General features: G+C 47.8%; 1 protein-coding gene across 4 annotated transcripts; it reads right to left on the bottom strand.

Annotated features, from left to right (window-relative positions):
* Positions 1 to 26,525: 26,525 nt before the first annotated feature.
* Positions 26,526 to 90,495, bottom strand: STUM (stum, mechanosensory transduction mediator homolog). 4 transcript variants are annotated; one of them, XM_082428123.1, is made up of 4 exons: positions 79,337 to 89,007; positions 78,075 to 78,157; positions 35,167 to 35,346; positions 26,526 to 30,647 (listed from the first exon to the last, which is right to left on the bottom strand). In XM_082428123.1, the coding sequence occupies exons 1-4, from the start codon at positions 79,405 to 79,407 to the stop codon at positions 30,613 to 30,615; spliced, it is 369 nt and encodes a 122-aa protein (XP_082284249.1). In that variant the 5' UTR covers positions 79,408 to 89,007; the 3' UTR covers positions 26,526 to 30,612. The 4 variants fall into 4 exon arrangements, 2 of the variants coding, with proteins under 2 accessions (XP_082284249.1, XP_082284248.1); XR_014254408.1 differs by lacking the exon at positions 35,167 to 35,346 and having other exon boundaries at positions 78,071 to 78,149; XM_082428122.1 differs by lacking the exons at positions 78,075 to 78,157; positions 79,337 to 89,007 and adding an exon at positions 90,079 to 90,495.
* Between the last annotated feature and the right edge of the window lie 44,793 nt (positions 90,496 to 135,288).

Raw genomic sequence — 135,288 nt, 5'->3', positions numbered from 1 at the left:
AACAACCAATGGGTCACTGAAGAAATCAAAGAGGAAATCAAAAAATATTTGGAGAGAAATGAAAATAGAAACAAAATGATCCAAAATCCGTGGGATACAGGAAAAGCAGACTTAAGAGGGAATTTTGTAGCAATACAAGCCTAACCTAGGAAACAAGACAAATCTCAAATAAATAATCTATCCTTATCCTTATACCTAAAGAAACTAGAAAAAGTTTGAGAATATAACCCAAATAGTGGAAGGAAAGAAAAAATAAAGATCAGAGCATAGGGCTTCCCTGGTGGCACAGTGGTTAAGAATCTGCCTGCCAATGCAGGGGACATGGGTTTGAGCCCTGGTCGGGAAATATCCGACATGCTGTAGAGCAACTAAGCTTGCATGCCACAACTACTGAGCCTGCATGCCACAACTACTGGAGCCTGCATGCCTAGAACCCATGCTCCACAATAAGAGAAACCACTGCAATGAGAAGCCCATGCACTGCAACGAAGAGTAGCCCCCGCTCGCTGCAACTAGAGAAAGCCTGTGCATGGCAGTGAAGACCCAACACAGCCAAAAATAAATAAATAAAATAAATAAATTTATTTTAAAAAACGATCAGAGCATAAATAAATAAAATGGAGACTGAAAAAACAATAGAAAACATCAATGAGGCTAAGATCTGGTTCTTTGAAAAGATAAACAAAATTGATAAATCTTTAACCAGATGCCTCAAAAAAAATAAAATAAAATAAATAGAGGGCCCAAATAAATACAATCAGAAAGGAAAATAGAGAAGTTGCAACCAGCATCACAGACATACAAAGGATCATAAAAAGACTACTGTGAACAATTATATGCCAATACAATGGACAACCTAGAAGAAATGGATAAATTCCTAGAATCTTACAATCTCCAAGACTGAATCAGGAAGAAATAGAAAATATGAATAGACTGACTACCAGTAATTAATTTGAATCAATAATAATAATAATATTTTTAAAACTCCTAACAAATAAAAGTCCAGGACCAGATAGCTTCACAGGTGAATTCTACCAAACATTTAAAGAAGAGTTAACACCTATCCTTCTCAAACTATTTAAAAAAATTGAAGAAGGAATGCTTCCAAACTCATTGTACAGGCCAGCATCAACTTGATATGGAAACCAGACAAAGATATCACAAAAAAATAAAATTACAAGCCAATATCAATGATGAATATAGATGAAAAAAATCCTCAACAAATATTAGCAAACCAATTCAATCATACATTAAAGATATACACCTTGATCAAGTGGGATTTATCCCAGGGATGCAAGGATGGTTTGATATCTGGAAGTCAGTCAATGCAATACTACACCTTAACAAACTGAAGAATAAAAATCATGTGATTATCTAAATAAATGCCGAGAAAGCTTTTGACAAAATCCAACATCCATTTATGATAAAAACACTCAACAAAGTGGGTAGGGAATATACCTCCACATAGTAAAGGCCATACAAGACAAACCCACAGCCAACATCATACTCTGCAATGAAAACATTTCCACAAAGATCAGGAACCAGGCAAGGATGCCCACCCTCACCACTTTTATTCAGCATATTATTGGAAGGCCTATCCACAGCAATCAGACAAGAAAAAGATATAAAAAGAATCTAAATTGAAAAGGAAGAAATAAAACTGTCACTGTTTTCAGATGACAAGATACTATATATAGAAAATCCTAAGGACACCACCAAAAAATATTACAACTAAGAAATGAATTCTGTAATGTAACAGGATACAAAATTAACATATGGAAATCTGCTGTATTTCTATACACTAAAAATGAACTATAAGAAGAGAGATTAAGAAAATAATTCTATTTATAATGACATCAAAAAGAATAAAATACCTAGGAATAAATCTAACCAAGGAGGTAATAGACCTGTACTCAAAAAACTATAAGACACTGATGAAAAAAATTGAAGATGACAAAAACAAATGAAAAGATACCGTCCTCATGGATTGGAAATATTAATATTGTTAAACTGACCATACTCTCCAAGGCATTGTACAGATTTAATGCAATCCCTATCAAAATACTAAAGGCATTTTTCACAAGACTGGGACAAATAATTCTAAAATCTGTATGGAAACACAAAATACCCCCAAATAGCCAAAACAATTTTGAGAAAGAAGAACAAAGTTGGAGGTTTCGCACATCCTGATTTCAAACAACACTACAAAGCTACAGTAATCATAACAGTAGGTATAGACACATAGATCAATGGAACAGAATAGAAAGCCCGGAAATAAACCCACACTTATAGGTCAATTAATCTATGACAAGGGAGTCAAGAATATATAAAGGGTAATATACAGACTCTTCAATAAATGGTGTTGGGAAAACTGGACAGATACTTGCAAAATAATCAAACTGAACTACTCTCTCACACCATACAAAAAAATAAATAGTTGGTGGGAATGAAAAATGGGCACTTTGAAAAACATTCTCACAGTTCCTCAACAGGGTAAATATGGAATTACCATATGATCTAGAAATTCCACTATAGGTTTATACCCAAGAGAAATAAAAACATATGTCCACACAAAAACTTGTACACAAATGTTCACAACACCATTATTTATAATTGTCATAAGTGGAAACAATACAAATGTCCATCAACTAGTGAATGGATAAATAAAATTGGTATATCCATACAATAGAATATTATTTGAAAATAAAAATGAATGAAGTACTGATACATGCTACAACATGGACAAACCCTGAACACATTATGCTAAGTGAAAGAAGCCAGACAACATATCAAATGGTTCCATTTGTATAAGACATCCAGAATAGGCAAATTTGTAGAGACAGGAAGTAAATAAGTGGTTGTCTAGAGCTAGGGGGATTGGGATGAAAGGGAGAGTGACTGCTAACTGTTATTGAGTTTCCTTTTGGAGTGATGAATATGTTCTAAAATTGATGATGGTAACTATCCTTATAAGGGATAATAGTGCATCATTTAAAAGGATAAGAAATAAATATTATAAATAACTTTTTTTAAAATAAATAACTTTAAATTAACAACTCAGATAGAATGGACAAGCTACCAATGCTCACTCAAGAAGAAATAAATAAATTGAATAGTCCTATATCTCTTAAAGAAAATTAATTTGTAGTTAAAAATCTTTCCACATCAATTGGTTCAAGATGGCAGAGTAGAAGGACGTGCACTCACTCCCTCTTGTGAGAGCACCAGAATCACAACTAACTGCTGAACAATCATCAACAGGAAGACACTGGAACTCACCAAAAAGATACCCCACATCCAAGGACAAAGGAAAAGCTGCAGTGAGACAGTAGGAGGGGCGCAATCACAATAAAATCAAATCCCATAACTGCTGGGTGGGTGACTCACAAACTGGAGAACAATTATACCACAGAAGTCCACCCAGTGGAGTGAAGGTTCTGAGCCACATGTCAGGCTTCTGAACCTGGGGGTCCAGCAACGGGAGGAGGAATTCTCAGAGAATCAGACTTTGAAGACTAGCGGGATTTGATTGCAGGACTTCGACAGGACTGGGGGAAGCAGAAACTCCACTCTGGGGGGAAACACACAAAGTAGTGTGCACATCAGGACCCAGGGGAAGGAGCAGTGACCCCATAGGAGACTGAACCAGATCTACCTGCTAGTGTTGGAGGGTCTCCTGCAGAGGCGGCAGCTGTGGCTCACTGCGGGGACAAGGACACTGGCAGCAGAAGTTCTGGGAAGTACTCCTTGGCGTAAGCCCTCCTGGAGTCTGCCATTAGCCCCACCAAAGAGCCTGTAGGCTCCAGTGCTGGATCACCTCAGGCCAAACAACCAACAGGGAGGGAACTCAGCCCCACCCATCAGCAGACAAGTGGACTAAAGTTTTACTGAGCTCTACCCATCAGAGCAACACGCAGCTCTACCCACCTCCAGTCCCTCTCATCAGGAAGCTTGCACAAGCCTCTTAGATAGCCTCAACCACCAGAGGGCCAATAGCAGAAGCAAGAAAACTACAATCCTGCAGCCTGTGGAACGAAAACCACATTCACAGAAAGATAGACAAAATGAAAAGGTAGAGGACTATGTACCAGGTGAAGGAACAAGATAAAACCCCAGAAAAACAACTAAATGAAGTGGAGATAGGCAACCTTCCAGAAAAAGAATTCAGAATAATGATAGTGAAGATGATCCAGGACCTCGGAAAAAGAATGGAGGCAAAGAATGAGAAGATGCAAGAAATGTTTAACAAAGACCTAGAAGAATTAAAGAACAAACACCTAGAAGAATTAAGGAACAAACAGAGATGAACAATACAATAACTGAAATGAAAAATACACTAGGAGGAATCAATAACAGAATAACTGAGGCAGAAGAACAGATAAGTGACCTGGAAAACAGAATGGTGGAATTTACTGCCACGGAACAGAATAAAGAAAAAAGAATGAAAAGAAATGAAGACAGCATAAGAGACCTCTGGGACAACATTAAACGCAACAACATATAGGGGTCTCAGAAGGAGAAGAGAGAGAGAAAGGACCCGAGAAAACATTTGAAGAGATTATCGTTGAAAACTTCCCTAACATGGGAAAGGAAATAGCCACCCAAGTCCAGGAAGCACAGAGAGTCCCAGGCAGGATAAGCCCAAGGAGAAACACACCAAGATGCATAGTAATCAAAGTGACAAAAATTAAAGACAAAGAAATATGATTAAAAGCAACAAGGGTAAAATGACAAATGACATACAAGGGAACTCCCATAAGGTTAACAGCTGATTTCTCAGCAGAAACTCTATAAGCCAGAAGGGAGTGGTACGATATATTTAAAGTGATGAAAGGGAAGAACCTACAACCAAGATTACTCTACCCAGCAAGGATCTCATTCAGATTTGATGGAGAAATCAAAAGCTTTACAGACAAGCAAAAGTTAACAGAATTCAGCACCACCAAACCAGCTCTACAACAAATGCTAAAGGAACTTCTCTAAGTGGGAAACACAAGAGAAGAAAAGGACCTACAAAAACAAACCCCAAACAATGAAGAAAATGGTAACAGGAACATACATATCGATAATTACCTTAAATGCGAATGGATTAAATGCTCCAAACAAAAGACACAGGCTCACTGAATGGATATAAAAACAAGACCCATGGAGAGACCTTCAAGATGGCAGAAGAGTAAGACGTAGAGATCACCCTCCTCCCCACAAATACATCAGAAATACATCTACATGTGGAACAACTCCTACAGAACACCTACTGAACGCTGATAGAAGACATCAGACTTCCCAGAAGGCAAAAAACTCCCCACGTGCCCGGGTAGGGCAAAAGAAAAAAGAAAAACACAGAGACAAAAGAAAAGGGATGGGACCTGCACCACTGGGAGGGAGCTGTGAATGAGGAAAAGTCTCCACACACTAGGAAGCTCCTTTGCTGGTGGAGAAGGGGAGTGGGGGGTGGGGGGGAGGCTTCAGAGTGACAGAGGAGAGAGCTGCAACAGGGGTGCAGAGGGCAAAGCGGAGAGATTCCCGCACAGAGGATCGGTGCCGACCAGCACTCACCAGCCTGAGAGACTTCTCTGCTCACCCGCCGGGGTGGGCGGGGGCTGGGAGCTGAGGCTCGGGCTTCGGAGGTCAGAACCCAGGGAGAGGACTGGGGTTGGCTACGTGAACACAGCCTGAAGGGGGCTAGTGCACCACAGCTAGCAGGGAGGGACTCCGGGGAAAAGTCTGGACCTGCCTAAGAGGCAAGAGACCATTGTTTTGGGGTGCGCAAGGAGAGGGGATTCAGACCACTACCTAAACAAGCTCCAGAGATGGATGCGAGCCATGGCTACCAGTGCAGACACCAGAGACGGGCATGGGACGCTACGGCTGCTGCTGCCACCACCAAGAAGCCTGTGTGCGAGCACAGGTCACTATCCACAGCACCCCTCCTGGGAGCCTGTGCAGCCCGCCACTGCCAGGGTCCCGTGATCCAGGGACAACTTCCCCGGGAGAACACACGGTGCGCCTCAGGCTGTTGCAACGTCATGCTGGCCTCTGCTGCCGCAGGCTCGCCCCGCATTCCATACCCCTCCCTCCCCCCGGCCTGAGTGAGCCAGAGCCCCCTAATCAGCTGCTACTTTAACCCCGTCCTGTCTGGGTGGGGAACAGATGCGCTCAGGTGACCTACACACAGAGGTGGGTCCAAATCCAAAGCTGAACCCCAGGAGCTGTGCAAACAATAGAAAGGGAAATCTCTCCCAGCAGTGTCAGGAGAAGTGGATTAAATCTCCAAAATCACCTTGATGTACCCTGCATCTGTGGAAGACCTGAATAGACAATGAATCATCCCAAATTGAGGTGGTGGACTTTGGGAGCAACGATATATATATATATATATATATATATATATATATATATATATATATATTTCCTTTTTCTCTTTTTGTGAGTGTGTATGTGTATGCTCCTGTGTGTGATTTTGTCTGTATAGCTTTGCTTTTACCATTAGTCCTAGGGTTCTGTCTGTCCGTTTTTTTTTTAGTATAGTTTTTAGTGCTTGTTATCATTGGTGGATTTGTTTTTTGGCTTGGTTGCTCTCTTCTTTCTTTTATTACTTTTTTTTTATTTTTAATAATTATTTTTTATTTTAATAACTTTTCTTTCTTTCTTTCTTTCTTTCCTTCTTTCTTTCTCTGTTTTCTTCTGAGCCATGTGGCTGACAAGGTCTTGGTGCTCTGCCCAGCTGTCAGGCCTGTGCCTCTGAGGTGGGAGAGCCAAGTTCAGGACAATGGTCCACCAGAGACCTCCCAGATCCATATAATATCAAATGGCGAAAGCTCTCCCAGAGATCTGCATCTCAACACTAAGACCCAGCTCCACTCAACGACCAGCAAGCTACAGTGCTGGACACCCTATGCCAAACAACTAGCAAGATAGGGACACAACCCCACCAATTAGCAGAGAGGCTGCCTAAAATCATAATAAGGTCACAGACACTCGAAAACACACCACCGGACACAGTACTGCCCACCAGAAAGACAAGATCCAGCCTCATCCACCAGAACACAGGCACTAGTCCCCTCCACCAGGAAGTCTACACAACCCACTGAACCAACCTTAGCCACTGGGGGCAGACACCAAAAAAACGGGAACTACGAACCTGCAGCTTGCAAAAAGGAGACCCCAAACACAATAAGTTAAGCGAAATGAGAAGACAGAGAAACACACAGCAGATGAAGGAGCAAGGTAAAAACCCACCAGACCAAACAAATGAAGAGGCAATAAGCAATCTACCTGAAAAAGAATTCAGAGTAATGACAGTAAAGATGATCCAAAATCTTGGAAGTCAAATGGAGAAAATACAAGAAACGTTTAACAAGGACCTAGAAGAACTAAAGAGCAAACAAACTGATGAACAACACAATAAATGAAATAAAAAATTATCTAGAAGGAATCAATAGCAGAAACTGAGACAAAAGAACGGATAAGTGAGCTGGAAGATAAAATGGTAGAAATAACTGCCAGTGAGCAGAATAAAGAAAAAGAATGAAAAGAATTGAGGACAGTCTCAGAGACCTCTGGGACAACATTAAATGCACCAACATTCGAATTATAGGGGTCACAGAAGAAGAAGAGAAAAAGAAAGGGACTGAGAAAATATTTGAAGAGATTATAGTTGAAAACTTCCTTAATATGGGAAAGGAAATAGTTAATCAAGTCCAGGAAGCACAGAGAGTCCCATACAGGATAAATCCAAGGAGAAACACGCCAAGAAACATATTAATCAAACTATCAAAAATTAAATATAAAGAAAAAATATTAAAAGCAGCAAGGGAAAAACAACAAATAACATACAAGTGAATCCCCATAAGGTTAACAGCTGATCTTTCAGCAGAAACTCTGTAAGCCAGAAGGGAGTGGCAGGACATCTTTAAAGTGATGAAAGGGAAAAACCTACAAGCAAGATTAATCTACCCAGCAAGGATCTCATTCAGATTTGATGGAGAAATTAAAACCTTTACAGAGAAGCAAAAGCTAAGAGAATTCAGCACCACCAAACCAGCTATACAACAAATGCTAAAGGAACTTCTCTACTCAGGAAACACAAGAGAAGGAGAAGATTTACAATAACAAACCCAAAACAATTAAGAAAATGGTAATAGGAATATACATATTGATAATTACCTTAAATGTAAATGGATTAATGCTCCAACCAAAAGACATAGACTGGCTGAATGGATACAGAAACAAGACCCGTATAAATGCTGACTACAAGAGATCCACTTCAGACCTGGGGACACATACAGTCTGAAAGTGAGGGAATGGAAAAAGATATTCCATGCAAATGGAAATCAGAAGAAAGCTGGAGTAGCAATTCTCATATCAGAAAAAATAGACTTTAAAATAAAGACTATTACAAGAGACAAAGAAGGACACTACACAATGATCAAGGGATCAATCCAAGAAGAAGATATAACAATTGTAAATATTTATGCACCCAACACAGGAGCACTTCAATACATAAGGCAAATGCCAACAGCCATAAGAGGGGAAATCAACAGTAACACAATAATACTAGGGGACTTTAGCACCTCACTTTCACCAATGGACAGATCATCCAAAATGAAAATAAATAAGGAAACACAAGCTTTAAATGATACATTAAACAAGATGGACTTAATTGATATTTATAGGACATTCCATCCAAAAACAACAGAATACACTTTCTTCTCAAGTGCTCATAGAACATTCTCCAGGATAGACCATATCTTGGGTAACAAATCAAGACTTGAGAAATTTAAGAAAATTGAAATCGTATCAAGTATCTTTTCCAACCACAACGCTATGAGACTAGATATCAATTACATGAAAAAAATCTGTAAAAATACAAACACATGAAAGCTAAATAATACACTACTTAATAACCAAGAGATCACTGAAGAAATCAAAGAGGAAATTAAAAAATTCCTAGAAACAAATGACAATGAAAACACGACGACACAAAACCTATGGGATGCAGCAAAAGCAGTTCTAAGAGGGAAGTTTATAGCAATACAAGCCTACCTCAAGAAACAAGAAACATCTCAAATAAACAACCTAATCTTACACCTAAAGCAATTAGAGAAAGAAGAAAAAAATAGCCCCCCAAAGTTAGCAGAAGGAAAGAAATCATAAAGATCAGATCAGAAATAAATGAAAAAGAAATGAAGGGAACAATAGCAAAGATCAATAAAACTAAAAGCTGGTTCTTGGAGAAAATAAACAAAATTGAAAAACCATTAGCCAGATTCATCAAGAAAAAAGGGAGAAGACTCAACTGAATAGAATTAGAAATGAAAAAGGAGAAGTAACAACTGACACTGCAGAAATACAAAGGATCATGGGAGATTATTAGAAGAAACTATATGCCAATAAAATGGACAAACTGGATGATATGGACACAGTCTTAGGAAAGCACAACCTTCCGAGACTGAACCAGGAAGAAATAGAAAATATAAACAGACCAATCACAAGCACTGAAATTGAAACTGTGATTAAAAATCTTCCAACAAACAAAAGCCCAGGACCAGATGGCTTCACAAGCAAATTCTATCAAACATTTAGAGAAGATCTAACACTTATCCTTCTCAAACTCTTCCAAAATATACAGAAGGAGGAACACTTCCAAACTCATTCTACGAGGCCACTATCACCCTGATACCAAAACCAGACAAAGATGTCACAAAGAAAGAAAACTACAGGCCAATATCACTGATGAACATAGTTGCAAAAATCCTCAACAAAATGCTAGCAAACAGAATCCAGCAGCACATTAAAAGGATCATACACCATGATCAAGTGGGGTTTATCCCAGGAATGCAAGGATTCTTCAATATATGCAAATCAATCAATGTGATACACTATATTAACAAATTGAAGGAGAAAAACCATATGATCATCTCAATAGATGCAGAAAAAGCTTTTGAAAAAATTCAACACCCATTTATGATAAAAACTCTCCAGAAAATGGGCATAGAGGGAACTTACCTCAACATAATAAAGCCCATATATGACAAAGCCAGAGCCAACATCGTTCTCAATGGTGAAAAACTGAAAGCATTTCCTCTAAGATCAGGAACAAGACAAGGATGTCCACTCTCACCACTATTATTCAACATAGTTTTGGAAGTCCTAGTCATGGCAGTCAGTGAAGAAAAAGATATATAAGGAATACACCTTGAAAAAGAAGAAGTAAAACTGTCACTGTTTTACAGTGACATGATACTATACATAGAGAATCCTAAGGACGCTACCAGAAAACTACTAGAACTAATCAATGAATTTGGTAAAGTAGCAGGATACAAAATTAATGCACAGAAATCTCTTGCATTCTTATACACTAATGATGAAAAATCTGAAAGAGATATTAAGGAAACACTCCCATTTACAACTGCAACAGAAAGAATAAAATACCTAGGAATAAACCTACCTAAGGAGAAAAAAGACCTGTATACAGAAAACTATAAGACACTGATGAAAGAAATTAAAGATGATACAAACAGATGGAGAGATATACTATGTTCTTGGACTGGAAGAATCAACATTGTGAAAATGACTATACTACCCAAAGCAATCTACAGATTGAATGCAATTCCTATCAAACTACCAATGGCATTTTCCACAAAACTAGAACAAAAAATTTCACAATTTGTATGGAAACACAAAAGACCCCGAATAGCCAAAGCAATCTTGAGAAAGAAAAATGGAGCTGGAGGAATTAGCTGCCCTGATTTCAGACTATACTACAAAGCTACAGTAATCAGGACAGTATGGTACTGGCACAAAAACAGAAATATAGATCAATGGAACAGGATAGAAAGCCCAGAGATGAACCCACGTACATATGGTCACCTTATTTTTGATAAAGGAGGCAAGAATATACAATGGAGAAAAGACAACCTCTTCAATAAGTGGTGCTGGGAAAAATGGACAGCTACATGTAAAAGAATGAAATTAGAACACTCCCTAACACCATACACAAAAATAAACTCAAAATGGATTAGAGACCTAAATGTAAGGCCACACACTATCAAACTCTTAGAGGAAAATATAGGCAGAACACTCTATGACATAAATCACAGCAAGATCCTTTTTGACCCACCTCCTAGAGAAATGGAAATAAAAACAAAAATAAACAAGTGGGACCTAATGAAACTTAAAAGCTTTTGCACAGCAAAGGTAACCATAAACATGATGAAAAGAGAGCCCTCAGAATGGGAGGAAATATTTGCAAATGAAACAGCTGACAAAGGATTAATCTCGAAAATTTACAAGCAGCTCATGCAGCTCAACACCAAAAAAATAAACAACCCAATCCAAAAATGGGCAGAAGACCTAAATAGACATTTCTCCAAAGAAGATATACAGATTGCCAACAAACACATGAGAGAACGCTCAACATCACTAATCATTAGAGAAATGCAAATCAAAAGTAAAATGAGGTATCACCACACACCAGTCAGAATGGGCATCATCAGAAAATCTACAAGCAACAAATGCTGGAGAGGGTGTGGAGAAAAGGGAACCCTCTTGCACTTTTGGTGGGAATGTAAATTGATATAGCTACTATGGAGAACAGTATGGACATTCCTTAAAAAACTAAAAATAGAATTACCTTATGACCCAGCAATCCCACTACTGGGCGTATACCCAGAGAAAACCATAATTCAAAAAGACACATGCACCCCAATGTTCATTGCAGCACTATTTACAATAGCCAGGTCATGGAAACAACCTAAATGCCCATTGACAGACGAATGGATAAAGAAGATGTGGTACATATATACAATGGAATATTACTCAGCCATAAAAAGGGACAAAATTGGGTCATTTGTAGAGACGTGGATAGACCTAGAGACTGTCATACAGAGTGAAGTAAGTCAGAAAGAGAAAAACAAATACCGTATATTAACGCATATATGTGGAACCTAGAAAAATGGTACAGGTGGACTGGTTTGCAAGGCAGAAATAGAGACACAGATGTAGAAAACAAACATATGGACACCAAGGGGGGAGAGGAGGGTGGTTTGGGCATGAATTGGGAGATTGACATATATACACTAATATGTATAAAATAGACAACTAATAAGAACTTGCTGTATAAATAAATAAATAAATAAAATATGTATATGCAAAAAAAGAAAAAATCTTTCCACAGAGAATAATTCAGGCCATGATGGCTTCATTAGCAAAATCTACTAATTGTTGAAAGAAACAAAAATACAAATTCTATACTAACTTTTCCAGAATGTAGAAGAGAAGGGAACACTTTCCAACTCATTTTGTGAGGTCAGCACTACCCTATTATCAAAACCAGACAAGCCATTACAAGAAAATGACAGATCAATTACTTTCAGGAACATAGACACAAATATTTTCAACGAAGTGTTAGCAAATCATGTCCAGCAATATGCAAAAAGAATAATACATCATGACCATATGGGGATTATCCTTGGGATGTGAGACTAGCTCAGATTTGAAAGTTAATCAATGCAATTCATCATATCAATAGACTAAATAAGAAAAGATATATGATCATATTAATAGATGCCAAGAAATTATTTAACAAAATTCATCATCCATTCAACATTCAATTCCAGGTAAATAGGAATCAAAAAAACTCCTTAACATAATAAAGGCTTCTACAAAAAAACTGCAACTAGCATCATACTTAATGGTGAAAGACTAAGTGTTTTTCTCGTAAGAATGGGAACAAGGCAAGGATATGTTCTCTCACCACTCCTATTCAACATTGTACTGAAGGTCGTATCCACTGAAATAAGGCCAGAAAAAGAAATTAAAAACATGCAGATTGCAAAGGAAAAAAATAAAATGTTCTCTATTTGCAGATGACATTTTTGTCTACTCAGAAAATCCAAAAGAACCTTACAAAAAAACAACTAAAACTAACAGGTGAGTTTAGCAATGTCTCAGGATACAAGGTAAATACACAAAAATCAATTATTTTTTCTATATACTAGTGATGAACAAACAGATATTGATCTTTTAAGAACAGTACCAGGCTTCCCTGGTGGCACAGTGGTTGAGAATCTGCCTGCCAATGCAGGGGACACAGGTTTGAGCCCTGGTCTGGGAAGATCCCACATGCCGTGGAGCAACTGGGCCCGTGAGCCACAGTTACTGAGCCTGCGTGTCTGGAGCCTGTGCTCCATGGCGGGAGAGGCTGCGATAGTAAGAGGCCCGCGCACCGCAATGAAGAGTGGCCCCCACTTGCCACAGCTAGAGAAAGCCCTCACATAGAAATGAAGACCCAACACAGCCATAAATAAATAAATAAATAAAAACATCTGATTGTCTTAAAAAAAAAAAAGTACCATTTACCATAAATCATTCCAAAAATGATGAAATACTTAGGTATAAATCTAACAAAATATGTGCAGGATCTATATGCTGAAAACTGTAAAGTGCTGATGAAAGAAATCAAAGAAGCACTAAATACATGGATTGATACAACATATTCATGAATGGGAAGACTCAATCTTGTTAAGACGTCAAGTCTCAAAATTCATGTAATCAAAATCCTAGAAGGATTTTTTTGGGGTAAAAACTGATAAGTTTATCCTAAAATATACATGGTAAGACAAAGTAATTAGAATAGCCAAAACAATTTTGAAAAAGAACAAAGTTGGAGGACTCACTACCTGATTTCATTACTTACTATAAAGCTAGAGTAATTGAGACAATGTGGCACCAATGCAAGAATAGATACATAAGTACATATATATAGTGGAATACTACTCAGCCATAAAAAAGAACGAAGTGATACCATTTTCAGTAACATGGATGCAACTAGAGATTATCATACTAAGTGAAGTAAGTCAGAAAAAGAAAGACAAATACCATATGATATCACTTATATATGGAATCTAAAATATGACACAAATGAACCTATCTGCGAAACAGAAACAGACTCACAGTCATAGAGAACAGACTTGTGGTTGCCAAGGGGGAGGGGAGGTGGGGGAGGGATAGATCTGGAGTTTGGGATTAGCAGATGCAAACCATTATAGATAGAATGGATAAACAGCAAGGCCCTACTGTATAGCACAGGGAACTATATTCAATATCCTGAGATAAACCATAATGGAAAAGCATTTTTAAAAGAATGTACATATATGTATAACTGAATCACTTTGCTGTACAGCAGAAATTAACACAACATTGTAAATCAACTATACTTCAATTTTAAAAAATAAATTAAAAAGAATAACACATAAATCAGTGGGACATGAGAGAGAGTTCAGAAAGAGATCTATACACAGATTATGAATTCATTTTCAACAAAAATGCAAAAGTAACTCAAAGAAGAAGGGATAGTTCTTTCAACAAATAGTGCTGGAACAATTGGACATCCATACACAAAATAAACAACCTTGACTCAAACTTTGCATCACATACAAAAGTGAACTCATGCAAACTGAACTCATGTAAACTCATGTAAAACCTAAAACTATAAAACTTCCAGAAGAAAATATGGGATAGCATCTTTGTGATTTGGAGTTAGGCAGAGAAACTTCTGTTCTTTTTTTAATTAATTAACTAATTAATTAATTAACTTATTTTTGGCTGCGTTGGGTCTTTGTTGCTGCGCACAGGCTTTGTCTAGTTGCAGCGAGCAGGGGCTACTCTTCGTTGCGTTGCATGGGCTTCTCATTGTGGTGGCTTCTCATTGTGGTGGCTTCTCTTGTTGTGGAGCACAGGCTCTAGGCACGCAGGCTTCAGTAGCTGTGGCACACGGACTCAGTAGTTGTGGCGCACTGGCTTAGCTGCTCTGGGGCATGTGGGATCTTCCCGGACCAGGGCTCGAACCTACGTCCCCTGCATTGGCAGGCAGATTCTTAACCACTGCGCCACCAGGGAAGTCCCCAAAACTTCTGTTCTTTTAACAATATTATTAAGAAAATGAAAAGACAAGCCACAGGCTGAGAAAAAAATATTTGCAAAACACGTATCTGACAAAGGATGCAACCATTGTATCCAGAATATATTTTAAAAAAATTTTGTGTGGTAAAAAACACATAACATGAAATCTACCTTCTTAACAAAGTTTTAAATGTACATTACACTACTGTTAACTCTATGCACATTGTTGTACAATAAATCTCTAGAATTTTTTCATTTTGCCTGACTGAAGCTCTGTACTCACTAAACAGCAATTCTCCGTTTCCTTCTCCATCCAGCCCCTGACAACCACCATTGTACTCTCTGCTTCTGTGAGTTCAACTACTTTAAATACCTTGTGTAAGTGGAATCATACAGTATTTGTCATTCCGTGACTGGCTTATTTTACTTAGCAGAATGTACTCAAGTTTCATCCATGTTATAGCACATGACAGGACTTCCTTCTTTTTAAAGCTAAATACTATTCCATTGTATGTCTATTCTATGTTTTCTTTGTCTATTCATCCATTGATAGGCATCAGAAACTCATCAATATGAAAACGAATAACCTTCCGCCAAATGGGCAAAACATCTGAACAGACATCTCACCAAATAAGATAGGAAATAAGCACATAAAAAGATACTCAACATCTTTAGTCATACGGAAAATGCAAATTAAAACCATAATGAGCTGCTACTACTTACCTATTAGAATGGCTTGAAAAAACAAACTGTGATTGCAAGTGCTGGTGAGGATACAGAGCAAGTGGGACCCTGACTCACTGCTGAAGGGGATGCTGAAGGTAAAAGAAACATACGCTTGTCATACAATCCAACAATCCCACAATCTCTTGTAGTTACCCAAAAGAAATGAATGTTTTATGTTCGCACAAGAACATTCCCAAATGTGTGTAACAGCTTTATTCACGATCATGAAAAACTGAAAACTCTGCTTATCTCCGTCAACTTGTGAATACATAAAAACTGTGGTTATCCTTACAGTGAAATACTACTCAGCAATGAACAGGAACAAACTACTGGTACAGGCAACGACATGGGTGAATCAGAAATGCATTATGCTAAGTGAAAGAAACAATTATTCTAGTTATAATTATATATGATTCTCATGATATGACATCCTGGGAATGTAAATGCTACAGTGACAGAAAACAGCAGTGGTTGCCAAAAGCTGAGGTTCGGGTCAGGGCTTGAACACAGGAAACTCTTTGGTGTGAAGGAACTCTTCTATATCTTCATGGTGGTCATGGTTATACAGCTGTATGTGTTTGACAAATTGTACATAGGACTGTATATAGAACTATTCCCTATAAAGGGTGAATTATGTAAATTATTTCTCAAAAAACCTGACTGAAAAATTAATTGATCACTGTTACGAATAAAAAAGCCTGGAACATAAAGAAAATAAATCACCCAGCATCACTGTTAGTGTCTTGGACTAATTCCTTCTACATTTCTTTTTTATGCATCACCACCCTTTACCCTTTGCCTGCTCTATATCAGCTCTGTTCTAGGCATTGTGCACGTGTTATTTCATTTATCCTTAAACATGGTTATTATTTACAGAAACCAAGTGTGATGGTCAGTTCTGTGTGTCAACCTCATGTTGCTGTGAAGGTATTTTATAGATATGTTTTAAGTCCATAATCAGTTGACTTTCAGTAAGGAAGATTATCCTAGATAACCTGGAGGGCTGGATTCAATCAGTTGAAAGACTATAGGAGCAGAACTGAGACTTCCCAGGAGAAGCAACTTCACCTGTGCGTGGTAGCTTCTGCTCACGCCCAAGCATTCCAGCATGCCCTTCCTGGTGGCCTGCCCTGCAGGTTTTGGATTTGCCACAATTGCCTAAACCGTTTCCTTGCTATCTATGTCTCCTACTGGTTCTGCTTCTCTGGCTGATATGCCTGAAAGATACACCAAAACTCAGGGAAGTCACGGATAGGTATCAGCTTACTCAGCTAGTTAGTAGCTCGGTGGGTCCTGTTCTTTCCCACTGTGTTACCCGACTCAGAGGCAAGACCCTCAGGGACAGAAGAAAGAAACATTTTGACTTGCCTCTCAGTTTAAAAAGAAAGGAATGGCATCCGGACCTTTCCCTCCCTCCCTCCCTCCTCCCCTATTTCTTCTGCAAAATCCCAGTCAGTGAATTCTCTCTCTGGGGCCCCTTCTTTATTTTAAGCTTCTCCCTTCCTCTCCCCTTCCTCCCTACTCAGTTTCCGGCTTCCCCTGCACTAGGTTGACAAGAGCTCCTTCCCTGGTGAAAGAGCCGCAGGCTTTCCTGCAGCAGAGCCTTCCAGAGAGGAGCTGGAGTCCTCCCAGCCAGCATCCACCTGCCTCTGGCAGGCGACAGTGGCTATGGAAGAGGCTCCTTCCCTTGGCCCGTTCGTTCGGGAGAGAACAGAGTGCATGCGCCAGCAGTGGCAGGGCTGAAAGTTCTAGCATCTGCACGGAAGGGTGAGAGTTGGCTCAGGCTCTCTCAGGGCTCGGGGTGTTGGGAGTGTGGGGAGTCTTGAGCCTGGGGTTGCAATCACTCAGGAAGGGAGGCCGAGGTGGTTGGCGAGGATTCATTTATTTCATGGCTGCGTCTAAACCTGTGCTGGGCAGTGAGGTGACCATTGCAAGGACAGAGCTGTGGTGACCCCAGCTCTTTTCTAATCTCAAGGCACTGGAGTGTGGGGCACTGAGACTTGAGATCTAGTTGGTGAGACACCCACACACACATACACTTATCAGCAGTCAAAACACTTGGACTAGGATTCCTTGTTCAAAACATGGGCATGTCTGGAATCCAGGTCACATGGGTGACGGTTAAAAGGACCAAAGGTATTTACCTTGCAGAAGAGAAGGGGAGATGGAGAAAAGAGAGACACCTTCAGATGATCGAGGGGCTAGCTATCTAGTAGAAGAGGGAGAGGACCTCCTGTACTCCCATCTTATCCTCATTCTTTAACTCTGGAAAGAACCACTGGGACTGATGGGGAGAAGTTACAGGAAAGTAGGTTATGACTCAACCAACAGTCTCTCACAATTCTCTTTCCATCCCACAGAGGAATAAGGTAGCGAGTCCCTGGTCATTGGAGGAATCTACACAGAAGCTTCATGACCACTCATCTGGCAGACGGTAGGGGGCATTCACAGAAAAGGTAGGGGTTGGGGCACCGTGACCTCCAAGCTCCCTCCCAACTCTGAGATTTTATGAAGAGCCACTTGACATGCAGAAAAGTAATTTTCAACCAACAAATAACCTTTTATTTTAACTGCCTTTTTACATTTTCCAAAATGTTTTCATGAACATGTATTGCTATTATAGTGAAAAACATACATTTAAAGGCTCAATTTTTTTGCATCAAATCCTGCAAAAGCAGATGGTCTGCCTGTGTCCTGAGGAGGATGTAATAATGGCATGATTGACAGGAAATGAGTGTGGAAAGCAATCTGGGGAGGTGAGTTTTGAACGGGATGGTCTTGACCTTCACCACTCAAACCAAACTACTGTCAGTAGAGAATTTGATCTCTCCAACTGGGCACTCAGGGCAGGCCACCTCCACGGGGACCAATTCCCAGGCTGGGACCTCGAGGCCAAGGCAGCAGTTGAGGCCAGTGACCCGCAGTGACTTCTTTCCTTACACCGTGGTCCTTGGCACACGCAGTGTTCCTCACCTCTGCAAAGTATGGCTCCCACAGATGTTTCCAGACATGCTCCCAAATGACCTGGGGCCTCAGGACTCTGGGCTGCCATACGGCCACAGCAAACAGTGCCTCTTGGGTCTCACAGCAAAGAGAGAACAGAGTCTGAAGGTTAATGCTTTCGCTGAAATTGAGAGACATTTTGGAAATCTTTGTCAGTCCACCCAAGTGTCAGCATCGCTTCGAGAGGCTTGGCTGTTCGTCTTCTTCCATATGTTTGTTCTCTTTCTGTCTAGCTTCTTTCTGGTCCAGATGAAATTCTTTGACTTGTGCTTATTTTCATGACTAGTAACCAGCCTTTCAGACAGGCAGGAAGCCAACGGACACAAACTTTGCTTCTATCCTAGGTTCCGAGATGGTCCTTTGCACAGAATATTTCCCATTTTAGGTAGAAGGTGGGAGGTGGAAGAGGGGGCCAATATGCAGGTGTGCTTCATGTCCATTAGCAGCTTGCTGCTTCTAACTCTTCCTTCCCTGTGCGATGAAATTTCCCAGGAACAGGGCCAGAGATGGCACGAGGGAAATAAAAATATTATCGGAGCTGGTGCTATTTGGGGGAGAGTTTCATGTCTGAGAAGCCTAGTTCCCTCTGTGAAGGGACTTGGGCCACTGGCCTTGCTTTGTGGAGAATTTAGTGGGGCTGGACGGCAGGACACTGACTGAGGGTCCAGAATCACAGAGAATTCCCAGGGACTTTGGGACACTAACCTCTGGGTGCAGTTCTCACAACGGCTAAAAAGGAGAAACTTAGACGTAAGTCCTGAGCCTTCAGCCTTAGTTTCTCATTCTCTAACTGGCTCCTCATGAACCAGCTAGCAACTCCCAGCATGCTTTTGGTGCCCTGCCACATGCTCGAAGGCCCTGCACCCACCTGGAGGGTCCATACTTACAATCTTTTATTGGTGGGAAAAGAAAGGGGTTTTGTATGTATGTTAACCTTTTCTGGAACTTCTTATTTATTTATTTATTTATTTGGCCATGCTGTGAGGCTCGTGGGATCTTAGTTCCCCAATCAGGGATCGATCCCAGGCAGTGAAAGCGCGGAGCCCTAACCACTGGACCACCAGGGGATTCCCTTGAACTTTTTAATGTAAAAAAAAGTTTTCATTGAAATCACTGTGCATATATACACCTACATTTTTTCTTCTAAATAGTGTTCTCCACTACCGTCAGGTGAGACAGGAGGGGTCGGGTGGAGTGGGAAGCTGGGAGGACGGGGCTGGAAGAGATGAAATCCTGAGACACGTAGGAGGCAGATCCATCACTTGTCACAGGTGGAAAACAATCACTCGTGTGCCCAGGCCTGGCGCATGCACACGTGTGTGTGAGTGTGTGTATATATGTATGTGTATGTGTACATGCAATGTACGTAAGGATCTAGTCTGTGTCTGACGCGTTGTAGAAGCTCAGTAGATGGCGGATATTGTTCATAGGTGGGAAGAACAGTGAAGATAGGATGACTCAGAGGAGGCTTTGGGAGCAAATATTTACTTAGGATTTTTTCTTATTAGTGAGAGAATCTCAACTTGAACAAGTTTATGAAAAGGAAGAAAGAAAAAAAGGCAGGGAGAGGGGGAGGGAGAGAGGGGAGAGGAGCATAGATGGCTCATGCATTTAAACTGTGGGATGGGCAGGGGTGGTACTGCCTTGGGGGTGACGGGTGACATCCTCCCTCCCTCTCTCACCTCTACTCTTCCCCGTGTGCTGATGTCTTGCTCCATCCTCGTGTCTCCATGAGTGGGGGGACCTTGGCCATTGGCAGATCTGGGCTGACAAACCACCGCCTCAGGACCAAGGAGGGAAAATAGCTTTCCCGTACTCCTGTTAGAAAGATCTCAGGAAAGAGCCGGATCTTTGCAGGTTAGCCCAGCAAAAGCGACAGGCTATGGGCCTGTCTGGGATGGGGAGGGGTCTGTGAGTGGCTTCCTCCCCCAGAATCCCATGCGCTGAGTAGGGGAGAAGCTGGCCCCTGGGAAAGGCAGGTGGAGAGCAGAGCAAAGAAGATTGCAGTCTTGTCTCGCCCTGGTGGATGCGGTTCCTGAGCTGGGCCTGGGAGCCAGCGAGGATCTGCGTGGCGAGGGGAGGAGAGCTGCCTCCGCTCAGGGAGAGGGAGCAGGCGGCAGAATCTGGGGACACCCCCATGCTGCGGGGACAGGATGCTCAAAGCCACAGCTCTGACCTCTTTGTAATAAAAATCTACACATCACCACCTCAGCTTTTTCAGAAGATTCTGGATGTGTTTCAAGTTTCCCCAGAAACTCAAAAGCAACAGCGGAGGCGAATCCTCTGTCCCCTGACTGCTGGGTTCCCCTGCTGGCCCGGAACCTCAGGAGATGGGGACAGCTTCTAAGGGTTTGGAAAGTGCTTATTTCCTTCACTGAAGACATTCCTAGTTTTAAAAGTTTCTTTGCTTTCTAGAGCCTTTTTTTTTTTTTTAAACATAGCTATTTTTGACAAAAATATAAATATCCACCGCCCTGACTGGAGAGACAGCTGCAGGCTCCTGCTCTGAGCACCTTCGCCTCTGATTACCCTCCACGGAGCCAGAGCCCGTCGGGGCACCTGGACTCAGCATCGTGGGCGGAGGGGGCACTAAGCCAGGGGCCATTCAGGTCTCCAGGTTTTCCACAAGGACACTCAGGGCCACAGGCCACACGAGTGGCTGCACAGCTGCGCCCCACAGACGCTGGGAAGTGGGTGGGCACCGGAAGTACCCGAGGCACCCTGGGCCCAGGACGTGGGGCTGCCCCGGAGCCATGAAAGTGTACCCCACTCACGTGGCCAGACACTGCTCTGTCTCCTCTTTTTTTGCAGGGGGTCCCCTTTCGCCCCCTGCTACCAGCCAAGTGACCATCTCAGTAATTCCTAGTTTATGTCGCTGTGTGAGAAGGTCTCAGTGACCTAGCTGGCGGCCATCCTCCAGGACTTTGGGCCACTGGCCAGCTGGGGGCTGAGGACAGGTCACGGGGCTGGGGGAGAGGAGCCATGCGTTCAGGACGCAACTTCCTGCTCAGGGAGCTGCCCGGGCCCGCTGCTTCCTCAGCACCTCTGCCCTCCCTCCCCCCCTCCATTCTTCCTTCCCATAAACGGATTCAAGTCGAGTCCCTCTAACTAGTGACAACAAATCCTAGGAAGTCCTTGCTCCCAGGACGCTCTCTGGCCCAGCTGGGTGCTCTCTTCCTGCTCCGAAGGCCATGCATCTTCAGGATAGATCCTCGGCCCCGTCCACAAGCCCTACCACGGCCCACCCGCCTCCTGTCCCCCGTGAATCCTGCCGCATCCCCTCCTGTGACTGACTACAGGCGACCACAGATCTCCCCCAGAGCCTGGGCTCTGGGAGTGCAGGGACCTCTGGACAGCAGATGGCTCTGTGCTTTTCACAGCCCCTTCCCTCTGGGTCTGAGGAGAACTCTCTGTCTCTTTGGGGGACACTATTCCTCACCCTCCAGGAGAAGAGTACTAGAAGGTTCAGCCATGTCACCTTCCTCAGGATGAGCGGTGGCGGCGGGGAGCGGAGAGGAGATGTCGGTTCCCCCCAGGGTTCTTTTCTGTCACGTAGCAGGGCTGGAGGGTGCTGCTAACTTCATCTCCCACTGTGCCATCCCACCAGCCCCTCTGAAGCCGGAACCCTCTGCAGGAAGAATTCTCTAGCCAAAAGCATTCCTGGAATAATCTGAGCACAGTAAGTACTTGGAAGACGCACACGGTCAAGAAATGCTCCCTGGGGTGTCTGGGCGACCGTGATGTGCCTTCGGTCATTATGCTGCCTCGAGCTTTGCGTCCTGGTTTTAGCAGCGACTAAAGTCAACCCTTAGGCACAGATGGCATTTCTGGGGCCTCGAAGCAGTCCCTGAGGTTGAGCCTGAAGTCTCCCTGGAAGGTGTACCTTGCAGCAGATTCACTCTTTGGGGCCACAGCAACATCAAGGCCCCGAGATGGCAGCATCTCTCAGTAGACACACCAAAACGCCCCCCCGGCAAGTGGACGAGGATGGCGGCCACCAGGGGTCCCAGGCTGACATGAGGAAACAGTGAGCAGCAAGGCCTTCCCCTTGGGGTGTGAGTATTGGGGTGACACGTGGGGATTCACCTCCCACAGCCCCCAGTGCTGAATGCAGCACTGCAGATGTGGCCTCGTTCTGGACCCCAGCTTGCTGCTCCTAAGGCATCGGAAATCAGACGGTCTGTTCTGTCACCTACACCGCAGTGCTGCTGAGTGCAAGCTGCCTGTCAGATGCTTCCCTGGCACGAGGGAGAGCCTGGAGCCTTCTTAATTCCAAGCACGACTTGTTCATTTCACGCTATTAGATTTCATCTTGTTAGATGGCCGCTGCCTCTCAAGAGCTTTTTGAATTCTGATTGGTCTAATATATTTAGTTCCCTTCATCAACACATTCGATAAGCTCTCTAGGTCTTCACTCAGTTATTAAAGAGAACACCGACTGGGCCACGGGCCATGCCCTGAAATTCCCTCCAAGGTAACATCAGCTCAACCAGTCCCTTGTTACAACTGAACCGCTAGTTATAAGTCCTCCTAACCACACTTACCCAGCTTCTCATTTACACAGGAGACTTGCACAAATAAGTACGCTATACACACGTCCCTCATCAACCCGTCTGGCAATCAAGAGAAGGAAATGAGTTTCATCTGTACACTTATTTTTGGAAAACCCAGTCTGGGCCCAACACTCGATTTAGCGTGCAAACTCCAGGTTGAGAAGGGATCAGATTACCAAACATGTGGGCCTTTGAGGAGTAACTTGTACAAGCCTCCCAGGAGAAGAGGGATGCGAGGAAGAAGTCTGAAGGAAGGCAAGGCCCGCCTTGGAGAAGGGCAACCTTCGTAACAGGAAGGACACCAACAGCAAATGCTGCTGAGGCAGAAGGAGGGAGGCATCGAGGACCAGTCAGAGATCTGCCCAATTCTGAAAATGAGAGGACACAGGGATTTGAGAAGCCACCAGAAAGGTCACATGGGTGTTTATTACATAGAAAAGAGGGAAAGGAAGAAAAGGTTTCCAAAGCCATAGTTCTGGGATTTTAAAAAACACAAACTTGGAATGTCAGAGAGATGCCATGCTTTCTATATTTATAATAGGAATATATAAATATGTACATGGAGTTATGTACACAAGTTTTTATTGTCATACATGGTATTTTTCATTACATGTACAGTAAAGGTGCTTGAATTACGCATCTGAAAGCTGGCAGAAGGCTGGAGAAAAACGGAACCCTGCTCAGTGCCTAGAGGGCGCTGTAGATACCCAGCAGCAGTGGGCAGGTCCGCCAGGGCTGGGGATGGGGGCTGGGTTTTGAGGGTCTGTGGGAGCTAAGCTGCAGGCAGGCCTGGGCCCCAGGCTGCAAGGTTTGGGCCAGGGCAAGTCTGGAAGCTTCCCTAGTCTGTGACATTAGAAATTTCTTCCTCTCTTGGAACCGAGGAAGGCTCCAGTCATTGCCATGGGCTGGAAAAGCCCCTTGGCTGGATTGGATCCCAGGGGAAGCTTGTGGAGGTAGGGTGGGCTCCCAATGGTCAGGGTAGAAGTGAGACAAGAAAGCCCTGGAGATCAGGGAGTAGCTCTTGCCAGAGAACAATAGAACTGTACGGCGATTAATTTAACATAAAGAAGAGCGACCCAAACAAAGCCAATCACGGAATCAAAAACTGTAAATCACAACACTCCTCCATATATAAATTCAGCTGATACACACAGAACCAGTCTTGTTTCTATGTACGTTGTTTTTTTAAAAAATGGCACCATGTACAACAGCATGGAGCTTAGCCTGTGAAGGGGGCCGGCCAAGGGCTCGCTCAGGGCGCCCAGGCCATCTATAGCCACCATCACCCTCTCCCTGCTTGGAACACGGGCCAAGCGCTAACCCAGAAAGTGGGGTGGACGTGACCTCTGTCCCCCTTCTCTCCTCACTGGGTCCTATACCGGGGCCGGTGGGAGGGCGGTAGGAACAGATAAGGACCTCAGAGGACAGGGTTGTCTGCAGTCCTGCAGGAGCCCGGAAAGAGACCACTGTCCCCTCTTCTCTGGGAAGACTCCTCTCGCCCCTCCCACAGAAGGCCAAGCAGGGGCGTGGGGCTGAGCACAGCCAGGTTTGCTGGGGTGCGGGTGCTAAGCCCGTGGACCCTGGGAGGAAGAGGTCCAAGACCAGGGGCCCCGGAGGGAGAGGAAACAGTGTGGGCATCTGGGCCTGGGATGGGGGTGATGACGGCAAAAGTGCCACCAGCCAGAGGCCCTGCCGAAGGGAGATGGCTCCTGCATGGGGCACGGGGCTCCTTTGGAAACTTTAAGTCCCAATCCTGAGTCTCCAGACAGACCCTGGCCTGACTTCTCCCGGCATCAAAGGGGCTGTGAATGTGCACATGCACGCCGTGTGTGGGTGTGAGCATGTGCACAGGCGGGGGTGTGCATGTGTCTGTGCTTCTGCTCACTCCAGGGTGAAAGTGCGGGGTCGGGGATGACTGTGGAGTCCGGACCAGCCCGGGTGGTTGGCATTTTGGCAAATCCAGACGGGGAGGAAGAGGGGTTAGGAACAGAGATTCCACAGCTAAATCAAAAGCGAGAGACAACTTGTACCAGAAATTAGGACACACAAGTGGGACCCTGTGGTCAACCTCCCCTCTCTGGAGCAGGATCAGGAAGGGAGAGCGGAACTGGGGGGGCCAGTGTTTCTGTTTTACTAGGAAGAGTCCCGGCCTCTAAGTCCGTGGGGCCGGCTACTCCCTGTCCGTCCCTCGCCTGACAAGGCTCATCCTCCAAGCCCTGTGCTCTGAGAGAAGTGGGAAGAAGGACGGTTACCCAAGCCCCTCCTTGTACCCAAGCTATAGATTTTAAACTGAGGCACAAGACACTGGGAGAGACGAATAGCGCTGAGGCTGGAACTCACCCCCCAGGCTTGGGGGACATTCGGGGTCACTCTGGTTGGAGTTTCCCCCATCCGTCACCAGAGTGGCTCATCCTGTCTCCACGTGGGATCTGGGGTGGATCTATGAGAATCTGAGCAACACCTCTGTTGAGCCCAAGAACGTTCTGAAGTTCTGAGAATCCAACGGGAAGAAAAGTGATGAAAAATACAGGACCCCGGGCATCGCCACTTGCTCAGGCTGACCTCAGCCTCCCTTCCCCTGACAGCCTGGACTCCTGTCTCCTCCAATACACACAGAGCTCTCTGGGGGGGAGAGGCTCCAGCCCCAGGCCTTGGAGAGCATCTCCCCTCTTGGACCTCCACTCACCTTGCTATTCCACCTGTGGAGGTGGGGATGCTAGAGACGCTGCTCACCAGGGAAGTGGTATCTTTGAGCTGCTTCTCCGAAGCCACGCCCAGGACCTGCTTGGCCCACTCAGTGCCCACGGAGCGCTTGCTGAATGCATAAAAGCAAAACAGGGAGCCTCCACTGGTAGGCCGGCTAGAGGCCAGCACAGGGAGCCCATAGAGACAAAGGCCAGGTTCCATGGGGGAGTGTGTGTGAGCCGAGGGTCAGCAACTGCTTCAAACTGCTCGTCCCACAGACAAGGTCATGGTCTCTGGGGAGGGTCTGTGTGGCTGAGGTGGCGGTGGGTGCTTTAAAAGTGCTCATCCACCTCCCATGCCCCTGTTGAAAGCCCTCTAAGCAAGCCGGCAGAGGGAGTAGCAATAGCAGTGAACAGCCCCTGCAGCCAACAACTGGAGGACTTACATCTCAATTACACATCCCCAGGCCGTTTACACAACTGAGGAGGCTTTCTCTGTCAACATCACTAACAGGATTAAAACAGTGTCATTAAATCCTGTCATTAAATCCCCATGGCCCAGCGCTTCTCCCAGGGTGGGACCGGCCCTGGCTGGGGCCCAACGGCCAGAGGAGCTGGATTCAGGCAGAACGGAAGTGACCCTCACAAACTCACCTGTCTGGGCAGGGATGGGGGCTCACTAAAGAAAACATGTCAGGTCTTTGTTTTTTTGTTTTTTTTAATTTTAAAGAGCCAAGATGGCCCAGAAAGACCACTGTCAGCCAGTGCCTTGCTTTCCTCCTCAGGAGCCCCAGGCCTTTGGGAGCCATCCTCCCGGTCCTGTGGATTCGGTGTCTCCTTTCGCTGGCCTCAGGGCTTGGTGTTTGAGTTTTCTTTCTGAGATCTGGGTCCCGTTCCTCCAGGGGGAAACGTTGCCGTGTGGCTTTCTTTCTGTACTCCCTGTTTGCCAGCTCCCTACAGCCCCTCAGCCCTGGTGGCGCCCAGATGAGGCTGAAGTCACTGCCGTGCCTCTGAGACGCGGTGGGTCAGGGACCGGAGCCCCTGGGCAGGGTCCTGCGTGTTGGGACCAGGCAGGTTTGCCTGCCTTCATCGAGGGAGCGCAGGTTTGAGGGCCGCCCAGGATGGTGGCAGCAGGGTGGCACCCTATTACTTCTGGGTGGGCCGGGCACTGACCCCCGAGCGGACCCTCTCTTGGCGCCTCAGTTCTGACATCTGAAAACCACCCCACCCCCTCCCATCCCCGCACACTGATATTTCCCCGCCTCCAATTCCCCGGCAGGCTATCGGTAAGGGTCACAGGAGATGAAATGCACGCCACAGTGCCTGGCAAGGGCCCAGCATCTAGAGGCTGCCCTTGTCATTGGGGCTGACACGTGAGTCCGAGGCAGCAGAGAGAGGGCCTCGTGTCCCTTCCTTACCTTCCCTCAAGCGCAGCCAGAGGCTGGCTCCAAGGCCAGGCCTGCTGCTCGTCAGGCAGGGGCTGCGGGAGGGCTCCTGCTTGCAGCCCCAGCACCACGGCAGGCAGGAGGGGTGCCGGACCGGAGCCGGGAGCCATCCACCCCTGTTGCTCCCCACGGGGACCCCGGCCTTCCCGGCCCGAAGTCTTGGCTTGGGCTCCGATCTTAAGGTCCAGGTCAGCTGTCTCCACTGTCCACAAGACACTCCCAGGCGGCCAGGTGGCTCATTCTTGCTCCAGGATCCTGCTCTGGCCCAAGGGAATTGCCACTGTTTTCCAAGTGTCATAATTAGGTTCTGGGAGTATCTCATTCACTGTGAAGTTCTCTGTGTGCCTGTGATCCCTGCCCCAAACACCCTAGGGGCCTAGGAATGTCCTACGGAATTCTGACTGACAAATGGCTGGACCTGAAATGCACCCTGGGGTTTCTGGACCATCACCCTTGTGCTGCACCACTGAGGTAAGCCCAGATCTGTCACCAAAGGGCTGTGTGTCAACCAAGCTCTCGCTGGCCAGAGAACTATGCTTTTCAGCTGGCTGGTGTTTCATAAATTACCTTTGGCCATCTAAAAGCCTGAGCGGCCAGCTCAGAGGACTAGCGGTACACCAGCCGCTGTTCCTTATCTAATGATGACGATGATGCTGAGACCATGGTCTCACTCAGAGAGAAGCTATTTTGAGCTGATCCACCCGCCTGGCAATCCTCATAGACTCATTGTTCAGAAGACGGGCTGGGGTCCTCTTGGTTTCTTCTGCACGTCAGTTACCTGGAAAGGGGCTGCCTCTTGAGGCTGGTGTCTTCTCAAGCTTGGAGAAGCAGCCGCAGGTGAGGGGAGGATCTGGGGAACTGGGGGGTAGGAGGGGAGATGTCCTTCCAAGCACACAGACCCTGGCATGAAGCCATCCCACACTGGGACACATAGTGACACTTGTCACTCAGGAAAACTCCACCTGTGTCTGAATGTGTCACTAAACACGAGACATAAATTCCTCTGTCTTCTCTACCTCCTCGGCAGCCACCCCCGGCCATGCCAGGAAAATAAGATCCACCCTCTCCCTGTGGGGGCAGTCCCCTCCTGACACCTGCTATCTCTCCGGGGTGTCAGGCAAACTCGGGGGAGCTGTTTGGGGTGACGGGCCGTGGGCTGGAGTTACTTCCCTCAGCTGGAGCTGTTTTGATCTGATTCTAGGGGAGGCTCTGGGCTCTGACGCCGCTTCCTCGAGAGCAGCCAGCCGCCAGCCTGCCCTCCTCTTGGCCTGGAGGCTGCTGTCTTCACACAGCAGAAGGTTCTGACTTTCTGCATAAAACCAGATTGAGCCCACACCTTGAAAACACAGAGGCTTCCACACGTGAAAGAAGCAGCAAAGGCCCAGGTTGGGGCCGGGGAGAAAGGAGGGGGAAGACATAGACACTGCCAGGTGTCCAGAAAGTGCAACCCGGCCCCAGGCAGCTCATCAGAACTAAGGGGTGGACAGCGGGGTAGGATCAGGCCAAGGAGGAGAGAACCCACCCCTGAGTCAGGGCCAGGGTGGGCTGGGGGAGCAAGTGGCTGGTAGGAATTCTGTCTCTCCCAGGATGCCGGTTTGCTCTCCAGGCCACAGGGACCCTGAGGTCCACTTCCCAGCAGGACTGTAATTAGAAAGCCCAGTGGATGGGGTGGGTGGGCCACTGCCCCAGGTGGAGGGTTGTAGGAACAGAGACTATGCAAGCAGCGGCTCGCAAAGGGGCTCACGGTGGAGCGAGGGACCTGTCCTGCAGCCGGCTCCCCAAGCCTTCCCATCTAGCATGGGGAAAAAGGCCAGACAGGCCACTCCTCCAGCCCTGGCCAAATTCTGACTGAGCCCCTGATGGATAGGAAATGCCCCTTGGAGAGAAACACACCCAATGGCACAAAGTCCAGTAAGGCCAAAAACTCGGCTTTGGGCCAGTCCCACATTTTAGCGATTCCTACATTAGAATGAAAATGAAAAGAAAACAGACATGTAAATGTCCACCTTGTCACTGTCATTTAGATCTCCGTTCTCTTAATTTCTGATTGATCTTGAATCAGACAGCTTCTGTTGACTCCGGCTCTGTAACAATCACTTACAGAGGTGTCTTAAAGGGCCTGACTGTCCCTTTGCAACAGGAGAAATCCCTGTGTAACACCAACAGTACCACCTGAATGCATCTGTTTGCAAGAAGGATTTTCAGAGAGAGGGCCAGCACCCCATACAGTTTTTTTTTCTTTTTCTTTTTTCACAATTCTAAAACCGCCAAAGCTCTCAAATGGTGAGTTTTCTCCCATAGCTTATTTAGTGGCAAAATCTGACCTGTACTGTGGTAAGGCTATTTACAGTTTTATTGATCCTAATTAGTCTGACTAGTCACATGTTTCTCTGCAGAAATGGTCACGCGTTTGTTGGTGGTGTGCTGTCCAGACTCTGCCGGGCTGTAAGGAAATGTACGGCAAATATCTCTTATTCTCCTCCTCAGATGCAAAATTTGTCACGTCAGAGACCCATTCGGCCCCAAGGATTTCAGAAAAGGGAGTGTGGACCCCAAATGGTGTTAAGTTTAACGGGAAAGGCTGCCCATGCAAGCCTGGGTTGGTAAATTTGTGAATGAACATCCGGCAATTCCAGCAGTTTTGCCCCGGGAATAGAGCCACTGCCCTCCTTCCCAGGGAAACAAAGGTCAAACACACCCAGGCCTGGAGATTTCAGGGACGAGGAGGTGAGGGCTGCGATTAGGGTCAGCAGACACCTGCGGGGATCCGTCCCCCTGACAGCTGAGGGCACAGCAGGCCTTTCCACACTGGGCTGGAGTCTGTCCATCCTCACTCCCGCTGCCCCCAGGAGACCAATCTGGCAGGGGCTGGGCACCCGGAGGAGGTGTCCGCTGCAGTCCTGCCCCTTGACGAGCCCTGCTCGTCAGGACGGGGCCACTGCTGCCTGGACTGGCGGCCCCTCGCGCCCTCGCTGTGGGCAGCGGGTGACGCGAAGCGGGCCGAGCCGGGGCGCTCCTGCCTCTCTCTAGGCATTCCCATCTCCATCCCACTCCCCACCCAACCCAGATGCCCTGTGTGTCTGCACTACAGGGCTGTCTGGAGCAGCGGGAGGAGCTGGTAGCCCTTAGAGCCTGCTGAGAAAAGCAGATGCGTTTTCAAAATAAATAATATTTTTAAGTCCCCTCTTTCCACTCCAAACCCGGGAAGCGGCAGAAGAGAACATGTGAAGACCCCGTGCCCGCCTCTGCCTGACGTGGCCCTCCTGGACACCGGGCTTCTCAGTGGCTCGCCCGGGCTCACAGCTGCTGTGGGATGCCCTGCTCCTTGTAGCCTGTAAGGAAGAAGCAGAGGAGAGATGGTCAGACACCCACATCCCTCAGCACTTCTCCAGGCGGTGCCCCCAGACAAGAATATGCTAGAACTTATTCACACAGAGGTGTAAATGACTGCCAAGGTCATTGGCTTTTAATGGGAAACAAAGGGATGAATGGAGAACAGTGGATCTTTGCGTTTAGTGGGGGATATATGAGAGGAGGGTGTCTGCTGCAGATCTGGTGGGGCTTGGAAGGTTATCACTGTGCTCCTGAATCCACACCCCTGAAGCTACCGCACAAAAGTGGCCCCAGCAGACTGGCCTGCTGTGATTTCCCAATGCGGAGCCTTGGGAGAAGGTACCAGTCAGGCTTCCCCAAGTGATGGGCATCTGGTACATGTGGACCGAGAGGAGGAAAGAATTAAAAAGGAAGACAGCGTACAGAAGGCGGGAGCCAAGCGTGCGTGCTCCATCACCTGGACGTCTCTGGCACAGGCCAAGGCGACTGATGGCTTCGAGCCTTTAAAGCCTTGGTGATGATTACGAGGACATGGGAAAAAATTGACCGTTGTTGATATCAAGGAACTGATGCTAGTTTATTCGAGCATGAAAGGGTATTGTGGTTTTTGTTTTTTTTTTAAAAAAAAAAGACATCTACTGAAATATTTAAGGGTGAAATTATAAGTCTGGAATTTGCTGAGCGGTTACCCCTGTTAGCTGGTAACTCAGCCCACAGAGGGGCATCAGGGGACTTACATGTAGTTTTTCTCTTTATTTACCAGATATTCATCAAATTTAGGTGCTCGGGGTAGAGGAAGATGTAGGGAGTAACAGATGAAACCAGAGTGGCCATGAGTGGATAATGGTTAAAGCCAACATGCGCACTTAGGATCTCATTGTACTAGGCCTTCTACTTGTGTCTATGTTTAAACATTTTTCAAAAAAAAAAAAAAGAAGCTTCTGAAAATAGAAGCTTGTTGACCAACTGGGAGCGGGGGTGTTTGTGTGCATTGGGGGTGCGGGGCAGGGCAGTGAAGGGGAGGCCCCAGGCAGCCCAGGCATGAGGCCTGTCATCCCCCAACAGACTCACCTTGGGAAACTTTGGAGCAACACAGGGGTATGAGGCAGCATGAGGAGGAGGAGAAAAAGAGAAAGAGAAAACAGTCTGAAAACAGAGGCCAGAGGGACTGCCTGAAATATAAAAAGAGGGAGAATGCACAGTGGGGCCCAGGAGATGGAAGCGGGCTGTGGCCAGTATTTACGGTGACCAGCCACTGCGGCCAGCGGCCAGCCCCAGCAGGCGTGTGGACTTGACTGCAGGAGCGCACAGAGAGCGTGCTCCCCTCCCTGGGGGTCACACTCGGTGAGACACTGCCAAGAAGCTCTCTCCCTTTCCCTCTGTATCTCAGCCAAGGCCACTCTTCTGCTCACCTCCTGTCCCTCACTCTTCTTCCACCTCCAACCCATGTTTGTCTTGAGATGAATTCTGGATGGACCCCAAGAGGGACGGGTACAGGACAGGTTTAACTGTGACAGCCTAAAGATGTTGAAGTGACCCATCCTGGCCCCAGCCCAGCTCTGTCTGAGCCACGGGGTTCGCCTTGTATGTGGACAGGAGCCACATATATAAAACCTATTGCTTTGGGAAAGACCCAGGTGGGGGATGGCAAACAGACTTTATCTTGCAGACATCTTGGATCCATTGATAGTGACTGCCTGAAGCCCTGTGTTAAGAACATGTAAGACTATTCAGCAGGAAGTGTTATGATTGATTAGCAATGTCTGTCATGGGTATGGCAGTAGAAAGAGGCTCTCGTACAACTACCAAATATTTATTGACCCACAACCAATACAGGCTGTTGTTGACTGTTATTTGTTATTATTAACATAAACAGAGCAGCGGCCTTATAAGTTCCTGATTTTAACTTTTACTTTGATCTATATCTCTCTGATTCCCCTCTTAGGAGGTTTTTCTTGATGGTACATTTCTTGATGACACCCCAGGCAATGCCAGGTAAAAAAAATCACCCTGTATTGTTATAATTGAAAAGTTCCCTTCATTTTCACAGGATGGGGCTGGAGTGACACCGGAAAGAACAGCCCCTTATCCAACTATCTACCAGGACAAATAAGTCAATTGTGGCTATTCTCGTCTACGTAGTCATCCTGGGATACACACACTCCATTGTTGCTCGGGGCAGTTCCAGCCCACAGCACCATCTCAACAGTGGCAATTACTCATCCTTTGAGGGTGGGCTTACTTTTTGGAGAAAGGGCAAAGGCACCCCTTGCTGAGATGGGTGAGCAAGTCTGGTGGCCAGGTGGGGTAAGTGGGTAGCGGTGAGGTGTGTTGGGTTTTCTGGTGCAGCCCTCAAGTGCATCCCCCAAACAGTGTTCTAAAAAGTCTGACACAAAGACAGCATGCCTGGAACCAAGGAGGTGACCTACAGTGAAAGCTTGGATTGGGGGGGTAGAGGGTAGGAAGGGTGGGGAGGTGGGTTCCAGCACTTGATTAGCCTGCAGCCCAAATACGGCCCCGACACCAGCCACAGAAGAGGGATTTCTACTGAGTCAACAGCTAGGGTGATGGAAGGTGAGGAAGTGACAGGTCCCCATCTGCCCTTCTCGGGTCTCTGTTTTCTCCTCTAGGAGGTGATAAGGGGAGTTCTTGAAGCTATCTCTAAGATCCAGACCCTGTGGGTCCTGGTATCAAGCATGACCAAAAAAAAGAATACCAGAAAGCTCTAGGGATCAGATTAGGCATCAACACATTTATTGAGACCCACCCTGTGACACAGGCTTGTGCTGCTCTAACAGGAAATTTCCTTACTGACATGCCCCAGTGCCTGGCCAGACAGTTGTGTGATGAGGAGATGATGCAGTAAGAGGGGTCAGGGTTCATATTGGGTGGAGATGGGGCAGCCGTCACAGGCTTTCCATCTGCCGCTGAGGAAACCTCTGAGAGCAGAGGCCCCTTCCAGTTTCCAACTGGGACCAGGGTCCGGAGCTTACACAGGCCTCTCGGGAAGCACCCAACTCCCCTGGGAAATTGTCAGACTTGGCTTCTCAGGACTCACGGGATGACAGGCAGCACTTCTGTCCAATTAGCGATGCTCTGCACCCCTCCCCACAAATTCAAGTGGTCCGTGGACAGACCCATGGGGCGAGGCTCCCATGAGGGGCCTGCCTTGGTCTCTGCCTGCTCTGCCCACTCCCCGACGTCCTCCCTGACAGCAGCCCCTGCCCTGAGAGCTGCTCTCCCCAGCAAGGAAGGACTGTCTTCTGACTGCTCCTCAGTTTCTCCCTGCCCAGTGTCCCCCTCCCTCTTCTCTGGCGCCCCTGTCTCCCAGCTCTAACTTTGGGATGCCCTGGCAGTCCAGCATCGCAGGCAGGGGGGGAGCTGCTTCCAAGCAGCCTGTCTGACCAATCTACGGGCTCTGCCAAACTCGCTCAGGCTCAGGGACCTGCATTTTCTCTGGCCTGGTGGCTTAATTGGTCACTGACCTGAGCCTTGCTGGGCCCTGGCATCTGTGTGTGCCCTGAATCTGGGATCCTCACAGGATCCTGAACTCAGACTGGGTCAACTAGGAATCATTCTAGATCATTCTAGAGCCCCCGACCCCTGGGCTTCCCCTCCTGCTTCTGCTGTCCTTACCTGGCACAGCTCACCTCTGGCACTGACATTCCACCTGCCAATGGTTTTGTCAGGTGTAGGACACAGTAGGAGCGCGGGGTGTGGGGAGAAGGGCAAAGGGCCTGAGGAGACGTGGTCCTTGTTAGTGAGGAACTGAGGCCTAATGAGGTAGACAGAACGTGTGACAATACAGGGACATGCACAGGGGCACAGGGTGACGAGCGCGGCTGCTTAAAATAGGTGTCTGTTTTAAGATCTCACTAGGTTATTTTTAAAATGTTAATCAAGTCTTCTCTGGTAGTTTTGTGTCGGGTTCAAGTTTGTGTTAAGTGACTGGTGAAGGTCCACTGCAGACAAATTAGGAAGAGCAAGGCTTTAGCATCAAGTAACAAAGAGCTTAGTTTAAAAGAAGTTGAAATGATGCTGTTCTAGTTGTAAAAAAACAGTTACAGTGTTTCCTGCGGGCAAACATACCCAGTGGCCTTTTCCTTCTTTCTGGAAATGGCATGATGGAGGCACAGGGGATCTGAGCTCACGCGGGCCACACCCCTGCTACCATGGTTGTCATCTGGGCTGTTTCTGAGCTGAATGGGGGCTCCCTCCCTCCCTGATTCACACCCTTCCCCTCCGGCTCAGGTCTTTCAGATTCCCTGCAGGCCTCGGTGCTGGCCGTGCGGGGAGGGTCCCGGAGCCAGGCGACCACGGGCACTAGTGAGCAGGACACAGGTGAGCCCTGGGAGGAGAAGCGGGCCCAGGTGTGCAGATCGCCCTGCGCAGCCCCCATGCCCCGAAGGATCGCAAACGCCCAGACCACCCTGGGCCCTGCCCCTCCTCCAGCCCTGCTCCCCACCTGCCGGCCCCACTCCAGCGCCTCCGGGAGGGGTGGCGCCAGCGGCTACTCACTGGCGAGGATGACCATGTCCATGCCCCAGAAGATGCTCATGATCCAGCCCACCATGACGATGGCCGTGAGCATCTGGATGAGGGCCGCAGCGATGTTCAGCCAGAAGACGCAGCACACGTGCCTGTCCGGGAGGTCAGTGCGGGCACCACACAGCACGGTGAAGGCCGAGACGAACGTCCCTGTGAGAGGCCGGAGGGGACAGCCTTCTGAGGGCGCTGGGAGACACAGCGGCACGTGTGCTCATCACTAGCCTGGGGCCCAGCGGTTCGCCCTCCGGCAGCTCCGAGAGAGCGGCCTGTGTGGCACCTTCCCGCTCAGACCACCTCTGCTGCCCGTACTGGAGATGCCAATGTACCAGCCTGGAGGAGGCATGGCCTGGGGATGCCAAGGACCCAGCACAGTCCTGGGGCCTCTGGGGGAACACAGATGTCACATGACAATCGGGCCCTGCCATTAAGGAGCAACGGTGCAGCCACTTGCAAGGACAACAGACAGCGGGTGGAAAGGGCACCAACCTCGTGTGGCAAAGATCCTTAGGGCCTAAGAGTTCAGAGGTAGGAGCTGCTGCCACTGAGGTGACACGGAAGCCACCCACAGGGTAAATTCAGGAAATGACCCCCAGCACACACGCTGATTGCGGGTGCCAGCAGAGGGGAGAGAGGCCAGGGCATATCTCCCGGAACCCTTCCCTGAGGGGACGCCCCCAAGCACCGCAGACCTGAAAGGGGAAGCACAGAGAGCCCGAGGTTTACTGAGCAGCCACAAGGCACAGAGCAACGTGGCGGGTGTGTCCACGGTCTTTGCCTCGTCCCAAACGTCCCAGAGCCCTGCGGGTAATATTGCCACATTTACTGACATTCCTCTCCAGCCAGGCTTTTTTCTACACAGGCTCTGAGCCCCTCAGTGACCCTGCAAGGCAGCTGGCCTTCCTTCTATTTGTATGAGTTTCCTATGGCTGTTGTAACAAGTTACCGCAAACTTAGTGGCTTAAAACAACACAATTCTGGAGATACGCAGTCTGCAGTGGGTCCTCAGGGCTGGGTCCTTTCTGGAGGCTCTGGGGGACAGTTGGTTTCCTGGCCTTTTCCCGCTTCTTGAGGCTGCCTGCATTCCTTGGCTCGTGGCTGTGTCATCACAGCCAGGAGCTGCACATCTCTCCTCTCTGACCTCAGCTTCCATCCTTACATCTTCTCTCTCTGACTCTGATCCTTCTGTCTCCCTCTTATAAGGACCCCTGTGATTACATTGGGCCCACCGGATAATCCAGGGTAATTCCCACATTTTAAGATCCTTAACTTAGTCACATCTGCAAAGTCCTTTTTACCATGTAAGGTACCATATTTGCAGGTTCTGGGGACCAGGGTGTGGACATCTTTGGGGGGGGCATCCTTCTGCCCTCCACACTATCTTACATATTGTATTAAGCAGGTGTTTCTGATGCTTTGATATCTGGGGCCTTGCTGACCCTGGAGAGACCCCCTCCCAGAGCTAGCCAAGTCCTAGAGATACTGAATGACTTTCTTACGCAAGCCAACCGATCCAAAGCCCACACCCAAACTCCTCCTTTATGGACTCTCACTCTGGGTCACTCCCCCCTACCCTAATCACCCAGAACCAGGTACCAGACCACTAGGGCAGCCCCTACACCCCAGAGACCACTGAAATGATTCAAACTAGCCAATCCTAAACCTGCTTACCCTGTCTTGCCGTTCCTTCCCATGGATACCACAGTAAAGGCTCCTCCCCACGTTTTCCCCTCACTCCCTCTGCCTCCTAACTGTGCCTTCCTCATTCGCCACCCCCAAAGTGCAGTGTGCCCCCTCCTCTTAGGAACTGTGAGTAACAAACTATCTTTCCTGCAAACTATTATATATAGAATGGATAAACCACAAGGTCCTACTGTAGAGCACAGAAAACTGTATTCAGTATCCTGTGATAAACTATAATGGAAAAGACTATGAAAAAGAACGTATATATGTATAACTGAATCACTTTGCTGTACACCAGAAATTAATACAACATTTGTAAATCAACTATACTTCAATAAAAGAGGAATGTTAAAGAGAAAAGAACTATCTTTTCAGTGGCCATAGTTTCCTGATCTGCTGGCCTCACCATACCTAACTAATAATAAAACCTACATTTTAAAGCACGCACACACACAGAATCAAGAATTGAGTATCTTGTCCAAGGTCACGCTCACAGGTTGGCATTGACCCCACCGCTGTCTGATGCTGATGGCCATGCTCTGTCATCCTGACCTCACAGGTGGAGTGACCTGGGAAAGCAGGTCCAGACGAGAATGCAAGCCACTTGGGAAATCAGCCCGTGATTCTCATGTTCCTACTTCTCATACTTCCTGCTCCTTGAGGAAACTGCTCGGCAGGCAGGGGTCGGGGTGGACGGAGTTGGGGGAGCTTTGATTTCCCTCCCTCTCTGCACCCTGGTTTCTGGCCCTTCTTTGCCCAAACTTGGTGGCTTCTACTGGCTTCCTAATGTGGCCTTTCCCTCAGCCCACACACTTGTGCCTCAGATCCAAGGCCGTCCCCTGAGTCCACCAGGCTGATTTCTGATCCCAACCCTGCCCCGTCCTCCTCCTCATCCGAACAACTGCCACTGCTTGTGAGTGTTTCTGCCTCCTGAGTTACTGAGAACTCCTCTGAGGTCCCAGGTGGCATCCCATCCACCTCTGCCCCCAGCCCAGCACAGTGCCTGGTGAACAGCAGGTGGGATACAGGGACCCAAAGAAATGCAACCAGTGTGAAGTTTATCCTCAGACCACCTGCATCATCACCTGCAGTATTTGTTTAAAATGCAGATGCCTGGGTGTCCATCTGAGAGCTGGATGTCTAAGGTGTGGCCCAGGAATCTGCATTTCTAAGCAAGTTTCTCCTTCCACTCAAATAAAGATAATGCTCACTAAAGTGTAATTACCAAGGGTTCAAGATCAACCAAACAGATTCAAGATCAAGATTCAAGTCTAAACAGCCCCTCTGTGTTCCTGACACAGCACCGGGGGTGGCCCTCTGGGAGATTTGGGGAGGCAAATGCTGTTCTCCCACTCTCACCAAATGGACAGTCTGGTTTTTTTTGGTTTTTTAAAACTTATTTATTTATTTATTTTTGGCTGTGTTGGGTCTTCGTTGCTGCGCACGGGCTTTCTCTAGTTGCAGTGAGTGGGGGTTACTCTTCGTTGCGGTGTGCAGGCTTCTCATTGGGTGGCTTCTCTTGTTGCAGAGCACGGGGTCTAGGCGCACGGGCTTCAGTAATTGTGGCACACGGGCTTAGTTGCTCCACGGCATGTGGCATCTTCCCAGATCAGGGATCAAACCCCTGTCCCCTGCGTCGGCAGGCAGACTCCCAACCACTACGCCACCAGGGAAGACGGACAGTCCGTTTTGTCAGCAAGGTGTTGAGTAGACTGAAAGTGTCTGAGATGATTAAGATAAACGAAGAAAGCAGAGCTGAAAAATGATGGGGACACAAATTCAGGGCTTGGTAGTGGACACAGGAGGAAACAGGACATAGGGACCATTAGAAAGTGTGTGCCACCATTCTTCGCCTCTGCTCATGTATCATGCTGTGGGATATGAGATGAACACAAGCTGACACCATTAAAAAAGAGAACACCACTGAAGTAGAAAGATGGTAGAAGGTGAATGCAAGCATGCGGGGGAAATATTAAGTAAAATTAACACAGATATCATCTACTGCACACCTACAGTGTGCTGCAGCATGCTACCCTCTCCTAACCACACTGCCTCTAATCCTTACGACAGTTGGATAGTGGTTGCCACTTTATAGAAGGGGAAACCAAAGCTCAGAAAGGCTAAGTGACTTGCCCACATAGCAGAGTGCAGATTTAAACCCAGATCTGTCTAGTGTGGAAGCATGAGCTCTTTTCATTCCAGGAGGTTGCATCCTTACATTAAAAATTAAGGAAAATTATGGAAAACAGTATGGCCCTTCCTCAAAAAATTAAAAATAGAGTTACCATATAACCCAGCAATTCCACTTCTGGGTATATACCCAAAAGAACTGAAAGCAGAGTCTCAAAGAGATATTTGTACACCCATGTTCAATGCAGCATTATTCACAATAGCTGAAATGTGGAGGCAACCCAAGTATCTACAGATGGATGAACAGACAAGCAAAATGTGATATATACATACACTGGAATATTATTCATCTTTAAAAAGGAAGGAAGTTCTGACACAGGCTACAACATGGATGAACTTTGAAGATATTATGCTAAGTGAAATAAGCCAGTCACAAAAAGACAAATGTTGTCTGATATCACGTGTATGAGGAACCTAGAGTAGTCAGATCATAGGAAGAGAAAATAGAATGGTGGTTGCCAGGCGCTGGGGGAGGAAGAGATGAGGAGTTATTATTTAATGGGCACAGAGTTTCAGTTTTGCAAGATGAAAGAGTTCTGGAGATGGATGGTAGAGATGGTTGCACAACAATGTGAATGTGCTTAATGCCACTGAACTGTACAATTTTTTTGTTTTTTTAAATTTATGTATTTTATTTATTTATTTTTGGCTGTGTTGGGTCTTTGTTGCTGCGCACAGGCTTTCTCTAGTTGCGGAGAGCGGGGGCTACTCTTTGTTGCGGTGCGGGGGCTTCTCTTGTTGCAGAGCTCGGGCTCTAGGCGTGCGGGCTCAGTAGTTGTGGCACACGGGCTTAGTTGCTCTGCGGCATGTGGGATCTTCCCGGACCAGGGCTCGAACCCGTGTCCCCTGCATTGGCGGGCGGATTCTTAACCACTGCGCCACCAGGGAAGTCCCGTGAATGGATTTATAACATAAAAACATCGTTTTAACCTATTCAACCGGAAATTTAAAAAATGATTTTAGCACCCTTTCATATGAAGAGGTGTTAATTACTATAAATGAGTCTTACCCGCTAAAGAACGAACCCTCTCCAGCAGCGACGGGTTAGTTCTAACTTATTGCATGAGCACCAACCATGAGCCCGTGCTGGGCCCTGGGAATACAGAGTGCAGCAGGAGGTGGGGCTCGGCCGGGTCCCACGCCGGGAGCTCACATTCTGGTGGGGACACTGGGTCGCAAAAGGAACAGTGACGAATCTTGTTTGGTTTATCAGGAAAGGCTTCACAGAAGAGAACATGAAGTGGGGAGAGGTCTGGAAAGCTGACGGGAAACAATCAAGGGGAGGAGGAGGGGAAGAGCATCCCAGAGATGACGCAGTGTGTCCGTCCGGAAGCTCAGAGGGTGGCAGGGGACTTTGAGGGCACAGGGAGCTGAGCATACGGTGTGGCGTTCAGGGCAGGGATGAAAAACGGGGCTGGAGGCGGGCAGGGGTCAGACTGCAGAGGGCCCCGAGGGACTTGCTGTGGGGCCTGGCTTCCTCTTCTAGGCAACACGTGGCCCCGGGAAGGGTTTCAATGGGGAGTCACAGACCAGGGTTTTGACTCCCAAGGGGAGGACGGGGCAGAAGGGGTGAGGCAGAGGCTAGGAGATGAGGTGAGGTGGGCAGGGAGGCATGGCAGCGGGGAGGGGAGAGGGAGAAGGACCCCCAGGAGGGGAGGGGGTCCCAGGGATTGGGAGACCTGCTGCATGTCGGGGAAGGGAGAAGGGGGCACACGTGTGTCTGGGTGTCTGGTTTCCCACACTGTGTGATGAGGGTGGAGCCACGATCTAGGTGTGGAGCCCAGAGAGGGTTGTGCCCATGGGCTGCTGAGCAGAGCCGAGCTGGAGACAGGGGCTGCGGGTAGCGCAAGTCACCAAAGCGAATGAGGTCACCCGGGAGGGCATGGAATTCAAGGAAAGATCACTGAAAGACCCAGGGGGATATTAAGACCACAAAGGGGACAGAGCGGGGCCGATCCGAGAGGTGAGGGACAGTGTCCCAGAAACAGAGGAGTCTCAGGGAAGAGAAACTGGTGGACAGGGTCACTTACCACAGAGATGGAGAAGGGACAGGTGGGTCCCGGGTCTGATTAGGTCACGAGCAGCCTCAGAGGGGGGCTGAGAGGATGATGAGGAGGGATCAGGATGTCAGAGGTTTGAGGGGAGAATGAAGTGAGGATTTCAGAACACAGGCGAGGACCATTCTCTCAAAAGTACTTGGGAGAAACTTCAGCTTGTCTGTCTGCTGAGGAGAAGCCGCCAGAGAGGGGAGAAGGTGAGGACATGACCAGATAGAGGGTAAGTGGGTGGCAAGGTTCTCGACAAGGTGAGAAGGTGAGGGGTGAGGGGGGGTCTACAGCAGATTTCCCAAAGCGGTTTGCGCATTAGAATTCTCCAACTGAGGTTCATGCAAATGCAGGTTGCAGAGCTGCACCCCCAGACCACCAAAGGCACAGTGACGCATCCAGGGATGGGTCCAGGGATTGCTTGTTTGAAAGGATGAAAGAAACAGTCCCCCAGCTGATTCTAACTCACAGTCAGGTTTGAGAATCCTTCTCCGAGGGGCGGAGAGACTGGCCTCCTGGATACAGAACCGGAAAACCACAGAACCTTGTAGGAAATTAGTCCGTGATTCCGGCCTTTCACTCTGTCCCACAGCGTCCGCCACGTGACCTGGCACTGAGTCAGGGAGATTACCCTCTGCAGCAGAGGCAGGGGCCTGGCCATAATGCTTCTGGGGCTGTCGAGGCCCGGCCAACACTAACTGGCACAAAGGAAAAGGATGGTAATGAACTGAACTGTCAACCACCAAAATCAGTGTGCTATAAGACACTTGCAACTTAGGCATGGACATGTGCTTTGCGTGTCCTACAGGATCCTGAGGGAGAGAGGAGGGTGGGAGAAGCCTGAGGAGGACTCCACCCTCACCGCACAGAGATTTACAGCAAAGACCCCCAAGGACTTTGCAGCCATAGCCCTCTCTGGCCACCGTGGCTCTGCCGAGGTCACTGGCTTCCCCGAGGAGCTCAGGGCTCAGGCTCCACGCACAGGCAGTGGGGAGGGGAAAGCATCCCTCCACTTCCATCCTGGATATCCCAAAGGGTCCTGGGGGAGGGCTCCTGGTTCCCCCCCCCCTTCTGTCAGGCGCCAGAAGAGAAGCAGCGCAAAGTGGGCTGGCGGTCTCCCGTCAGGAGAGGGGCTAGTTCTGCTCCATAGGATGGAGCCTGGGGGCTGAAATCGTCCTTCATGAGCCCCGTCAGGTTCAGCTTGTCAGATGACTCACGTGGGAGAAGTAGAAGGTTCTGGGCTCGAGGGGGTGTCTCAAGGCCTCTTGAACTCAGGGGGAGAAGGGCAGAGCTGTCCTCTGAAGAAGCTGCTCCCCAGAAAATGCGCTCCCCTGGGACAGAGACCAGTAAGTCCAGTTGGATCCCAGCCATCACCAGAAGCTGGCTCTGCGGTCATTAAGATGTGCTACTCGTCAGCCGCTGAGACTTACACCTGGACCCCCTCCATCATTCCTCCAGGGAGGGTTGGTTGAGCACAGCTCTCTTACCAGCACAACCTTGAATGTGAGCTTCGGGGGATGGGAAGGAAATGTAAGGGAAGGCTTGGCCCGGACTTCACAGCCGATTTGGAAGGAAAAGCCACACCATACAAAACACGTCCCACTGCTGACTGTGTGTTCCAGTTCACAGCCAGAATAAGATAAATGGGAGATCACGTTCAGGGTCAAACTCAGCCTATGAAATTTCAATTCTCAAACCTGGATGTGGGGGCATAAGAAGCAATGGAGATTGTGCTAAAAATATACCTTCCTGGGCTACACCAACCTGAGATTGTAATTCAGTGTGTCTGGTCATCATCTTTTCATCGTTGTGCAATCATTTCAATGGGAAATGGAAAAGAAAAGGAAAAAGAAGAGACTACAAGTTCACAAATGATTCTGGACAAAAGCCCTAGGAAGACAGAATCAGGATAGTTTAAAAGTGCCCGTGACAGCCACTATGGAGAACAGTATGGAGGTTACTTAAAAAAATAAAAATAGAACTAACATATGACCCAGCAATCCCACTACTGGGCACATACCCAGAGAAAATCATAATTCAAAAAGACACATGCACCCCAATGTTCATTGCAGCACTATTTACAATGGCCAGGACATGGAAGCAACCTAAATGTCCATCAACAGAGGAATGGCTAAAGAAGATGTGGTACATATATACAATGGAATATTACTCAGCCATAAAAAGGAATGAAATTGGGTCATTTTTAGAGACGTGGATGGATCTAGAGACTGTCATACAGAGTGAAGTAAGTCAGAAAGAGAAAAACAGATGTTGTATATTAATACATATATGTGGAATCGAGAATAAATGGTATAGATGATCTTATTTGCAAAGCAGAAATAGACACACAGATGTAGAGAACAAACGTATGGACACCAACGGGGGCAAGGGGAGGGGGTGGGATGAATTGGGAGATTGGGATTGACATATATACACTACTGACGCTTCTTATAAAATAGATAACCAATGAGAACCTACTGTAGAGCTCAGGGAACTCTACTCAATGCTCTGTGGTACCTAAATGGGAAGGAAATCCAAAAAAGAGGGGATATATGTATACGTATAGCTGATGCACTTTGCTGTACAGTGGAAACTAACACAACATTGCAAAGCAATACTCCAATAAAAATTATACTCCAGTAAAAATTTTTATACTCCAGTAAAAATTAATTAAAAATAAAATAAAAGTGCCTGTGGCCTAAGTAAGCCAAGGTCGGTCTGCAGAAGATAAGGTCTTGGTCCTGGATGGGGCTCTGCATGCTCCTTCTGTCATCCCGGCTCCTGTGGTTCTGATTTCTTAACAGACGGGGCAGAAAGGGGAGAGGCTTTTGGACACTGTGTGTTCACATGTGCTTGTGGGAAGGCACTGTCTGTTTTTTCAGCTTGATAACTCGAACAGAGTCTGTGCTAGGCGGGCAAGGAAGGCACGCCAGACCACTGCGAGTGGGACCTCGTGCGTCTCAGAGAACGAAGGGTATCGCTGTGAGCCAAAGGACAGGCAGCCCAAGGTCCAAGGCTGTGGAGGTCTGTGAGGACGACTGTGTCCTCATCCAGAAAGTGTTTTGTAGACCCAACACCATGCTTCTCATGTCCTGGCCAGCAAGGAACTTGCAAGAGGAGACAAATTATAAAACCAAGAGAGAACAGTGCAGGCAAAACATGGACAGTTCTAGTATTTTCATCATCCTGACCACCCTCAACGTCTTCAAAACAAATCTGCCTTGTTTCTTCAAAACAAAGCTAACTGCATTCCTCAAGAACAAAACAAAAAGGCCACATACTTAATGGGAGAAGATATTTGCAAATGATATATCCGACATGGGGTTAACATCCAAAATATACAAAGAACTCATACAATTCTACATCAAAACAACAACAACAAAAAGAACACAACCCGATTTAAGATTGCACAGAGAAACTGCATAGACATTTTTCCAAAGAAGATACACAGATGACAATTTTCCAAAGAAGACATACAGATGACACATGAAAAGTTGCTCAACATCAATAGTCCTCAGGGAAACGCAAATCAAAGCCACAGTGAGATACCACCTCACATCTGTCAGAATGGCCATCAATAAAAGGCAACAAATAACAAGTGTGGGCGAGGATGTGGAGAGAAGGAAACCCTCATGCACTATTGGTGGGAATGTAAATGCAGCCACTGTGAAAAACAGTATGGAGGTTCCTCAAAAAATTAAAAACAGAACTACCATACGATCCAGCAATCCCACTTCTGGGTATTTATCTGAAGAAAACGAAACACTAATTTGAAAAGGTATATGCTATGTTCATTGCAGCATTATTTTCAGTAGCCAAGGTAGAGAAGCAACCTGTGTCCATCAATAGATAAAAGGATAAAGAAGATGTGGTACGTGTATATATATATATATATATATATATATATATACACAGTGGAATACTACTCAGCTATAAAAAAATAATGAAGTTTGCCATTTGCAACAACACGGATAAACCTAGAGGGAATTATGCTAAGTGAAATAAGTCAGACAGAGAAAGACAAATACCGTATGATTTCACTTATATGTAGAATCTAAAAAAAACCCAAAACAAATGAACAAACATAACAAAACAGAAACAGAGTCATAAACACATAAAACAGAGTCTGGTGGTTGCCAGAGGGGAAGGGGTGGGAGAGGAAAGAAATAGGCGAGGGAGATTAAGAGTTACAAACTTCCAGTTACAAAATAAATGAGTCATGGGTATGAAATGTACAGTGGGTAATACAGTCGATAATTATGTAATATCTTTGTATGGTGACAGATGGTAACTAGACTTATCATGATGATCATTTTGAAAGGTACAGAAATATCGAATCACTACGTGGTGTAACAGTAACTAAAATAGTGGCATAGTACTATTATATTTCAAAAACAAATAAACAAACACAGTTGCAGAAAAAGAGATCAGATTTGTGGTTACCAGAGTCAGGGGATATGGGGAAGGGCAACTGGATGAAGGGGGTCAAAATGTACCAACTTGAGGTTAGTTATAAGATAAATCAGTACTATTTATGTAATGTACAACATGATAAATATGATAAACACTGCTCTATGTTATATATGAAAGCTGTTAAGAGAGTAAATCCTAAGAGTTCTCATCACAAGGGAAACATTTTTTTCTATTTCTTTAATTTTGTATCTACATGAGATGACGGATGATCACCAAACCTACCGAGGCGATCATTTTATGATGTGTGTAAGTCAAACCATTATGCTGTACACCTTAAACTTATATAGTACCGTATGTCAATTATATCTCAATAAAACTGGAATAAAAATATATTAAAAAAGTCTGCTAGTGTCTTTGCCCCATAGATCCTGGACCAGTGGCAAAAGGGTTTGTGAACTGTTCTCTCCATTCCAAATAGCTCAAAGATCCCTAATGAGGTGGCAGCCCCCCATCAGAAGGCAGCTTAGAAGTGTTTGGTTGGAAGCTCATCATTTTAGTGCAGTAACTGGGGTTCTCTCCTGCTGTTAGCATCTCCTAGGGGCCGTTCTATCCACCTCTGATCAATTAGAGACAAGAAAGTGAATTTATTACAACTTAAACCTTTCCGAGCATCAGTTTCATGGAAGAAAAATAATGAAGGGTGGACAGATGGGCCTTCTGTGCCCCCAGTAAAGAGAAGGTGTAAGGTACCCGGGACCGCTTCAGCATTAGCCCCAGGTGCTACCCCACACCCAGTGCCCCCTCTCCTCTCCCCTCTCCTTAGTCGGAAAGTACCAGCTCGGAGTACCCTCTCTGTATTCCTCCCTGGCCCTCAGGCAAATGCTGAGGAGTCACATGGGGACCCGAGGATTGAGGAGCTCAGAGAAAGGCAGCCAGGAAGAAGCCTTCAGATGGATAAGGGGGGTTGCAAGGGAGACCTCGGCAGGTAACAGTCCTGGGTCGAGACCACAGCCATGAAGGGGCCTTAGATTTTCCAACTGAAAAGGCTCCGTGGCTTAAAGGAAGGAGGACAGGGAGCCCCTCTGGCTGCCACTAATAAATCTGTCATCCTTCCTTGGAGGGCAGAGAAAATGAGACCAGCTCCCTCCTCCGTCCCTCTTACTGCCTCCACCGTGACATGAGGCTGATTATCCCGCGGAGGGGCAGGTTGACTGGAGCTGATAATTAATTTTAATGGCACTGGGCATTGCATCAGCTTCCCTGTGGTTGTGAGCACATCTCCTCTGCCGTCAGCCTCCCTTGCCACATCCTTGACGCGCTCCAATATGTGCCCCCAGCCCTAGATGAGCTGCAGGACAGAACTGGACACCTTAGGTCTCTCGGGGGCCCCAGAGAGGCCCCAAGATCTCCCCGGGATCTTAAGCCTGAGCAGAAATGTAACCACGTGGAATTTCTCAGTTCCCCAGTTCTGAGCCTTGTCAGGACAGATTCTGGCTTAAACGGCAGAGGGTAAACTGAGGAAGTGGGGATAGGACCAGGAGGGCGGCTATGTAATGACCAGGGCTAGGAGTGTCCCGGCCCTCAAGAATCTCACAGGATGGTGAGAGAGAAGAAGCCACGGAACACAACTTGTGTGGTCAGTCCTGGGGGACAGGGCAGAGGCAGGGTGACCCCACGTTACAAAGGGGGACTCTGGCGTCAGAATTCCGGCTGCCCCCCCAGAAGCCTAGACAAGTGACCTAACCTCTCTAGACCTCAGTTTCCCCATCTAGGAAGTTAAGGTAATGATAGTAGCCTGCCTCATAGGGATGTGAGGACTGAATTCGTGCATGTAAAGTACTTGGAACACCCTCATGGGAGCAAGGGGAGGGCCCTCACCCCGACCAGAGAGACCCAGAGTCTTCCCCAGGAGGCAATGTTGGAGCAGAATCCTGAAGAATAAGGAGTTATTCTCAGTGAACATGAGTGAAACTGAAGATCTCCACGAATCCTGCTCTCCTAGCGGCTTGTAGCCAATGGGACTACTCTTCACTCCACCTTAAAACAAAGTTTACTACAATTGCCGAGTTCACTATGTCAGCCTCATGGAGCCGGAGGCTCGGTATGCATCATGTGCCACGGTACCATGCAGCCAGTAAAAATTATAGTTACGATAACTACGCAGCAAGCCAGGCCAGTGCTTTAAGTGAAATTACAAAAATAGTATGTATACTGTGCAGAGGACTATTTAAAAAATATTTACGCTGTGGACAAGGATTGGAGTGTATCAAAGCAAAATGAGAACTGTTTTGCCATGGCAGAATTAGAGGTAGCTTTTTCTCTCTGTTCAAAAACAAATTCTCTTTTCAGCTAAAAAAAGTTTCAGGCACCTGTCAAGATCCAACTCTGCTGTCCACCAAACAGCATCTTACTGGTGACAGAGAAAACCATGTGGCAGTCAAGCAAACTAGGGGGCAGATGGCATGCAGACACCTGACACAGAAAATAAATGATGCCATGTGACCACGTAAGGGCTGTGACAAAATCCCCTGAACTTCCAGGAACACCTCTGGAATGCAGCCCCCAATCCTAGGGCGTCTTTCCCACTTAGGCAGGCAAAGCCAGGCTATCAAGCTAAATGGGAGGCTTGGGCTCACCTGCTGGAGGTGGGATGAGAGGGAGGATGCTCCAGGTTGCTGTTTGGAAGCCAGGAAAGGACTCCAGTCCCAAGAGACCTGGAGGAGCCATGGTGGATTCATTTAGGAGGCTACACGACAACAAGAGCAGAAAAGGAGGTGGCTGGGCTGAGCTGGTACCCCAGCCTGCCGGAGGACTGGGGAGGAAGGAGGGAGGGCGGCAGGAGGCCTGTGTGGGGCTCGTGCTCAGATGCTCCCTGTCTGGCTGGGGACTCCTTGCTAGCCCAGCAGACACACCTGCTCCTTCCTGGAGCCGTGCCCTGCAGGGTGGCCCATGTGTGTGCTTCCGTGACAGGGACAACTTCCTGCTGGGGCTCCTGGGACTAGACTCAGGTTGGCTCTCTCCAAGCAGGGCTGATGTTGCACCACGTTGGCACAGGAGCATGCCACGCTGGCAGAGAGGGGTTGTCAGCTGTGGTCTTTATTTTGGAAGTAAGCAACTCAAACAGGCTCAAACGACACAGGGATTTGTTGGTTCACATAATTGGAAAAGTCCAGGAAGGCGGTGTGGGGCAGTGGTTAGGCATGTAGGCTCGAGGGTCAGACTGCTGAGTGTGATTCCTGACTATCATTTACTGGCTGTGGGAACGTGGGCAAATTACTCTGCTTCTGGAGGCCTGTCTCCTCATCAAAAATTTGTAGACCTATTTCCTCATCTGTAAAGTAGGAGTTAAAATAGTACCCTTATCCAGGGCTCTTTGTAAGGCTTAAAAGAGATTACACATTTAAAGTGCTTGGAACATACTAAGTCCTTAACTGCTGTATGCTGTCTTACTATTAATAAGAATTCAGGATTGGTTTGATTCCATGACTCAGTGATTCAACAGGGACCCAACATCTTCCATCTCTGCTGTGTCTTCCATGGTATCAACTGTATCACAAGACCAACTTCCCTCATGGTGAAAAAATGGTTGCAGCAATTCCAGTTTTCACATCTACATACCACTTGTCCAGAGAAGACAGAACATTTCTGTCCCAGTGTTCCAAGCAGGAGTCCTGAGATCTACCTAGATCGGACTGTGTAGGTCACATACCCACCCTAGAACCAACGATTTGGCAAAGAAAGTGGAAGGTACTTACTGGCTTAAGCAATTGGGCCCACCCCTGGAGATAGAAATAGGGTCAGATTTCCCTACAACGCCCAGATTGCGTGAAGGAGGTGTCAATTCCTGAGTGAAAATCTTAGTTTGTGGGGGGGAAGTGAGAAGAGGGTAAAATGAGGCTGGTAAGTGGTCTGTGATGTTTGCTAACAGAAGAAAAATGTGTTACAAAATCCAGCAGAGAAATGACGCATTGGACCATCATTTTCTAAATGGAGGTGTGGTGATTTTAAAAGATCGCCCCAAATTCTTTGACACTCTTCCATCAAGAGGTGGGGTCTAAATTCCTTCCTCTTAAACTGTGCTCTGTGGCTGGCCAGCAGGATATAAGAGAAGTAACACTGTGCTAGTTTCCCAGGTCAGGCCATAACAAACTGGTGCTTCCACTTCCTGAATCTCTACCTTCGCACTCTTACACCCAGCGTGCATGCTGTAAGGAAACCCAAACCAGCCTCCTCAAGAAGCCACGTGGAGAGGTGTGTAGGTGTCCAGCCAACAGCCCAGGTGAGATCTCAGCTGATGGCCAGAATCAGCCACCAGACATGTGAGTGAAGATGCTTCCAGATAAGTCCAGTCCCCAGCCATCAGGTCACCTTGGTCTTTGAGTCTTTGCAGCTGAAGCTCCAGACATCATGGAGCAAAGATAAAATATCCTCAGTGTGTCCTGTCCAAACTCCTGACCCACAGAACTGATGAGCCTGCCGCAAGGCTTTCCTCACACCACTAAATTTGGGGGAGTTTTGCTGGACAGCAATAGATCATTGGAACAGGGGTGTCACTGAGCAACATGTCAGTGGTGGGGAAGGAAGGGTAGCAGGAAGTGGGCCAGGCTGTTTGGTTCTTACAGCACTCATTTACCACCTGACTCCAATCCCAGAGGGCCAGTTCTGCTTGCCCCCTGGGCACTGGGTGCCTACTGCCATCCTCCACGCCGAGCTAGCACAGCCGCCGACAGTCAGGGATTCAGGTAGGACAACACCACACTGGAAAAGTGTTAATAGAAGTGCTCAATACTGTCAAAACACAGGGCTGCTGGCCACCTATGGTATGACCTTTGACCCACACAACTGGAGACGGCTGCCGGGGACAAGAGAGGCTCATTTGCCCTGTAGCTGGGCCACTCTGACTTCTGTGTCTCCTGGACAGTGAACTGATGCCCTCGCCTCCCCCTCCAACCCCCCACTCCATCAGGAGTACTACAGTGGACCCCGCGGCTATGGAGAAAGAGAGAGGAAGGGGCCAGTGAGGAGGGGCTCCCTGAGGACCGTGCCAGGTGGACAGGGACAGACTAATAATTCACTGAGAAGGAAGAAGAGAGAACTGCTTCGACTGTCCTTTCTGCCAGATACGTGTGCTTGATGTCTACAGAAAGGTCCTTTCCCGACCTGCCAACGGCCACGTGTATAACCGTCATTATGATTCTGATTATGGATCTATAATGTATCGAGCATTCGTTAGAGGTTAACATTTTACTATATTACCTCACCCAGTTCCCACAACAAGCCACGTCTTTATCCTCATTTAACAGACAAGACCTGGAATAAAAGGTGCATTAACCAACTGTAGTCAATTGCAGAAGTGGCCCCAATTCTCTAACCCCTGTACCCACGTCCTTCGCCATGTGACTCAGCACCTCCTCCCATGAAAAGAATCTGTTTCCCCACCCTTTGAACCCAGACTGGCCTTGTGACTTTCACGGGCCGATACATGTGCTAGAAGTGGCATCGTGCCAGTTCTGGGCCGAGGCCACAGGACAACGTGTTCCTTCACCTGCTCTCGCGGAGCTCCGGCCAGCCGCCATGTGAACAAGTCTAGCCTGTCCGCTGGGGGATGAGGCCACATGGAGGAGACTCCAGCCCCCCGGCCATCCTGGCTGAGAACCACGCCCAGCCCTCCTGAGCCAAGCCCACATCGCAACCCACGGACTGAGTAAATGGCTGCTGTTTTAAGCCACTACATCTTGGGGAGGTTTGCTATGCAGCAAAAGCCAACTAAACACCAACTGTGCCTGTTTTCAGAACCCAGTGGCTGCCAGGAAAGGGGAACGAGAGGCCGGAAGACTGGAGGTCCTCAGCTCCATCAAGAGAACAGGAGGGAGGGGTGGACTCAGGCTTTGGCTGCAGAACCTATCCTGGGACCTGAGAAAGCCTTTTCAGAAAACAGGAGCCAAACAAAATTGGTCTGGCTCCCCATGGATTGCCCTCTAGAGGGACCACCTCTGGGGCAGCATGTACTTGCTGATTTCTTAAAGGGGCCAAGAGAAGAATGGATTTGATAAACCTACTTATTTCAGGAAAGGACCAAGAATTAAAACCAGCTGTCCTGATGGAGGCCTTCCCTCAGGTCTGGGAGGCTGGGACCTGATCCCTATAGGACAGGGGCTGCACAGCTGTCCCAGCTCCAGCCTCGGTATTGGTGGAGCTGAGGCAGCACCCCTGGGACCATGCTTCCAAGAGGAGGCTGGGAACTTCCACCGTGGCTGCAGGGTGACTCAGCCGAGGGGCCCACAGGGGAGGGACGCGGAAGCTGTGATGCTCAATGGGGCAGATACACGAGTGGGGAGAGAGGGGAGGGCAGAAGCTGGGTGGTCTTCAGTTGGAAATGGAAAAAAAGAAGATTTCAGTGGAATCCCAGTTGCGAAGGGGACATCTATATTACTACCCAAGGAGACTGGCCATGGTCAGTCCAGAGAATGGCTCTGCCCGAGCCATTGCAGCTTCTCGGTGACCCGAGGGCGCCAGGCTGGGCTCAGGAGGGAACTCACTAACGGGTGGTAAGTCTCCCAGCACCAGCTCCTCCCCGAGTGCCCGGCCTCCTACCCACCAGCCACCTCTTCTCAGCCGATTTTGCTAGTTTCCTATTCTTCTCCCCGCCCACAAGCTGGCTGTCCGTCCGTCCGCCCCCACCATCTTCTCCGCTTACACTCCCTCCCGCTGTACAACCCACCTGAACACTCCAGCTCGGAGCCCAGGTGGTGCCACAAGCAGCCCACGCTCCGCCCGGGCACCACGGACCTCCGATCACCGCTTTGTACTATTTGCAGGTAGATCGCTCACCACGGTGCAAGGCCTTCGAGGGCCCTGGCCTTGCCTGGTCCACCTTTGAGGCCCTTACATTGCCTAGAAGCATAACTGGCACATAGAAGGTCCTCAAGTATCTAACGAATCTGAATGGAGCACAGTGAGGACAAGTCCTGGCTGGAGAGCGGCCCCAAGAAGTTACACTCTGCCCCCCACGCAAGCTACAAGCCCTTCGAGGGGTGCAGCCAAAAGGTAAGAAACCCAGCCTACTTGGGTCTGAGCCCTGGCTCTGCCCCTTACCACCTGGGTGACCTTGGACAAGTCACTTAACCTCTCTGGGCCTCAGTTTCCTCATCTGAGAATGAGAGCAATAATCTCTACTGCTCTGTGTCGTCATCGACATTATAGGAGGTGTCTGCTGCTTAGGACAGTACAGGGCGCCCAATAAGTGCGATGGAAGTGTGTGCTTTAACTACTAGAACGCTAGAAAGAGGGTTTGCATTTTACTCCCCTTTATCTTCCAGGCACTGGTGCGATGCCTGGCACGTGGCAGGCCTTTAGTAAGGGTTTATTAAATGAATAGATCTCCACAGAGGCATCGGCTAAGGCCTGAAGATCTGTGTGTCTACAGAACTGGGCAAGATGTGTTTGTGGGTTTCTACATCTCCACTGGGTTCCCATCCCACACCCTGACCCGCTTCTGTGGTCGGCACACAGCTCACATTAAAGCAGTGCCCTCGCGGGACCATCAAACCAAGGAGACGGATCTGCTCTTCCTGGTCCCTGCAGATGAGAGATGGCCTGAGGTCCTGGGAAGACAAACCGACTGCCTGAACATGCTCCAAACCCTTGGGGCTGTTTAGGAAAGGCCACATGGTAAAGGAGAGCAGAGTCACATCCCGGCCTCCAGCTCTACTTGGACAATTATCGCTCACTGCAGGACCTCGGCCATCACTTCCCCTCTCTAAGCATCCTCCTACTCCCGGGATGGTTATTATTACTGATGTTATTATTATTGGCACCCAGCAGGATTCAGTCCCCAGGATGTTTGATCTGGGCACCACTTTGCCTTCTGAAATGGAAATGACCCAGCTTCTTGGGGGCTGTGCAGTCCAGGAAGTAGCTCCCCACTCTCCCCGCAGGCCTGGCAGCGTCCGAGAAGGGGACAGGAAAGGGACAGAAGCCCTCGGGGGACAGCAGCCCTCGGGGGACAGCCTGACAACAAGAGACCAAAGCCCTGTTGAGAAGGAGCTCCATGCCCAGCATAAGGACTTTATGTCCCAGAGCGTCCCACACCCTAAAGTGGACACAAACAGACCCAAGCGCACATCAAGGAAAATGTCCTTAAAGAGTTTGGGGGACCATAGCCCCCTCCCCCGCAATGAAATGGCAGGAACATTTCAAGATATGTGAACAATTATTCCACACAGAGAGTCGCCCCAAAGTACAGGCTTCCTTCCCCGAGATGCTGTGACTGCTTTGCACCCACACTGTCAGGACAGGGTCGCTGCAGCAGCCCCTCAGAGCCCACACCAGGAATCAGACTCCTGGGTCTTGGTCACAGTTAACCCTGATGGAAGTCAGAAAACTTGGCTCAGTCACTCACTTTATTCACCTCACTTGGCTGCAAATTGGCTCTTTCCAGAAATTAATTTCACCCTCCTTGGGTGTGCTTTCTGGGAATGATTTAGAATTTTCCAAAAAATGTGCTGCCGACCTTGAGAGCAGATCCCCAGGGCATGAGCTTTTTCTGAGCAGCGGCAGCCCTGCTAAGACCGATGACACGCAGGACAAGAGGATCGCCCATAAATGTGTGTCTTGTAGGTGAGAACTTCTTTCATGTCCCAGTCACCCCCTCAAAGGCGATGGCGTCCAAAGGCAGAGCACACAAGCGTTGGTTAAAAACAAAAGCCTCTTCCCTTATGTCCCTTTCCGGTGCTTCACCAGTGGGGACGGGCAACGGGAGGTTTGGATGCCGGAGGGCAGTTGCTACCTTCAGCATCACCAATCTCATCTCTAGAGGTGAGATTAGAGCAGAGTCAGGCCTACCCTGCACTCCTAGACTCAGCACATCATCTGCTGCAGTGTTGCACGCCTCCTCCACAGGGCTGGAGGAAGTAGGTGCAGATGGAGAGAGGCATCGGCACTTATGCAGACACCCTGGTGGAACGGCAGGCACCTCAACCAAGGTCCTGGGGCTAGTCCGGGTGCGTGGATAGTACAACTGGATTTGTTACATTATATCTACATGTACAGTTAATGGCAGGCTCATGTCATTCTTGAGGCTGGTAAATTGCCCTGTTGTTATGCTTTGTTTCCAAAGCACTTCGAGGGTCTAATCGAGGAACATAGCTACTCAGAGATGGTATCTCTTGGTACGCTTTGGGCTGAACGTGACACAAAGCCAACTCAAACGAGCTTGAGCGATATGAAGAGTGTATCATCTCAAATGATAGGAAGTCTAAAGCAGCTCAATTGTGTCCCCAAGGGCCCAGGCTCTTTCCGTACCTGCACGGCCACTCTGAGAGTTGGCTTCAACCTCAGGCTGTACACAGATGGCTGTGGCAGTTCCAGAGATCTCAATCCAGACATGACAATGTCTGCAAGAGTAAAGATAACCTCTTCCTGTGGCCCTCTTTCAGGCTTGAGGAAACATTTCCCTGATTAATGATCATTGAGTCACCTGTCAATTTCTGAGCCAGTCACCCATAAGAGAGTTGGAATTGTAAGACTGGCTTGGACTAGTCATCTTGGTGGAGAGGACGCTGGGAGTCAACCTCCCTGCCCACCGCACACAGCCTTTACCTGAGAGCAGTGGGTCTCTCTCCTTTCTCCTCCTGGGCACATCTCTTCCCAGGCAAGCAAATCAATCCCAGAGACTACTACGGTGAGATGTCACAGCTAGACATCTAGAGAGTCCCTCAGAACAATCACTGCATTTCAAAAATGCCCTACCCAAGTGTGCATCACTGATGAATGGATACACAAAATGTGGAATATATACAATGGAATATTATTCAGTCTTGAAAAGGAAGGACATTCTGACACGTGATACGACATGGATAAAACTTGAAGACATCATGCTAAGTTGAATAAGCCAGTCACAAAAGGACAAATACGGTATGATTCCACATAGAGACAGAAAGTAGAATTGAGGTTACCAGGGGCTAAGGGAGGGGGAGTGAGGAGTTACTGTTTAATGGATACAGAGTTTCCGTTTCAGATGATAAAGTTCTGGAGAGTGGTGATGGTTGCACAGCAATGTGAACATACCTAATGCCACGGAGGTGTACACTTGAAAATAGTTAATATGGTCGATTCTATGTGATGTATATTTTACCACAATAACAAAAGTAACTTTTGGATCTCTCCTAACTCACTAGTCGGCAGCCTCAGTGAGAGGTGAGCCTTTACCGGGATGTACACACCCCGCACGGCAGCCACTCGGGAGCCTTGATCCTGTGTAATGTCTCCATGTCTCAATTTAATTTCATCATGGCTCTTAGCATACGGAAAGAATCCTTTTTTCTTCTCTGACTTGAATGCCATTTTGATTAAAGAGGTCCAACCTATAGGGAGGCAGTGTGTGAACGCCAAAATCAGGGCCACTGACCCCCCCCCCTCTAGGGGCACTCACAGCTGGGGACCCCAGAAGACACAGCCTGCCACCCCATCCCCCGCCCCCAGTACAGCTCAGTCCCTCTAACTCTGCTCCTGCAGCCACCCTGGTCAGCAGCTCCAGGAGATTGTGTGTCACTCACTTTAATGAAGAGCTTCTGAGACCTGGAGTAAGGACAGACCATCAATCCACCTGCCAGGGAGCGGCCGGGAGAGGAGTCGTGTTCCTTCCTGTGATCTGACTACCGAGCCAAGGGGAGAAGCATAGAGTCAGATAGAGCCGCTTCCGCAGCTGATGGATTTCTTGGAGCAGAACTCATTAGGTGGAAGGAGACTTATCTGGGGGCTTTGCAACCTCGGCAGGACATTCTTTTTCCAGAGATCTAAACAAGCAGGAAAATAACGGGGGTGGCAGCCCGGGAGCTGGGAGGTGGGACTTGGCCCCAGTCCAGACGCCCAGGCAGGCTCTGGGGAGCCGCTCACCCCCAGACATTGCAAGAAGGCTCTGGAGATGTGAAAAGCAGAATTTATGGGCAGAGTGTAGTTCCCTTCACTATTTTAGAAGTTCAAACTCGCCACTATAGGTCCCAGTCGCCTAAAAGGGGGCTGGAAACTGGGCGAGTGAGTAAGGCATGCCATTCTGTAGCAACAGTTGGTTGTTTTTTTCCTCTCGGAAATGGCACTTTGGAAAATCTTGTCCTCTGATGGACTCCGAGAAATCCCCGCCCCGATCTCCCCAGCAGGGACAGTGTCGGTGGAGACTGGCCCATTGCCCCTGCCCCAGACTTCCCCGTTGCCACTTAGCCATCCCCTGCTCTGCTGCTCCCCGCAACCCAGGGGCCAGCCAGGCCTGGCTGCCGAGTTCAGCGACCAGCCGCTTCCGTCCGGCCTCTCTCCCCGGCTACCCACCCCGGGTGCTCTGCTGGGGTGGGGGTCAGAGAGTGGCCTGCTGGAGAACTAGGCCAGGCCAACCTCTCTCTCTGGGAACCTTCAGCTCCCAGCTGGGGTGCTTCCTAACTTCCTGCTCCCCGTCCTAGGTGTGCAATGGGGCAGGGCGACAGCGCTCAGCTTCACTTGAGGCTCGCTCTGTGCCAGGCCTGTTCAAGTGCTACACCTGCAAAGTCTCCTTCCGTCCCCACAAAAGCCCTGAGGTGGGCGCTCCTGGCAAGGGAGGGGGTGGGACCTTGGTCACAGGCTGCTGATGGTGCTAGGGTGCCCACACCAACCTGGCTCTGCCCCCTTCCAACCTTGGGCAGGTCAGTTAGGCTCTCTGTGCCTCTGGCCTCCTTCTGCCCCACAGGGCTGATGTTAACTGCACCTGCTGCACAGGTGTTTCAGGCAGCTCGGGCCACCATAACAAAGTGCCACAGTCTGGGTGGCTTAACAGAAATTTATTTCTCACAGTTCTGGAGGCTGGGAAGTCTGAGATTAAGGTACCAACTGACTTCAGTTTCTGGTGAGAGCTCTCTTCCAGCTCTTCAGGTGGCTGCCGTCTCACTGTGTTCTCAGGTGGCAGAGGGAGCGAGAGAGAGTTAGCCTCTGGGGTCTCCTCTTATAAGGACACTAATCCCATCAAGAAGGCCCCACCCTTATGACCTTATTTAACCTCAGTTACCTCCTAAAAGCCCTCCCACATACAGACACACTGAGGATTAGAGTTTCAGCGTAGGAATGGGGTGGCTGGGGGCAGACACAATTCAGTCCACAGCAACAGGCCTGGTGTGATGAATGAGTGAGTGAGTACACACAGAGCTCCTGCAACACAGCCAGGCACACGGTCACACCTACAGGGAGAGTCTAGGTGTGTGACCCAGACTTGTACTCTTCACCCTGACTCTGTGGACACTCTCCACCCTGCTCATAACACAGGATAGGGGTGACAATCCACACCTGCTCTGGTTGCTTGTCCCCTGTGAGTGCTAGGCAGGCCTTTCCCTGGAGGGTTATGAGGTCTGCAGCTCTGGGGTCCCCTGACACCCAGCCTGGTGCTCCCTTCCATCTCTCTGGTTCATTCACTGCCAGAACCTGACTCCTATTCCCTTCTGGGCTTCAGGAGTCCTCTCACAGCCCCAGCTCAGGTGTATTCCTGGGGATGTTTACATTCTGGACTCCGTAACAGATTTCTGAAGCCTGCCCCATAGCTCCTTCAGAAAGGTGTTTCCTGTCCACACAGGGCAAAGACTGGTAGACAGGAACCACACTTATGGACCCAAATCTATTAACCAATATGAGTAACTCCCCAAGGAAACCCCTCCATCCTGCCTCGGATTTATATCAGGGACAATTTCTCTAACACTTTGTCCATTTGCTTGGGCTGCAAACCAGTTGCAGCCACCGTGGCCCCTTCCTCCACTCAGCTCTCTCCATTCTGAGAGTTGGCAGTGGTAACGTCCCCACCGTCGGCTCCCCTAGATGCACAGGTTTCTGTGAGGTCACCACATCCCTCACCTGTCTGCTCACCTGTAATTTTTACCTACTTCATATCAGTTCCCCTTCTTCTGGAGAGAGTGCCCATAGCTTCCTTTGGGGCCTCCCTCTCTCCCATGCTCAGGCCATGAAGTTTGGGTGGGAATGACCTTGGCCCCCAACTCCCAAGGCAGATGCATGATACAGACCTGGATGATCCAGACATTCCACTCCCCAGGCCACAGTGACTGGCTCAGAGATGGGCACATGACTCAAGGCAGGCCCTTGAGATTCAGTTCCAGGAGTTTATGGGACCAATTGGGAGAAAAAGCCCTCTTTACACTGGAATTGCTAGTTTAAAAGACATTGTCAACATGGAGCACCTGGGAGCTATCGTGTAGAAAGAGCCCATCTAAAAATCAAACGTAGAGGAATGGAATTAGGGCCAAGAGCTGGGAAGAGAAACTGAGTCCTGAGGACATCTTTGAGCACCTGGATCCAGCAAGACCTGAAATCCACTGTGCCACTAGATTCCACAGTTCTGTAAGGCAATATATTCTCTCTTCTGTTTAAGCCAGTTGAATTGGTTTCCTGACACTTCTAACTTAAAGACAGTAACCCATCACCATGTGTTCCAAGAGCTCTATGTGTATTAACTCATATGACAACAAGCCTGTGAAGTAGGTATTAGTAATATCAGGTTGTTTGAATACAGGCACAAAGAGCTTCATTGACCCGCCCAAGGTTAGAAAAAGTAGAGCCAGGGATGGCAGGGCTGATGTACCACTTTGGAAAACCTTAGTATGCAGTAACTAACCAAGGTGGGGATCCAGATCACCTTATCAGAGTTGCCCAGGTAACATGCTGTGGGTGCTGAACTGACTCTCGGATAGTTGTATTAAAACAACAAGCCAAACTCCATAAACTGCAACAGCCCCAGGACTCAGGCGTGACCTGCGTCCTGCCTGGGGTGAGAGGAGGAAGGTGTGGTCACATCACACCGCTCAGGACTCGTGGTCAGGGGACCAGGGCTCTCTCCCTGCCTCTTGCCACTGCCCCACGACCTGGGAGAGTCCCTCTCACTCTGACCCACCAGTGTCCAAGTCTGTAAATTGAGAGGCTTGGATGGCATGTTCCCGAAGGACCCTTCCAGGTCTCACTTTTTGTGGCCCTGGTCCTGTGAAACAGAAGAAAGACATTCTGGCAGAACCAGCACCACGGGGTCCACAACTTTCCTGCTCGGTGTTGGAGCAGAATCACTGGTGGGCGGGGGAGGGAGGATTTGAGCATTTGCTCAGAGGCTGGTGGGGCCCCTACACGTAGGCTTGCCCTGTGGCAGGCAGAGAGCGCCTGGGCCCCAGGAACCCTGCCCGGTAGCTGACTCCGGGACTCCGGGAACACGCGGAGGTTTCCCTGCCCACCTAACCCGCCTGCAGGCCTGCCCGGTGGGTGCGGCTCGTGCAGGGCATTCCCTCCTCTGACCCAGAGGCCTCGGGTGCTCTGCAGTGAGGCAGGGTCCGCTCCCGGTGCCACCTGATCGGCTTCGCTTTCTGTCTCCCGCGGGCACCTGGCCGCACAGGGCTGTCAACCTCCCTACCTGGGTTTTCCTGGTTTCCGCTGAAGCCCGGCTTCATGAGAACAGCACTGCAGACCCAGGATCTAGTTGAGTGATTAAATTTTAGGCACTTGATACATACTTGTTGAAAGCTGTTACATGGATGTAGTAAACATTAGAGAAACAGACTGAAAACAAGCCCCATAGCTGTCCCTCATAGTCAGAAGCGCTCATCTTTCCAAGGTCAAATCACATCTCAATGACCTTGGCCCGGGACGCCTGTGTTGAGAATGCCCCTCTCTGTGGAGGAAGGTGAGGGCAGAGGCCTCCTTGACGACACAGGTCACGGGTTCTCATGGCAGCCCCAGAGCCGCCACGCCCGTCAACACGTATTCGCTGTTTGTTCAACAGTGTCTTGCTGCCTCTCTGTCTGTCTGTCTGTCCATGCCCGTGGAGCAGCTCTGACAACGTAGGTTTTTAAGCAACTTTGGTTAACAGGGCTAGGTACACAGAAGTGCAAAGTAGGAGGATTAGGAAGGGAAAAGGTTCTAAGGGGTAAACCGGGGGCCACAAACCCCCTGGGGATCCACGAACTAGGACTGGAAAAAATTTACTTCTGTATTTTCACTAACCTTTAACTCAATTTCAGCATTTCCTTTCATTATAGATGTAGGCAACAGCCACCATAATATTAGCAGAACCTGGTCTTCATCACCAATGAGATATTTCCATACCACAGTGAAGCTGAGAAGTAGATTTCTCAAAATACCATTGACACTGATTACTATTTCAAAGTTATGGCACTTATTAGACTCACGGCTGGATCTTCTTATTTAGTATATTAATACAGGAGCCTGGTGTTTCTATATACAAATTTGTTTTTAATATTTTGATAACTGTTTTTAAAAATCATTCATTTTCTTTATAAGTCTATGTAGTAAATGCATTAAAAATGCATTAAATTTATTTTGAAAGGGGATCCAAGGCTTTATTAGACTGTTAAAGGGTCCAATGGCACCAAACAATTTTCAGAACCCCTGGATTTGGGTCTGATATCTCCTCCAGGGCTCAAACCTGCCACTCTTCAATTACAGACCATGGAAGGCCATTTGACTGGACGCTGGGTCTCCAGGTGCCGGGGAAGGAGGGAGCCATGAAGATAGGAAAGTCCTCCAAGTGATGCTTGTTCCACCGGCCAGAAGGAAGCCGCGTGGAGGGAAGTGGCTTGGCGTCCCTGGGTAGGAATTTTTCTCCCGCGGAGCTCGCTAATCTAAACCAACAGCTGCTGCATCTGTTCAGGATTCTGAGTTTTTCTACCTTTTGGAGGCACTATGCTCAGACTTTTCTCTTGTACTCTACAGATTTTTATTGTATTTGCGATGGTGCTTGCAGGCATCATTGGATGTTCTGACACTGCCAGCGTGCTCTGGATGAGCCCTGTTGCTAAGAAACAAATCCCAGAGGTATCTTTTAACACACAGCTCCATAAAAGCACATTCCTCCTCACTCAACTCCAGCGTGCCTTTTCTCTGGCTGCTTAGGTTAAACGAATAGCTGTTTTCCAAAGGCCTCATTTTGAGCCTGGAGGAAAATCCAATGAACTGCTCCAACGATGCAACCAGGGGAGCTACTTTCAGAGCTTGGGGTGGTGGCCTTGGACAGAAAGAAGGGCACCACCCTGGCGAAAGTTGCCTGCAAGGCTCTGAGCAGGTGGTTGGTGAAGGAGGGCCTCCTAGGAGGGACCAGCGCAGGCTGAGAGGACAAGCAGGGCCCTGATGTGCAGAGATGCCTCGAGGGACCCCCCCACCCCATCCTGGGGGCTCCTTTGAGGGTTTCTAGGAACCACTGACCTCACCATTCCCTGTAGAGCGGTTCCAAGTTAAACATGCTTTAGACCGAATTCAACCACAACTTCTCTCCCCGGAAGGCTCCAGTCTTCCTTGGTGTGTCCACCAGACAGCACAGAGCAAGGGCTCCTGTGAGGGACACCACCTTCCCTCGCAGCCCTACCCCACTCCTACTCCTATTGGTAGGAGTGAGGTGGGCCTGAGGAACTTGCATTTTTAAAAAAGAACCCCATTTGAGAAACTCCTGGGGCAGGCCCTGCTGGTAGCAATAGCCCCTGGTTCCCTTCTCCTCCAGGCCTGGCTCTGGGGACACCACAGAGTGCCACAGACTGAGTGCCCCACCCCACTCCTACTCATACTAAACCAAACTCTCAGAGGATGAAAGCTGGGAGTTGACATTTAACAAGCTTCCCAGGGGATTCTAATACATCCTGAGGTTGAAGAACGACAGTGTAGGACCACACATCAGCCATGTCCCCAGCTGGCTACTCTGATCCCAAATTACTGAGGATCTGCTATGAGCCAGGCATTGTACCAGCCTCGGAGGGGCAGAGCTGAGTGTGAGGACGGGTCCTGTGCTCAACAGGCCCGTAGTCTAGAGGCCCTGCTGGTTTATACAGCATCCGTACTCTCAGCGCTGGAATGGGAGGGCTAGCTTCACCCCAATACAAATTCCAAGGATGATAAGAATAATATTTAATTTTTCAAAAAAGCAGTTTAAAAATAGGCAAAAAACCTGAATAGACATTTTTCCAAAGAAGACAAATGGCCAACAGTTACAGGAAAAAATGCTCAACATCCTTAATCATCAGGAAAATGCAAATCAATGAGCTATCACCTCACACCTGTCAGAATGTCTATTACCAAAAAGACAAGAGCTAACAGGTGTTGGAGAGGGTGTGGAGAAAAGGAAACTTTCGAGAACTCTTGGTGGGAATGTAAACTGGTGCAGCCACTGTGGAAAACAGTACAAAGGTTCCTCAAAAAATTAAAAATAGAACTACCATATGACCCAGCAATTCCACTTCTGGGTATTTATCTGAAGGAAATAAAATCATTATCTTGGGGGCTTCCCTGGTGGCGCAGTGGTTGGGAATCTGCCTGCCAATGCAGGGCACAAGGGTTCGAGCCCTGGTCTGGGAAGATCCCACATGCCACGGAGCAACTAAGCCCGTGAGCCACAACTACTGAGCCTGCGGGTCTGGAGCCTGTGCTCCGCAACGGGAGAGGCCACGACAGTGAGACGCCCGCGCACCGCGATGAGGAGTGGCCCCTGCTTGCCGCAACTGGAGAAAGCCCTCGCACAGAAACGAAGACCCAACACAGCCAAAAATAAATAAATAAATTTATGGAAAAAAAATCATTATCTTGATGAGATATTTGCACTTTCATGTTCATCACAGCATTATCATCAAGATATGGAAACAGCCTAAATGTCTGTCAATGGATCAATGGATGAAAAAACTGCCGTGTATATATATATATACACACACACACACACACACACACACACACACACACACACACACATATATATGAATGTTATTCAGCCTTTAAAAAAGAAGGAAATCCTGCCATTTGTGACAACATGGATGGAACTTAAAGGCATTATACTAAATGAAATAAGCCAGACACAGAGTGGCAGATATTGCATGATCTCACTTACGAGTGGAATCTTTAAAAAAAAAAGTCAAATTCCTAGTAACAGAGAGTAGAATGGTGGTTGGCAAAGGCTGGGGTGTAAGGGAAAAGAAGAGGTAAAAAAATAAATTCCTTTAGAACTTGAGAAAAAATGTAGTCCTCACTGTGTTCCAAGCACTATTTAAGCACTTTATGTGTAATAGCTCATTTCCTCTTCAAAAGAGTCCCATGAAGTGGGTACTATTATTATCCCCATTTTGCAGATGAAGAAACTGAGGCACAAGAGGTTAAGTAACTTGCCCAGGTCACACAGCTATCACATGGTAGAGTAGAATCCAGGCCCTCAGCAAAATAAAGAAGTTATACCCAGAAAAGGATCACCAGGATTCATTGAAGCACACACAGAAAATTGGGGATCCCCGACTCCCCACATCAAATGCCCTTTTGCTTCCGAGCCCACAGGGGGCCTCTCCCTCCCACGCCCCCATCTCTGGGCAGTGTAGCAGGTGGTTCTGTTTCTACTTATTTTTCCCACTCTGAGAATGAAATCTTCCCATTCCTGGCAGGGGGAGCAAGGGCCAGCCTGGCCTTCCTGCACCCTGAGCATTGAGGAGCATCTCAGAAGGCAATGCCCCAGGGCAAAGCTCTCCACTGCAGTGCACGCCTGGGCCTCCACCCTGCAGCAGGGCAGCGGCCGCCAGAGGGGGCAACAGGCAAAAAGGCTCCAGGCTCCTTCCCTCTCCCAGCTGCCCGACAGCCGCAGCCATGCTGCCTGCTACTGATGCATTATTAAAAAAAACCTCTAAATTAAATATGTATTCAGGGAAGAGGCTGAAGCAGTGCTCTGGGCACTGTTCTGGTTCTGATTCCCACTCTGGACGGGGCAGTGAGCCACTTTCCGGCAGCTCTCTATGCCAAATTCCTCTGGGCTATTTCAGGGCAAATAAAAATGCCTGGGAAGCCCTCTGAGCAGCCCTGGAAGGCATCACTGCAAACTGGTCACCAGGTCGTAATCAAGTCACTCCACCCAGGGCTGACAGCCAGAAACATCCCATGCCCCAGGCAGGGAAGCCCCAGCAGCAAAGGTGCCAGCTCTCCACCCGGCATCCATAGTGGGACCCAGCCCAGGTCACCCCCACAATGAGCCTTGCCCCAAGCCTCACCTACTCTAGAAGCACAAAAGGGCGCCTCACGCCTCTCCTTCACACTCTTTTTCATTTTCAATAAACACACTTAACAAATAACCAGTCAGCAGCAGCTGCTGTCTCCAGAGTCTGTAGACTGGATAGTCCACTGTGTGAGGGTGAGACTGTGGGTAGTAGGGCTGGGGCTCTGCACCTTTCTAACTTGTGCAAACTCTGAACATGCCCTTGTCCTGTGCACACCGGGGGCACCAGTGTGCAGGCTCACACGTGCACACACCGGGTGTGCACATACAACCCCTCCCGGGCATCGCAGTTTGGCTTTCAAGGAACGGAGAGCAGCACTCCGCCAGACAGGGAGTCTGGCACATCCTCTGGGTGGCCCTGTTCAAATTTCCGGCACTACATAAATAATAACAGTCAACACAATGGCTTTCTAGTAATTCATAATTCCTTATGATTCATAATTCTGTATGATTCAAACCCCTCGGCTGGGCCCAGGTGCTCAATTAGCAACTCCTGGCACTGAGTGCCTGCCCTGCTCACTAGAGAGCCCTCGGTGGAATTTATCTCATGCTGACACACTTCCTCTTTTAACTCCTTTTACTGGTCATTTCTTTTCCAAAACATTTTTAGTTACTAGAAAATCCTCTCTCTTATGCGTTCTGCTTCTCCCTCGATGGCTTTGTATATTCCATTTTCTGGGAAATGAAGTTTCACTGTGAAGCCCCTCTGTTTATGAGCCAAAGAAATATCTAGCATCATTGATAAAAAGTCTGGTGCCACTGGGACCATCTACCTCTTCTTCTAATTAAATCTGCTTTTCCTTAACTGCTGGCATTCAAGATGACTATAAAACTCTTTCTGAGTCAATGTCTTCTTGTTTTGTTTAACAGTTAATATTGTTACATTTTGATTTCCTCTTATTTTCCATTATAGATTTCAGCATTTTAGCAGTATTGTGCATTTAATGGGATTTTTTTATTTTTGACAAATCTGGTTAAAAGGAATAAAAGAGCCCTCAGGCTCTTCACCACACCTTGGGTAGCTCCAGGGTGTCTGGTCCTCAAAGGCTTTCTGAAACCCAGGTTTAAAGAGACTGCAGGTCACTGAGACCTGGACAGGATCATTGATTAGCTGAGACCACGCCCACAGTCCACCACCCATTGGTTTCATCCGGAGAGCAGGCTGGCCTCCTTCTCCCCTGACCAAGTCCACTTCCCAGAAGCCTCTCGTGTCGATTGCATTGTTTAGAGATCCAGGTCTCTGTCATAACATGGATCCTTGGAATCAGATTTGTAGCCCTTGAGGGAGCAGCAATGGGTGGCTGACAAATTTACCACCTACTTTCCCCCAATCACATCAACCTCAGCCTTCAATGTGCAAAAATCTCGACAAGAATCATGTTTATGGAAATTATATCACCATGGCAACTGGAAAGGTCTCACAAGTATTTTTAAAATAGCAAATTAACAAAACCCACTTATAAAAATCTAAAATCTGTTCTTTTACGGGCATTAGTGAACACACAGATTCGAACAAATACAAAATATGTTTCATGACATGATGCCCGAAAGTCAGTAAAAAGGGCTCCTGACCCTAGATTAACTGGGGACAGAGGGCTGAATTTGTGAAAGCAAAGTTTCCTTTCTCTAATAACAGGTTGCACCTTGGATTTATTCTGGAAAATGACATCAAGCTCTCCTAGTGCAGAAAAATGTGGATAAGAGACCTGAATTGCTGAAATACTAATTTCTTACTTTCTATTTTCACATCACTGATATTATTACCTTCCTCACTCTGCAAGACTATTCCATTTTTAACTCATAGGTTTTTAACAGTTGCATAAGCTTCTGCCGCTGTGATTTAGCCTGGCTGAATCTCTATTATAAAATCTGCTTCTCAGAAGTCTGCACACAAATCACACAGGAGGAGGAAAAAAACAGATCAGAGGTACCCAACCAGAACCTTTTTGCTTTTTAAAAATGTTAATTGGTGTGGCTATCAAAGGGGATCCTTTTAAGTAGATGATGCACTCATTTTTGGTGTCTTTTGTAAAGACTTAAAACGTAATAGGCGTATTTTGATGACTCTTCTCATAACAAGGAACCTTTGAGGGTTTTAACAACTCAAACAGTGGGGGTTCTTTTTGAGAGTGGAGGGAGAAAAATCAAACCATGCGCCTGAGGACTTCGTTCTCTAACTGGTCTCAGTCTCCACAACGGGGAGGGCTGGTGGTGGGGACAACCAAAGGAAATGGGGGGCAAAATACAAAATGATGGGTCCTCCAGAGAGGAACACACGCTGGATGGAGGTGGTGATTTGCTTTCAGTGTCTTCCATTTATAGCAGGAAGCGTGAAGAGGAATAGCTGTTACAACAGCCTGGGCTGATGCTGCATCTTCCAAAATGATCATAAAGATCACAAGCAAAAACCTGCTTGTGAATGGTGAGCTAGCTCTGAAAAGGTGGACGGTGTTCTGATTCATGTCAGGGGAAGAGCGGGAGAGGGGGCTGAGCGGCCAATAGGCAAGTAAAGAAGAGGGCTCCAGGGTGAAGGAGCAGCGCCTCCTGGGGCAGCCATGCTTCCGGCGACCTAAATCTGCAGAGCGGACGGGGTGGGAGCCAGAACCTGGCTTCTGCCGCTGGGGAAAGAGGGGCAGCGCGCAGATCTCTGAGCCAGGCGCTAGGGGCCAGAACTGCCCAGGGAGAAGGTGGGGCTGGTGCCTGCCTGCCGTTAAACAAGAACATGAAAAACCATAAAGGAAAACACAGAAAGAAGATGCCTGGGACCCGGGGGCGCCGCTCAGCACCGTGTCAAGCCCCTCCCTCCCTGCGCCGCCCCCTCCCCCGGGCACTCTTGGGAATGTGGCATCTCACGAGCACGAGACCCATTTGGAAGCTGGACGCCCACGCTTTTCTGGCTCTGTGTACTGGCTGTTCCAGAGCTTCCAGGAGGAAGACTGTTAGAATCCAACTTCTTTAGGAAAACCGGGCTGGGTCGCGATGGGGCGTGGTTGCCGGGTTGGCGGCCGGGCGGGGGTAATGGTGCCAAGCTGGTGGTTCAGGATCCCACAGCCCAGCTGGGGGCGCTAGAAACACAGGTCTCTCTGCCAGCGGGGGTCAGGGTCTTAAGTCAGTGACTGTTGACGGAGGTCTGGGCAGGACCAGGAGAACCAACCAGTGAAATGCTGATGTTTAGCAGCAGAAGAGCAGGAACGGGGGTGTTGTCTGAGTCTCGAGAGGGCTGGGTGGAGGAAGGGGGGTGCAGGACAGAAACCATGGTCAATACACAAGCCGAAGGGAGCCGGAGGGGCAACGTCCAACCTCTCTCTTCCTTTACTCCATCCCCTGCCAGTGCCCCCCATTGGCCAACACGCCTGGAGCAGGTGAGGTCACGTAGAGGTCAGCCTCAAGGCCAGGGATGAGTTGAGAATGGATGGGGGTCAGGAGGAAGGATGTGCAAGCCTCCGCTCCTGCCCACCTCGGCAAGGGCAAGCCTCGTGCCCTCAGAGCGTGAAAGCAGGAGATCAGCCAGACTGCATGGGTGGGACGAGCCAGACAAGCTGCTGGAGCAGAGCCCCCATTCACTTCCTGACTTAAAGGGACATGGTGCATATGACCCTGATCTTATTTCGTTAACTATCTCAGCGCAAACAAGGAGGCAAGAAGAATAATCACTCTTGCTTCGGAGGAGTACAAAGTAGGGCCCATCAGGGAGGTGAGCACCATCGGGCCGAGGGTACTGTTGACGACAGATCTGGAATGAGAAGCTGGGATGCCAGATCTCAGCCCAGCAGGGGCCACACTCCTTCCCAGCTTATTATCAGTCAGCAAGTGTGGCTGGGATCCTGCTTGGTGCTCTGCGCTGGACCACACTCTAGGGGACAACATAAAAGAGGTGTAGTTGAAGAGACAAGACGAACCCATGTGACAGATTAGAAAACCCAAAGTTAGAGCAGCAGGTAGGCCAGATAATCCAAAAGAGTAAATAAATGCTCAGTTTTAAGGCATATTCTACCCATCACCCTACCCCCTACCACCAGTCAGTTTTCATTGTCTTCAGACTTACGCTGAGAACCACGTGCATTTCTCCCATGGTTGGTGGTACTGCCGATCCCCTGATGCCCGGGGGCGGTGGGTGAGGAACCCCATGCAGAATATGAAATGATGGGATGCAAACAGCACAGGGGAGACATAACTGCTCACTCCTTCCTTCCTAGGTCTACCTTTAAGGAGTGCGTGGGTCCATCTCCAAGTACCTACATCCTGACATGGGGTAGACCAGCTCTTGTCCTCAGGGGAACCCGCACAGGATCATTGACAGCACCCTGTGGCAGGTTCTACACTGGGCTCAGAGACGCTGGCAGGGAAAATAAAACACACAGCCATGGGACTTCCTTGGTGGTCCAGTGGTTAAGACTTCACGCTTCCAATGCAGGGGGCGCGGGTTCCAGCCCTGGTCGGCGAACTAAGTTCCCACAAGCTGCGTGGCCAAAAAAAAAAGTGTACAAGAAAACCAAAAACCAAAAACAAGACACACAGCCATCTTACCCAACTGTGGGCCCAAGCAATTGGGGATCTTGCCCAGGCCATTGCTTTTGTCTGCTTTCCTTTAGCCCAAATCAATTCCCAAGCCCCACAGTGAGGCCCCTCTCCTCAGGACGGACTCAGAGTCCAGCCACAGACACTGAGGTCCCAGACTTCGGAAACCTGGCCACGCCCAACTTGTGAGCTTTGGTGCATCAGCCACTACCCACCCCCCCCTTCTGCCTTGAGCCTCAGAACCCCAGCTTTAGGGCCTAAGACGGTTATGTTTATTTTTCTCCTTCCTGAGTCAGGCCACAGGATGATTCCTGAAAAGATTCCACTTGTATGTTCTATCCACATGACCCCTCAGAGTGGCCGAGGCCAACGGTAGGCTCTCCCATGCCCTCCCGGAATGGTGTGGTCATTGGTTGTTGGCTCGAGGCTGGTTTCTTTGAGGTCCACAAATGATTCTTGGACTCCACACTGAGATGTCAAAAAGAGGAATTACCAAGACAAGAAAGACTTCTCCAAAATAGCTCTGCAGCATCGGGACCTGCTCCAGCTCTGGCTGAAACATTCAGATGCCTGACCGGCCCCAAAGGAAGGCTGAGAATGCAGCCGGGTCAGCCCCAACGAGCCACTGCAAGGCGGGCTAGTTGTGTGCACTGCCCACGGGCCCCAGCCTCCCGGGTAACTCACTTTAGTTATAATCAAGCCTGTTGTACTTGATTAATGTGCTGATGGAACACAGGAACGGGTCACGCTCCCAAATGTCTGCGATAAGCTTCTGTGCCTCCTTGGGGTTTTAACGGTTGGCATCCCTGAGAGAATCTCTTTTGGGGGTCTGGACCTGCAAGCCAATGCCACCTTGTACCATGACTTCGTTCCCATGGCCCCAGGCAGCCCGAGTGAATTAGAGCTGGTAGACTTTAAGTGATCGGAAAGCACTTACATAGGGTACAGTAGTTTAAATTTAGGTGCAATTGCTCTATCTGAACTATGTGAGTTCAGAACGTTCGGCTTTTAACCATATAATTTTTAACCTATTAGAAAATACTTTCAAACTTACAGAAAAGTTTCAAGAATAATATAGAAAAATCATGTCTACCCTTTGCCCAGATTACCAGATTTTAACACTTGACTATATTTGTTTTGTTTTTCTCTCTCTTTCTCTTTACATAGTGTTATCTTTTTTTCTGAACCATTTATAAACAAGGTTGCATACATCATGGCTTTTTATCCCTTAATACTTCAGTATGTTTCCAAAGACAGAGGTATTCTCTTACGTATCCACAGCACAGTTACTGATTTTAGGAATCATAATATGGATACAATATTTTTTCTAATCTACAGTCCATATTCCGATTTTATCAATTGTCTCAATAATGTCCTTATTGGTATTCTTTTTCCCTCCAGTACAGAATCCAATACCCCGAAGATTATGCTTTGTATTTAGTGGTCAGGTTTTTCTGTCTCCTTTAATCTTTCATAATGATGATATTTTTGAAGAATACAGGCCAGGTATTTTGTAGAATGCCCCTCGATTTGGAGCTTTTCTGATATTTCCTCATGAATAGATTCAGATTATGCACCCCTGGCTAGAATACTACAAAAGTGATGTTGTGTCCCTCTCAGGATGTCACATCAGGAGGCATGTGATGTCTGTTCCTCCTTGGTGATGCTAATTTTTTTAACAGCTTTATTGAGATATAATTCATATACCATAGCATTCACCCATTTAATCATTCAGTGGCTTTTAGTATATTCAGGTGTGCCACTATCACCACAATAAATTTCAGAACATATTTTATCACCTGAAAGAGAAACCCCATACTTATTAGCAATCATTCCCCACGTCCTCCCAACCATGCCACTCCTCCCCCAACAGCTATTTTCTGTCTCTACAGATTGGCCCATTCTGGACATTTCATATAAATGGAATCATACAATATAGGGTCCTTTGTGACTGGCTTCTTTCACCTAGCATGACGTTTTCAAGGTCCAGGTAATGTTATTTTGTTCACCCAATCAAGATGCTGTCTGCTTTCTCTGCTGTATGATTTTTCCTCTTGCAAGCAATAAGCATTCTGTGGAGAGACACTTGAAGATCATGCAGATATCCTGCTTCTAATCAAAATGTCCCCTTAGATTTAATTTGATGGCTATTGCCCAAACCAATCTTTATTAAAATGGTTTACGAAGATAGACCGCCTCCAATGCTCCCCCGTCCCCATCCCCGCCCACGCTTATCAGTTGTTGGCTGAACAACTTGGAAGGATGGATTCTGACCCAGCTCTTCCCAGTCACATGGTGACTGTCCTCAGTGAATTCCCCACAGAGCAAGCCCTTTGGCCCAGCGATGGGGGCGGCCAACATCCCTCCCCTGCCCCATGTCCCTCCCCTGAGTGGCTGGAACACCAAGGACCCACCAGAGACACACATGTTGTGGTACAGCATGTACCACACTCCTCCAGTCCTGCCTCAGCCCTGACAACTGGATCCCATCCTTCCCTCTGAGCTGGGAAGGCTGAGAAGTGACACGAGAGCCTATGTCCCTTGGGTAAGAGACACACTCACTAGGTTAACGGGGCTAGTTCATGCTCTTGACTCCGCCTTCACAACCAGAAGTCAGTCTGCACACACATCTTTCCTTCAACAAATGCCTACTGGGCCGTGCTAGGTGCTGTGGGAGGTTGAAGTGATAAAGCACGGCCCTTACGCTCAAGGAGATGATTCATATGAGAAGATTAAGACACTAACAGCAGAACAGAATTTAAGGGGAGCAAGAGAAATGTCCTAAGTGGCCTGACAGCCCCAGGAAGGAGGAGCTCCCCACACAGAAACGGTCAAGAAAAGCTTGGAGGGGCAGGGCGTTGGAGGTGGGCCTGGAAGCTGGGCAGGATTTGGACACGATGGTGGAGAAGGGTGTTCCAGGCAGGGGTACAGAGGAGCAAAAAGGCATGGGCAGAACCATAAAAGCAAGTCGTCCGGTTTGATTCAGTAAAGGGAGGGAAAGAATAGGTGAAGTTCATTGAATCCTGGTGGGTCTAATGTGGAATGTGAACTTAGTCCGTGGATAATAGGGAGCTACTGAAGGCTTCGGAGCAGAAGAATGAAATGGGCAGAGCTGAGCCATGGGCAGACACGGGCTTAATCTCTTAGCATAGAAATTCTACTAAAACCATAGGTGCACTGAGCTGTTGCCCAGGAAGACCCACGTCCACCTGAGGTGCTGTGGGCACTCCCTTCTGCCGCCTGGCCTAAGGGTGACTCTTCTCGGGCCAATGCAACACCCACAACCAGGGCCAGAGCCCATCTGTCTCCAGAGGGAGGGGCTCACTCCATCTCGGAAATGGCCCACGTTTCAACTTATGCCACTGGTGCCATGCTTTTACGTTTTTCATTGAGAAAGTTTTCCCTCTTGGTGAGATGCTTCTTTTTAAAACAAAACAGAAAATAAAACATGACAACCTCCCAAAAAATGTTTCTTCCGAAAGCCTCCAGGCGGCTCGCGTCTCGCCCATCTGGGCCTCGCCTTCTGAGATGCGGATTGCTGACTAGCAGAACTCTGAGAAAAAGGTACCCAGACAATCACTCTTCCTCAAAACCACCTGCCTGAAGGTGTTCTTGTCACATTAAGCTTCCGAGGTTCTCAAAGGAGACGGGCCAAATGGTGAAATTGGAAAGCAGGGCAGGGGAAGGAGCAAAAGGTTCTGAATCTGCTAAAACCCACTGAGTTGTATACATTGAAAGAGTGACGTTTATTTTATGTAGCTATATCTCAATAAAGCTGTTATGAAGGGGAAAAGGCTGGGGCAGTGAGAAAAAGAAGGTCCAGGTGGTGGGATCGGATGTGATCACTGACAAGTCACGTATTGTCCCCTGCAGCCCTCATCAGGTCTTTATAATAGCCACACACTCATTTAATTTGATAAATAGTAATTAACCCTCCAGTACAAGCCAGGCACTGGAGTGGGCAGGAAGACCTTGGGCTGGGGTAAGTGATGTGAGATTGTGGGTAAGAGCCTTCGGTCCGGGAGAAGACCTCTTCTCTGTAAAGTGAAGGGGTTGGACGGCCCTAAAGCTGCCTGGCCCTGGGAAAAGGGGACCATTTTCTTTGTTGAGGTTTTAGGACAGGTGGCAGGCTCTTGTCCACAAACACCAAATTATTCTTGGCTTTGGGGTCAAACTTCTCAGTCAGTGAAGACCAAAGCCTACAGAAGACCTGGCTGTGGCCCCTACACAGTCCAGGTTCCAGGACAGCCCTGGTCTCATGTCATTTTATTCTTTTCAAGAAAAATGACTTCTTCAATGAATTTAAGACCTTTCATAAAATAAATGCTTATAAGTATCCATCAATAGACAAATGGATGATGTGGTATATATACACAATGGAATATTACTCAGCCATAAAAAAGAATGAAATAATGCCATTTGCAGCAACATGGGTGGACCTAGAGATTATCATACTAAGTGAAGTAAGTCAGAAAGAGAAAGACAAAGACCATATGATATCACTTATATGAATCTAAAATACGACACAAATGAACCTATCTACAGAACAAAAATAGGCTCACAGAAATAGAGAACAGCATTGTGGTTGCCAAGGAGGGGGAAGAGGGGAGAGGGAAGGATTAGGAGTTTGGGATTAGCAGAGGCAAACTACTATATATAGGATGGATAAACAACAAGGTCTTACTGTATAGCACAGGGAGCTACATTCAATATCCTGTGATAAACCATAATGGAAAAGAATATGAAAAAGAATATATATTTATGTATAACTGAATCACTTCGCTGTACAGCAGAAATTAACACAACACTGTAAATCAACTATACTTCATTAAAATTAACTTTAAAAAATGAAATTCTGCTATTTGCAACAACATGGGTGGACCTGGAGGGTATTATGCTTAGTGAAATACGTCAGACAAAGACAAATACTGTATGATATCACTTATATGTGGAATCTAAAAAAATAAAACAAATGAATGAATATAACAAAGCAGAAACACAGAGAGAACAAACTAGTGGTTACCACTGGAGAGACGGAAAGGAGGAGGGGCAAGTTAGGGGCAAGTCTGTTAGAGATACAAACTACTATGTATAGAATCAATAAGCAACAAGGATATATTACACAGCACAGGGAATATAGCCAAAACTTTGTAGTAACTTTAAATCTATAAAAACACTGAATCACTATGTTGTACACCTGAAACTAATGTAATATTGTAAATCTACTAAACTTCAATAAAAATACATCCTCCCAAGGCCAACCTCTGCCCCTTGCCCAGGTGATAGGGCTTCAGGGCTACAAACCACCTACATGGCCTCCAGGATGAATAAATGGTCTCCCTGGACTCATGAGCTGGGAAGTTCAAACACAGACCTAGGATCTGTCTAACTTTTACAGTAAGATAACTACAGGTAAAGCTTGCGGGGCATTTGTGCATGTGCCTGCGTGTCCAAATACACACGCACACATTCATTCTCCAGTTTGATGCTCCCACAGCCTTTTACCAAACGGTAGTCGGCCTCAGAGACACGTCCCTCTCAGAGGCCCAGGGTTTTGGGGTTATAATGGCAGAACCTTCTGGTAAATGGTAAACCAAGCCCTAGAGAATGTGCGCTGTTGCCCCCTTGCCCCCAGCGTGTTGGGTATGGGAGGTCCCAGCAGTGCCCAGCAGGAGGTCCCAGGTCTCGGCTCTGAGCCACATGGGACCAGATGCTGAAAAAGCTGCCCTGCTTACAGCTCTCCTGCTAACCCTCGTGCCACTGTGAGGAAAAGCCCAGGATGAGCTTGGGAACAAAGGACATTTTGTCAATGTTAACTGGTAGTGATAGCCCTCTTTCTGACCACGGAGTGTTTCGCGGTTAAACAGAACATAATGACCCTGCGAGGTGGCAGAGTGGGGATTATTTCCGTTTCACGGATGGGGAAATGGGCTCAGAGAGGCGAAGGGGCTCAGGGCTGCATGCATCTGAAAAATCAGAACTAGCTCTGGGGCCTCCTAACTTCTAGTTCACCCCCTTTCCACGACGCCTCGTGGCTTCATGAATCTGATGCGCAACGGGAGATGTGATTTAGTCCAGTGCCTTCCAGGTCACCCCACTGTATTTCCCCTACCTGCCTACCTATACATTGCAGCATCATTCAAAAGCCAATGTATAAATGTCACTGTGCCAAGTGACACTCGCTCAGTGAGTCTCCCATGGGACGTATCCCGTAGTGAGTTGGGTCACAGCCTAGGCAGTGATACTTTGAGGGGTGACCAGGTCCGGTTCAATAATGTAAATAGCATCCACATTTCTTCCCAGATGTTGCAAGAAATGGAGCTGCTGTGGGGAGTGGACGTGGTCAGTCAGCAGGTGATACTAAGGAAGTTTGTGCTGCAATCAAGTGTAGACCCAGGGGCGTGCTGAGCAGAGGACAGTTGACTCGGTGCCTACTACACAGCACATCACTCCCCAGATGTGCACCGTGCTCCTGCTGAGATGCAAGGTCAAAGGGGACAGGGTCCCTGCAGTATACCGTATGTTTGATAGTGAGAGTGCTCTTAAGGAAAATGAACTAGGGAAAGGTAGGGAGTCTGGGGAGGAGGAGGAGAGCCACAATTTTAAGTAAGATCGTCTGGAAGGTGTTATGGGCTGAACTGTGTCCCCTCAAAACTCCTATATTGAAGTCCTAACTCCCAGTGCCTCAGAATGTGACTGTGTTTGGAGATAAGGTCTTTAAAGAGGTAAATAACTTAAAATGAGGTCTTGAGGATGGGCCCTAACCCCATATGACTGATGTCCTTATAAGAAGAGGAGATCTGGACACAGAGACACACAGACAGAAGACCATGTAAAGACACATGGGGGAAAGTGGTTGTCTACAAGCCAAGGAGAGAGAACTCAGGAGAAACCAACCCTGCTAATACCTTGATCTTGGACTTCCAGCCTCCAGAACTGTGAGAAAATAAATTTCTCATATTGAAATGCATTGAGGGCTTTCCTGGTGGTGCAGTGGTTAAGAATCCACCTGCCAATGCAGGGGACATGGGTCCGAGCCCTGGTCCAGGAAGATCCTACATGCCGCGGAGCAACTAAGCCCGCGAGCCACAACTACTGAGCCCACATACCACAACTACTGAAGCCCGTGCGCCTAGAACCTATGCTCTGTAACAAGAGAAGCCACTGCAACGAGAAGCCCGCACACCACAACCAAGTGTAGCCTCCACTCGCCGCAACTAGAGAAAGCCCGCGTGCAGCAACGAAGACCCAACGCAGCAAAAAAAAAAAAAAAAAAAAGCATTGAATGATGAAATTTTGGATATACTGGGTTAAGTACAATATACTAATAAAGTTAATTTCACCTGTTCCTTTTTACTTTTTTTATAATATAGGTACTAGAAATTTTAAGATTACACCTGTGGCTCATGTTATATTTCTTTTTAACAGCTCTGGCCTAGGGCCACGTGGGTCATCATGAGGACTTGAGCTTTTACTTGAGTGACATGAGAGCCATTGGAGGGTTTCCAGCCCCAAAGTAACATTATCTGATTCACTTGTGTTTTAAAAGGATCCCTCTTATGGCCACGTTGAGGACAGGCTATAAGGGAGGTCAGTAAGGGCAAGCAGCCCTTTAAGAGGCCACTGCACTCTGGAGAAGATGGAGGCTTGGACCAGTGAAGTAGACACAAGATGATGAGAAGTGGTCAGATACTGACTACATTACGAAAGCAGAGCCAAGTGTTTCCTGACAGACTGGGCGTGGGGTGTGAGAAAAAGAGGAGTCAAGGATGAATCCCAGCTTTTGGCCTGAGCTACTGGAAGGATGCCATTTGCTGAGATGGGGAAAGACGAGGGAGAAGTAAGTTTGGGGAAGAAAATCAGAAGTTTGGTTTTGGGTAAGTTAAGTCTGTGATGCCTTTTGCTTTCCAAGGGGAGATATTGAGAAGTCAGTTGGATATAAAACTCCGGAGGTCAGGGGAGAGGTCTGAGCTGGAGATCTGGATCTGGGAGTCATCATCGCAAGGATGCAATGTAAAGCCAGGAGACTCAGCATGAACATCGGGGGTTGAGTGTAGGCAGAAAAGAGATCAAGATCAAAGAGAAGATCAAGATCAAGAAGATCAAGTGCCCTGGGGAACTCCCAAGTTTAGAAGTTGATGAGATGAGCAAAGGAAACAGAGAAGGAGTCACGAGGCATAAAGAAAACTAGGAGAGGGTGGTGTTCCAGAAGCCGAGTGAAGACAGTGTTTGGAGGAGGGAGTGAGCAATTGTGTCCAATGCGACTGAGAGGTCCGGGAAGGTGAAGGCAGAATTGACCACTGGATTCAGAAAATCTGGAGGAGACTGGTGATACTGATAAGTACAATTTAGGTGACTGATGGAGGTAAAAACATGCTTAGAGTGTGTTCAAGAGAAAATGAGGGAAGAGGGATTGATGACAACAAATCTAGACAACTTTTTCAGGGAATTGAGCCACAAAGGGGAACAGAGAGATGGGCAATGGGCAGAGGTGGGTGTGGGATCAAGAGATCCTATTTCAAAATGATGGGAGACAATTTCAGTATGTATATGTGCTAATAATGAGTCACTAGACAAAGGAAAATTGAGATGTCTGAAAGACTGGGAATTCTTCTGGTGTTTTCCTAATCTCCAGAGTATGCTTATATTGCTTTTTTTGTTTTATCAACTTTAGACATCATTTATTGACTTTCTGCTATGATACATAAGAGTTAGCTTACTTAACCATTCCTCATCTCCCTTCTACTCTTGTTCCCACATTATCCCATTGTCCCAAAACATCATTACTGTATTTCAGTGCATCTGTTGATTTCCTTGGTAGTCTTTATTTCTTGGTCTAGCAACTACAGACAGTATGTCTTCATCACCCACTCCACATGAGGAGGGTATTAACATCTCTACCCTCCACACATTAGTCAGCTTTGGTAGGTTGTGTTGGGACAATAACAACACTAACACAACAACAGAAAAATCTCAGGAACTCAGGCTTATTACTCACTCACGTGACATGTCATGCCTTGCTTCCGATATCCTCTTTATTCTGGGAGCCAGGTTGAAAAGCAGCCCCCATCTGAGACCTGCCATTCTCATGAGAGAGGGAAAAGAACAATGGCAGAACCTCACAATACCTCTGAAAATGTCTGCTCAGGCATGGCATATGTCACTTCCACTCACTCAACTGGCCAAAGCAAGTCACATGGCCAAGCCTGATATCGATGGGCAGGAAACGAAGTAGTCCCCTCCCACAGGAATCGTGGCAAGCCACAGGGCATTAAGTGGAGATGTGCCATCATCTTTCAGTGGATAAGTGGGAACAATAATTTAATCTATCACAATCTACCTGCCAACTTCTACAAGCTGTTTTTTTTTAAAATTTTATATTGCCAAGGTAAAAAAAATCTTTCACACTCCTTTATAGCTATTATTAAGTACTCTTCAGTGCTTTGCCTGTGGTTGGTTTTAAAAGCTGAAAACCACTGAGGAGGGCGGAGTCAAGATGGCGGACTAGGAGAACGTGGAATTAGGGTCTCCGCACAACTAGGGCACCTACCAGGCACTGGTGGGGAACCATAGACACCTAAGGGGACGGGAGGAACCCCCAGTGAGCGGGTAGGCCGTGGGGCATGGGGGGAGTGAAGGGGGAGGAGTAGTGGAGGCCAGACGGAACTGGTGTCCCTGAGGGGCGGCTGGGGGAGGAGAAGGGATCCCACATCCGAAGGGAAAATTGGGGGACCACTGGGAGGGTGAAGGATCAAAAGGGAACGTGGCCAGGTTTCCCCTGCCCACTGGGGCCCCCAGGAACCTGCTGAGATCCCGGGCCTGATCCTCTGCCCACCTAGGCCCCCTCCAGCTGTGCAGGTCCTGAGGGAGTGGGAGGGAGGGAAGGGGGAGCAAAAGTACAGGCCGGACCTCCAGGACCGGCACCCCTGAGGGGTGGCTGGGGGAGGGGAGGAGTTCCTACACCCAGCGGGACCCACCCACTGTTAGGGGTCCAGCAGGGACAGAGGAGACCCTGGGGGAGACCATGGGAGGGGGGCATGAAGGAACAGAAGGGAAAGTGGCCAGTGCTTTCCCTGTACACTTGGGCACCAGGGAGCCTGTTGGGTTCCCGGGCCAATCCTCTGCACTCGGAGCCTACCTCCTCCCGTGCAGGGCCCAAGCCCCGCCCCTACACCCCCACCCAGGGCCCCACCTCTACACTCAGAGACCCCCTCCATCGTGCTGGGCCTAAACCCCACCCACACACCCTCACCCAGGGCCTTACCTCCAAACTCCGGAACTCCACACTCCAGAGGCCCTCCTTTCCATGTGCTGCCTCTCCCCTTCTGGGCACATCCTAAGCAGATGCCCCGCCCCACACTCAAATGCCACCCCCCCCACCCACCTAGGTCCCGCCCCACCCTAAACCCCGCCCCTGCCTAAGTTCCACCCCCGCCTAAACTCTGCCTCCACAGCCAAGGCTTTTTTTTTTTTTTTTTCTGTTGTGGTTTTATTTTACCTTGTTGCAGTTGTTTCAATTATATTTTTATTTTTCCTAATATATTTTTTATCTTTCTATTTTGTTTTTTATTCTTTGTTATTGTATTGCTCCTAATTTTTTTTTTTTTTTTTTTTTGCCACACCACTCAGCTTGCGGGATCTTGGTTCCCAGGCCGGAGGTCAGGCCTGAACTCCTGTGGTGGGAGCTCCGAGTCCAAACCACTGGACTAACAGAGAACCTCAGACCCCAGGGAATATTAATCAGAGTGAGGCCTCCTGGAGGTCCTCTTCTCAGCACCAATACCCAGCTCTATCCAACTGCCTGCAAACTCCAGTGCTGGATGCCTCAGGCCAAACAACCAGTAAGACAGGAATACAGCCACACCCATCAAAAAAAAAAAAAAAAAATAGAAACGACAAAAAAATGTTACAGATGAAGAAGCAAGGTAAAAACCTACAAGACCAAATAAATGAAGACAAAATAGCCAACCTACCTGAAAAAGGATTCAGAGTAATGATAGTAAAGATGATCCAAAATCTCAGAAACAGAATGGAGAAAATACAAGAAACATTCAACATGGATCTAGAAGAACTAAAGAGCAAACAAACAGTGATGAACAACACAATAACTGAAATTAAAAATACTCTGGAAGGAATCAATAGCAGAAACCGAGGCAGAAGAACGGATAAGTGAGCTGGAAGATAAAATGGTGGAAATAACTGCCAGTGAGCAGAAAAAAGAAAAAAGAATGAAAAGAATTGGGGACAGTCTCAGAGAGCTCCGGGACAACATTAAACACACCAACATTCGAATTGTAGGGGTCCCAGAAGAAGAAGAGAAAAAGAAAGGGTCTGAGAAAATATTTGAAGAGATTATAGTCAAAAACTTCCCTAACATGGGAAAGGAAATAGTCAATCAAATCCAGAAAGCACAAAGAGTCCCATACAGGATAAACTGAAAGAGAAACATGCTGAGACACATATTAATCAAACTATCAAAAATTAAATACAAAGAAAAAATATTAAAAGTAGCAAGGGAAAAGTAACAAACAACACACAAGGGAATCCCCATAAGGTTAACAGCTGATCTTTCAGCAGAAACTCTGCAAGCCTGAAGGGAGTGGCAGGACATATTTAAAGTGATGAAAGGCAAAAACCTACAACCAAGATTACTCTACCCAGCAAGGATCTCATTCAGATTCAATGGAGAAATCAAAAGCTTTACAGACAAGCAAAAGCTATGAGAATTCAGCACCACCAAACCAGCTTTACAGCAAATGCTAAAGGAACTTCTCTAAGCGAGAAACACCAGAGACGAAAAGGACCCACAAAAACAAACCGAAATCAATTAAGAAAATGGTAATAGGAACATACATATTGATAATCACCTTGAATGTCAATGGATTAAATGCTCCAACCAAAAGACATAGACTGGCTGAATGGATACAAAAACAAGACCCTTATATACACTGTCTACAAGAGACGCACTTCAGACCTAGGGAGGCATACAGACTGAAAGTGAGAGGATGGAAAAAGATATCCATGCAAATCAAAATCACAAGAAAGCTGGAGTAGCAATACTCATATCAGATAAAATAGACTTTAAAATAAAGACTGTTACAAGAGATAAGGAAGGACACTGCATAATGATCAAGGGATCTATCCAAGAAGAAAACATAACAATTATAAATTTTTATGCATCCAACATAGGACCAGCTCAATACATAAGGCAAATGCTAACAGCCATAAAAGGAGAAATCGATAGTAAGACAATAATACTGGGGGACTTTAACACCCCACTTACACCAATAGACAGGTCATCTAGACAGAAAATAAATAAGGAAACACAAGCTTTAAATGACAAAATAGACCAGATAGACTTAATTGATATTTTTAGGACATTCCACCTGAAAGTGGAAGAATACACTTTCTTCTCAAGTGCACACAGAAAGTTCTCCAGAGTAGATCACATTTTGGGTCACAAATCAAACCTTGGAAAATGTAAGAAAATTGAAATTGTATCAGACATCTTTTCCGACCACAACGCTATGAGATTAGAAATCAATTACAGGAAAAAACACAAATACATGGAGGCTAAACAGTGCACTGCTAAATAACCAAGAGATCACTGAAGAAATCAAAGAGGAAATCAAAAAATTCCTAGAAAGAGATGACGACAAAAACACGATGATCCAAAACCTATGGGACACAGCAAAAGCAGTTCTAAGAGGGAAGTTCATAGCAATTCAAGCTCACCTCAAGAAACAAGAAAAATCTCAAATAAACAATCTAACCTTACACCTAAAGCAACTAGAAAAAGAAGAACAAAGAAAACCCAAAATTAGTGGAAGGAAAGAAAACATAAAGATCAGAGTAGAAATAAATGAAATAGAAACAAAGAAAATAGCAAAGATCAATAAAACTAAGAGCTGGTTCTTTGAGAAGATAAACAGAATTGATAAACCTTTAGCCAGACTCATCAAGAAAAAAAGGGGGAGGATGCAAATCAATAAAATTAGAAATGAAAAAGGAGAGATTACAACTGACACCACAGAAATACAAAAGATCATAAGAGACTACTACAAGCAACTATAAAGTGCCAATAAAATGGACAACCTGAAAGAAATGGACAAATTCTTGGAAAAGTACAACCTTCCAAAATTGAAACAGGAAGAATTAGAAAATATAAACAGACCAATCACAGGTAATGAAATTGAAACTGTAATTAAAAATCTTCCAACAAACAAAAGTCCAGGACCAGATGGCTTCACAGGTGAATCCTATCAAACTTTTAGAGAAGAGTGACACTTATCCTTCTCAAACTCTTCCAAAAAATTGTGGAGGGAGGAACGCTCCCAAAGTCGTTCTACAAGGCTACCATCACACTGATACCAAAACCAGACAAAGATATCACAAAAAAAGAAAATCATAGACCAATATGACTGATAAACACAGACGCAAAAATCCTCAACAAAATACTAGCAAACAGAATCCAACAGTACAATAAAAGGATGATACACCATGACCAAGTGGGATTTATCCCAGGGATGCAAGTATTCTTCAATATACGCAAAACAATCAATGTGATACACCATATTAACAAATTAAAGAATAAAAACCATATGTCATCTCTGTCATCTCAACAGATGCAGAAAAAGCTTTTGACAAAATTCAACACCCATTTCTGATAAAAACTCTCCAGAAAGTGGGCATAGAGGGAACCTACCTCAACATAATAAAAGCCATATACTACAAACCCACACCAAACGTCATTCTCAATGGTGAAAAACTGAAAGCATTTCCTTTAAGATCAGGAACAAGACAAGGATGTCCACTCTCACCACTGTTATTCAACATACTATTGGAAATCCTAGCCACAGCAATCAGAGAAGAAAAAGAAATAAAAGGAATACAAATTGGAAAAGAAGAAGTAAAACTGTCACTGTTTGCCAATGACATGATACTATACATAGAAAATCCTAAAGATGCCACCAGAAAACTACTAGAATTAATCAATGAATTTGGTAAGGTTGCAGGATACAAAATTAATGAACAGAAATCTCTTGCATTCCTATACACTAACAATGAAAGATCAGAAAGAGAAATTAAGGAAACAATCCCATTTACCATCACAACAAAAAGAATAAAATACCTAGGAATAAACCTACCCAAGGAGGCAAAAGACCTGTACACAGAAAACTATAAAACACTGATGAAAGAAATCAAAGGTAACATAAACAGAGGGAGAGATATACCATGTTCCTGGATTGGAAGAATCAATATTGTGAAAATGACTATACTACCCAAAGCAATCTACAGGTTCAATGCAATCTCCATCAAATTACCAAAGCCATTTTTCACAGAACTAGAACAAGAAATTTTACAATTTGTGGGCTTCCCTGGTGGCACAGTGATTAAGAATCCGCCTGCCAATACAGGGGACACGGGTTCGAGCCCTGGTCTGGGAAGATCCCACATGCCATGGAGCAACTAAGCCCGTGCACCACAACTACTGAGCCTGTGCTCTAGAGCCTGCAAGCCACAACTACTGAGCCCACGTGCCACAACTACTGAAGCCCACGTGCCTAGAGCCCATGCTCCACAACGAGAAGCCACCACGATGAGAAGCCCACGCACCAAAATGAAGAGTAGTCCCCACTCGCTGCAACTAGAGAAAGCCCATGCATGGCGATGAAGACCCAACGCAGCCAAAAATAAATAAAAATAAAAATTAATTAATTAAAAAAAAAGTTTTACAATTTGTATGAAAGCACAAAACACCCCGAATAGCCAAAGCAATCTTGAGAAAGAAAAACAGAGCTGGAGGAATCAGGCTCCCTGACTTCAGACTATACTACAAAACTACAGTAATCAAGACAGTATGGTACTGGCACAAAAACAGAAATATAGATCAATGGAACAAGATAGAAAGCCTAGAGATAAACCCACGCACATATGGTCACCTTATCTTTGATAAAGGAGGCAAGAAGATACAATGGAGAAAAGACATCCTCTTCAATAAGTGGTGCTGGGAAAAATGGACAGCTACATGTAAAAGAATGAAATTAGAACACACCCTAACACCATACACAAAAATAAACTCAAAATGGATTATAGACCTAAGTGTAAGGCTAGACACTATAAAACTCTTAGAGGAAACCATAGGCAGAACACTCTATGACATAAGTCACAGTAAGATCCTTTTTGACCCACCTCCTAGAGTAAGGGAAATAAAAACAAAAATAAACAAATGGGACCTAATGAAACTTAGAAGCTTTTGCACAGCAAGGGAAACCATAAACAAGACAAAAAGACAACACTCAGAATGGGAGAAAATATTTGCAAATGAAGCAGCTGACAAATGATTAATCTCCAAAATATACAAGCAGCTCATGCAGCTCAATATCACAAAAACAAACAGCCCAGTCCAAAAATGGGCAAAAGACCTAAATAGACATTTCTCCAGAGAAGACCTACAGATGGCCAACAAATGCATGAAAAGATGCTCAACATCACTAATTATTAGAGAAATGCAAATCAACACCACAATGAGGTATCACCTCACACCGGTCAGAATGGCCATCGTCAAAAATCTATGAACAATAAATGCTGGAGAGGGTGTGGAGAAAAGGGAACCCTCTTGCACTGTTGGTGGGAATGTAAATTGATACAGCCACTATGGAGAATAGTATGGAGGTTCATTAGAAAACTAAAAATAGAACTACCATATGACCCAGCAATCCCACTACTGGGCATATACCCTGAGAAAACCATCATTCAAAAAGAGACATGCACCCCAATGTTCATTGCAGCACTATTTACAATAGCCAGGACATGGAAGCAACCTAAATGTCCATCAACAGATGACTGGATAAAGAAGTGTGGCACATATATACAATGGAATATTACTCAGCCATAAAAAGGAATGAAATTGAGTTATTTGTAGTGAGGTGGATGGACCTAGCATCTGTCATACAGAATGAAGTAAGTCAGAAAGAGGAAAACAAATACCGTATGCTAATGCATATATACGGAATTTAAAAAAACAGTACTGATGAACCTAGTGGCAGGGCAGGAATAAAGACGCAGACGTAGAGAGCAGACTTGAAGGCACAAGGGGGAAGGGGAAACTGAGATGAAGTGAGAGAGTAGCATTGACATATAAACATTACCAAATGTGAAATGGATGGCTAGTGGGAAGCTGCTGCATAGCACAGGGAGATCAGCTCGGTGCTTTGTGACCCCCTAGAGGGATGGGATAGGGAAGGTGGGAGGGAGGTTCAAGAGGGAGGGGTTATGGGGATATAGGTATACATATAGCTGATTCACTTAGTTGTACAGCAGAAACTAACACAACACTGTAAAGCATTTATACTCCAATAAAGATGTGGAAAAAAACCCCAAAAAACTGAGGAGCATTTATATCATTATGACTAAGCAAATATTCTTCACTACAGAATCAAAGGGAAGCTAAGAGCCCATACAGTGCACCACTGTTCCAATGACAGATTCTATGCACTTAAAAGAGCTTTCCTTACATTCCACCACTTGCTTAAAATCAGGCCACATTTTGATTTGCTTCTTATTTGAGCTATACCTTTAATAATTTTTTGTTGTTGTTTTTCCTGAAGTTGTTATTACCTCTCTTTTTTATTGTTGGTAGAAGAAACATGTGCTTTCTACATCATATCCCTAGTATCCTCAAATTCTTTCTCATTTATTGTTTGGAATCTTCTATTCTTTTTGAAGCCTACTGGCCTCCTGATATAATTGGGTAGGTTGCTTCATTTGAGGATATTAATGCTTTTGCATAGCCTTTTGTCTTTACTGCAGTTACTAATTGCCTTCTGTTTTTCTTGCTTGCTTTCTGTTTTGTATCACAACTTTAATCTCTTGCAGTACACCAATAATATTCTCTACTCTGTGGAATGTCCCCTTCTCACATCATCCTCAGAAACCTCTTTCCTGGAGCCTTCTACCCTCCCACTCTAATGAAGACTGACTGCTCTCCAGGCTTGCTGAACAATTTTATCCTGCGTTGCTTTTCATGTCTGCCCTGAATTGGATACATTATTCCCTGGATCTCATATCTTCTTTCTTGGTTTACTCTCTTGTTTTGCTGAAATACACCCTCAAATGACTTCCTTAAAAAGGTTGAGTAGGATGTGAACTTCCTTGGTCCTTTCATCCTCCGGCCTGCCTCACTTCTATATAAAATAAAGGCATTGGGCGAGATGATCTCTAATGCCTATTCAAGGAGTAAAATTCTGGTCAGTGTGCATTCCATAAATAGCATATTGATAGTATATCAAGGAGAAACTTTAAATGGTTCCTGCTGTCAAGGAACTTACAATCTATCTAGATAGACAAATAATAAACTCTTGAAACAATAATAAAAAGGCAACAATACAAAAGATGCCACAGGGTAGGGAACGATTCGTCATCAACTAGAGGCTCAGGCTTAAAGGAAAGAGAGAGAGAAGCTGAGCCAGCCTGTGGTGCTCTGACCAGGGAAGCAAGACCTTAGCTGAGTGTCAAAGAGTAGGCAATATATTAGGGATAGATTAAATATTTATGAATATTCAACAGTAGATTAATATCCAACATTAATCTGATGGAATGGTTAACAGTCAATGGAAGTTCTCCTCTGTCCAACTTTCCCTGCCACTATCTGAGTTATCAACATTTTCATTTCACCAAGTCAATCAAGATAGATACAGTTTTCAAATATGAAAGTATAATTTGGATCCTAACCAATAGATAAACCCTCTGGCTATTTGGGGGCATAACAGTGAAATTCCATTACATGTATGAGTAATTGTGTATACTTATAAATGCCCTACCAGCTGGACTATGACGGTCCATGGTCTTTATTAGTAGACTTTCACTGAATAGGAAATTACCATCATCCATTTTTCAAATTTATTTTGTATCGTTCCAATGAGGAGTCAGAGCGATCATAAATGACTTCTCCTTCCCATCCACTCCCCAGGAAAGGAAACACCCCTCTTATGTATGTTATCCCAACAGCACTGCTGCTTGGGTGGAGAAGGCACCAGGGAATTGTAAGGACTGGGCTTCTCCATGGCAGGTCCTGCAGACTGGATGGACCTGAGACACTCTACCAGAGAAAAACCGTGCCTTCATTCAGCCCAACACTGGCACTCTCATCCAATCTGCAAATGAGGAGAGGACTTGCAGGTGAGGATGCTTCCAGAAAAAAGAAGAGCTCTTTGGGCCAATGCTGTGACCAGTTTCCAGAGAGTGGGAGTGAAGTGAGGATGGCAAGTGCTTGGGGCCTCGTGATGGATACTCTCAGCAAAGTCTAACCCAATACTACTCCCTCTGGGAGGCTTTCTCTGAACACCCACCCCAACCCTGGAAGAATCACTTACTGCTCAAATACTCTTCCTGCTGCCATCATAGCACTTTCAAATTTAAACAAAGTTTGCATCCATTTCCCTCAACTATCTATGGCATCTTGACTGATTTATTCATCGTCACATCCCCAGTGCCGGGTATGTGGTTGGTGCTCTGTGTTTGTCGAATGAATGAGTGAATGCATTAAAAGAAGCTTCGCTTCCTCAAAGGGCAGAGCTAGACATGAATACTCAGTTTTTGCAGAGCATCAGATAAGCCAGGAGGACCTGGAGAGGTGGATCTGGGTTGAGGGAAAAATTTCTGAGAGCTGGGACCATTCAAACCACTGGGGAGGGGGCAGTGCAAAAAAAAAAAAAAAAAAAAAAAAAGCCTGCAAGTTTTGCCTGTGCTGCTTTGTCGTCCAGGACTCTACTGCAGGTCGAGGGGAACAGAGAGATCAATAAGTACTCAGAAGAAAGGTCCCGGGGGTGGCCCCACATACCAGAGATGGGAGCAGCACTCAGCTCTGTAGAAGGGCAAAGAACAACAGGGACCCACGGTCTCCAGAACACTCTCTAATGGCCAGACCCTGAGCTTTACGTAATCTCATTTCATCCTCCCAGCAACCTGGAGAGACAGGCATCCCTGACTCACAGATATGAAACACCAACAAGGATCTGGAACCCCCTTCAGGGTGGAGAGGGGCCAGGGCCTGTGCACTCAGTCCACTGTACAATGACAGTCAAAACAAAACGATAAAATGCCTGGATTTCGTCGTTGAAAATTCCTAAGTCTGTATACCCATGGCTCATCTCAACCTGTTTTATTACTGTTGTAGTTTGCTTTTTTTCCTCTTTATTTTCTTCTAGCTTCTTAGAAAGGTTTCTTACAAAAATCCCATAGGATTCGGATCTAACAAAGGGAAGTGTAAAGAGGGAAGAGCTGGATGCCCAGGGCAGGGGGGCAGAAGGGCAGGGGGCGTGGCAGCAGGGCTAAGGGTGGGAAAGGGACCTAGTGAGGCAGACCCAGGAGGGCAGGCGCAGGTGCACAGGGGCTGTGGCCTCAGCCAGCAGAGACTTGACGGAGCTCCTCCCACCAGGCCCCAATGTGCTTCCTTCCTCAAAGACCATAAGGTGGCATTTACTTCACCACTTTAAGAAAAGTGGAATCGAGACACATCCCTGCTCATGATCTTCACATCCCCAGAGAGACGGACAGGCAGTGTGTTTTTACTCCAGCAGGTGGGGATTTCTGACAACTTAAATTAACGTCTGCTGCGTCCCCACCGTGTCTAAATGTGCGAAGAGAGCCGCCGTGACACCAACCAGCCTGCTGAAGGCACCAACAAGGCGGACGCCCAACTAAAGACCACCTAACTTCCTGCTTAGACAGATACGGTGCTGTGGCCACAGCCCCCCACCTCCCCCCAGGGGGCAGAAAGGTGAGCACGAAGGGGAAAGTGAACGCGACCTGCGTGGGTGGGTGTGATCTTCGCTATCAGCGCTGCAGAGGACCCTGCAGAGCTGGCTGAGAGCGGGGCCGTGAGAAAGGCCAAAGCAAAACAGAAAGCCACTTCTAGCTGACCTCTGTTCTTGGGAACTTGGAGCCTTCCAGCGGCAAGCTTTCTCCTGGGCACAGAGGTGCCTGCCTCTCCAGTCCCGCACGGAATTGGGGGGTGGGGTGCTCTTAGCACGGAAGAACAGCCGGTGCCAAGCTGGCAAGCTGGGAGTGGGGGGAGGGCGTGCAGACAGATTTGGGGGTGGGGTTAGGAGAGGGAGGGTCAAGAAAACCTAGCATTTCCTCCCTTTAAGCCCTCTTCGGCACTCCTATCTCTGTGATGGGCCTCTGTTTTAAAATTTGGGACACTGGTGCCATCAAGGACCCTGCAGGCAGCCAAAGTCCGACACCGAATTACAACCGCGCTCTCTCCACTTTCTCAGGAACGGAAGTGATGGGATGGAGTTATGGGGTCACCTCTGGCCAAGTGCGGTTCAAACCCACAGGCACCTAAACTAACAGAATCATCCCCCTTCCCCTCGGCGTCCTGCGGGGCTGCCGGCGGAATCGCGGGCACTCGGGAAGGAGGTGGAGGAGACTCTGGCTCAAGAGCTCTCGCCCACACACGCCCAGCACCGCGCGAACGCAGGCGGGGCTGCGGGGAGCCTTCTATCCGGGTTCGCCCCGCTTTTCCCCAGCTCGGCCGACTTCTCGAATGCCCGGGACCTTGGCCACCCCCACCCGCGGCCCCAACGCTCTTCCGGCTGGGGGCCCGCGCCCCTCCGAGAAAGGAGCTCCTAGGGGGGCGCGCGCGGCGGAGGGAAAAGACAGGATTTGGGGGCGCCTGGAGGGGAACCTAGCCGGGGCCGAGAGAGCCGCCCGGGCCGCCGCCCGCGGGATCCAACATTCCCGGCAAAGTTTCTGGCTCTTTGGGCCCGGATCACCTGGCTCCCAGGTCGGAGAAGGTGAAAGGTGTGTCAGGAGCCCTTCACCGCGCCTCCCTCCGGGCGCCCACTCCAGGCGCTTCTGCCACCTGCCAGAGGGCGCTGGGAGCGCCGGCGCAGCACGTGCCGCCCGTGGGCGCCGCCCGAGGGTCCCTCCCCGGCGCCTCCCCTGCCGCCCTCCCGCGCCGGTGCCCGGGGCGCAGGGGTCGCGGCCGCCGCGTCTTACCCAGTCCCGGCACGAAAGTGTTGAGGAAGAGACAGATGACGGCCACGGGGAAGGGCATGTAGGGGATGGCGGCGCGCAGGGGGCCTTTCTTCTCGCGGACCTGCACCACCACCCCGCTGGACGAGGACGTCCCCCGGTCCGCCGCCGCCGCCGCAGCCACCGCCGCCGCCGCTGCCGCCGTCTCGGCGTCTTTGTGCGAAGGCTCCATGGCGGGGTGCGCTCCCCGGGAGCCGGGCTGCCGCGGCCGGGACTGCCGCCCAGTGCACAGGGGGCGGGTGGCGGCCGGCTCCGGGCTCCGGGCTCCGGGCTCCGCGCCGAGCTCAGGCGTCCAGCGTGCTCGGTGTGCCGCGCGGCTCGCCCAGAACCCCGCACTCCCGCGTCCCCAAGCGCCCGGCCCTCTGCCGCGCGCTCCGCTGCGCTCCCACACCCCCGGCGGAGGGGCGGGGAGGGCGGCGTGACACTCGGTGACAGCGCTCCGACGCCCCTCCCCGCGGGGCCCCTTCCCCGCCCTCCCCTCCGTTGCCCCCACCCCCCCAAAATACCGCTTACAAATCAGGGAGGAGGGAAGAAAGTAGAAGATGAACGCAGAGGGAGCTGGTGTCCAGGTATTGGGAGGAATGGACACACGTCTCACTCCCCAGACAGGTGAACCGGGCGGGAACCTCAGCCAAGGGCACCGCGAATTGGGCGTGTGCGCTCGGCTGGCACGGCGGGGAAAGGCTTCGAGGCTGAGTCCTTTACTCCGGAGGATGCATGTAACGCTAGGGAGATGGAGGCAAGGAACGCGCCGCGCCTGGTGCCTAGTACGCTTTAAATTCGTTCTGATTTAAATGGACTTGAGTCAGAGAAAAAGCGATTTTAGGATCGATAATCGAGCTGAAAGCAGGAGACGCAGCTTTTCAAACAGGTCTCCATGAGACTAGTTTAAATGGGACCCTTCCTTACATACACATACACACACACACACACACGAGATGGGAAAAGCTAAAATAAATGAGCCTGTTGCTTGGAAGTGGGTGTGTGTGTGGGGGGGGGGGGGGGCGGTGTTGTGGACCATCCCCTGAACAGTTCTGGGAGAAACCTGGGGCTTCTGTGAGCTGGACCTGGTGTTTAAAAAGCCAGCGAAGACACAGCGCCGTCTGGTGTTGATAATGCAGCAGTTGGTAGAAGCAGAAGGATGTGGCCGGGCCGTGTCCAAGAAGGCAGCAGGAGGCCCCATATTTAATCAGATTCCCTGAATAACGGCCGCCTTCACCTCCACACCTGGAAAAAATGAACGAAAGCAACCGCCTCTTATGTTAGGGAGGGATTCAAGGCATCAGAATTATCCAGATGTTCAGCAAATTGTCTGCATAAATCCCCTTCCTTTTCAGTAACCCTCTTTCTCCAGGAAAAATGGTGATTGAATAATCCCCAAACAGCCCAGGGACTCCGAGGAAGGATGCTAAAAAGAACCATGGGTATTCTTTTATGGGTATCCGAATAAAATAATTTTAAAAGCAGGTGGTCAGCAGGGGGTAGTGGTGATACCGGCGAGCACACACACAGTAACTAGTTAGGCCCGGCAGTCAGAAGTGAACAGGACCGAAATGTTTGCCTCTGTTCGGCCGCTAATTACCTGTATGACTTAAAAGAACTCATTTAACCTCTTATGGGCTTGAGTTACTGTGATTGTAAAATCAAAGCAATATTCAGTTTAATACTTACTTATTGAAGACCTGATATGACTTGGATTCTGGGGAGAGGGAAAGGAGTAAAACCCAGCCCCTGACTTCAAGAGCCTAATAGATGAACTGATCGATACTAACAACCGCAAGGGACAGAATTACAGACGGTGATGAATGCTGTAGCTGGGTAAGCTGAAGGTGCTGAGAAAACATGGAACCATCTGTGAAACCAGCTACAGAGGGGAGGCGTCAGGAGGTTTCCCGAAGAAGGTGATAGTGGATGAGATTTGAGCAATGACTACAGTTAACTACTTGCAGGAGATTTATTTTATTTTAAACAAACATTTATTTATCCAAGCACTCTGCCGGGCACTAAGCACTTTACACATTTTAACTCATTTAATCCTTACCATGCTCTGTGAAGTATTATTTATTACCCCATTTTACCAATGGGAAAATTGGAGTACAGAGAGGTTAAGTAAACATTCTTTGAACATTCTTTTGCAAAGCACCTGAATGGTTTTAGGGCCACTAAAACGATTTCAGGGAAGGAAATGGATTTACATCCTCCAGTTTTCTAGATGATTTGCTTAATATCTAGAATGGATGTCAGAAAGACATCTAGGCAGAGCAACAGCACGTATGAAGGCATGGAAACCTAGAAAAGTAGGAACATTTCAGGAATTCAAGTGTGGCAGGACTAAGGCTGGTATGGGCAGGGGCTAAAGATGGCTCTGGTGGGGTGGGCAGGAACCAAGTAATGATTGGCAAAGGAATTTGGATTATATGGAATCACTGCAACATTTTAAGCAGGGATGTGGCATGACCTGAATATTCCAGTCACTATTACTATGTAACAAACTACCCCCAGACACAGCTATTTTGTTATGATCCCAAATTCTGTGGATCAGAAAATTGGACAGAGGACAGCTCAGACAGGCCTTCTTTGCTTTATTACGTCTGGAGCTGAGAGGACTCAAACGGTGGCAGCTGGAACAGCTGTGGCTAGAGGATCCACTTCCAAAAGGATTCTCAACTCTGATACCTTGACTGGGCTAACTTGACAGCTGGCTCAGCTGGGACTGTTCCGTAGAGCATCTACACATGGCCGTTCCACGTGACGTGGACTTTTCACAATGTGGTGGCTGGGTTCTGGGAGAAACTTCCCCAGAGGGGGCATTGCAGGACCAGTGGAAGCTGTGTGGACCTTCTGCCCTAACCTCAGAAGTCACACAGTGTCAGTTCTGTGGGCTCTGTTGGTCGAAGCAGTCACAAACCTGCTTAGATTCAAATGGAGGACACCATACCTCTCAATGGAGTAATGTCAAAGAATTTGAGCCCTGGTTTTAAAACTACCCTAATGAGATACGGTTTGGGGGAAGGACCACTCAGTCAACAGTGTGGAGGATGGATTCAAGGGGGTTGTAGACAGAAAAAAAAAGGTTGCCATTATATCAATAAACAACGAATGTTACCCTCCATCAAGCCATCTGTTACTGCAGCCACCCTGACGGTGCGCCCTGAGGGGAATTCAGGATGGAGGGAAACGGGATACTGGCCCTAGGTAGTTAAGATGCATATCAAAGGTATAATTTCAATGAGCCCAGACTCTTGCAACTTCCCAGACATAGAAAAGCACTAAAATTATTAACTTGAGATGTCTGTTTTTTGTGAGTAGCAGTAATCTTTTGATGCTGGACTACATGTTTGTTTGTTTTTCAACAAAAATTCCTATACATCCCAGCTCCTCCCTTACCTCTTTAAAAGAGTCCTTCAGAGCTATCTGAGAGGCTATTTCCGAGGCTATAGTCATCAGTAAGGTCCCCTAATAAAACATAACCAACAACTTTTAGGTTGTGCATTTTTTGTGGGGTTTTTTGTTTGTTTGTTTGTTTTTGTTCTTCAGTTGACAGTGTAAACTTAGGGCTCATGAGAGGGAGGACTCTTCCTGACCTCCATGGATGGGGAATAGGGAAGGGATAGTTCCCAAATGAACAAATAATAATGATATTATTAGCAGACAAAGCGGAAAAGCTGAGTTTGAGGGACTGAGGACAGCCAAGGGGTGGTGGGCACTTGTTGATTATATAACCAGCTGTCTTGACTGTCAATTAGTCAGTGTGAGTCTCAGTAAAGCTATTTGGGCTGCAGATTTTGGAGCCATCAGCATACAAATAATACTTAAAGCCCTGTGGAGTAACGCAAATGTGGAATAAGAAGACTAGAGTTTCCAGGAAACTCACCAGAGGCTACTGAAACTAAGCAGAAAGAAAGGAGGAGGGAGAAGGAGGTTTTAAAGGAGAAACACTAAGAGTGTTTCATGGGAGCCAAAGAGGAAGATTTTTAAGGAGGAGAGGTCAGCCGTGTCAAATGCCATAGAAAGATGGAGTAAGACCCCGAAAGTGCCTATTGGATTTGGCTGTTAGGAGGTTCAGCTCACTGGAATCCCAGCTCAAAAGTTTCACCTACTGTGTCCATTTTCAAGGAATTTGTCCCATTTCACCTAAATTGTTGAATTTGTTAGCATAAAATTATTCATAATATCCTTTTATTATCTTTTTTTTATTATTATTATTTATTTATTTATTTTTATTTTATGGCTGTGTTGGGTCTTTGTTTCTGTGCGAGGGCTTTCTCTAGTTGTGGCAAGTGGAGGCCACTCTTCATCGCGGTGCGCGGGCTTCTCACTATCGCGGCCTCTCTTGTTGCGGAGCACAGGCTCCAGACGCGCAGGCTCAGTAATTGTGGCTCACGGGCTTAGTTGCTCCGCGGCATGTGGGATCTTCCCAGACCAGGGCTCGAACCCGTGTCCCCTGCATTGGCAGGCAGATTCTCAACCACTGCGTCACCAGGGAAGCCCTTATTATCTTTTTAATGTCTGTGAAATCTGTAGTGATGTCTCCTCTTTCAGTCCTGATATTGGTCATTTGTGCTTTCTCTTTTTTCTTAATCCCTCTTGCAAAGGGTTTATATCTATTTGACATTGTGACCATGACTGATGTTTGAAGGTGAGTTTAAGATCTAAGCTACTTCAGGTAGTAAGAGGTCTCCAAAAAAGTTGAAACCTTAAAAAATAATCTCCCCCCGAAATCAGACACAAATACAGCAGAGGAAACAAATCAAACAGTTGATTACATCAGCCAAATACATGCATTGGGTCATGAAGATAAAATCTGTTGTTTGGCCTTGTTCTGTCATCAGCTGAATAAAGTACCTCAGCTTTGAACCTCTTTTTAGCTGAAAAATTTTTTTTTGCTTAAGTCAGCTTCCAAACTGTACAAGGAATTCATATATCAACCAGGATTGCTCCTTTTGGAAAAGACTACATCGTAGCCTTGGCAGTAGAAAGACAGACTTTATTTGGAGCTCCCTGTATTTAAACAATTTCTTAACTTCTCTGAGCCTCAGTTTCCAAAACTGTAAATAATACTTATCTCATTTGTGTATGTGTTGGGAGTAAGGGAGAAAATATGTGCAAGATACTCAATAAAGGGGAACTGAGTCAGGAGCCTTTTCACCCCAAGTGATAGAAAAACCCAACTCCAATTTAGCTTAGAGGGAAAAAAGGAATTTATGGATGTGATGGTTTTTGACGTATGAACGTGGCAAAGCTGAATTACAGTTCCCAGAATTCCCTTTCTAATTTGTTTCCATTTAGCATGGGCTACAGATGATGATTGCTCTCAAGAGCTGAAGGACAGATGGAGGCCGTGGTCACTTTATACCATACGTGCACCTCCTCTTAGGCATTTAATCAAATGCTGATCTAGGTGTTGTGGCGAAGCAATTCTGCATATGTGATTGAAGTCCCTAATCAGCCAACCTTAAGTTAATTTATGAGTGTCCTGGCTGGGCCTGACTTAATCAGTTAGAAGTGCTTTTAAAAACAGGCTTAGGCCTTCTCTGAGGGAGCAACTCCAAGAGACTGTTAGGTCAGCAGTTGCTTTCCCTTCCTTCTACATCTTCCTTTGTGACTAAAACCTGTGAACGTCAAGTTTCAACTCTTACCAGGGGCTTCCCGCTTGCTTGTGACCTTCTCTCCCTGTCTGCCTGGACCTCAGATTTGCTTAGCCAGCCCCCACAGTGGTGCAAGCCAATCCCTTGTAATAAATCCATATCTGTATACTTATCTATCTGTCAATCATCTGTGATTCTGCTGGATCTACTTCTCTGATTGAATCCCAACTGATACAATGGGCTCACATGGCTGGGAAGTCCAGAGAAGGGCTCAAACTATGACAATGAGTCATCGAATCAATTCCTCTCTCTCTCCATCTCTCAGCTCTGCTTCCCTCTCTGTGTAGTGGTTTCATTCTGTTCATTCTGTACCCTGGTTCTCCCCATGTGGTGAGGAAGATGGCCTCTGAACCCTAGGTTCACATCTTCCCAATCAAACCAAGCAGAAAGAGACTTCTTTCTTCCCCACAGAGAAGGGGTTCTGACTGGTCCACATTTTGGATCAATCACTTTTGCCAGAATACTATGTTACGTTTGACCAGGCTTGTCATGAGTGGGATTCTGTGATTGACAGCCCCCATCAAACCTCAAGGAGTGGGTAGAAGCACCCCCCAAAAAAAGAGGTGCTACTGTAACCAGAACAGGTGTCTGGGGATGTATGCTAGACAAACATAGCTGTAGTGACCACAGTCTACTGCAAAGACTGTTAGTGGGCTTCTTGGTGATGAGCCTTCTTAAATCACTGATCTTGATCTACACGAGTCATGTGTTCAGACTTCCATCCACATGCTGACTTCCACTGACACATCTTCTGGTTGCCTCTCCCAGACACAACACACTCATGTGAAGTGTGGTGTTAAAGACAGAGCCCAACCTGGTTTCTCTTCACATCTGCGCTTCCACCCAACTGTGTGATCTCAGTCAGAGCAGGTCATCTCTCTGTGCCTCCATTTATCCATTTGTTGAATAGAAATTTTCATGCCCAACCTCCTCACACTAAAAGACCAGGAATGTGGATTTAGATCATAAATTAGAACAGTAGTATTATTTCAGGTCTTGGGATCAGGTGGATCACTTCCCTGCTTCCTCTGTGGATAGAACTTCTCATCTTCCTTCCTAAAGTGACATTTGCCCTCCCTACGCCTCCCCCAAAGCCATAATAGTATAAGGTTTGCAGAGGAACATAATGAGAGAAAGGGAATGTTTATAAGGCCAAGATCAAACAGAGAAGTGGAGGCCCGGGCCCGCCACTCTCCCATCTTCCCATGCCGGAGCCAGAGTGTTCTACTGGACTCAGTGTGGGTCCCTGTTCTAGTGGAGGGGCGCTCCCCTTTGTGGGTATTCTTTTTTTTATTTAATAGGTAAGCATGGTAGAAACCTTGGCCATAATCAGACCAGGCTGTCTAGATTTGGACACTAACTGTTTACAGAATTTGGAAACCTAGTGCTTATAGGAAGTCACCCCTCACAGGGAAGGGCGAAGCTTAGCAGAAGTTACCTATCCCCCAAGTGGGAAGGTGAGCTTGGACATAGCATCTCCACCCCAGGGGAAGAAGGACCTGGGACCCAGAGTTACTGTTAAACAATATTGCTCCTTGCCCTGCACAGTATTTAAGGATCAAGGGAAGAATTATTATCACACTGAATTTAGAGTCTTGATGACCTGAGAAAAACACGTTAAGGCGACGAGCAAGGCCTCGGGGGGGGACTGCCATCTCTTTAAGAGTCCTCAGCAGACCCTCAGCCAGAGCTTTATCTGGCCAAGTCCTACTTCTTGTGCAAACGGTTTTACAGTTTTCTAAAGTTGGTCAGGCTGCAATTACTAAGAAAAATATGGACTGCTGTTAAGAGAGAGACCAGGAGAGCTAGCAAAGCCCTTTCTGATCTAAAAGCAGGCAGATTTGCAGTTTCTTAAGAGCCAAGCACTCCTGGACTCTGGCACGCTGAAGCGTGGGCCAAATTCAGAGTCACCAGAGGCAGAGAGGACCCTACCCCGGGACCTCTTCCCTATATGGGGAAGTAGTTGAAAGGGTAAAAGTGTTGTCTCCAGAGAGACTGAGCAGCCTAGAGCCTGCCTGGGACACGTAGCAGCTATCAAGCGGCTCAGTATGGGAGCTGTAGCTACCTGTGGCTACCTGAAGTTCATTAAAATTCCGCAAAACTTAAACTTCAGTTCCTCAGCTGCACTAGTCATATTTCAAGTGCTAAATGTCCACCTGTGGCTCGTGGCTACCATATTGGATGGTGCAACTAGAGAACATTTTCCTCATTGCAGAAAATTTGACTGGACAGCACTGAATTAGAATAGGTTTGAGCTGCGTGTTAAAAAGATGCAACACCGAGTGGCTTAACCAAGATATTAGTTTATTTCTCTCTTTTATAAAATTCCATGTCAGTAAAGTAGCTCAATTCCCCAAAGTCATCAAGACCGGTTATGCTCATGTGGTGTCCACAGAGTTAGGGACCCAGGTTCCTTCCATCTTGACGCTCTGCCACTGCGAGGGTGTTTCCTGGTCCACATGGTTGAGAACGGTGCCCCAGCCGGGGGAAGGGGGAAAGAGGAAGCATCGCAGCTCCCTTTAAAGGCATCACCTAGGCCTGCATCAATCCCTTCCACTTCATCCATTGACCCCATTTTGTCTCATGGCCTCACCTAACTACAAGGGAAGCTGGGAAACTTTATTCTGGTGAAAAATTAAAAGTTTATTCCTGGACTTCCCTGGTGGTGCAGTGGTTTAGAAGCCGCATGCCAATGCAGGGGACACGGGTTCGATCCCTGATCTGGGAAGATCCCACATGCCGTGGAGCAACTAAGCCCGTGTGCCACAACTACTGAGCCTGCACTCTAGAGCCCACGAGCCACAACTACTGAGCCCACGTGCTGCAACTACTGAAGCCCGCATGCCTAGAGCCTGTGTTCCACAACAAGAGAATCCACCCAATGAGAAGCCCGTGCACCGCAACGAAGAATAGCCCCCACTTCTCGCCGCAACTAGAAAAAGCCCGCACGCAGCAACGAAGACCCAATGCAGCCAAAAATAAATAATTAATTAATTTTTTTAAAAAGTTTATTCCTATGGGAGAAAGGGAGCATGGATGTTGGGGGCACGTAGCAATCTCTTCCATGGCAGTTATGTGGGTAGCCCTGGAATCCATTTCTGCCAAGTTTTCTTTCTTGTAACCTTTCTCTCTGTTCTCTATCTTCCTACTTTCCTATTTCCTCCCTCTTCCTTCTACCCCACTCCCCGCTGCACCCCCTTCTATGCAGCAGGCCCCGTGCTCCCCAATTTCACATACACAGTCTCATTTTACCATCACAGCCACCTAGTGAGGGAGGTAGTAATTGTGCCCATGTGACAGATGAAGACAGTGTGACTCAGAAAAGTTCAGTGATGAGCTGGACTAGATGGGTCCCGCAAGCTTTCTCTCCCGTTCACTAAATTCCACCTGTTTCTTCCTCTCTCCCCGGCCCAGGCCCATCTCTCCTTCTCCTTGGATTCTCTCCACTGCCTGTCTCTCTCCTCACATCCTAACCCTCTCCCTTCCTCTCCCGGTTTTTGGGCTTTTATTCCTCTTTTCTGTCTCCCAGTGTAACAAGGATGACCTCACTCAGCCGATTACTCACTGCTTCCACTCAGCTTCTAATAAATCTATTAAGTTGTAATCAACCTATAAATCAGCTCTCCTGAGAAAACCTGGTAGGGATTAGGTTTGCGTTTCCCTGTAATTACAGCTGAGGAGCTGAGCAATGAATCAAATTGACTGACAGAAAAAATGGGGTGACCTCAGACACCTTATGTCTTCTCTCCTGTGGCCTGTCCGGCCAGGGCCTGACCACAGATGGCCTGGCTCGCTGCTGTGCCCCTCCATAGCTGAGGCTATGGGGGCCAGACCAGACCTCTGACCTCAGGCTGGAGGTCAAGATCCTAAAGGTCACAGAAAAAGGGGGTCTCCAAGATAGGCAAGAATCTTCCAGAGCTCTCATTCTCCCGTTCACAAATACCCCTCCTCCTCTGGGTCTTGGGTAATTTCTCCCTCCTTTGGTTTCCTGGGGTTTCTCTCTCTCCACTGGGGTACAGAAGTGGGAGGGAGTGGGACTTTCTGAGAAGTGTCAGTCCCCTAAGTGGTCTGGAAACTCTGCACTTGATTTTGGCTGTTTCTGACAGAAACAGAAGGGGACGGCAGGCAGCAGTGAGCCTTTGGGGGGGGACCAAAGATGGAGAGGGGTGCTAAGAAGGCCAGAGGGTGAAGATGCCCTGAAAACTGTGGGGACCAAAGATGGGGGCAGGGGTGCTAAGAAGGACAGCTGGGGAAGATGCCTTGGAAACTGAAAATCAATCTGCATCTCCTTTCTCTCCAGGAAGCCAAGTGGGATTGGAGCAAGTGTGCTTCGTCCAGGCCGGGATGCTGACCGTTCTTCCCGCCCTCCTACGGAGACTCCTTACCATCTGGCTTGGGCTTCTGTGGCCTTCACGCCCACACCGGCAACTCCTCTTCCCTGCAATACCCTCCCGCACCGGCCTGAGCACAGCGGCTGGCACATCCCGGGTGTTCGATCAATGTGAACTGAGTTCGCCTACTCATTCAGGTGCCAATCAGTTCATATATCTCCACATGCAATTTTTATTATCCGGCTGTCCCAGATATTCCCCAATTCACTGATGTCTTTTCGGAAACAGTGGGAGTCCTAGAACTGATGACTCGCTAGAGGGTGAGAGAAACCAGGAGGAATTAAAAGAGAAATAGCCAAGATGAGAGAGAAGAAAAGAGAGAGGAGGGTATGGGAGAGGAAAGGCAAGACAGAGACAGAGGGAGCTTGCCTTTCACCTTAAAGGTGATCTGAACTAGGGCACAAGGGTGGACCGTGTGCCATTACACTCACAACCCTGGCATTCAACTGAGAGAGTAACAGACTAGAAAGCAAAACAGAGAAAGGCAACCACAAAGCCCAGCCAACATAGCAGGCAGGCGCTGTCAGCCCTGGACACCCTCAGATCACTGAAGGTGGGTCATAGCAGAGACCCAGTGTCTTCTTACTGACCTGGTTCCGAGCCCGTCAGCTGAACTCCCTCTGGCCCTAAACTGGGAGGCCTAGCGCTGCGGCCACTCACCAGCAGCCTGGCTGGCTCCTGCTTCCTGGCCCCTCTTTCCGCCTTCCGGGGGCCCCTCCCTGGGTCCCAGGCTGCTTTTGCACAGGTGCCTGGTCTCTTGCTTCCTGTGATGACGCCTGGGGACACGAAGCTCTGTTGTTCTGGCAGGCACCACAGACTGGGCTCTGTCGGCCCTTAGTCCCTGGGCGTAGGTTGGTTTGTCTCTCCGGTAACCACCCAGCACTGATGTCAGAGGGGCTTCAGAGGGGCTGAAGGAGGCCTCTCAGGCCTGCACCCCATCCCCACCCCCACTCGCCCAGGGTCCCGAGGGAGCCTCAGAGAGCCCCAGGGGGCCGTGCCCTGGGAGGTGTGCACATGCACGCTCAATACCCAGGACACAAGGGTATACGCTCAGGCTCACGAGAGGCCGTTGCATGGGCTCGGGAGTCAGACATTCCAGGGGGTGCAATCCTACTTCTGTCACTCAGCAACTGTGCAAGCTGGGGCAAGGGACAGACTCTCAGAGACTCTGTTTCCACACTTGCAAATGGGGCCAATAATAGTGCTCACCTCATAACATTGCCCTGAGGGCTGCATAGAGAGTGCTGAGCACGACGCCTGGCACGTGGCAAGTGCTCAATTACCATTATCATTATTGACACTTTCTAGAGGAGACCAGGACAATTCCATTGGTACCAGGGGCTCTAGTCATCCCATTTGCCAGATACAAGCACACAAAGTCCAGGTGATTTACTAGGCCAGTTGTCCTCTGGGGTGGTGGGAAGAGGGAGGCATGACCCTAGAACCCTATAAGAGATGACCCTATAAAGTAGCAAACTACGTGGTTATCTAAGCAGGGTAATAAAGAGTGACCTTCCCAGCATCTCAGTAAACCATGTTTACCACAAATTAGTCCCGAATCCCTAAAACATCCAACACTGGTCACTTATTTGGGATAAGGCAGAGGCCCCAGACAAAGAAAATGCATTGAGTCCTCTTTGGGAGACTTACTTCTTTGATCTGATCATGTCGGCCTTGTTGGACAGCAGGGAGAAAAGTTGCGTTGGGGTAAGATGGAAGGCTGAGTCTCTGATTACCAGCTGAGAAGAGCGGGTCTGGAGTTGGGCATGGGGTTGGGAGGGGAGTGAGGATGGGGAGAGTATGTGGGTCTCAGCAAGCAAGGTCATGGATTAGGGCCCTGGAGCCTGGGGTTTCTAAAAGGGGGTGTGTGGGACACACTCCAGGGTGGCCTCCATGATTCCTACCCCCTGCTGTTCACACCGTTTGAGCCTGGGTGGGAACTGTGACTTATTCTAGCCAGTGGCATATCGTAAAGGTGAAGGGATTTTGCAGATGGCAGTAAGGTCCCAACTCAGTTGATTTTGAGTTAATTTAAATGGAAATTGTTCTGGGTGGGCCTGACTTAATCAGGTGAAACCACTTAAAATGGGACTGGGTCCCCCTTGAGGTAAGAAGCTCTCCTTGCAGCCTGGGTGAAGTCAGCAGCCATACTGAGGAGGCCCACAAGGCGGGAGCTGACAGCCTAGTACCTGAAGGCAGCTTCCGGCCCAAAGACAGCAAAAAGCCAGAAGCCTCAGTCAGATCAGTGCAAGGAAATAAACCTTGCCAATAACTCGAATGAACTTGGAAGTGGGTTCTTCCCCAGTCAAGCCTCCTCAGGAGAAGGAGGTCAGCTGACACCTGGGTTGCAGCCCAGTGAGCCCCAGAGCAAAGGACCCGGTTAGGCCACGCCTAGACTCCTGAGCCACAAACACTGTGATGGAATAAAGTGTGTTGCTTCATGTTGCTAAACATGTGTGATCTGTGACAGTGACAGAAAACTAATATTATGGAGGGAAATGTCCTAGAGCTGAAGACAGCCTCCAACTGTAACGCATTCGCCTGCTTCTCTCTCCAGGAAGCACCTGCTTGGGCCAAAATATTCAACCCTGATCACCTTGCTGGTCCCACTCTATTTTTGCCCTGAGGTGGAAAGGGGCCATGTCTGTGGGTCCTGCTCCCCGAAGAACCCTTGCCTGAAGCTGCTATAAGGAGAGTGGCACCCTTGAGTCACACCGCCAAGACCCCTCACCCTGAGAGAAAGCCAAGTACTCTGTAGCAAAAGTGCCCTGGCTCCCAGGCTCACCCAGGGAGGGGGCTGCTGGGAGCTCAGGGGGAGCTCCAGGTTCTCCAGTCAGATCTGGTCCAAGACCAGTGCCCTCCCTCTCTTTCTGTGCTCCCAGGGAGTGGTCATTGAGCATCCCTGGCCCTGGCTCTGTCACCTGAGACCTCACACCACCTTTAGTTAGACATGGGGCCACCCCTGGGTAAGTAGGCAAGCGCGCCGAGACTGTACCCTCAGCCTTGGTCCTGCAGCCGATGCTTGACCCTGCGCACCTTGGCTGCTTCCCTCCCTCCCTCCATGGCAAAGGCCTGTGGGCCTGCTTCCCATCTCTGACCCTGTGTGTGACATCCCCCATCCCGTGTCCCCACCTGCAGCACAGCCCTTGAGCTGACTTCATGTTTCTTATGGATAAAATCCCTCTGAGTGACTTCTTAACTTTTATTTTCTTAGAACCCTTTCTTCGCACAAAAATCATACAAGAAAACTCAGTCTGCAAGGACACAAAAGTGGAGCAGCTCTGACTGAGTGGAGGGAGGTGAGTGGCCTCTACCCGGCAGACCCCTGCCTGCCCCCTCCCCGACTTCAGCTGAAGTGCTTCTTGGAAGTTTGTTTAGACCTTCCTGGCCACGGCCCAGTCAGGACTTCCTGTTTGTCTTCCTCAGTCTGGCCAGGACAGGAAGTTCCACCCTCTCATCCCCAGCACAGCTGTCAATCAATGAGAGCAAAAAGAATGTTCCCAATCCATACTGAGTCCCTAAATATACAGCCACTAAGATATTTTCCACCTGGAAGACTATGATCCCTGTCCCCCGATGCACCTCGCAAATGCCCTGACGTGAACTTGCCACCTGTGAGACAAATGTTCTTCCTGGCCTGCCTAGGAGAGCTTTAAATAGACTCAGAGTTGAAAGGAAGCTTATGGTTACTTAATCCATCTCCTAACGCAGGGAAGCATTCCCTATACATCCCCACCAGGCTCTCTTTGGATACCTCCCATGACGGGGAACTCACTATCTCACAAAGCAGGTGTCTCCCTATTAAAACTCTAATCTGTCTCACTGTAACCTTCCCCCACTGGCCCTGCTTCTGGGGCTCAAAGAATAAATTACGTAACCTATACGAAGAGGAACACGGCTCACTCCAGGCCCGTCTGCTCCTTCCCTATGCCACTCTCCTCTGGTACGTTGGTGGCCCAAGGAACCGTGCCTCCCAGTATCCGTGGAGATATATCTGTCTATCCTCCTGTCTCATTAACTCTGGGACTGGCCATGTGACTTGCTTTGGCCAATTGAGATATTAGCCACGTGAGGCTTGATTTACCACTTGCAAATTGGGGCTTGCCCTCTTACAGAGTTCCCTCTTAGGAGACAGCTACCGTGCTGAAGGAGCACACGTTAGGCTATTGAATGATACAAGGCCGTGTGAAGACAAGCTCTGGAGGACGGCAGGCCGTCTTGGATGTTCCAGCCACAGGTGAGCGCCCAGCTGAGTGCCACCACATGAGTGACCTAAAAGATTCACATGGAACTGCACTGCCCGGGGGAGCTCAGCCAACCCACAGAATCGTGAGAAACAATAAATGGCTATTTTAAGCCACTACATCTTGCAGTGGTTGTTATGCAGTGATAGATAACCGAAAACCACTGAGAGGTTTTTTCTGGGAGCAAGTTTCTGGGATAGTATAGCCAAGATTTTTCATCCCAGGTCAGTCATTTACAAAGAGCATAGACCAGCTGGCTCAGCTGTGAGATAACAAACATCTTCACTGGGGATACTGGGAGCCCTGCCACTTGGAATTAAATTAGAAGGAGCCAGTCAGAGATGGGGGGTAGGTAAGAGCCTTTGGCTTGAGCAAGTCGGAGAGCCCTGGCTGGATGACAAATCACGCAGAACAGCTTGGCTTTCTGCACAAAATGGAATTATGCTTTGGTTCAAATTTTTTGCCACTTATAAATTACTTTTTATTTTATTACCCTCCAAACTGCCATCCAGACAGACTTGGAGGCTGTCTTGGATACGCCAGTTGCTTTCCAAAGCTGTGAAGGCGCAAATCATGTGTCATCCCCAGTGGTTTGGGAAGAGATGCCTTTTCTTTCAAAAAAAAAAAAAAAGCAATTTGGGTACACGTGTGGTAATGACTTAGAAGTGGAAAAACAGCAAGATCCATTGGGGATTATAACAACATCCTGAATAGGGAGAATTAATGTGAAATGTTCTAGAATGAACGCTGCCCCAGACTCCACGCATTCACTCCATAAGCATTATTTGAGCACCTACAATCCCTGCCTTCCCGGAGCTCACTGTTCAAGGGGAAAGACTGACAGGTGAACCAGCAGGTGCAATGTGGTGTGATAACGGGTAAGTTTGGGGTTAGAGAAGCACCTAGAAGAAGGCTGACTCCTAAAGAAGCTGTATCTAAGTTGAGAACAAAGGGTCAATAGAGCAGCTGAACAAAGAGAAATGACATTGAATGGCAGAGATTACTAGTTCCTGCCCAATATCTATCCATCACTTCCTTATGATTAGAATATCTTCTTAGCCCGGTGTGCAATGCGCCCAGCTAAAACACTCCCTTGTTTCTAATAATGAATAATGAGATATAAATGGAAGTTTATATAGATTCTTTGGAAGGAATTCTGTCTCACCTAGGACCTGCCTAGAATCTGTACTGGATGGCTGGAATTCCAGCAGCCATTTTGTACCATGAAGCAAATTTGAGGATAAAAACCAACTGCTAAGAATGGTAGAGCAGAAAGTTAAAAGGACCCTGGGTCCCTGACAACTATGAAGCAGCTGGGCCAGCCCTGGAGAGCCTCCCACCTAGCTTCTTTCACACACAAGAGAAATAAACACCATATTCAAACTACTTATTAGTTGTGTTGTTGTTGCAGCATGCCTGGTCCTAACAGATACAACTGCATGTGCCAAGGTCCAGAGGTAAGAGAGCACATGGCGTATTCCACACTCTGCAAGTGGTTCCAAGTGGCTGGAAGTGAATCATGGTGTGTGATAAACACCATATTCAAACTACTTATTAGTTGTGTTGTTGTTGCAGCATGCCTGGTCCTAACAGATACAACTGCGTGTGCCAAGGTCCAGAGGTAAGAGAGCACATGGCGTATTCAACACTCTGCAAGTGGTTCCAAGTGGCTGGAAGTGAATCATGGTGTGTGATGGGGGAAGGCGTGGTGGGAGGGCCTGGAAAGGGAAGCAGGGTGAGACTGGAGTTCTTGGGATGGTGCGGCGCAGAGGGAAATCGTAATTGCCGGCCCTGAGGAAGGGTTTTTTGTTTTTTTTTTTAAAGAAATTCACGTTCTTTTATTTATTTATTTATTTATTTATTTATTTATTTATTTATTTATTTATTTATGACTGTGTTGAGTCTTCGTTTCTGTGCGAGGGCTTTCTCTAGTAGCGGCAAGTGGGGACCACTCTTCATCGCGGTGCGCGGGCCTCTCACCATCACAGCCTCTCTTGTTGCGGAGCACAGGCTCCAGACGCGCAGGCTCAGTAATTGTGGCTCACGGGCCCAGTTACTCCGTGGCATGTGGGATCTTCCCAGACCAGGGCTCAAACCCGTGTCCCCTGCATTAGCAGGCAGATTCTCAACCACTGCGCCACCAGGGAAGCCCTGAGGAAGGGTTTTTAACAAGTGGTTCTCCTCTTCCTCTTCCCCACATCTGGAGAAAGGATGACTTCCTGTTCCCCCAGAGACTTAGGACTAGGAAACAAAGTGTCTAAGTCAAAGAGTGTGTCTCAAAACTGGAGACCTGGTCACAGATGACTGCCCTCGTGACTTCTCCTAAACTAAATTAAATGAGGCTCTGAGCCCCTTTCCCCGGTGGTGCCACTCAGCCTCCCCCTCCCGAGAGCTGCGCAGAATTAGAGAGCAGAACTTGCAGAAACCAGGAAAGGATTCTAGCCTTCCATGACAGGATCGTATCTGAGATGCCCATTGCCAGGCTGGCATGGTCCATGGGCAGCTTTGTTTCTGTCCAGCTAAGGCCGGGGACAGGGATCCCCGTGGAGGAGCCCAAGTCCGCAGCTCACTGTAAACGGCCTCCTGCATCCACGGGCCACCCCTGCAGAGGTCTGACAGCTCCCAGGCTCCAAGGGGAGCAGGGCTTGCTCCCTGCCACCCTCAGAAACCCCCAAACGCTAGCCCCTCACCTTTCTTGGGGAAACTTCTTCACCTGCTTCTGGATCAGCCCCTCCCAGCACCAGCCCTGGCCCCTCCTCCAACCCAAAGGAATTCAGCTTGAGTCTCTTGAGGCCTCAAACACAAAATTTACCTCCCACCTTTCTATCCTTTCTCCCTGCCATGGGGAAAAGGATGTTATAAGGAACTCTTCTGAAAACTCAATTAGGCGTCTCCCACCATCACTGACAGAAGAGGCCCCTGAAAATGATGCGGGCCGAGAGCAACTTGTCACGCCAGACAGCGAGGAAGCAATCAAAGACAACTAGGGCCAGGGCCGAAGGACTCAGGAGCCAGGCTGAAGAGGCTCTCCCTGGCAAGAGAGACAACAGTGTGTATCAGTGAGGACAGTAACTTCAAGAGATTGAAACAGGTCAAATATATTTAAGTCTGTGAGTCTGTAATGATAGTTTTAAAAAAACAGAAACTAATTGATAATCAGTTGAGGATGTTAATAAACTATTTCATTACTTCAAAACGGACAAATAAAAGGAAAAACTCAAGCAAGAGACAAGGATAGAAAGAAACCACTCTGTTCTGAGTAAATATATCCCAAGATGCTAAAGAAGAAGAAGGAGGAGGAGGAGGAGGAAGAAGAGAGAAGGAGTTTAGCCTGTAATGACTCTGATGTCATGGAAACAGGAAAAGCAGCAGCTTTCCACAGGGGACCTGGGGACCACAATTTCTCTGTACCTTGCTGGTCAGCGGGGGGTCTCTGTGGGCTGGAGCAGGCAGGGCTTCCTAGAATGTGGTCCTCCAGAGAAAACGCCCTGCCAAAGAGAGCGTGGTGCTCTTGGGATGGGAGAGCAGCAAGAATATTCCAGAAAGCATGTGGGCATTTTCCCAGAGTCCAAAACAAGCTATTTTACACAATGCTGAGTGATGTAAAGAAGATGCCCCCTCTGTGGGAAGGATGAGAACCGAGCAAAGCCATCGAGTTCGGCAGTTTGCAGACTCTGAATATCCTTCAAGGGAGTCGACTCAGGGAAGTCACGAGTTGTCCCCAAACTACAGTGGGAAAGGTCAGCCAGCCCAGCAGGAAAGTCAGAGAAGGAAAGTTGAGTTGAGGATGGAGCAGGGACAAGGGAACTTCTTTTTAGCCTTTGTTTTTTTTTTTTTTTTTAAAGCAGAGGCAAAATACCATAGTGGTTAAGATCATCAATTCTAGAATCAGACAGCCTTGACTGAATCCCAGCTCTGCCAATTACTAGCTGCACGACCTTGGACAAGTTACTTAACTTCCCTGTGCCTCAGTTTCCTCAGCTGTAAAATGGGATATAGCAGTGGGAGATGCTGGAGCAGCCAAGCATTACAGAGTGGACAAGACATGAGCAAGAGGACGGCCGAGCAGTCATGACATGAGAGGGAGGCCATGAATTTCCAGGTTGGTGACTGTCCTCGTCCTCACTCAGGGCCGCTGGCCTTTGCTTTGCGATGCTCTCCTCTGCGGGGTCTCCACGTGGGCTGGGGGTCCCCTGGGGCTGAGCACCTGAGGGTGTCCTCTTGCCATGTCTTCTCTGAAATCTTTCCCCTCGGAGGATAAGCTTAAAAGCTGGTCTTCGGACATAGGTTTTATGCCAGGTGCTTTCTCATTGTCATCTTGTTAAGTCTCTGTCTAGACAACAACATGAAGTAGGTATTATCCACTTTTTTTACAGGTGAAGAAAATAAAGTGGTCAGAGGTCACACAGAGAAATGGTGAGAAGGAGCAGCTCGAGCCCGTCTCGCGGTGGCCCTGGCAGTGCCCCCCTGAGCCCTACCACCCCACAGCCCATCGCTTCTCCATTGGCCTCCCTCTCCAAAATGGGCTTCACAAGGCGGGCTTCAGGCGCTTGAGGGGTGCAGCGTGGCCTGAGACCTTCTCTTCCACCGAAGCTTTAAATCCACCCACATGGCGGGTACCAAATAGTAGTCTGCTGAGTGCCAGGCTCGATTACTTAGGCCTGAGCTGGCAGCGATAAGCATCATCTCATTTAAACTTCTCAGCCCACATGAGGCGGGAACTGAAAACAACCAGACTCACAGGACAAACATCTCTGAGAGAGGGGTGCTGAGCTGGCTCCTGCGGAGTTAATGACCAGCATGAAAGCCTGCGTGCAGGGCAGGTAGTGACAGGAAATGACAGGGAAAGGCAAGAGAAAGAGACATGGTTGAGTTGGGGCTGGGAGGTGGACACCTTGAGAGATCTCTTTATAATTTTGGTGAGCAACCTTGCATTGTACCAGCCTGGTCTGTTCACTTTCCTCCCTTACCCTCTTCTTCATTCGAGGATGGACAGGGGTCCAAACACCCAAGAGAAAGACGAAGAGATTCCAACGCCCTCGTTCCCGAGAGACCAGGAGGTCAGTGGACAGTGCTGGAAAGTCTAGGCCATCTGGAGCCAATGGGACAGGGAAGGGGGATGGGAAGGGATGTTGGTGAGGAGGCGGGGGGAGAGTGAAGAAGAGGGTGGGTTGGGAAGGGAGGTAGAGAGGGAGCTGGCAGACACGGAAATGCAGTATAATTGGAAGTTGCTACCATTGCATCTGACACTTTCACTGTTCAGGTGAGACAATTTAGACCCCAAAGGGCCAGTTCTTGACCACAAAGCTCATCTGTACCCCAAAGGGGAAGGACAGAGGTGAGAAACATGCGAAAACTAGGTAGACACCTCTCCTGGAGACCCCATCACGGAAAAAAAGGCCAAAAGATCCCTGGCTCCACCCGGGTCAGGTGACTTTGGAGGGTGGTGCTTGAGGGAGGGCCCAGGAGTCTAGGGTGCATGGGTGCAGGCCCGTCCTTCAGGGTTAGTGCCGCCCTTTCCCAAAGCTCTCAGCTCTGCAGGGAAGTTCGTGGGCTTAACTGCTATTCAGCGTGTGAAGTAGGAGACAAGAGACTTGGAAACATATGAACACCTGCCCAGTGGAGAGAGGACAAGGTGGCCCTTGTTATGCACACAGGTGGGACTCAGGCCTGCTCCAGTGAGGCAGGCTGTCCCCACCAGGCATGGACCACAGTCACCGTGGAGACCTCCCCGTAAAGGACTGAATGACCTGCATTTTGAGTTTCATCTCCCGACATAGGATTTTATCAATAGAATGCAGAAGGCAGAGACAGGGGTGGGTTTTCTCTTGTCTCAATGCCAGCTGAGCAGCATACAGAGCCCAGGAGGCAGCCAATGAGCTGCTCTGGTGTATGTATGGAGCGGGGGCATCTCCTTGAGCCATCCTCTGCCATTGGCCACTCTGCTTTACTCATACAGGTTCCAGGTGCTGCGTCAGGTACCGAGGACATGAAGATGAGTAAGGGACAAATCCTGACCCAAGGAAGGGCACAGTTGAGTTGGGGAAACAAATACACAAATAAGTCATTACAACCCCATGGGGCACGTGCACTGCGCATGCAGCCCAGAGCGATTTGCTCAATAAAGTAGGTGAAAGAGGGGCAATGGGAGGACGGAGGATTGGAAGGAAGTGGTGAAGATTTACAGTCCTTAAGGGAGATCAGGGGACCAGGTCAAGTGGTGATGGACGGTTGGATCACAGGCCAATGTACAGGCCATGTGATTTTCTCCAGCAGGGCTTAGCTGAGAAGGTGTGTTGTAGAGGCTGCAGCCAGAGAGTGAAACATTGGTTGGAAGTAAAGATTTAGGCAGAGGAGCAGCTGTGGACATAAAGGCAAGGTCCAGGGTGGGCCCTGCCAGTGGATGGCACCCAGGAGTGGAGAAGAGCCACGGGAGCTGCAGAGGTACAGGCATTCCATCCTGCTGTAGGACAGGCTGTGTCCACAGACACTGCCGTCTCCTGGGATGGAAGGGATGCTGGCAGGAGTGGGATGGAGAAGATGGACGCCGCAGCCCAGCCGCTCAGGGAACTGGATCTCTCTCTCTGCCCAGGTTCCCTCACATGAAGCAGGGGTGATAACACTGCTCTCTGGATCCCTGTTGGGGCGTCCAAGGCTGGGCACGTAGTGTGCCCTTCCTTCTTCCCACACTGCCCCGTTTACTTCCCCAGATCACTCAGGAGAGCAGAGCTCTGTGTGCGACGCGGGTACACCTGGCTCGGAACCCTCGCCAGCTCCGGGCTCAGTATGGACATTGAGCCATGACTGAACATTGGTTCTAGACTGTATTCAATGCATGTTATCACATTAAATAAAGGAATGAGAATTCTTCAAGCAAATAAGAGAGAAAAGGACAGCCTGAAGGAGGTAAGTTGAAGGCTTTTCCCAGGTTAAAATAGCCTGGCGCTCTCTCCTTGGTCATGGGGGGGCTGGCAGCCTTTTCACATGCTGAGCAGGCATCTGTCAAGCCATTTCCTGCTGGGGTGAATAACAAGCACCCCAAAAGGAGTGTTTAAAGGAGATTCAAGGCTCCTCTTTATAGAGAGCCAGGTTGATAAGAGTTTACTCATCCCCTCCCCAGCCCCGTGACTGCAGCTGGAAGAAGCCTCCCCCCTCAGTGCCACGACCCCCTTCTGGCAGCCAGAGTCCTCCAAGGAAAAAAGCAGGACTAGCTGAGTCCTCATGCCCTCCTTTGCACTGGAAACGTGAGACTAGTGGGATCAGCCTCAGCCTCAGCCTCAGCACCAGAAGACCTTCGTTTGAATCCCAGCCCTACCACTTTCTGCTGTGTGACCTTGGGTAGCTCAATCAGCCTCTCTGAGCTTTGGTTTCCTGTCTAGTAAGACAAACAACGTGGGGTTGTCGTTGAGGGCCAAGGGTCAGAATCATACTTCTAGAGTCCAAATCCTGGTTTTGCCATTTACTAGCTGGTGACCTCATCCTCCCCAGTTTTGAAGCCCAGCCTTGCCGGCACTCTGCACAGCCAAATGACTGTGTGACCCTCCCATGGCCACTCTGGGCCTGTCTGGTCCAGCTGGGTCCCTAGGGGCCTAGGAAGAGGAACTATGTTACCCACACGTGTCCCCCAGTCCTGCCTTTCCTGATTCTCCGTGGCCTGCACTGTGTGTGGCCTGCACTGCCTTCCTTCTTCTGCCCTTCACAGAGTCTGCCTGGGATTCTCATCCGGCTTGGATCCCATGAAAACCTCCTAAAGGCCTTCCTCCTGATTCTGTTTTTTGCCTCTTTGGTACCATTTAACCACGTGCTTTCATGTGCCAGAGCAATTTGTATTCATGCGCCTTTCCTCCCCGGGATAACTTACTGGCTCTGTCCAATACCTGGGCACAGCCTGCTCCCCCTGCCTGCCACAGAGTGACCTATCTGTAAGGCAACCGGGGTTATTTGGTGTCGATTTTTCCAGAATTCAGTGATCATTTTTAACTGTTTTATTGAAGTATCATTTACATAGTATTCAGTGGTTTTGTGTCAATGTACAGTTGTGCAACCAGCACCACAGTTGAATTTTAGAACATTTTCATCAGCCCCAAAAGATCCCTATGTGCAACTGCAGTCACTCGCTGATCCTAGTACCAGCCCCAGGCATTTTATAATATTTTTACTAAAACATATGAGTCAAACTTTTTTTTCCAAATGCTTTGCTTTTGAAAATAGAGCTTCGAAAACATTCTTATAGGAGAAGAATGTTCATTTCCTATAAGAACGTTCTCGTAGGAACGTTCTTATGCGTATTTCTCACAGACTCACTGACGCTGCAGGGGAGTGCCGAGTATGTGACCTGGACCCCACGTCCCACAGGGGACATGGGGGTGATGAGCACCGTCTTAAGACCACAGAGTCCCCGCAGAGCAGGAACGTCCAGCCCTCCTCGCCCAGCAACGGCCACTTCAGCAGCTCTGTCCCTCTAATGACAGCTATCCTGGTTACCTGGTCTTAATTAAGTTAATTATTTTTTTCTTCCACCCTTTTCTTACCCTCCCTCCGCTCAACAGAAAGGCTAACTAGATTGGACTGGCTCAGAAACAAACAGCAAAGAGGGAGGTGGAAAAGAAAGGGCTATGAAATCAGAAGTCATTCTGCAAACTTCTCATGCAAGGCAGGAGCCTTCTCCTTGGCTTTCCCGCCTCCACGTGGGTCTCCCAGTGTCCAGGAGCTCACAATTGACGGTCTCTGTCTGTCTTTTTTTTTTTATTATAGGTGATTACAAGATATTGAGTGTAGTTCCATGTGCTATACAGTAGGTCCTTGTTGTTTATCTGCTTTATATATATAACAGTGTATGTCTGCTAACCCCAAATCCCCAATTTATCCCTCCCCCCTACCTTTCCTCTTTGGTTACCATGAATTTGTTTTCTATGTCTGTGAGTCTATTTCTGTTTTGTAAATAAGTTCATTTGTATCATTTTTTTAAATTCCACATATAAGTGATATCATATGACATTTGTCTTTCTCTGTCTGACTTCACTTAATATGATAATCTCTAGGTCCATCCATGTTGCTGCAAATAGTATTATTTCATTCTTTTTTATGGATGAGTAATATTCCATTGTGTGAGTGTGTGTGTGTGTATCTCCTTAAGCCAATCGTCTGTTGATGGGCACTTGGGTTGTTTCCACGTCTTGGCTATTGTAAATAATGCTTCTATGAACATAGAGGTGCATGTATCTTTTCAAATTAGAGTTTTCTCCGGATATGTGCCCAGGAGTGGGATTGCATAATCATATGGTAACTCGATTTTCATTTTTTTAAAGAACCTCCATACTGTTCTCTATAGTGGCATGTCTTTCTTTTCCAGGTCCAGAAGACCCATTTCCTCTGATGTGTCCTTATGTGCCATGAACATGTTCTTCTGGATACACTTATTTGTGAGTAGGAGGCTTTGGATCAATGGTGGGGTGGGAGTAGGGAATCCTAACTCCACTGTTCACTAGCTGTGCGACTTCAGGCACCTCCCTAACCTCTCTGAGCCTTGGTGTGCTCATCTGTAAAATGGAACCAGAATTGCCTGCCTCAAAGAATTATTGGGAGAATGCAATAAAATAGTATAGGCGAAACACCAGGTACGAAGTACGTGATCAATAAATGGTAGGTTTTTTAAAAAATTGATGTATGTACCGCTTAACCTGTGATCCCAGTAACAGCTTCCTGAATATACTTCTATATAGTACAGTCATATGTATTATACACTTACGTGTATGGGGCCTCTCCCACACACTGAGGACTCTTTCCTTCTGCTGTGAACCAAAGTGTTCTCCCAGCATGTTTTCCTGTCCCCTTTGAGGACGATGCACCCTCACTCTGTAGATGCAGCTGGTCCTTAACCAGACACAAGTTTTTAAAAAGTTCCAATGGCGGGACTTCCCTGGTGGTCCAGCAGTTAAGACTCCGCACTCCCAACGCAAGGGACCTGGGTTCGATCCCTGGTCAGGGAACTAGATCCGGCATGCCGCAACTAAAGGTCCCGCATGCCTCAACTAAGACCCGGCGCAGCCAAATAAATAAATAAATATAAAAAAATGAAAAGTTCAGATGGCAATGCAGGGAATAGATTGTAAAGGTAAAAACTAGAGACCAGGAAGCCTGGTAAGGGATCATGCAACAATCCAGGTAAAAGATGATAAGGCCCTGAGAAGGAGGAGGCAATGAGGAGAAGCTGGGGAGGACAGCCCTGAGAGATATTTAAGAAGTAGACTCGGGATTTCCCTGGTGGTCCAGTGGTTACGACTTCGCCTTCTGATGCAGGGGGTGAGGGTTCAACCCCTGGTCGGGGAGCTAAGATGCCACATGCCTCGCAGCCAAAAAACCAAACCATAAAACAGAAGCACTATTGTAACAAATTCAATAAAGACTTTAAAATGGTCCACATTAAAAAAAAAAAAGAATGAATAAACTGTCTTTAAAAAAAAAAAAAAAGAAGTAGACTCAGTGGCTTTGCTGAACAGCAGAAATTAACACAACACTGTAAATCAACTATATTTCAATAAAATATATATATTATATATATATAGAAATTGGACTCAGCAGAACATGACAGATGATTGCATAAGGCAGTATGGTGTAATGAAGAGAACTCGAGCTCAGCCAGCCAGGGAGACCAGAGCTCACTCGCTCTCTGCTGTGTGAGGACACAGCAAGAAGGCAGCTGTCTGCATGTCAGGAACTGACTCTGCACCTTGACCTAGGACTTCCCAGCCTTCAGGATTGTGAGAAATAAATGTTGTTTAAGCCACGCAACCAATGGTATTTTGTTGGCAGCCTGAGCTGACTATATCATATGTGTAAGGTCTTTTAGGAGGCTCTGTGCTCTGCTCCATTGGTCAATTTGCTGTCCCTACACTAATCCCCCATTGCCTTAATTATTGTAGGTTCATAAGTCCTGATGTGTGGGGGGCATTCCCCACCTTCCTGCTATTCCTCTTCAGAAGTACTCTGCTATTCTTAGCCTTTTACTTCTTCCATATGAATTTTTAAATGATTTTATCAAGTTCTATGAAAAACATTGTTCAGATTTTGATAGAAATTGCATTGAATCTATAGATCAAATTGGGCAGAATTGGCATCTTCATGATCTTAAAACTTCCTGTCCAAAAGTTTGGTGTATCCACTTATTTGGGTCATTAACATCGTTAACAAAATTTTATAATATTCTCCATAGAGGTCCCGCACATATTTTGGTAGATTCTTGATATTCTCTGATGCTTTTATTAGACACTTGATATTCTCTACTGTCTTCAGTAGTAATTACATTCCTAATCATTTGCTGCTGGTATACAAAAATGTACTGGAATCTTATATCCAGCAATTTTGCTAAACTCTGGTATGATGCATGTCAATAATAGCGTATGAATTCTTTTGGCTTTCCTATGTAGCAATCATGTCACCAGCAAATACTGAGTTTTATTACCCCCTTTCCAGTTTCATGTCTCTAATCTCTTTTTCTTGTCTTACTGAACTGCCCAGGTCTTCCAATACAATAGAACTTATGGTAGCAGGGATCCTTGTCTCCTCCTTGATTTTAAAGGAAATGCTTCTTATATTTCCCCTATTAGGATTTTATTTGTTTGGTTTTTTATGGATACTTGTTTTCAAAAAAAATCTTTAATTTAGAAACAGTTTTTAGCATGAAAATGTTCAAATTTATCAAAGCTAAATCTACTGCCCCTCTTGAAATGGTTAGATGGCTTTTCTCTTTCAATCTTTTAATATGGTGTTATATTTGCAGTTTTCTATTACTAGGGCATCCCAGACAGCTGGGATATATACCCAATTAAATGTGGTGTATTATTTTTTAATGCCATGTTGATATTTTCTTTGCCAATATTTTGTTTAGTGTTTTTGCATCTATATTCATGAGTGGAATGGGTGCATGATTTTCCTTTCTGGTAAAATCTGTGGTTTTGCTGTCAGTACAGGGAAAGGAAGATGCTGTAATCCGGCTTTAATATCTTTACACAGAAATCTTTGAAAGCTCATTTTTAATAAACAATCAGGGATTTCCCTGGTGGCACAGTGGTTTAGAGTCCGCCTACCAATGCAGGGGACACGGGTTTGATCCTTGATCCAGGAAGATCCCACATGCTGTGGAGCAACTAAGCCCGTGCGCCATATCTGCTGAGCCTGTGCTATAGAGCCCGCGAGCCACAACTACTGAAGCCCACGCGCCTAGAGCCTGTGCTCCACAAGAGAATCCACCGCAATGAGAGGCCCACGCACCGCAACGAAGAGTGGCCCCTGCTCGCCGCAACTAGAGAAAACCCTCGTGCAGCAACAAAGACCCAAAGCAGCCAAAAATAAATTTTTTAAAAAAATTTATTAAAAAAAAAAAACCAGCAATCAATGGCACCTAGTGAGGACTAGTTTTTTCCCCTAAGTACTCAAAAAATCAGCGAACTTAACAATTTTCTGTAGCATTTTCTTGTGGATTGACGTCATATTCACCAACGCATAGATGTTAAAATCTGTCTTGTTCCCTCTAAAAAGATCTGGATGGGTTTTCCCGGCTCCACCCCCCAGCACCTCTCCCCCTTGCTGTCATTCCTCGGAGTCGACCGACCACTGTGCCTCCAGCACACCTGTGCGACCCCGAGAGCACCTCACAACCTGGACGTGGCTCCCGAGAAACCCAAGAGCCAGCTGGTATGTGACGTGTGCTTTGGGCACAGCGGCGGGAGGCTCCCCAAATTTCTTAGAAAACAAGTAACTTTACATCAAAGACATCATTAGGGTGTGGACTCTTGGCGAGTACACTAATGTTACCCTTCAAACAGAACTTTCTAGATCTGCTTCTGGGCAGGCAGCCCAATGTGAGAGCACTCTGTGGCCAGGCAGTGCCACCCAGGAGCAAGGCATCGCTGTCATCGCTGGCAGGAGCATCTCGGGGCCGGCTTTCGGCTCCGGCAGGGCTTCGCCTGCATCAGCATATGCTCTGCTCATCCTCTCCCCCCCGCGAGCAGCTGGGCTCCAGGAACCCCTCAGGGCGGAGCGAGGTCCAGCTGTGAAGTTCCAAAGCAAGGAAACACCTGCACCTGGCGCCTCCCAGCACAGCATCCCTGCCTTCGCTCCTGCTCCTTTCGTGTTCTGGCTGCAGACAGGCCACATCGTCACCACATGGGGTCCCTCCTGGCTCCTGCGTGGAAAGTCACGGAGGCCCCTTCTGCTGGACAGGCCCAGCCAGGCTCTGCTCTGGATTACAGACAGGGCATCGCTCTCCACAAGACCTAAGGAGTTTCTGAGCACTGGGGTCATAGGATAAGGTGGCCAGTTCCCTAAAGGGAAAGGGTTTGTGCTTTGTCCCCTGCCCCTTCTCTTTTCCCCTTTCCCTCCTTCCCCTCTAGAAGGAAAGAAGAAAGGGAGAAAGGAAAGTAGGAACAGGGAGGAAGGAAAGAAGGGAGGAGCGAGGGAGGAAGGAAGGAAGAGAGGAAGGAAAGAAGGAGGAAAGGGAGGGAAAGAGGGAGAAAACTTCAGGCAAATAAAACCCCACATCTTGAATTTCTGTGAACACAGGAAGTGGATTCATTAGTCAGGGTAGCCGGAGGTAACTGAGGCAGCTCTGAGGGTGGGAGGGCAAGCTGGCTGTGAGGGTTGATGCCAGTAACGTTCGGCAGCTCAGTGGACACGCCATGCCCTGGCCGGGGGCTGCACAGAGCTGCCGCGAAGCGATGAGCCCTGTACACCCTCCCTGGGATGGCCAAACCTGCAGCCCCGAGGCTGCTCTGTGCTCGATGAGCTGGACTAGCTCCCTCCATGGAAGTATCTGTCATGGCCCTGGTTTCCTGCCCAGCCCCTGACTGATACTTTCCCCATCACCCCAGCCACCCCTTACCCTCACCAGTTTTTTTTTTGTTTTTTTTTAAATTAATTAATTTATTTTTGGCTGTGTTGGGTCTTCGTTTCTGTGTGAGGGCCTTCCCCAGTTGCGGCAAGCGGGGGCCACTCTTGATCGCGGTGCGCGGGCCCCTCATTATCGCGGCCTCTCTTGTTGCGGAGCACAGGCTCCAGACGCGCAGGCTCAGTAGCTGTGGCTCACGGGCCCAGTTGCTCTGCAGCATGTGGGATCTTCCCGGACCAGGGCTCGAACCCGCTTCCCCTGCATTGGCAGGCAGATTCTCAACCACTGCGCCACCAGGGAAGCCCCCCTCACCAGTTCTATGATACCCTGTGGGCCTCTGTTTCTTTCCAGGTGCTGTTTGTCTCTAACCAGACTTCAACAGGACAAAAGAATGAGAAAGAGAATGGCCCTGTCTGTCTCAAAACACTTCTGTGATGTTTATTTTTTCCATTATAAAAGAAGTAGCCAGAGGAAGTATGGAAAAGTACAGGAAAGTTTTAAAAAGAAAGAATTTACCCATAGTTCCACTGCTCAGAGACAACTGACATTAATATTTTGGGGAACACTTATGCCCCACTTAACACCTTTTAATTTTTTCCAATTTAAGAAGATAAAGGTAAATAGGTATTTAACAAAATGACAATTATTTTGTTGTATTGCTTTTGTCCCCTTTAATAATGCAATAGCCAGTTATTTTACCAGGAAAAGTGAGTTTATTCGGAATAGCCAGAGGAACCACAACTGGAATACGCAACCTAGGGCGAACCATGGACAAATCCAGAGAACACGGAAGGGGAACTTGCTTTTATAGGGAAAGGTGGGGGGGAGGGGGGGTGGTTAGAAGAGCTTGTAATAACCAAAGAATCCATTGGAAGAGCCAGGAGGCCAAAGTATAGAGGCTTCTGATTGGTTGGGCTGCTACAGTCTTTGATTGGCTGGGCTGTCCTCCAGTGAAGAGAAGTTTTCTTCTTTCTGCTACAAAGTAAAGTAGGCAACACCTTCCTGTCTGAGATGTAAGTGTACATCTCTTCCTGTTTAGAGTAATTGAGGATGCATGGTGGGGCGTGAGAGCTTACCCTACAGGCCTGTCTCGACTCTAGTTTTAGCTGAGATTTCTTTAATTAATTCCACAGTTTTTATTACATTTGTACTCTGCTGTCTCTTACGATTTGTTCGCATAGCTTCTCGCACATGTAGCATCACTATATACTGTCAGATTTTTTAACAGTAGAAATGCCCTCCAGCCAGCCAGGAAAAGAGGCTCAGCACCCCTCATCTGAGCAATAAGGCTCGTCGCCTCAGTGTTGGGGGACCTGGATCTGTAAGTTGAGAAGCTATTTTGGACTTGTCTCCCGTGCTGACAATATTCTGAGAGATCAAATAATTGGGGGAATTAGATCGCCTGGCGGCAAGTGTAGGTAATTTTAAATGAGGTGGCTCCCCTTCCCTGTTCAAATCCTGAGGCTGCCAATGATCTGAACCCTAAAGGTGGTGACAGGGAATGCCCAGCCCAGCCCCTCCTCAGGTCCTTGCCTTGGGGCACCTGTAGTGTCATGATAATGAGGGAAATGACCCAGGCCCTCCCAGCCCAAGAAAACTACCTAAACCTAAACCTTTCTTCAGAATTCAGTTGGAAAATAAACTTCTATTTCAAAAATAAATGCCAAAATATTAAAATACAAACAGACAAGCTATTTCCCAATGCAAAAGTCATGTTCTTAGTTGGATAACTCCTCACTTGTTCAGCATTCACCATGGGCTGGCTTGTATATATTCTCCATGGAGAGTTCTCCCCCAAAAGAGACTGCAAATAGCCTCAGGGCAGCTCTCTCTTGCCCAGCACTTAGCAGAACAGCCAGCCTAGAAGACTCTTGATGTTTGCTAACTACAGTCATATTTCAAAAGCACTGATAAAGGGGCCACAATTCACTTTGTTATTAGAGCCTGAGTGATGGTTAAGGAATGAGCGTTTATTGCATCATATAACCTTCCATTCTCCTCCTGTCTCTCTCTTTTTTCACACTCCTCCCTTCCCCCCTCTCTGCATCTGAGTATGTGTGCGTGTGCACACGTGTGTAGGCACAGGTGTGTGCGGGCACGTGGTGGAATGCTGGTGAGAGTTGGGGGAGGAAGGATGTTGGTCTCACGCACACCCTGTCTTTTCAACGTCCTGACCTTTTCTTTTTCCCATCCCCACTTCCATGCCTTTCAATATATTAAGAGGCCCTGCCCCTGTCCCCGCCCCAAAGCCTCTTCCCGGTCTGGGTTGCTTGGGCAGGAGTGGGTGGGAAAGAGAATGTCAGTGGCACCTCTGCCCACGATGAAGATGGCCTCTCAGGCTCCCGCTCCCTCTTCCCTGTGCGCTGGGAGACTGGTGTCCTGAGAGCACAGTCCTGGGAGATGAAGAAGGACCGAGTGAGCTGGCCGGCTTCAAACTGTCCTCCCAGAGCAGATGTGGCCTGAGGCTCTGTCATCGGGCTCCGCCTTCCCTTATGTCATGTTTTTGTGAGCAGGGCTGACTGCCCTCCTCAGCTGCGACTGTATTCATTGCTTTTTCCCCTAAGTGCTCAGGCAGTAGTGTGGGTGCCCGAGAGCTGCCTGGAGTGTGAACAAAAGCCCACTTAGGAACCACATCCTGGTTTCTCTCCCCCCACTGACACCCCAGCTACCTGCACTGGCCAGCAAAGTCCTCTTCTTGGGGACAGAGGGGTCACCGTGACAGCACCACTCGCCTCAGAAACCCCTATGCAACCCGCTAAGGATAATTCTTAGAGAAACCCTGGCATCTCTATTCCATGGAGACACTAATTAGTTCCAGAGCTGCTAATTAAAGGCCCAAGCTGCTGCATACGAAGGTTCTCTGTGCGCTGGGATGAGGCCACAGTGAGAAGCGGGAGATAAAGCTGGAGGCACGGCTGGGCCCGCACTGGGGGACTCTTCAATGACAGGCCCAAGAAATAAATGAACCTCCAAAGGCCCTTTAATTTTCTCACTTAGCTGTTTTGCTGTTTTGATAGGAAAGGACTAAAGCCTCATCATGATTTGCTGGGCCATTTGCGGACAAATGAGGGACAGACTCCGGAGCTGAAGTGAATCCTGCTCTCTCTCCAGGGTGAGCTTCTGTCTTACATTAACTGGGAGCTAATGAATGTCTCGAAGGAGAGGCTTTGAGACTTTCATGCGGATTGAAGGATCACTCCAGTGGCAGCTAAAATGCCAGTGACGGCCTGCCTTTGGCCCGTGACAGCATCAATAGGCCCTTCAAGACGTGGGCAACTTCTACCAGAGCCGGTCCTTTGCTCAGTGGCCCCCATGGGAGTTAATAAACAGAAGAGGTCAGATCCCGCAGCCGCCTGGAATATACACAGCCCTGGAACTCTGCACCACGCGCACAGGGTCTGCAGACTGGCCAGGCACAGGCTCTTCCTTGGCCCAGGCTGGGGCTGGCGTTTGCTGGCAGATTCTCCCTCAGGGAAGTCACAGCATCTGGGAGTTTCCGCGCAGAGGTGCTGAGGGAATCCAGTCGGGTCTTGGACACACCACACCACAGCCCCTGGGTGGGAAATGCAGGAAGGAGCTTTGGAGAGAAGAGGAAAGGGCAAGAATTGAGGAAGGCAAAGGGCAGGGGGTAGGGAACCAGGGCAGGTCCTCTGGTCAGACGGGGGAAGCTCGCCGCAGCAGCGCCCAGCCATACTTCCCCAGACCTGCCCCGCGGCCCCGGTACAGCTGCTCCCCTCACTCCCCACCTTCCTCAGAAGACGAGCCGGGACAACGCAGCCTTTCCGAGGCAGCTCTGTGGGCCAGTGGCCTTGGGTGAGTCACTTCCCTTCTCTGGGCTCAGTTCCCTCGTCCATTAATGGTGGTGGGCTCATTGGATGCTCTCACGTACGGACGCCTCTGGGCTGGCTTGGAGGGCTCGGGTGGAATAAGGTGAAACTTCCTTCACGGAGTAGAGGGCTCAGCCCAAACACCTGGCAGTCCCCCTCCCTGGCCCTGTGGGTAACGTCACTAAGGACCCCACACTGCCCGTCAGGCCCATCAAAGCTCTCCCGCCGACATCACATCCCCAGCGCTGCGCCACCCACCCTAGCCACGCCCCTCCCCAGTCCTCCGAACCCCTTGCTGGTCTGGCAGCGCCCTTCATGCCTGCGGCTCTTTCTACCCCCTCCCAACCAGCCCCCTACTCCCTCTCTCTCCCTTTACCTTGTTTCATTTTTCTTCAAAGCCCACTTCACCACCAGATACCATCAAACCTATGAGGTTACTCGTCGCCTTTCTCCCCTCCTCGACGGCAGGAACAGGGTCCGCCCTGATCGCTGCAACACACGGTGAGTCCTCAGCAAATAACTCCGTGCCTTTGCGCCCACAGCTCCGCTGTTCCCCGCCACCTCCCTCCAAGATCCAAGATCGTCACCACCTCATGTCTCCCCTCACCTGCCTCTGGAAGCCTCTCCAGCTCTGAGGCCCCCTTCGCTCTACTGCCTACGGGACCAGGCTTCCCTGAGGGTCACGGCAGTAAGCAGTGCTGGGGACTAAGCCGTGCTCAGAATGTCAGCCCCAGGGCCAGAGGTTCCAACGTGATGGTTTAGACAAAGAAAACCAAATACCACGCACGTAATTGGCACAGAGGGAAAAAAATCTTCTCAAAGCCTCCAGCCCACAGAACTCCACTAGTCCCTGCTGGGTACCACAGATGCTTAGTGACAGCTGAGATCTGTCTTCCAGAAGCAGGAACCAGGGAGTATTTCTGGCCCAATTAAGCTTTAGTGCTTGACAAGTAGGAAGTGCAGCCTCACCTCTTTACGTTCCTCGTGTGAGAAGTACATGGGCTCCGTGTACATCTGAGCCATCTTGCTTCCCTTCCTGTAGGTACGTCATGCCAAGGACACAGGTGGATGTGCAGGCCATGATGAGGGCATCTCTAAAAGGATGCGGTCGACTGGTGGCATCTGCCTCAGGCAATGGGTACAAATATTGTTTTACAAATTATCAATATTAGAAAATCAAGCAATTATCTCCATTTCAAAGGTATGAGAACTCTTCTCATAGCTATTATTACCAGCAGCATCGAGTTTATAAGTGCAGTGCTGCCAGGAATATGGTTTCTATTCTTCCAGGCATGGCAGATTTTACCCTGTCAGTTTTAGCAGGGAGACCAGATCTGAGCCGTGATCCCTAATTGAACCCTAGATAGGTAGGTAGATGAGAAGACAGATTAGATGGTCTACTTAAGTACACACATTTGAAAAACTCTTAAAAGAAACACATCAACTCTAATGTTAAGTGCCCGTTTGAAACAGACCCCGTTCCAGGCAGTGAATGTCTGGCTCTCCCCCGGAAAGAACCACAAGCATCTTGTCCTCAGGGTGGAGAGAACCTGTCCCGCTCCCCTCCCCAGGCTGGTCCCCACCCTGCCCTGAACATTAGAGGCCTGTCCTTGGCCTGTGCTCAGGACCCTGCTGTACCAGCCCCTGCATCAGCCATGAAGAGCTCTCTTCCCCGAGGACTGATCACTTTCAAGGAGGGTCAAAGGCCCCTCTGTGTCAGCAGCCCCTTGCCTTTGTGTAGGCACTGGCCCTGTGTGACACTGATCCTCCTCCGTCTTGGCCTCTCTGTGGGAACTCAGGACCATAGACCATTATAGGTAGGGGTGTCTCCATGCAAGATAGCGGAGAGGTCGGTGTAAGGGGAGGGAGATGGTGAATGGCCAGTACCTCGTTCATTTATTTGAGCTCTACGTAGCACTTAGTATGTAGTTTATGGTGTTCTTCTCTGAAGCCCAGGGTCTAGCAGAGTGTGTGGCATGTGGCAAGCTCCCAGGAGTTGCTGGGGCCGAATATAGGCATAGTCAGGTTGGCAAGGGGAAGATGGTCAGCTTGACCCATCAGAGTCAAATCAATTACAACAATATTAGTTACCATTTATAAAGCTTACTCTATGCCAGGTACTTTACTGACTTTTAACATAATGAACATTTACGGCCTCCCAGGGAGAAAGGTGTTGTGAGCCTCATGTTTCAGATGAGAAAACTGAGGCTCAGAGGGGTTAAGCAACTTTCCCAGGGTCACACAGCTTATGACCTAGCTGTCAAACCCGGGATAGTCTGACCCCAGAGCCTGTGTTTTTGACCACTATGTACTTCTCCCCTTCTCTCCCCTCCCCTCCTCTCAGAAAAAGCAAGTGAGGTCAGGACCAGGAATCTGAGGTCAGTAACCTGACCAACCCCTGGGGAAGCCTTGAGGGAATGTGGCTCCAATGGAGCCTTCAGACAAAGCAGCTGCCTCCACAAAGGAGCCCTATAATTGAGGCTTGGTTTTCTACCCGACTGTCATTCAGCAGAGCCACCAGGACTGCTAACCAGTTGGTGTGCACCGGTACAGTTGTACCTGTGGGTAAAACTTTGAAATGCATTCATGCACATTGACAAACAGCTGCTGTCCTAATGTCTTCCTCCTGGACCCCATCACCCTGATGGCTCAGGAGCCCCCATAGGAACCCTGGAGCTTCCCCTGATCCCACACCTCAAGGGTTAATGCCTGGCCCTGCATGGAACCTCCAGGCCCCTGCTCCAGGGGAGGGCTGGGGCTTAGTCAACGCTGGGTCCATTCCTGTGCAGACCACTTTTTCATAATTTTGAAATTCTCCTTCGGGTCCCACCCTCTCATGGGAACTGCTGGTCTGAAAGGACATCTCCAGCAGCTCCTGAGTCCCAGGGATGAAATAGTCCTCCTTACCCGACCCCCTAGGGAAGCTGCATCTGGGGGGTCAGGCTCCGCCAGAACAGAGGGGTGGTCCCCAAGGCAGGGAATTGGCCAGGGCAGCCATCTCTCCTTCAGAGCCCCCCATAACCAGAATGGGCAACACCCAAGCACGCCTGAACCAATTGCGGGACCCTGGTGAGCCAGGAGGGCTGGAAGAATGGTCCAGGGAGGGGGTCTGCGGTGGCCCAGAAGGGACTAAATGCTCAGGAAGTCAAAGCTGGATAATCAACTGTGAGTGTGGATCTGTGGGGTGGGGCAAAGCCAGAGAAAGAAACGAGCCTCAAAGACAGAAGCTGGAAGAGCAAGGACAATTTGGTCAGAGGCTTTGGAGGTGGGTCAGAGCATGTGATTTCAGCCTAAGATGTGAATACTATAAGGCGGCTTGAGGCCTGTTTCACGTGGTGCTGGTACGTGGCCTGCAGTCTCTAAGACTGGCTGGGTGGAGGCCCAGGACCTGAATGCATGAAAAGCTGTAAGAAGGGCAGCTGTGACTGAGGAAAAGGACAACATTTTGCTATCAGCAAGGACAGCACAGGTCCCTCCTCCTGCCCCCGCCCCAAGCCCCCAGCTTGTACTTAGTGCGTCTCCCATCCCCACGTTCTGAGTCAAAATGTGATCAGACTTTATGTACCAGAGCACAGAAAAACAACAAAGCCCTGTGGATTCCTCTCTGCTCAATTCCACCCTCCCAGGCCTGCTGTTTGCTTCACAGCCTCATATTGCGTTTGTGTGCAGTTCAATAGATTTTTTTTATTACAGCTGGAATTAAATAACTGAAAGATGGATCCAGTGGGCTGAGGGAAAACAGAAGTTTAATCAAAGGAAATAACAGAGTCGGCCTGGTTCTAGAATTGCAGGATGTACTGAAGCGCCCAGCAGGGCCTGGTGACGATGTCCCTCTCTCAGACTTTCCCTTTGAGGCTTCCTCCCCCAGCTTGTGCCCATGAGGGGGCTTCAGAAGTGACTCACCCCCTACAGGTAGGAGACGCAGTGGGCTGGACCAGGGCCAGGCTCTCAGGGCCACCACGAGCTCAGGAAAGATCAAACCCAGGGCCTCCATCACATCATCAAAGTATTGCTGAAGGGGATTATCCTTTTACAGTATCTCTTGCTCTGAGGTTCTACGGGCAGCAAACCCTGCTGAAAGGGATTATAAATTCTGGCTTGGGGTCCTGTAGTCTTGGCTGTTGCCAGGACTCATGTGGCAACAGGAAAGGTTATATGAGGAGGGGGGAGACAAAGTGTGAGATCTTGGAACCCAGCTGGGCGTGGCCCTGTAACTGGGGCAGCTGGCGGGTGGCAGGACCTGGATGGGACCTCCCTGGAAGGTGCAGCGGGAAGGGGCAGGGCTCAGGCCCACCCCAGAGGAGGCCTGATCGAGCCTGCTCAGGGCGCTGACAGGCAGCCGCCGGTTTAGAAAGCCCCTACCTGCATTGCCAGCCTCTCTGTGCCCCTTCTCCCTCTCATCCACTGTGCTCCACACTCAAAGGTTCCCCCAGGCGTCTTCCTGCCTCAGAACCTTCACACGTCACTTCCTCAGGGAAGCCCTCCCTGACGCCCTCAGGCCTGCTCAGCCTCCCCTATGAAACACTCCACAGCCCTTAGGGTCTCCACGGCGCTGACCACCATTACCATGTTATGTTCAGTATCTTTCTGTCTTGCCGCCTATGAGCTCCCCCCAGGCCTGGGCCATCTCGTTTTATTCTCCACTTTCTCCCCAGTGCCCGCTGAAGTGTCTGGCCTGTAGAAATGGCTCAACAACATTAAAAATTAAAGGACTTGAGTCAGACCTTACCTGTAGGTGTTAGGAAAGTTCCAAGACAAGGCAGAGCAGGTAAGGGGATGGAAGCCAGGGCAGGGAGGGCTTCCAGGGGCCAGCAGGACTCCAGTCCCAGGGGTGTGGAATCTGCCAAGAGCAAGGAAGGACCAAATCCAGGGACCCCCCAGCCTGGGCCCCTCACCGTGATGGGACTCAGTCCCCAGGAACAAGACGTGGTCCGGTTCTCCATCACTGAGACCCAGGCAGTCACTCAACCTCTGGGAGCCCTTGTTTCTCATTCGTAAAATGGGGATAAAAATTCCTGCCTCACAGGTTGCTATGAGGATTAAATGAACTCAGGAAGTGGTAGCTTTTTTCTTCCAAATGTGTGCCTTTGCCTGGACTGTCTTTGGTGATATCTATGTATCTATATGTATCCATCCATCTATTTTATCTACAACTATATAACTACACCCATTTCTATTTCTACCTCTAGATCCCACTGTCTCTACCTCCATATTGTTTCCCTCTCTCTAAATCTCCCTCAGAGCCTGAGCTCTGAGCTCTGACACTCCAGCAGCAGCTGGAGGAGGTTGGGTTTGTTAATATTTGGACAAATACTAACGAGACTGGCAGGACCAGCCCTTCCTAGATTACACAGATGCTTCTTCACAGCCCACAGATGCCCCCGACCTAATTAACTTGGCAGACTCAGGAGAGAGAGAACAGGCTTGCAAATTAAATCCTGTGATTGGCTTCAAAGGGTGCTGCTCCCTTCACATACACACCCCTCTGTGTGCTGGGGAGAGGCAGACTCGGGGCTTCTGCTTAGCTGCCCGGGCACACCAGGCTTTCAGGGTTGCTGCATTACCAGAGAAGTAACCCCATCAGCTGATTCCAGGCCTCAATCAATTTCAGCAGCAGCTTTGGGGCTTTCCACAGGAGGTCCTAAAATCAAAGCTTGCGACTCCACACATGCCTTGAAGGAATAGGAATCACCTCTCTGGAGGCAGCGAAGGGAGTCGGGGGAGGTTGTGTTTGGCTTCATGCAGACCCCGGTTGAATCCTGGGTCTGCCGCTTACTAGCTGTGTGATCCTAGTCAATGAGCTCAACCTCTCTGGCCCTTGGTTCCTTGTCTGCACAGTGGGGTGACCAGACTATGTCCAAGGGCTGATAAGAAGATTAAATAGGCCTGTAAAGTGCCTATTCAACAGAAGCTCATTCTCTCCCCTTATTCCAGATCAAGACTGGGAGATGCAGCATTATTTACAATAGCCAGGTCATGGAAACAACCTAAATGCCCATCAACAGACGAATGGATAAAGAAGTTGTGGTACATATATACAATGGAATATTACTCAGCCATAAAAAGGAACGAAATTGAGTCATTTGTTGAGACGTTGGTGGATCTAGAGACTGTCATACAGAGTGAAGTAAGTCAGAAAGAGAAAAACAAATATCGTATATTAACGCATGTATGTGGAACCTAGAAAAATGGTACAGATGAGCTGGTTTGCAGGGCAGAAGTTGAGACACAAATGTAGAGAACAGACATATGGACACCAAGGGGGGAAAACTGCGGTGGGGTGGGGATGGTGGTGTGCGGAATTGGGCAATTGGGATCGACATGTATACACTGATGTGTATAAAATTGATGACTAATAAGAACCTGCAGTATAAAAACAAAACAAAACAAAACAACTGATACTAAACTTTCATTGGGTTATTTGTATGGAAATATGTTGATATAAATGTTTCAGACATTACATGAAATTTCTAAAAATCTTATATGTTCTGGTATAATGTTATAAGTCATAATCCTAGTTATTACTTTAAAATGTGTATCTCAGAAATAACAACAACAACAACAAAAGACTGGGAGAGTTGCCAGCAAATATATCAGATCCCAGCAGAGGACGGTGCGTCTCCCTCCTGTTCACTCTGCTGCGGAGCTAGTGAGAGGTCAAAGTCAGATCCCACCTGGGGAAATGTCCTCTGCAAGGAGCAAATTCGCTTGCTCCCAGGTCCTGCTGGTGTATAAGACTCCTCTGTAATTACCGGCTTCCACGGCCTTGTATCCACCTGATGTCATCCCCCCACCCCACCCCCGCCCCGGGTCATGGCTGACCCGTGCTTGGGAATGATCTGTCCCAAGGCTGTCACGGGAGGCCTGACTTACTTGCCGTTATTTCGGCTCAGATTCCAGGACACTTGCCTTGTCCCCTTGTCCCTCCCCCTCCTATACTTCAGCCTCAAGAACTGTCCCCTGTATTACCACTATCTGCCTCAATATCCGTGCCTTGAGCCATCCCCTGGGAGCAGGCATCCCGCCTTCCCCCAAATCTAACCTCAGTACTCCAGCTAAACCCAGCTCCCAGAGGCTGGACCTCCCCGGGGGCAACCGGCTGTCAGCCCAGACTACTGGCTCTGCCTGCCACCATACGTGCCTGACTCTGAGTGCCAAATGCCTGCTATCTGGGACCTCCGCCTCCCTGTGACAGCTGGGCGTTTGAGGGCCGCCAGCTCCATGCCTCCCTCGCTACCGCCTGCTGCCACGATCCCTCACATCACCTGCTCCAGGGCCAGCTTCTGCTGTGTGGCTCCACCTGGCCGGCCTAAGCCCAGGCTGGGACACTCCCGAGCAACTCGTCATTGCTGTGGGACGAAAGCCTGCCTAGAAGTGGCTGTGACAGGGAAAGGCTCTGGCTTCTGCTAACCAATGTCACAGTGTCCCCAAGGTGGGAGCAGAGGTGGCATTTTATTTCTTACAGGTTCTAACTTTCCTACATGAGACTCCAAAGGCAGGACGCTGTCCAGAGCACAAGGGAGGGCTCTGGTCCTGAGCTAGCAGCTCTCCTAACCCCCAAGGGCTCGGCCACTGCTCAGAACCATCAGGAGATGAGGAAGAAACCCTGGTACCCAGGCTGAAGAACAAGAAATGCGCTTCCCCTCCCAAACATTACTACAGCTTTTTATCCTGTCTTTCTCCAAAACCCCACTGAAATGAAACCAAAGGCATTTTTGAAAGTATAAGTCCAAAGACTAGGAGAATTTCTGCTCTAGGAGAGGAGACAATTATAGATAAGAGATCTTGACAAAGTTAGAAGATGAAAAGCTGATGGAGGAGGAAAATTAGCAGAGGAAGATATAAGCTGAAATGCCTGCAAAGGAGGTTCCAGATGAGAAGCAAACCCATTTGCCCGGCAGAAAACCTGGGATGCTCAGGACATGGAAGCAACAGGTACAGAAAGTTGTGGGCAGGAATGGGGCTGGGAAAAGGAGGTTTGTGTGGGCGTCTACACAGAGTGAGACCCCCCCCCAGATTCTCCCCTTTGCCCTGCACAACTGGGCAGCTCACATGCTTCCTCCACCCCACCTGGGCAAGATGCCCAAGGCTTGTTCGCTGGTGAAGCAGAGAGAAAGCTCCAAATTTGGGGATACCAGGCAAAGTGAGGGGTAAGGCTCAGGACTGCATTCTAAAAACTGCACAGTGGGTTTCTGAGTCCCATTTTCTGGTCCTGCTACAGGCATCCTGGCCCCAAGCAAGAGATTAGAGGATTCTCCTCTTGAGTAGCTGAACTACCCCAGAGAAAAAAATCTCTAAATACTGGCATTTGGCAATTTCCAATATAAAAAGCCCCACCTGTCTTCACGCTCCACCCAAGCACTCAGAACTTTCAATCCGCTTTATAGAGCCTCTTGGAAATATCATCAGATAGTCAAGGATTAACAGATATTTGAGGAAAGACTCCAACATGAAAAAGAGATCAAAACAAAGGCAGCGCTGGAGTAGGTGTCAGAGCACCTAGCATCTCAGAGACAGGGCAAGGAGCAGAGGACAGTTTCAAAACGAATTCTAGTGAAAATTCTGAGAATCAAGAGTAGACATTGCCCTTTATGGGAAAGGAAATAATCAGAAAACAAGAAAGAACTCTTGGAGATTAAAAATATACATAACAGTTGAAATTAAAGTTCAATAAAGGGAAACCTGCCAGAAAAGAAAATTAAAACACAAAGAGGGAAAACAGGACAGATGAAATTTTTTAAAATTTCAAGAATCAAAGAGAAAACAGGTGGGAGGAAATAATTTTTAAATATTTATATAAATATTCCTGGAATAGAAGGGCATGAATTTCCATATTGAAAGGGCCAATTGAGAGTCTATCATTACAAATGAAAAGAATTACCTACACCAATTTTGAAATGTCAGAACACCAAAGATAAAGAGAAGATCCAAAAAGCTTGGGTCTGAAAGCTGAAACAGGGCACAATAAGAGAAGCAGGAATCAAAATGGCACCAATTTCTCAGCAGCAACACTAGAAGCCAGGAGATGAGGAAACAATGCCTTCAGCATCCTCAGGGGGAAAATGTTATTTTCAAACTGGATTCTATATTCAGCCACTCTCAGTGAGTGTGAGCGTAGAAAAAAGACATTTTTTCAATGTAAACAGACTCAACCAAATTGACCAACCATGTACCCCGTCTTAAAAACTGCTGAAGGATGTGCTCCACCAAAACTAGGCTGTAAATCAAGAAAGAAGATATGGGCCTGAGGAAACAGCAGAGCTAGGATTGGACAGAGCAGTGAATGCAAGTCCTTGGATGACAGATGTGCAGCAGGCCTAGAGAGCAAGCTTATGGTTTGGAGAAGGAGGGAGAGCTGCTCCAGGAGGGAGACCACCGGGGGAAAATGGGATAGATACATTAAATGATAGGTCTCACCATTCAGAAATTATACTGTTAGGCCTTTGCCAGAACCGAAGCAGCAAGTTACATAGAAAACTAGGTGAATTCTTTTTTTATTTCTTTTTTTCTTTTTGGCAATAAAGCAGGTATATTTTAATAGGGGCAGGCAGCTAATTTGCACTCAATTTATACATTTTCCATCCAATTTCATTCCACTGGTTCAAGTTTCTTCATAGCCATGGCAAATGCTTCTTCACCAAAGTGAACATTTTTACCCAATAATATTATCCTATCCAGTTACATTTCCAGAATGGGAGGAAGAAGTAAGGTAAATGGACATTTTTTTTAAAGTAAAAGATAAACGTACAAACGTGAACCCCATTTGTAATCTAAGATGGTTTAGACTAGCGCTTATCAAAGTTTAATATGCATATGAAACACAGCATAAGATGTAGCCTCTGATTCAGTAGTTCTGGAGTGGGACCTGAGATACTGCATTACAAACAAGTCCCCAGGTGGATGCTGCTGGTCTGTGGGTCATACTTTGAGTAGCAAGTATTTATACAGAGATAAATGGCAATGAAAACATCTGTTGAGCTATGATAATAATATTTGCCATTTATCTAGTGCCTACTGTATGCCAAGCACTATACTGTTTTGCATGCATTATCTCAATTTACTCCTCAAAATCCTTATTATTATTATCCTCAGTTTACAAATAGAGAATTGAGGCTAAGAGAAGTAATTGCCCAAGCTCCGACAAATGCTAGTTGGTGGAGCGGGGATTGAAGTAAGATTTATGTCGCCTCAAAGTCCAGATTTTTTTCCTTAGAATTACAGCTTCAACCTCCCCTGCAATGTAAGGAGACAGAAATAAATGGAAAGACATTCTGTGTTCATGGATTGAAAAACTCCATGTTGTTAAAATGTCCATACTCCCCAAAGTGATTCAACGCTATCTCCATCAAAATCCCACTGGCATTTTTTTACAGAAATTTAAAAATGAATGCTAAAATTCATTTGAGACCACAAAAGACCCAGAATAGACAATGTGATATTCAGAAAGAAGAATATAGCAGGAGGCATCACACTCCTTGATTTTAAAATATATTATAAAAATAAAGTAATTTTAAAAGTATGGTACTTTATGATTGTAAATAGGATTGTTCTCTTAATTTCTCTTTCTGATAGTTCATTGTTAGTGTATAAAACTATGACACACTTCTGTATATTAATTTTGTATCCTGCAACTTTACCAAATTCATTGAGGAGTCCTAGTAGTTTTCTGGTGGTGTCTTTAGGATTTTCTTTATATAGTATCATGCTACCTACAAACAGTGACAGTTATACTTCTTCCCTTCCACTTTGGATTCCTTTTATTTCTTTTTCTTGTCTGATTGCTATGGCTAGGACTTCCAATACTATGTTAAATGAAAGTGGTGAGAGCAGGCATCTGTGTCTTTCTTGTTCCTGATCTCAGAGAAAATGCTTTCAGCTGTTCACCATTGAGTATGATGGTTGATGTGGGCTTGTCTTATATGGGCTTTATTATGTTGAAGTATGTTCCCTTTAATGCATTTTGTTGAGAATTTTTATCATAAATAGATGTTGATTTTGTCAAAAGCTTATTATGCATCTCTTGATATGTTCATAAGATTTTTATTCTTCAATTTGTTAACATGGTGTGTCACATTGGTTAATTTATGTATATTAAACGATCCTAGCGTCCCAGGGATAAATCTCAATTGATCCCAATGGCAGAAGTTGGGCTGGCAGGATGCAGCTATATTCGGGGGCTAACTATAGCCAAGTGCAGCAGGGCAGGCCAGTGACAGGAGACAGGGTTTTCCTGAGTTAGGGTTACACATTTTTGCTGTTCTTCTGTTTAAAAACATACTTTTAAATTTCTTTAACAACCTTGCTTTGTCAAATCACATTTGGGAAAAAAAGAGAGCCGCAGTACCTCCTGAAACTGTCGTCTTATTCTCTTGACTCTAAAGGTTCACTGCCATTTTCCAATAAGAATGGCCTGAAAACATCCCATCTTTCTAAGCCATGATGAATGAGCATTGATTAGAAGTAGTTTCTTGCCTCCAAGCAGCCCACAGAGCAGTCAGGGCCATAGCCCTGGGCACCTAAGGCAGCCGAGCCAAGACACTTCTGGCTGTAGTGCTCAGAGCAGGCACACCATCAAAAAAGCACTAGGTGAATTTTTAAATGAGATAACTATTAATCCCAGGATAAACAAAGGAAGGTAGGAAATATAATCACTGCATATTACTTGCTCTTCCATAAATAATATTCACACAGTTATAATAATTATACACCAACTGCTTATATTAACTAAAAGTATCAGAGCCATTATCCTGGGAGGGTAAGAGGAGGGAAGGGAATGGGAAGAGGACAAATCCTTGTCTGCCATATCAGGACCTCAATAGATAAATTCTAAATTCGGTAAATCAAGGAAAGAAATATAAGCACATTACTTAGAAATACAGAGATAAATACTAGAAGAAACAGCTCAAAGAGTGTGCCTGTTTTCTATTGCTGCATCACCATAAACTTAACAGTTTAAAACAACACATTTATTATCTCATGGTTTCCCTGGGTCAGGAGTCTGGGCATGGATCTTCTACAGAGGGTTGAAATCAAGGCATCAGCTGGGACTGTGTTCTCATCTGAAAGCTCAACTGAGAAAAAATCATCTCCCAAGCTCGTTCAGGTCACTGGCAGGATTAGTTTCCTTGTGGTTGTATGACTGAAAGCCCCAGCTTTTTACTGGCTGTTAGCTGGCGGCCACCCTCAGACCTATAGGCCTCCTGAAGTCCCTAGAAGCCACTCACGGTTCCTTGCCATGGGAGCTTCTCCAACATGGCCACTGACTTTATCAAGCCCCCAGGGAGAGCCTCTGGCTCCAGTTTGCTAAGAAGAAAGTCTTGTATAACACAGCATAATCGTGGCAGTAATATCCCATCACCTTGCCACGGGAGGGGAGATGGGAGATGTGAACGCCAAGAGGCTGGGACCACTGGGATCACCCTAAATTCTATCCACCACAAAGAGGTTCTTAAATGTTGTTCATAAAGAAGTCACGCAAAATACATAAAAGAGTATTAATGGATCCCTCCCACCCATTTCCTAGCCAACACGTTCTCTTCCCTGGGAGGCAACAAATATAACCAGTTTCTCTCGTAACTTAACAAATGACTCTGTGTATATAATACATGTGCACATACACACGTTACTCCTCACTCCCTTAGCTCTCTGCTCCAATGTGCCAGGCCTTTCCTGAGCCCTCTATAAAAATGATGATACATACATATTTTTCCCCTTTTTTGCGTAACTGGTACCATGTTATGTAAACACATATGCATCTCGCTATTTGCACTTCATCTATCCTGAGATGATTCAAAATTGGTACATAAAGAGATTCTTCAGTGTTTTTCTGCCGTGGTATAGCATTCATTGACCATTTGATGGACAGTTAGGTCATTTCCAACCCTTTTCTATTGTGAAGTTAGATATTTCTAACGCTTCAATGAGTATCTCTGAGGGGAGGTCATCTTACTAATAGTGTTGCCTCTGGGGAGTGGGACAGGAAAGGGCAGGGATCTACTGCTTTCATTACAAGGCTTGTGCACCACTTGATTTTTTTTTTTTTAACCATGCACACGTATTACTTTGATAATTGTAAGAGGGCTGTGTGATCTGTTCGGGGGTGAGGCTGGCTACACGGGGAACCTCTCTCATCCTCGCCACCATCAGAACAGGCTTCCAAGCTCCTCTGAGCTGCTAGCG

Source organism: Balaenoptera physalus, assembly GCF_965194825.1.
Source record: "Balaenoptera physalus genome assembly, chromosome: 1".
Taxonomy (NCBI): Eukaryota; Metazoa; Chordata; class Mammalia; order Artiodactyla; family Balaenopteridae; genus Balaenoptera; species Balaenoptera physalus.
The sequence above is the reverse complement of the archived record's forward strand: the minus strand, read 5'-3'. Positions and strand labels throughout refer to the sequence as shown.

What these genes read in the sequence shown, in the direction of transcription:
- STUM (XM_082428122.1), bottom strand. Translation starts at nt 90,286, where the DNA reads ATGGAGCCTTCGCACAAAGACGCCGAGACGGCGGCAGCGGCGGCGGCG. An exon ending in CACTTTCGTGCCGGGACTGG is followed by an intron (nt 35,347 to 90,078) that starts GTAAGACGCGGC and finishes GGCCTCTCACAG; the next exon opens with GGACGTTCGTCTCGGCCTTC. An exon ending in GGACATGGTCATCCTCGCCA is followed by an intron (nt 30,648 to 35,166) that starts GTGAGTAGCCGC and finishes TCTTCCTTACAG; the next exon opens with GCTACAAGGAGCAGGGCATC.